The 144,179-nt window shown below is 36.4% G+C and overlaps 1 long non-coding RNA gene across 1 annotated transcript; it reads left to right on the top strand.

The window, feature by feature from the left end:
• Positions 1-82,557: 82,557 nt before the first annotated feature.
• Positions 82,558-141,496, top strand: LOC141515246 (uncharacterized). The gene is made up of 3 exons (XR_012476287.1): positions 82,558-83,038; positions 87,919-88,014; positions 141,196-141,496. It is a non-coding gene; the product is annotated as an uncharacterized LOC141515246 (long non-coding RNA).
• Positions 141,497-144,179: the final 2,683 nt, after the last annotated feature.

Below are 144,179 nucleotides of genomic sequence, written 5' to 3'. Positions count from 1 at the left end.
GATTTAGTGATTAAGATTTTTAAACTTGATATAGTGATTTAATGATTCAGATTTTTAAACTTGATTTTTCCTGAAATTCATTATTGATTGGTGGCAAGAATTTTCTAGGATTTCATCTGGAATTTTGGATTTGGGCTGATTTGCAGTTCAAAAGCAAGTATTTTCTTTTTTTCTTTTTCTTGTCATATAGAAATACTTGGAAATATTGTGAATACAAATATTTTTTTAAATCTTCAAACATTATTCCAAATTTAGCAGGGTAGGAAATTCTGAAAGGAAGCAAAATTTCCCTAGAAATCTTGGATTTTGATGGGAAAGGATGTTGGTTAGTTGAATCTGATGGTTCTCTCTGTAGGAATCTGATGAATTTAATTAATTTGGAGTTTGTTTCATGACTCTTCCAATTCTGGGAAATTTTCTTACATGATTTCCTGAAAAAAATTATGGCTAGGCTCTTCATATTTTTGAACTGTCTAATGGCTCCTAAATTATCTCTCTATATAAAATCTAATTCCCTCATCCTGACTCATAAAGCACTTAATCTTTTCAGCTTTTATTTTTTTACTGCATGTTATTACTTTAGGTGATTTACCTTTCAGACTGACATTATTATTTTTCATCAGTTAAATGCCTTTATTCCCATTTTCCACTGCTTTCTCTAGGTTGGAAATATTTATCTGTCTTGTTCTGTTTTTATTGATGAAAACTCTAATTGCAAATGTCAGATCTGTCTTTAAAAATTCTATACTCTAATTCTTTCCTTTGAGAATGTTTTCAATCAATTTGATGTAACTTGAGCTAAATGAAACTCCATTTCTGGGGACAAAGATGAATTTAATTTCTTCCTTCTGGTGACTTCTTTTTGGGATCCTTCAGTCACTAATATTTAATTCATGTTGACACTTTCTTCTTTGTAGTTCATTTACTTGTCTTTTCATTTTCCTTACCTAAAAACCTCTTCAACTCTCACTTCTAATATATTTCCAAATCCCTGAAAAACTCACACAAATCTCTCAATGTTCTATATAGCTCTTTAGGATTTAGAAGGTGCAGATTACCATTTAACTTGGTGGAGAAAATTTCTCATCCAGAGCCCCCTAACCAAAAATGACAGTTGTGATTTTAATTTTTTTAACTTTTATCTAAAATTATCCAATTATTTAAAAAAATAGCAAATAAATAAATAAAAAAGGAAAAGGAGAGAAATTTTTTTCTTCTTTCCTTTTTATTTCTTTACTATTTTTTACTATTGTTTGCTATCTACTATTTTGTTATTTTAAAAATAGTAAAAGAACAAGTCTAAATAGGGCTTTTAAATTGAATTAAATTATTTTTTATGAATTTTTACTTCACTGGAATGCCCTGTCTGCCAATTGGTCATGCAATTTTAAAGGTAGTCAAGAATCAATTCTTTTTTTTTTGTTTGTTTGTTTTTTGTTTTGCAAGGCAGTGGAGTTAAGTGGCTTGCCTAAGGCCGCACAGCTAGGTAATTATTAAGTGTCTGAGGCCGAATTTGAACTCAGGTACTCCTGACTCCAGGGCCAGTGCTCTATCTACTAGCTACCAATTCTTAATATATCTTGAAATGGGGAAAAATTTTAGGAGAATAGTTTTCCACAGAAATAGTACCCTTACAAAAAAAAGGAGAGAGAATTGAGATATATTATTAGAAACTACCCACCTATATTTGCTATACCTAATTTCTTTTCTGTAGAAACAGTACAATGGAGTGAAAAACTTGTTGGACCTGAATTCAGGAGATTTGACTTTGATGCCTATTAATTCTGGAACCTTGCTTAAATCATTTAATCATACAGCAAGAATTTATTAAATATCTAAAATGTGTCAGGCACTGTACTCAGAGATGAAGATACATAGAAAGGCTCAAACAAATAACTTCCCCTCTACCCTGTCATCCCTGCAATTTTTAAGTTCAGTGAATTCACAGTCTAATGGAGTAGACAACATAATGCAATGATGTTCAAGTAATATATACATCTACTTATGCACACAAACACATACACTCAGTGTAATTAGAGATAATCTCAGAGGGAAGGCACCAAGATTAAGGAGGACTGAGCAAAATGCTTCTTAAAGAAGATGAAACTGTAACTGAGACCAGGGAAACCAAGAAATGGAGATGAGGAGGGAGAGCTCTAGGCAGGGGCGATGGCCACTGAAAATGCCCAATCAGTGAAGGGAATATCTTGGGAAGAACAACAAGGAGATTCAGTGTTTCTGGATAATAGAGAATGTGGAGGGGAGAAAGGTATAAGAATACTAGCTAGGCAGTTGTGGGAGCTGCTGATCTGACAGTCAGAAGTGTTGGGGAAGAGGTTTCTATGGTTTTCAGAAAGTTTGTTGTTAATATCATTCAGTTATTTCAGTCATGTACTGTTCTTTGTGACCCTATTTGGGGATTTTCTTGAAAGGATCCTAGAGTGATTTGCCATTTCTCCAGCTCATTTTATAAATGAGGAGCTGAGGCAACTAGGATTAAGTGATTTACCCAGGGTGACATTGCTAGTAAGCATCTGAGGTCAGATTTGGATTCATATCCAAGTAGATGACCTTTTATTACTCAAGTCTTCTTCCTTGCATTCTAGAGAGCATAATTCATATAGATTTAGCCAATCAAATGAGCTCTGAAGCTTCAATCCTATGCACAGTAGTCCTTAAGCTATCAAGTCAAAGAGTTCAGGGAAGACAGTTTTATTTTTGATTTTGTTTTGGTTTTTAATTTTCATATAGCTCCTCTGCCAGTGGTAGTCAAAGAATGAATAATGAAAAAAGAATTTATTAAGTTGTTCCATCTATCAAATACTGTCCTAAGCAATGGAGATCACAAATACAAAAGCAGAGATAGACTTTATGTTCTTGGAGCTTACATTCTAATTGGGGAAGAAAGCATTCACTGGGGAATAATGGTCAGAAAAGAATGCTCTGATCTTGGGAGGTACATCGAGAAATAGATGATGATCCTATAAAAGGAACAGTTTCAGAGATGATTTGGTCATGATTATAGAATTATAGAATTGATGTATAGTGGAAAGGGTAGGTCTGTGACAGAAAGGCTGTTGGTGAGTTCATCAAGAAGATTCTTGGAATATAGAGAGTGAAGTGGAGCATGGTTCTGACTTGCCTGAAATGGCAGTCATCTATCATTATAGGGAGACCACAGGACAGAAGTTCTGGAGGAAAGTGTTAAAACTTTAAGAACATAGTTTCTGGTACCATCAGAGAAGCCTGTGAAGAAGATGGTGGAATGGTACAGCAGGTGTATGGCAGGTAAGACATTCACCAATCAGAACAGGCAGCATAAAAAACCCCAAAGGGGTCCCTAACCAATGTTCAATTCATATTACAATAGTAAGTCTTTGGATGAAAACTCAGAAGCTTGGAATCTATGATTCTAGCTCCTCCTCATAACCCAAGGCCTGGATTTGGGATCTGATGTCCCTGATGCTTTCCCATCTGCTAGTCTGTCATGTGAAGGGGCCTCCAAATGCTTCTTGTGGCTAGCTCATCTCTCAGGAAGTTGGAATATAGAGAGGAACAAATATGGAGAAGACTGGTCATATTTGACCTCTGTCCCCCCTTTTATCTGTGAGCCTGGGTCTTTCATCTCAAACTTCCAGTGGCCAAAAGTTACTTCACATTCCTTCTAATCCTTTAGATTAGCAGCTGGACTTGACATCTTCCTCTTCTTCCTTTATAGTTAAAGGGAAGGGAGAATGGAATGACAAGATTATACATGTACATAGGTATATATGGGTGTGTATAGGAATGTGTTTGTGTGTGTGTGTGTGTGTGTGTGTGTGTGTGTGTGTGTGTGAAATTCACACATTGAGGATAGCTTTAATAAAAGCATGAGATTGTAGCAGGTCATTCTTTGCCGTTGATTTTCTATTGCAAGACACATTTCACATACACACACACACACATACACACACAAGCACATGAACACATACATTACATCCACATAGAGCTGTATGAAGAACTTTCAGAATTGTGGGTCTGAGCTGGATAGGAGTCTCCAGAACAGTATTTTTTTTTTATATTAAATTGAATTCTTTGTTGAGAAACCAGCTCAAGATCAACTGGATCTTGCACAAAAGATGTTAACAGATGGTTTAGCTCTGGGGTGTTCTACAACTTATAAGGGCAAATAAGGAAATTCTGATAACTGGGTTCAGTCAGAGGTCACCACACATCTGTAACTGAGAATATATATATATATATATATATATATACATATATATACATATATAAAATATAACTGATATACACATACATTAATATATATATATATACACACATATACACACATACATATATATGTAATTTGTTTGCATGTTGGCTTTCCTTGAGGGAAAGGATTATCTTTTTCCTCTTTTTTGTATTCCCAGCATTTATCATAGTGCTTGAACCCATATTAAATATTTAATAAATATTTATTGATTGAATAAACTTTAAAATGTTGTATGTACCTTTTCTTCTTTGGATAACTGGTTGTTAAGGATTTGCCAGTATACTCATTAGAATTGCTTGTTTTTGGAAAATGGTCCAAGTTCACATTTTTGAGGTATCCTCAATAAATGCATGAGATAGTAGCAGGCTATTTTTGCAGCTGATTTTCAACAGCAAGATACATTTCACAATTAACAGGAATCTAAGATCCTGTTGTGTAACATATTTTTTTATTTTTCTTAAAAATAATGCTTTTAACTTGATAGAAAAACGTTACAAATCTCTTCAAATAAAATATCTCTCAGGCACAAGTTAACATGGGACTGATAGAATCTCATTGATAATTGTTCAATTACCTATTGAATGTCACAGTTTAGAGCTCTGGATTTTAAGTCAGGAAAACCCGAATTCAAATCCCACCTCAGAACTAGTTCTTTCCCTCTGTTAATTATTTTTTATTTATCTCATGTATGGCTTGGTTTGTATATATTTATTTGTATATTATTTTTCCCTTTAAACTCGGGGCAGAGAACATCAGACCTACAGAAATCATTTGATCTGGTACTGCTATGTCAACTGCAGATGGGACTTGAAATGCAATTAATTTAGGAGCTTTTTAGGGGTGAATTAAATGTTTGACCAAATTTAGCAGGTTAATTTTCAAGTGGATAATTTTGTATGGTTTGAGAATGATGTTATAAATATCCAAATGGCCCTTGACAAAAAAAAGTTTTCTTACCCTTTCATTAGGTTTAGATTTTTTTTTTTTTTTTGCAAGGCAAATGGGGTTAAGTGGCTTGCCCAAGGCCACACAGCTAGGTAATTATTAAGTGTCTGAGACTCCAGGGCTGGTGCTTTATCTGCTGCCTCACCTAGCTGCCACATTCCTACCCTTTCTTTAGACCATAACCTCTGAAGAAAATAAGGAAATCTAAGAGATGAAACAGAATGGAGATGGGAGAAGAATAAGCACTTAATAATATTTATTGATTGATGGATTTGGTTGTTAGCTTTATGACCCTGGTCAAGTCATCTCTTTGCTTCAGTTTCTTCATCTGCAAAATGATGGGCTTGAAAAAAATAGGCTGAACTCAATGGTCTCCAAAGGCCTACTGGCTCTAAAAATTTGTTGATGATAAATCAGGTATAAAATATACATGTCTTCATTTAAAATGTTCATCACTATTGTAGAAAACATCCTATACGGAGACCAGACAAAAGAAGGGATTCCTTCTTCATGGTAAACTTCTCCAAATGTTTCTTTTCAAAGATTACTTTTTACTATTTTCACTGAACCCCAGTGTACTACAAAGTCTCCTTAATGAGATTCATGATAAAGGAAAAAATACTAGCTTAGCCTTACTAGCAGGAGAATTCTGTGAAAGAGTTTATTTACATAAAGACAAGCTGAACAAAAGGTTCTCAGTTACAGACTTGTAGTGACCTCTGACTGAACTCAGCCACCAGAATTGCCTTGACTTCATGTGTTGTAGAACACCCAAGAGCTAAACCATTGGTTAACACTTGTTGTGCAAGACCCAATTACTGAGCTTGGTTTCTCAATAAAAAATTCAATTTAATATAAAAATATTCCTCTGGAGACTCCTATCCAACTCATCCACAATTTTGGAAGCTCTTCATACAGCCAGTCTGCTTTATGGGGATGTGATCAGTAGCTCCCCTTAATCTTAGAAACATTCTCTCTCTCTCTCTCTCTCTCTCTCTCTCTCTCTCTCTCTCTCTCTCTCATCTTCTCCACAGTTTAACAAAATTATTGTTACTGTCTGTCACATTGTGATTTCTTCCTAATTTCTCAATTTACTTCTACCTACAATGTTATCCATGTTGGAAGGAAGGTGAAAGTTGTATCTTTGCATTTTTGCCCTTGCAGACTTTAAAATTTGTAGAGGCATAGTTAGTCCTTTAAATTAAATAAATCAATTAACAAATCAACAAAGATTTTTATCTACTATTTGCCATCCCTTGAACTAGACACCTGGGATACAAAGAAGAAAAGTAAAACGATCCCTACCCTCAAAGGAATTTAAAAAGATGTATATGTGTATATACACACACACACACGCACACATACACACACACACATATATACATATATATGAGTGTGTATATCTATATATATATATCTATATATATATCTATATATCTATATATATATATATATATATATATATATATATATATATATATATATACACAAAATATAGGCATTTGGGGGAAAATTTTTGGAAAATAAAGGTGATACCTAAGCTAAGCCCTGAAGAAAACAAGGAAATCTAAGAGATGGAATAGAATGGAGATGGGAGATGCAGGACTACATCTGAAGAACACTAAGGATGACAATTTGGACAGATCATTGTGTGTATGTGTGTGTGTGTGTGTGTGTGTGTGTGTGTGTGTGTGTTTGTGTGTATGTAGGAGAAATGTGTAATAAGACTGGAAAGGGAGGTTAAGGCCAGGTTGTGAGGAGTTAGACCATTAGTAGTTTGGATAGGCTCAGAACCTAGCACAGTATTCTACTTAATCAGAAGCCCTTAATAAATGTTTGTTAAATGAATGAATGACTCCATTTATTCTAGTTTAGGATACCACCATGTGAAGTACTTGGGACAGGTATAAATATCTCAATTTTGATGTTTTTCAGTCATGTGGTTTTCTTGGCAAAGATATTGGAGTGACTTGCCATTTCCTTCTCTAGCTCATTTTACAGATGAGAAAACTGAGGCAAAGGTAAAGTGACTTGCCAGGGTCACACAGCAAGCAAACTAATAAGTGTCTTAGACTGGATTTGAAATCAGAAAAATGAATCTAGACAAATTGTCTAAGATAACTCTGGAAGAAGAGGGAATCCAATTCACTTCTTTTTAAAAACGATTCCATTGTTCCTTTCCATGCAACCTGACCTATCAGATGATGTAATAACCCTTTGATGATTCATATCCTAAGGAATATCATAAGTACAAACAGCAGGCTTTATTATCAGCAACATCTGAGTGAAGTGTTCTGATAGTCTCTGTCGATTAGCAAAGAGACCCTGTTCAAGGAAGACTGCAGTTTGCATTTGTGAAATGAATGGGAATGAACTTACAATATGTTTTTGCTTAGCACTATTTCTCTGGTATGTTCTGCTCTATGTTTTCAGCACTCAAATGCATCTCCTGTGGGACTCAAAAATGGACAGACCTCATAGATCATATTTGCAAATGTGCTATTGTTCCTGATGTAACTATGGCTTATTAAGAAAAATAAAATCCACATATAACCAAACTGTCAGTACCACATTCTAAAAAGGTGGGAATCTTATCCTTCAACTTGATCTGACAAACAAGTAATTCATTGGAAACCAGTATCTTCTCTTTTTAGGTCCCAGTGGGATTTGCTTTATGCAACAGATGTGCTTCTGAAAGAGGCTATGGAAATTAAGTCCTGTTTTAATGTCAGTGCTCTGGAGCACTTGTATCATGAGAGCAATTTAGGATCCACTCCCCTTTAGTACAATGAATAACCTACTCCAATTTACCAATTTTAAATAATTAGTTTAGCACACGTTTAAATGTTCTTTTCTATCTTCCTAGGACCGGCAAAAGATGTTGATTGTTAGCTTATTTAGGTTTTTAGAACAGTTTTCAATGGATGTCTGAGCTATATATTCCCATCCTGTAATCCAAAGTCGAAGGTGTTTGGGGAAGGGGCAAAGGTATCAATTTGATTTTAAGCAAGATGATTACGTGAACTGTTCTCTTGGTATTCAAGGCTAGGGGTAACAACCTTGGGTTGTCTTGGATCTATTTACATGTGGCAGTAAAGTCCACTGTGTAGAGGGCTGTTGAAGAATAATGTCATTCCTCAGTCATGATATCCATTCTGGATCAAAAGAAACTAATGGGTAGCCTTGGGTCTTGTACATCTAACCAGGAAGGTTCCTGGAAAGTGAAATAGTGTTGGATATTGATTAGTTCCTCTGTTGGAATAAAAATATTCTCTTGGGAATTATCTAATGATGGAATGGAGAGGAAGGTATATTTCCTGGGAAATGCCATTTCAGTCTTTGGTTTGAAGTTTATTCTTCAGTCCAATTTGTGAACTCTTAACACAAGCAAAACACATGGTGGGTATGACCCCTCCCTCCTCCTTGTCTTATAATTCAGGTATCACCTTTTGCACATGATCTTTTCTTGTCCTTCAACTGTACTAGTGTCATTCTCCCCAAGGTTACTCTTGTGTGGATATTTCTTTATATATTGGGAAGAAAATGTGTATGTATGTGTGAATATATATGTATATATAATGTGAATACATTTATATATACACAATATAATAATCTATATTATATTGTATATATATATATATATAATATATGTATCTATATAATATACACATATTTTCTTCCCTGTTAAATATAGTAAATTCCTTTACAACAGTGATTATTTTTGTCTTTTTAGTTCTAATATTGAGCACACTGTCTGATACATAGTAATCTCACATCCTAGTGGATAGATAATAATAATAACAATAATAGCTACACATATTATTTTTACATATAATTATTATATTACATATAATATTTTACACATATTACCTCATTTTATCTTCAATAACAACCCTGGAAGATAATTGGTATTAGGTTTTTTGTTTTTCTTTTTGACATTTTATATACTTTTTTTTTTTTTGCAAGGCAAATAGGGTTAAGTGGCTTGCCCAAGGCCACACAGCTAGGTAATTATTAAGTGTCTGAGACCAGATTTTTTGACATTTTATAGATAAACTGAAACAGAGAGAATTTAATAGACTTCTCTGGGTAATAAGTATCTGAAGCTAGATTTGAATTCAGGTCTTCCTGATTTCAAGTTTGTCTCTCTATCTTGGAGAAGCAGAATCCTGGAATGTCTCAGGGAGATTATCATTCTCTTAAGGGCATGGTTAGTTTACTTAAAGGAGGGTTGGAATAATGACTTGTCAGGAATATTGTGGCAGGGCTCTTTATTACTTTTGTGACTTTGGATCTCTGTTAAATGAGGGGACTTGACAAGATGCTCATTAAAGCAGGCAAAAATCTTTGATCCTTTGACCTCTGAGGAGCCTTTCAATCAATATTCTGTAGTATTCTACCTAGCATGTAGGAGACATGTTGGTATAAAAGCTAAGACAATTCATTTCTGTTTGTCCATTGTAGTTTCCTTGAGGGTTTCTCTTTGAGGAAATATTAGGCTTTTTGTTTTCAAATCCATTAGTGTTTACCATGGTGAATGGAAATAGGAAGGGGTTAGAAAATTTTATTGAACTGAACAGAATTAAATCCTAGAAGATCACAGGGTAGTGAGTTCTTCATTACTGAAAGTGAAGGTTCAAGCAGTGACTGAGCACTTTCTAGTAGTCATATTTCAGGTTAGGTAGTTAGACTGGAATCCCTTTGAGACTTTTCCTTGCTGTGAGTTTCTATAGTTCAGTGAATTTAGGAATCTTGTAATCTTTTCTTAACTGGGACCCTGTATTATACCAAGCATCTTTGCTAGAGGTATATGATTTCTCCTCTGATGAGTGAAAAAAAACTTTAAATTTTGCAAAATGAAGGAAAAAGCCAAAGAGAAATCAATTTTGGTTCTTTAGTCTGATATATTGACTGAAAGAAAATGCTGCAGATTCTAAAGCAATTCCTCCCAATTTTGCTAATTATTCTAGGTTGAGATTAAACTCCTTTAAGATGACCAAAGGATTCAAGTTAGGTGAATGAACTGAGGGGAAATTAGCCAATTGTGGCAGAAAATTTTTAACCAGAACTTTAAGATTTGCAAGGGAATACAAAAGCTCAAATATTTAGAACTGGAAAAGTTTTTAAATCACATCTAGTCCTACCCCTCATTTTGCAGAGAAAATAACTGAGGTCCAGACAGAAAAGTATCTTACCCAAAGTCAGATAGATAGTAAGTGATTTGAATATGGGTCCTCTGATTTCAAATTCATCACTACCTCCAAAATTTGCATACAGTGTTTCATTTGATTCTCAATATAATCTTTTGAGGCAGATAAAATTATAGGTATTATTGTTCTCAGTGTATAGATGAGAAAATTAGAGTTTAGATAAATTAGGGGACTTACTCATGGGCATGAAACTGGTAAATGTCAGAGATAGGATCTAGGTCTTTCTAACTCCAAGTTCTGTACTGTATTCATTAAAAAAAGAAACTGAAAATGAGGCTCAGAGTTGTTTAAGTAACTTGCCTATAATCACCTTTCTAGGAAGATATAATTTGTTGAAAGGGTCCCTTCCTCTTCACCATACTTTCTGTGCCTTCCAAGAAGGCTGTGTTTCCATACGCATATCTTTTCCTTGGTGCCCCGACCTGCGGGACAGAAAAGTGGGGTGTCGAGGAGGACCCAGCCTGAAATGGAATGGGTGAGAATAAGGAGAGTGAGACCCAAGGATGGTGGATAAGGTCTGAGTTTATTTGAAAAAAGTACATGCTTATATATTGTAGAGAAGGAACAAGGGAGTTAGCTTAGGGGTGGAGTTGGTATGCCTTGGCCTGAGAGAAGGGATAGTCTGTGGTCAGTTTGTTCTTGATAATGGAGGGTGAGGCCTCTTTCCTTTATCTTGGCCCTTGGTATGCCTGGAATTTTGTTTGCTCATTTTATCTTATCTGACATGGGGTTTCTTGGCTCCTGGTATGTCTGGAATTTGTTTTGCTCCTTTTATCTTATCTTATGGGGCTTCTTGGCCCCTGGCATGTCCCCCTTTTTTGTTTTAAATTTATGGGCAGGATCCCTGTCTTAGGCTGTGCAACTTGTTTTTCATGCTTGGTGTCCGTGACCAGGAGGGGACCTTAGCGAGGTCCTTGTTATCTCCTGTAGGATCTGATGTTCCCAAGTCATGGAGTCACACTAAATCCCGTCATTGGGTATCACTGCAGCCCTTAGGGGGTGCCTTTCCTTGAGCAGATGTGCGCATACCAAGGTGGGCGAGGTGTAAGAGCAGCGAACCTCAAGGGTTCCATTTGGAGGTCCTCACAGGACCCTTGGCTTTTCAATTGGTGGTATAAGACCGAAACTGGTTTTCCAAGGGCTGAGTCAATTTGGGATTTGATAAAGTTGGTCAGTCTCCTGAAGGCCCATGGTCCAAAAGAAATTAGAATTAGGAAGCCAATTAACGGGCCTAGAAGGCTTGGGAGCAGAGTAGAGAGCCAGGGGGATGTGGAAAACCAATTTTTATACCATGCCTCACCTTTCTCTCTCTCCCTTTTTCTTTTCTCCAGGCTATCCTTAACCCTTTGCAGACTGTCTTCTACCAGGCCAAGTTTATCCTTAAAAAAACAGCATTCTTCCTTTAGTGCCGCGCAGAGTCCCCCCTGTTGTAAAAATAACAAATCAAGACCGCATCTATTTTGTAATGCTACTTCAGCTAAAGAGGCAACAGAATCTTTTAGGTGTTCTAACCCTGCTTGAAGTTCTGAGAGATCCTTATCAATAGCGGAGCTAAGCTGGGTGTACTGTGCATTGGAGGAGACTAAGGAGGCAATACCTGTACCAGAGCCAACAAACCCAAGTCCAATCAGGACCGCGAGTGTAACTGCTGTCAGGGGTTCTCTTTTGTCTCTGATAAGGGTACCCCTTCCATGTTCCCAAAATTGGAGGAATTCCTCCAGGTAGTGGACAGTTAGGTGAGGAAAAAGGGAGACAAGGACACAATAGTCCTTTTTCTCAAGGAATTGTTTGGTGTCCACAAAGGTGGTTAGTCCTGACAAGCAGGCAAGATAGGTATTAGGAGGGGCTACAGCATATCTATAGGAAGTATTAATAAGGGTACTTTGGTTACATACTGTGTCTAGCTGAAGAGGGGGGAGCATTTGCGGGCCAAGGAGACAATTTCCCTGACTGGAGATTTTTGCAAGAGTGAGGCCTTGGGATTCCCCAGTGCCCCATCTGAGATCATCTGTTCTGTTGGAGTGTGTGATGTTCCCGAATTGAGCAATACCTTCATAGAAGGGTGGGGAAGAGGAATAGCAGATCCAGCGTTCTTCCAATGAAGAATTCTGTATCTGGGTCAAAGCTTGCACAGAGGATTAATGAGAGTAAGTATGATATGGGCAGTAGAGGGATCGCTAGCAGGGAGGGTGGGTCTATAAGGGACGGTGTTGAGGGAGACAGGGGTGCTGGGAGTAGGTTGGTCCAAGGGTCTGGTATTATAGATGTTAGATGTTAGCATTAGGCCCAATGGCCACCGGTTGTGGGGGTATGGGGATGCCCAATGGCCACCGGTTGTGGGGGTATGGGGATGGTTTGAGCGAGCTTTATGGTAAATATTAGACCATCATTGTATCTTTCCTTGTAGAGCCTTAAACCCCAGGTTAGACCCCGATCCCAATTCGGGTGTTGCTTGCCCCTGTCCGTGAACTGGATCTTTAAGGGATGACACCAGCTGTTGCATTCTGGTTTGTTGGTCCACTGCTCAGACCCGGGCTCATGGCGTGTATAGTTGGTGGTGACAGTGATGAAATCCCAATCTGAGTCCGTGATCCAGTACCCGGTTCCGGTCGTCTCACACCCCCAAGACCGGCAATAGTAGTCCCCAATGCCCCCGCAAGTAGGTTGCCAGGAACTTGGTCTATGGTCTCCGGGGCACACATAGAAGGTGAGGGTGCGAAGCATACTTTGCCGGGACATGTGACCGCAGCCCCCCCAGGGATCCAAGCCTAGCCTTCTCGGAGGAGAGGGCGCCTGGGGGGCGTCAGCCTGGTAAGAGTAGCCCTCCAGGTCCCAATTGGCTGGGGCCCCTATGGCCAATTTACACAGATCGGGGTACAGAGTCGGCCAGGGGGTCTGGGAGTCAACCCGTGACGTACTCCAAATGGTGTGTCCTCTGAGGTTACTGACCGACCATGTATAGTTAAGCAGCTGGTATGAGCAGGATAGCGGAAAGAGCAGGCATAAGACGAGGGCCTTCATGCTGGATCTTTTATCTACAAGAGAGCACAGAGGGAGATTCCTCAGGGGGTTCCCTGGGTGGATTATGTAATTTTACTAGACGCTCGGGCAGCCATCTAGCATTTTTGAGCTGATGAATCATAAATACAGGCATGTCCTTTACCCCAGATAAGGACTGGGTCAGGTCCTTGCCATTTGTTGGAGATGGGATCTCTCCACATAGCCTGTGCATAGTTGTGTTCAGTAGGGGAATGCCAAAGGCGATCTGCTGCAGATTTGGCATTAGCATCAAGGGAGAGGAAATTGAGGACAAAGAGGGCATGGTTAAGAATAGTTTTAGCATTATTAATCTTGGGGTAGAGTGTCTCTGACCCTTTCTGTAATTTAGTAATCATGTTTTTGAGCGTTTGGTGGGCTCTTTCTACAATGCCCTGTCCTTGAGGGTTTTTCATAAGCTCCCTTAGAAGTTTTATAGGTAGTTGAAGCAATGGTTTGACAACAATCAAAAAAATCAGCCTTCCAGGTGAGGAACTGTCCTCGTGTAAGTACTGCATGGACGACCCTGAGCCACTCGGAGGGGAGAAGATATCCCCCACGGGAGATGGCTTCTAGTGCGGAGAGAGTAAAGGGGGCATTAGGCCCATAGGTCTTAACAGCTGTATGTAAGTCTTTCAAACTTTTGAAGTGGATTTTTCTATAATTTAGTGATTTTTGTTCCCCTAGACTATCTGCCACTTCCCTTTCATCTTCCCTGTTCCTATTCTCCTCTTCCTCTTCTCCTTCGCTATGGGAAGACTCAGGGGGCTCAGCCTCTCCTGCATCGGGGTCACTATCATCTTGGCGGGATCTTGTCATGACAGGGAACGCCATCTGTTTTTTATAATTCGTGGCAGCTCCTGCCTTAGAGTGTCTCTGTTTTGTTTTGCTTTTACTTCTGGCTTTCGAATTAAACTGGTTTTTTAAGAGGGGGATTTTAAGGGACCTTTGTAATGAATCCTGTAGGGCAGACAACTCACCGGAGAGCTGCGCATATTGTGTTTGGAGGTCTAAAACCTCACAGAGTTCTTTTACTTGCGCGGATAGTTGCTCCTATGCCTTATTGAGTGTGGTCATATTAGGCCCCAGGGGCAGGAAGGCAGGGGCAGTTAGGTATGGAGGGGGAGCAGAGGCTAGGGGCCAGTCTGGGTTATTATATCTAGCAGCCTCTTCCTCAAGTTCTGCCTCATCGCCTGGGTCTAGAGGCTCTGAATCTGGGTCCGTTTCTGGACTGGACCGGAGATTCTTATTTCTTGTAAACACTGGGCAGGTTATGGGCTCCTCTGCTGGTGTTATCTCAGAAGGGAGAGGAGGATAGAGGGATTTGCTTGGGGGGATTTCAATAGCTGCTGAGGGAGATCTAGCTGGAGTTTTAGGGGGTTTCGCTTCCTCTTCTTTCAAAGACTTTATAGAGGCTGTACGCGAAAGAGGGCGAAGGCAGGACTCCGCAACTGAAAGAAGCTGTTGTTTTGTGGGATCCCTGGTGGCGCTTTCCACTATGTCTCTTATAAGACCCCAGTAAGAAAGGGCTGAAACAGGGACGGCATCGGGTCCTTCTATTTTCAATTTCTGATTAAGATCTCTTCCTACTTTCTGCCATTTGCCTGGGTGGATCTCAGGTCCTGTTACCAGAAACCATGGGCATACTTCATCTATAAAAAGGAAGAATCTAACAAGATCCTTTTTCTTTACTTTAACTCCCCTGTCTTTAAGTGCCAGTTTGAGGTCCCGTATAAAGACCTGTTCTTTAGACAGCTTGGAACCCATGAGAAAAGAATGAGGCAGACGTCACTTACCTGTTCGTGGGGCTCTCCGGAGCGATCAGAGGGGGTTGCGACGATTCTTCTTCACGGGGTCTGCCTGGAGAGAGTCCGTGCCTTGAGCCCCACGTTGGGTGCCACGTGCCCCGACCCGCGGGACAGAAAAGTGGGGTGTTGAGGAGGACCCAGCCTGAAATGGAATGGGTGAGAATAAGGAGAGTGAGACCCAAGGATGGTGGATAAGGTCTGAGTTTATTTGAAAAAAGTACATGCTTATATATTGTAGAGAAGGAACAAGGGAGTTAGCTTAGGGGTGGAGTTGGTATGCCTTGGCCTGAGAGAAGGGATAGTCTGTGGTCAGTTTGTTCTTGATAATGGAGGGTGAGGCCTCTTTCCTTTATCTTGGCCCTTGGTATGCCTGGAATTTTGTTTGCTCATTTTATCTTATCTGACATGGGGTTTCTTGGCTCCTGGTATGTCTGGAATTTGTTTTGCTCCTTTTATCTTATCTTATGGGGCTTCTTGGCCCCTGGCATGTGGAACATTATTCATTTCCCTAAATGAGCTGGAGAGTCTTGGAATAATCTCCTGTTTTCTGATATGTTGCTATTCTGAGGTCTTGGGGCTTTCCCAGTGAATGTTAGTTCCTTTGCCTCATACATTATTGTGGTACAATGGACAGAATGTTAGATTTATAGTTATGAGAATGGACTTAAACTTTGGTTTTTCTACTTAACTGTGTGACCCTGGGCCAATCACTTAACTTTAGTTCCTCTTTCTAAAATGAAGAAGTTTTGCTATCTTATATCACATCCATTCCATCACACCACACCACACCACACCACACCACACCACACCACACCACACCACACCACACCACACCACACCACATTATACATATATATATATATATATATATATATATATGTTATATATATATATATATATATATATATATATATAATATATATATGTGTATATAGTTACCTCTTCTCCCTTCTAGCTTTAAATCAATGATCTTCTATGAAATGAAGTCATATGAGAATTAGTCATTATTGGCTAGCCTCCATTACAGAATTGTAGTAGGGCCCCAAACTGCTTTTCTAGGACAAAGGGGTAGAGGAAAGAAATAAGTATTTATGTAGTACCTACTATTTTTCAGACTCTGGACAAAGGGCTTTTTACAATTATTTTTTTTATTTGATAATAGGAATATTCCTGGTATGGAATTCAAAAATAACTTATAGAAAGGATCATGAACCCTCAGTCATTGTATCTCTTTCCATTAGACTATTCCAAATTTAGCCCATGACCTCATATCACAGAGAGAACAAAATTGATTTATTTAGAATCATATGTTGTTAAGAAAATGGATTAAGAACACATGCTCTCAACACTTGTGGTTTGAGGCAAACCACCTCATCCCCTCCCAAATATCCCAATAGAAGCCTGTCAGTTTAGCTCAGACTCCATTTTCCTAGCTCTGATCCCTCAGTCAATCTAGGAAATTGGGACATGGTGAATTAATAATTTGCCCTTGAAAGATGCTGTATCATGATCTTAGCTAGATCACTGAGAGAGCAGTAATTGATTGCTGCCTTAGCAACTATCAATGGGATGAAGGCGGCATGGTCTTTCTTTCCTCTAATAGTAGATTGTAAGCTCCTTGAGACCAGGGACTTCCTTTTTCATATATATATATAGTAAGTATTTAGGAGAGTGCCTAGTAAGTGATAGGCATTAAATAAATAGTTATCGACTGACTTTTCTGGAAGAACATGACTATATGGGCCCTAAGACAGATTTGCTTTCAAACTCTTAACATGTGAATGAGGTCTAGTAATTCCTTGTTTTATTTTCCTCCTATCTCCAATTAGATGGTGTAATGAATAAAGCACAGGACTTGGAATTGGAGTTGAGTTCAAATTCAGTCTTAGACACTAGCTATAAGGACACTGGGGAAATCACTTGACCACTCTGTGCCTCAGTTTCTTCATCTGTAAAACTTGGATAATAATAACACTTCTCAGGGTTATTGTGAGGATCAGATGAGATAGTATTTATAAAATATGGTCTAGTATACTATGTAAATGCTGTCTATTAGTATTAAGTCTTAGATCAAGTTTCATCTTCTGCATGAAGCCTTTCTTAGTTTCCCTTCTGGCTGATGACATCCTTCTCAAGGTTACCATGCATTTGACTTGCAACTATTTTATATAAACTTTTATATGGGCTTGTTGTTTTCCCCATTAAAGATACACCTTAAGGTCAGGGACTAGTTTTATTTGTCTTGTATCTCAGTTTCTCTAGCATAGTGCTTGGGACCATAGCAGCTGCTTGATAAAAGTTTAATTTATTGTTTGAATTGGGAGAGAGAATCTTTCTTCTTTCTCTTTAGATGGGCAACACTCCAGGGACTGGTATGTGGGTTTGTGTATGTCGGGGGTGAGGAATGCAGTTCAATGAATTGCTATTATTTAATTGTCTATTGACATCTTTTGACTGATTTTTTACAAGAGGAAAGCTAAAGGACCTGGAATAACTCCAGAGGATGTACTGAGGTGATGAAAAGAACACTGATATTGGTGGGTAGGAGACCCTTAAGCTATGAAACTTGTAGGAAGCTAGCTTCTTCAAGTGCTGCTTTTGCATCCCTTGGGAATCTGATGTTCCATACACCTGCATAAGTGGATCTATTAGCAATGAAATCCATAATTTGACAGATTCTCTAATAAGCCTTGCCAGGCTCTTGGCTTTTGTCCTTATTGTATATCTGCACCATTGAGCATTCATGCCATTTGAATCAATTCAACATTTGTTTGTTCAGTGTTTGGTATATTCAAGTACCGTGCTAAGCCCTGGATAGAACACAAAGGTGAAAAACCTGAGGGAGTCAAGAAATTGATAGTCTAAAAGAAGAGTAGGGATTTGAGAGGTCAAGGATAATGACTGATACCCCAGCCATAGAATAACTGGTCTTTGGTTCTCAATGATATTCTACATATATATATATTTATATGTTCTTCATTCTTCCTAAATTTGGGAGGAGGGGGCTGTGATCCAAGGCTAATTTAAAGTGTCTATTTACAACTCACATCCTGAGGAGAATGGCTCTTTGCCCTCTATTTTCTAACCCCTAGTATGTTACCAGTAGAAACATTGCCAGATAAAGGGGGAAAAGACCCCATTGCACATAGTACAGTGTATTCCTCATAAAATGAAGACTTTGAAAACAGCTCTATTTTACTGATGGAATTAAAATAGCCAAAAATGAGTTTAACTTTTGCAAGCAAATGAATACTCCTCAGTTAATTATTCCCGGACCATCATCTGAAATGATCTTTCGTCAGAAGATTCCAAAGGAAGCAAAAAAAGTACAGTATGTTATGTTCTCTGAGGACAGTCCAGTCTTGTCAGGTTAGGAGGTCTTATTGTGGGCAGTTATGATACTATATTATTTTTTTTATTTTTATGTTAAGAAGAAAACTCTTTAACCTCACAGATCAGAACAAATTGACCCATCTTTTAATACCATTGCTGGAATAAAAGGACAGCAAATGCTTTTTCTTTTATATATAGCAAAGAAACTTTTTTCTCTCTATAAGAAGGGAAGCAAGATAGACTCAATTAATAGCTAAACTGAAGGTAGACCATTAAACTGAAACTCAGTTGAGTTTTTGGTAAAAGTGGAGTAGGAGAGAAAGAGACTGGGAGACAAAAACCACACACAAAAGCTAATGTTTTGTTTGGAGTTTTTCCCTTTCATTCACATTTAAATGTTTGGATAGGATCTAGGGTGGGGGTGGGTGCATCAGAAATTCTTCCAAACATCCCATGAAAGACCATACCCCCAGGGCTACAAGTAGGGTCAACTCTTGGAAATGATGAGAATCTAAGGAGGACAGTCTGTTCTGAGGATATCCCCAGGCAGATTGCTAAAACAGGAAAATTTTTGTTAAGAACTTGAACATTTCACATTTTAGCTATCCATTATCTAAGCTTATTTCCAAGTTAGCTCAATAAAATGCTTTCCTACCCCAGTATTGTTAGAGAAGCATAAATAGAGAGGCAATTTGAACAAAGTGTGCACCATCTCTGAGTAGTTACAGATACCAGATTTCCTACAAGTCACTAATTTCTAACAGTAACAGTAATGGTCCTTCCAGAGAATTCCATAATTTCAGAGTAGTAGGGGACCCCAGAGGCCATTTATTTCAGGTGACTTAAATCTTATTTACAAATACTTAATATTTCTAGTTCTCAAAACTCAGCTCAAGTACCATCTCCTACATAATTCCCTTCTCCTGCTGCTTCCTTCCCCCAACAAGTTACATTTATTTTGATTTACTTAAATGTAAATATGTTGTCTCCTCAAATAGAATGTGGGCTCCTTGAGGGGTGGCACTTTTTAATTTTTGTTTAAGTTCATAATGCCTAGCAAAATCATTGGCAGGTAGTAGGCAACTAATATGTTTGATTGGTTGATCATTCACTCTTTGACTTTGTGGACAAGAAGTCATTTTTTTTCTTGAGGCAAAGCATTCCACTTTTGGACAACTCTATCAATATGCTTTCCAAAAAGTAGAATCCATTCCCTACCCCTAGTTCCTCTTCTCTTTTGGACCCCCGTCATCCTTCTTAATCAACTTTCCCACTGCCACCATCTTTAATTCATCTGGGATGTACAGTTTACATTGGGGAAAAAACAGCAATGGGGAAACCTTGGATTTTCCTTCCTGGTGGGATATGCAGAACTCAGTGGGTGTGTGTGTGTGTATATATATATATATATATACATATATATATATATAAATATATATAATACTGACTTAAAAAAAATCAAATCCCCTGACATACATTTTTTTTTAATCTGTGCCAAAAATGTGTTTTCAGAGAAAATCTTATTTTCATACTCAGACTTTGTATCGTCACTCATTTGTAAGTGCACTTCATTTAAACATGGCTCACCCTTCCCTCCCTCCATTCTCCCAGACCCTCTCCGTGGCCCTTCCTCCCCAGCCCCTCCTCCTCCCCACCACCACCCCGCGATGTGGGAGTGTTATATACACTTGTACAAAGAGACTTTTTATTCCCTATCCCCTCCTCTAACACTTATTAATTTATGGAACTGTTTTTTCTCAGCGCAGTTTTGTTTTGTGTGTCCATTGGATTATAAACTTTATTAAAAAATACAAAACAAAAAGTAGAATCTAGAAATGAACACAATATCCTGTATATGAGTTGACCCAGACAGAAAATATAGGGATTCTAACTTCTTATGCTCTTTTTTAAAATTAATTTTAAAGTTTACTTCTTTTTTTTTTAAATTTTTATTTTCAGTTCTGACACTATGCCTCTTAATGCAGTCTAAGATTACATTATCCTCTTTTGTCTAACATATCCCAGTGTGGACTTAAAGAACTTTTTTTCTCCTTAAAAGTCCTAGGTAATGATATTTCTAAATCATCTACACTGATGAAATGGCACAATTGCTTACAATGTATTTTACTAGATACTTATAGATTTCTCTTTGTGAAATTGGTTTCTCCATTTTCCCCTTCTTGGGAAGGGTGTAGTTGTAATGGTCACATGACACATACCTAAGTAGAATTGGTTCATATTGTTAAGGGAATGCACATCTTCCCTCTGTCTCCTTGATATTGAGAGAAACATTTATTAACATGAATAATAATTATTATTATCAATTTTATTAATTAATAATAAATAATAATCTCTCAGGGAGACCCATATTTCTCCCCTTTTCTAAAATCCTGTTTTAAAAGTTCGGTCTTTAGAAAGATATTGCTGATAATGAGATTGGACTAGCTTTCTTGTTCAAGACCTGAGCCTGGTGAAAGTTAATGTGAACTACTGGGGCTTGGATGGGTTATATATTCTTTGAATGGATTATCCAAAGCTGGGGATGGCTGAATATATTGTTTCTTTGTCCAAGAGTGACATGATGTCTCAACTCTTCATTTTAATATAGTTTACCTCCTCTTGTGTTAACCAGTCAGAGTTGATTGCCACCCCTCTTCCAAAATGATAAACCCTGAGCTGTCTGCCTTGATTGTCTTTGGTCCAAAAGAGCTAGTCAATTGACCTTTCTTTTATCTTTTCTCTCTCTCTTTTTTTACAAGGCAATGGGGTTAAGTGACTCACCTAAGGTCACACAGTTAAGTAATTATTAAGTGCCTGAGGCAGAATTTGAACTCAGTTCCTCCTGACTGGTGCTCTGTCCACTGTACCACCTAGCTGCTCCTTGACCATCCTTTTATTAAAAACATGATGACCTTGTTATGATTAAATTTCCCAGAAACTGGGTCTTTCTAACTTTTTTTAATCATCACAGTATGTAGCAAGATTGCTAAGGTATTTATAATTGCCAGATTCTGATAATATCACATGTGCAGTATTCATTGCTTCCATGACCAGCATTCTATTCCCATGGATTTTCATTCCTTCCCTTCTTTGGAAGGAAGGACCACTTAGTGCTAATGGTCTCTTCTTTTTGTACTTTCAGTATTCTGCCAGAAGAGGTGACTGCCAGCTCCTGAACTTTCTTCTTTTTTTTTTTTTGAAGTTTCTCTGTTCAGGACAGACGCTTAAATAGAAAAGACTCTTTTCACCAGAGGTTTCTCCTCATTCTACTACACATTATCTCCTGGACTTCCAAGTTCATAGAAATCTGTGGACATGGCTGTTGGGTGGGCTCTGTGTTACTGTGACTTGAGGCTCCCATTGTTACTGCTCTCAATGTCCAGATTGAAGAGTTTATATTTGATTTTAGGAATGAAAGGAAATAAGGATTTATTAAGTACCTATTAAGATAGGCACTGTGCTAAGCACTTTACAAATATTATCTTCTTTAATCAGGAAAATGATTTGGTCAGACTTGCGCATTTATAAAATTACTTTGGCAGTTGAGCGAAAGATAGATTGGAGTAGAGAAAGAAAGACTTGTGTCAGAAAGACCATTTAGGAGACCAATAGAATTCTACAAGTATAAATAAGAGGTGATGAAGACCTGAAAACTTTTAATAATAGAATTTCAATATAATAAGTTTTCTTTGTAACCCTGTGTATTTAGTTTTATACATTTAAGACATTATTCTGAAAAGGGATCCATAAACTTCACTAGACTTCCAAAGGATTCCAGGATACCAAAAAGGCTAAGAACTCTATGTTCAGAGAGTCTGAAGTAGTCTACAGACCCTTTCTCAGAATAATATTTTTAAATGTGTAAAATAAAATACATAGGATGATAAAGAAAATCAAGGATTAGTGAAAATAAAAATGCAATCTCCCCTCTCCCCCATATAAAAAACCCCCTTTAAATTCCTCCCTAGGCTCTTTGTGGGGTTCCTGGACTCCAGATTAAGAACTCCTACTGTAGAATTAGAGGGACTGAATAAATGTTTTTTTTTTAATTGCTTAGGGCAGAAGTGTTAGATTTAGGACTCTCAAATATACTTTTGGGGGGGGTGGCTAGGTGGTGCAATGGATAGAGCACTGGCCCTGGAGTCAGGAGGACCTGTTAGTTCAAATCCAGCCTCAGACACTTAATAATTACCTAGCTGTGTGGCCTTGGGCAAAGCCACTTAACCCCATTTGCCTTGCAAAAACCTAAAAAATAAAAAAATAAAAAAAAATTATACTTTTAGGGTCAAGGACCACAGCCTTGGAACTGCTTTCTTAGAAGTATAGCTGAGGTTAGTTTCTGAATAGCCTTATCAGCACAGACTTGTCTGTTCTAGAAAAATAATATTGTATTAGGAAAGGTATTAATAACTAGACAGAATGAACAGGATTCTTGGATAAAGGAAACACATATGGAACACTCCCTAGCTCCTCTAGACCTGCAATGAAAATGGTCACAAATCAGATGGGATAAGCACAGATATATCCATATTAGTGAAGATTCCTAGGAATTCTAGACAGTAGAACTATGTTATTCCCCAAAACTTGCGAATTATCTGTGCTTGTCTCTTGCTCTCTACATAAGAAAGTTTACTTAAAGACAGTGAAGTTGGGCCAGTCTAACTGGGCACCAGCAAGAATAATGACCTATTATGAATGTGGACTTTTCCAGTTGCTGAAATATGAGTATAATTGGAGTCACAAGGGTTAAAATGGGAAGGGATTTTCAAGATCATCTGATCTAACATTTTTTAGGCAATGGAACTGAGACCCCAAAAGTTACTTGTCTGAAATTTCTCATGTAAGATGTGATTGGGCCTGTGACTCTTAAACCAGAGATCTTTTCCTTATATACTATAGTTGTGTTGTTCAGTCATTTCAGTATCCAACTCATTGTGACCCTATTTTGGTGTTTTCTTGATAAAGAAAACTTCTATTTTCTTTTCCAAATCATTTTACAGGTGATTAAACTGAGGCAAGCTGGGTCCTATGACTTGCCCAGGGTGACAGAACTAGTAATTGTCTGAGGCTGGATTTGAACTCAGGTCTTCCTGATTCCAGGAACATCAAATGTCACCTAATGGGTTTACTATATATTCTTACCAGATGCTTATTGCTAGAATTTCTCTAATAGTATTTACAGACTGAATGATGTTTGAGGTTTTTTTCAAGTCTTATACATAACAACCAATAATGAATATGGAGAGCTTCCAATGAAGAATTGTACTTATCAATGCAGATTAGCAACTTATCTATAATTTACAGTCTTAAAGCAGGAATTCTTACCTTAGGTCCATTGGCAATCACGAGTCTATTAGATAGATTTCAGGGGGTTCATGAACTTGGATAGGAAAGAAAATCTTTATTTTTGTTAACCTATAAATGAAATATAGCATTTCCTTTAATTATTCAAAATTGTTATTCTGAAAAGGGGTCCATAGGCTTTACCAGACTTCTGAAGTGTTCCATGAAACAAACAAGATCAAGAATCTCTATCTAAGAGAGTTACATATAACACTGAGGTGTTAAAGTGACTTTCCCAGGGCTACACGGTCAATATTTATCAAAGGTGATACATGAATTCAGGTCTTCCTGGCTCTGAGATCAGCTTTCTATATAGGCCTTTCCAGATCAAAGTGTGTGTGTGTGTGTGGGGGGGGGGACTGTATTTCATCAAATTGTTTTGTTTCATTTTGTTAGAATCTCTAATAGTTTTAACATCCTCCACAATTGAGCTCCAACCCACATTTCTTGTTTCACATTACTCCCTTGTTGCACTCTGTGTTTCTGTGTTCCATCTAAACTGGAATACAAGCCGTTCCCCAAACTTGATATGCAATCCCACTTGATATGCAATCCCCACCCCCGGGCATTTGCATAGGCAGTAGCCCTGAAGATACACTCACTTTGCATTTCCACTTGTCAAAATCTTTTCCTCTTTCCTAGACTCAGCCCAGGAGCCACTGGATTGATACCTTTCACTGACAGAGTTCTCACCCTCCTCATTTTTGCCTATAGTACTTTGTTGGACTCTCTTTCAGCTCCTTTTATAATTTTCATCATGTTATATTTAGCAGCACAGTTAATAGAATGCCCTAAGAGGATAAAAAGTCCTTGAGGAGCTATATTTTATATTTATATCATACTACTGAAGGCATTTAATATAGATTTATTGAATTGAATGGAATTTACTTTTTATTTTATTTTTAATTTATGGAACAAAACAAGTATTTTCTTTTTATTTGTACTTTATTTTTAACATATTTAATTTTATTTTTTATATTTTATTTGTTTTTCTTATTACATGCAAAACAAGCATTTTCATAATGTAGCATAATAAAAAGAGGATTGCACATGAAGCTTCAAATCTATTATATACAAATTGCTATTCCTTTTAATATATATATGTATATATATATATATATATATATATATATATATATATATATATATATAATAAACTTATCTTGTGAATTTCTTTTTTTTCCTTTTTCCCCATGCCGACATTAGACACAAATATGTGTATGGAGGTATGAATTTAGATATGTACATATATATATCTATATGAAATCATTCTATACATGCTTTTCTTTGCTAAACATTTTTACAGATTAGTCATTTTTTGGTATAAGGAATTAGGATTAAGGGAAAGAGATACATAAGAGATAATTTTTATAGTATCCATCAGATTCTGAAGGGTTGGTTTTTGTTTTTGTTTTTCTTCTACTGGATTGGGATAACATTGTCCATAACTGGTCTAATATGATTGTCATGTCTCTCTGAACTGCTGAGAGGAGCTGTTTCCAACAAGGTCGATCATCTCACAATGTTGTTGTTAATGTGTACATTGTTTTCTTGGTTCTACGCCCTTTGCTCAGCATCAGATCCTGTAAATCATTCCATGCTTCTCTAGATTATGATCATTTATGATTTCTTATAGAACAATAATCTTCCATGGTATTCATGTACTATAACTTGTTTAGGAATTCCCCCAATTTTGGGGCATCTTCTCAATTTCCAATTCTTCGAGACCACAAAAAAGAGCTGCTATTAACATTTTGGAACATATAGGACTTTTCCCATTTCTTATAATTTCTTCTGGATATAGACCTAGAATTGGAATTACTGGGTTAAAGGGTATGAACTTTTTTATTGCTCTTTGAGCATAGTTTTCAAATTGCTCTTCAAAATGGTTGCATCCATTCACAACTCCACCAGCAATGCATCAATGTCTGAATCCTTCCACAATTTCTCTGATATTGATCATTTTCCCTTTTTCTCATCATGGGTCAATCTGATATATGTGAGGTGATACCTCATTGTTGTTTTAATTTGCATTTCTCTAATCAATAATGATTTGGAGCATTTTTATATGATTATATATAGCTTTAATTTCTTCATTTGAAAACAGTCTTTTCATATCCTTTGATCATTTATCAATTGGAGAATGACTTGTAACCTTATAAATTTGATGCAATTATCTATATATTTTAGAAAGAAGAACTTTATCAGAAGGTGAATATTGTTTCACAGCTTTCTGCTTCTAATTTTGGCAGCATTGATTTTATTAGTGCAAAACTTTTTAATTTAATATAGTCAAAATCATTAATTTTGCAGTTTATAATGTACTCTATTTCTTATTTGGTCATAAATTTATCCCCTTTCCATAGGTCTGATAGATAATTTCCTGGTCTATTAATTTATCTATGGTGTTGCCCTTTATTTCTAAATCCTGTACCCTCTATACATACTTTTATTTAGCAAGAATGACTTGTGCTATTCTATTTAACAAGAATCACCTGTGCTAGGTGATTTTTTTTTGGGGGGGGAATATGGTCCATCCTTCTATCTTCAAAGAGTTTATAGGCTTTTTGGTGAATCAAAACATAACCCTAATCACAGAATTTTGAAGTTAGAAAGGACTGTAGTGGCAATCTAGTCTAATCTATATTTAAAAAGCTCTTCTATGATATACTAATGAGAATAACAATAATACTAGTAATAATAATAAGTTGACATTTACATAGAGATTTAAAATTTGAAAAGTGCCTTACAAATATATCATTTTATCTCACCATGACTGTAGCAGGGGTCATCCTAGTCTTTGTTTGAAAATTTGAGGTAGTCCATTGTACTTTTTTCTTTTCTTTTTTCTTTTTGGAGAAAATTGGGGTTAAGTGATTTGCTGAGGACCACATAGTGTCTGAGGTTGAATTTAAAACCAGGTCCTTCTGATTCCAGTCCTGGTACTGTATCCACTGTGCTCTATCCATTTAGCTGATTCTGTCCATTCTCCACTTTTGGAAAGTTTTAATTTTTAGAAAATTTTCCCTTATAATTATCCTTAATTTATCTTTTTGCAGCTTCAACACATTGCTTCTGACTCTCCTCTTGGGATAAACTGAATAAGTCTAATCCCCTTTTCCACAAGACAGCCATTCAAACATTTGAAGACAGTTATCATGTCCTCCTTTAATCTTTTTTTTTCTAGATTAAACACTCAGTTACTTCAATGAATTCTTATATGGTTTGAGTTTCATAACCATCCTGATACTGGTAACCCTTCTCTGCACTGACTACTGCTTATCCACTTCCTTCCTAAAATGTGGTAATTAGAACACAATAGTGCCTTGTACTCTCACCAGTCATAGTTAGCAATAGAAAATAATAGAATAGTAAAATAATAGAAATAATAGAAAGACTATTTTATTATTCTAATGTGTCCCTTTTAAAGCAACTTATGAAGACTTAGGTGGTTTTGGCTGCTATATCATAGATTGACTTCAAATGAATTTGCAGATCACCAAATATTCAATATAGTTTTTCAAGAATAAAATAGTAGATAATAATCCTTCAGGTGGGCTGGTCTCTGAATGACTTCAGCATCACAAACTCATCTGTACTGGAAAAATGATACTGTACTACTGGGAAAAGTATTAAGCTTAGCCATAGTAAAATGGGGGTTTTTGGACCTGATGGTCTTTTAGATTCTCTCAGCTCAGCTCTAAATCAAGGTTCCTGTAATCATCTCTGAAGTCCCATGGGCAGAAAAGATATTCCTCTGATTCCTCATAGTACATTGTATATATTTATTAGGGATTTTCACATCACTTTATATTTTATGGATATTTATATATTTACATATAGTTATATGTACATATACTACATTTGTGTATACATATATTTAAATTTTATTTTTTCTATGAACAAAAATCTATTTTCTCCTCTTTCTACTCAGTCATACAAAAACAACAAAATTCTTGTAATCCATATGGTTTGTCAAGCAAACCAAATTGAATTGCCACATTTGAAAATGAAATCAGCTATTATTGATTACTTTGATATATTTTTAAATTTGATTATAGGATTAAATTCCCCTTTTTAGGTTGAGCTAGCCCTAATTTAAGCTAGACTAATATAGTTAATATTTTAAATCTAAGTTACATATAGATTTAGTGAATAGATAGATTGAGAAGATTTTATCCTGTAGTAGTAGTAGATAATTTAGAGAGTAAGATATAATAAAATAATCTAAGGCTTACAGGCTTTCCCCCTTACTGGCAGAAATGGGGGTTGACTAAATGCTATATCCCCTTTTCTAACTGAAGAAGCGGGGAGTGAATAGTTGGAGAAAAGTCAGCCAGAGGTTAAGTTTCTTTCTCTAATCTTAGTGGATAAGCTCTTCTTTTACCTGATCTAGAGTCTTAGATGAGTAATGGAATCTTAGCCATAGTAAAATGGGGGTTTTTGGACCTGATGGTCTTTTAGATTCTCTCAACTCAGCTCTAAATCAAGGTTCCTGTAACCATCTCTGAAGTCCCATGGGCAGAAAAGATATTCTTCTGATTCCTCATAGTACATTGTATATATTTATTAGGGATTTTCACATCACTTTATATTTTATGGATATTTATATATTTACATATAGTTATGGAAGATGAGGAGTCATTGCACCAACTCAGTCTGATTCATCCCAGAACTCATCCTGTGTTTAACTTTGGAATATAAAGAAAATATAAAAGCTCATAAATCTCCATTTTTCTTCACTTCTCATTTAATTTCTTTTGTTTCTTGTGTTTCCCTAATATAACCCTAGTCTCAAGAGTGTTTCCTATGACATAAAGGCTGAGTAAAATTTGGAGGCACCTCTCAAGTTATCTCTCTCTGGCTTGTGCCCTAGTGTCCAGGCCAAGACTCACATTCCAGGCTCATTCAGAGTTTAATTTCTCCCACCTTGGAAATTTTAGTATCTGACTTAATTTGTTCTTTTAAGGTGCAAAACTCTTAGTAGTATACTCCAAGTTTAGGAAAAATTTTATTTCCACAACAAAAAAAAGAGCAGTGACTGAGAATACCCCTATTTCTTCTTTTTTTTTTGCAAGGCAATGGTGTTAAGTGACTTGCCCAAGGCCACACAGCTAGGTACTTATTAAGTGTCTGAGGTCAGATTTGAACTCAGGTGCTCCTGACTCCAGGGCAGGTGCTCTATCCACTGTGCCACCTCACTGTACCCCAATATACTTATTTCTGGAGGCTTTCTTTCTTTTCCTTCTTTCCCTGTCTCATCGTATCCTATAGCCATTAGCTTGGTAAAAGAGAGTACTCTTATAGTCCAAGAAAGGGACAAATATAGGAGATGATGGTGTTGGATTTTGGGGGGCAGGAAAACAAGGAATACCCTCTTATTTTGAGGATTTTAGTAGATGAAAATATCTTTCCAACTTAGAATTTGGAATGCCTTTTGGGACAGAAGTTTTGCTAAAGCTAATCATTAGGTTCTAGACTAGAACTTTTCTCTGTTATGGCTTAAATCAGATTTTAGGTGATTTCATTTTGACTTCCAAAAGACTGACTTGTGTTGCAATAGTTTATAAACTGAGGATTATATATACTCAGATCCATGAAAGCTAAACTGGCCCAGGCATATAAAAAATTTGAAAGGGCATGTGAGTCTTTAGATGTAGGAGCTTGTGCTTCCTCATCTTGATCCTTCTTGGGCTCATGTGGCTCAGGCTATGATGGAGCTCAAAAAGGACTTTGGAAATCAAATGAGCAAGTTAGAAGAAAAACTTGGAAAAGAAATGAGAGAGATGCAGAAAAAAGATGAAAATGAAGTCAGCAGCCTAGTCAAGGAAATCCAAAAAATGCTGAAGAAAATAACATGCTAAAAAACAGCTTAGGTCAAATGGATAAAACAGTTCAAAAAGTTATTGAGGAGAAGAATGCTTTAAAAAGCAATGGGCCAGATGGAAAAAGAGATAAGAAAACTCTCTGAGGAAAACAAATCCTTCAGACAAAGAATAGAACTCAGGGAGATTGATGAATTTACAAGAAACCAGGACTCGATACTTCAAAACCAAAAAAATGAAAAATTAGAAGAAAATGTGAAACATCTCATTGAAAAAACAACTGATATGGAAAACAGACTTAGGAAAGATAATTTAAAAATTATTGGAATACCTGAAAGTCATGATCAGGAAAAGAGCCTTGACAGCATTTTCAAAGAATTACTACAGGAAAATTGCCCTGATAGTCTAGAAGCAGAGGACAAAATAGAAACGGAGAGAATCCACTGTTCCCCCTGAGAAAGAGATTCCCCAAAAAACCAACCCCTAGGAATATTATAGCCAAGTTCCAGAACTCCCAAGTCAAAGAGAAAATATTACAAGCAGCCAGAAGGACACAGTTCAAATATTGTGGAGCTGCAGTCAGAATCACACAGGACGTAGCAGCAACTACATTGAAAGCTTATAGGGCTTGGAATATAATATACCGGAAGGCAAAAGATCTTAGAATGCAGCCAAGAATCAACTACCCAGCAAGGCTGAATGTCCTCTTCCAGGGAAAAAGGTGGACTTTCAATGAACCAGGGGAATTTCAGATATTCCTGTTGGAATGGCCAGACCTGAACAGAAGGTTTGATCTTCAGATACAGGACTCAGGTGAAGCATGGAGATTGGAGGAGAAGGGGAAAATATGAGGGACTTGATGATGAACTGCATGTATTCCTGTATAGAAAAATGACACTGATAATACTCATATGAACCTTCTCAGTTAATAGAGCAGGTAGAGGGAGCTTTTATAGTTGAAGCACAGGAGAAAGCTGAATTTGAAGATAAAATATGGTGTAAAAATGGAGTCAATAGGGAAAAAAAAGGGGAATGTAATGGGAGAAAGAAAAATGAGAGGGGGAATAGGCCAAGATATTTCATATAATAAGATTTTTCTTTATTACAATGAGCTATTGCAATGATATGGAAGGGGGGGAAGGCAAGGGGGAATGTGGGAATCTTTGCTCTCATCAGAGGTGGCTAGGAGAGGAAACAGCATATATACTCAATGGGGTATAGGCATCTGGAGTAAGAAGGGGGGGCACAGGGGGAAGGGGGGTAATGTGAGTGATGGAGGAGAGGATGGACCATAGGGGGAGAGTGGTCAGATATAACACATTTTGCTTTTTACATCTTGCAAGGGGATGGAATTGGAAGACCTGTCCAGGACCACAGGGCCAGGTGGATGCTGTGCCTAAGGGGTGGTAGGGGGGCTCAGGGCCTCTTGGCCCCAGGACCAGGGATCTGTCTGCTGTGCCACTAAGCTACCCTACAGCAGAATCAGAGTGAAAGGAGAGAGAAAATATAGTACATGGTAGTGGAGGAATATGAAAGGAGGGAGTCGCAATCAGCAATGGCAATGGTGGAAAAATATGGAAGTAACTTTTGTGATGGACTTATCATAAAGAATGTGATCCACCTGTGACAGAGTTGTTGGTGTTGGAACAAAGACTCAAGCACATTATTATTTTTTTGAGGGGGGGTTCAGGGCAAATGGGGCTGGGTGACCTGCCTGGGGCCGTACAGCAGGGTGATCATTGGATGTCTGAGGCCAGATTTGGACCTGGGTGCTCCTGGCTCAAGGGCCAGTGCTCTGTCCACCACTCGGCCGCCCCTACTATTATTACTATTTTATTTTATTTTGGGTCTTTTTTCCCCTTATTTTGTTTTTTTGCAGGGCAGTGGGGTTCAGGTGGCTTGCATGTCACAAGGCTGGGTGATTGTTGGGCATATGGGGCCGGATGTGGGCTCAGGTGCTCATGGCTCCAGGGCTGGTGCTCCATCCATTGTGCCACCTGGCCATACCTACAATTATTACTATTATTTTTTTAAATATTAATTTTTTTCTCTCCTCTTTACTTTATTGCTCAAGCGAGTCTATATTTATGGGGGGAGGGTATTTCATTTACTTATTTTTATTTTTATTTTTTTAGGTTTTTTTGCAAGGCAAACAGGGTTAAGTAGCTTGCCCAAGGCCACACAGCTAGGTAATTATTAAGTGTCTGAGACCAGATTTGAACCCAGGTACTCCTGACTCCAGGGCCGGTGCTTTATCCACTACGCCACCTAGCTGCCCTATCATTTACTCTTAAACAAGAATATTTTATTAATGTATAAAAAAACATTATTTGTATAAAATGAGAATAAATATTAAATAAAAAACAAAACAAAAAAACAAAAAACATGAAAAAAAAGAAAGGGCATGTGAGATTTCTTATATTGTCTTTAAAGAAACAGTATATGAAAGATCTAGATTCAATTCTGTGAGGAATGTAGGATGATGGTCTTCACAGGGTGTGGTGGGGAGCCCTTAGGGAATCCATTACAAAGGGAGAATGTGCTAGCCAATTACAAGACTGGAAGAGTTTTCCATTCCAGGGATAGCAAACCACAAACTGGTTCTCAACTGGTCAAGAGTGAACTAGAGATCTTGACCTAATGCAACTGAGTTTGCCCAATTAGGTAATTGAATATTACCCCCCCCCCCCATGAGGATTGGGGTTCATTAGCATATTATGTATAGTATGATGTGTGTGGGGGGTCCTATTAGGGGCATGTGATGGAATGTGTGGACCTCTTAGATTATAACTCAAACTCTGAGAGCCTATGAGAATCCAAAAGGGAGGGAAAAGAGTTTCTGAGGACTATAAATTACCTGATGTTTCAAGACCAATTTGTGCCTCAGGTGAGGTACCTGTATCTTGTAAGGTGTGTGAATAAAATGTACAATTTTCTCTCACTCTAGCAGGTTTTTCTTTTCATTCATTTATAACAAATTTTGACCATTTAAAGAAAGAAAAAGTTCAACTCAATAAGTCTAGGATCTAATTAGGAATGAAATTGATGGAAATATTAAAGTTGTGGGTAAAAGGTGGGGTGGGATAGACAGCATTTCCTCATCTTTAAAATGATAATCTTGTCTCTAAATCCCTCTAGGTGCTAAGATTCTACTATGTTAATTAACATTCCACATGTTAATTGATTCTACTATATTAATTAACTAGAGAACAGGAAGGTTCTTTTTGAAATGGATCTAGATCAGTTCTCTTCTCAGCACTCTATAAACTGAACCACTTTATTGCCACCAAAGAGGAGATTGCTGTTGAGCAAAATAGAGAACTCAAAGTTTCTGAGGACTTTTTTTTTTTTTACCAGGGAGGGAATGGAGTAAGGAAGGAGCAATGAGTAATAATTAGAAGGGATTATTCATCTCGAAAGAGAAAATCTTTCATTCTGTACCTGTAGTTTAGGTGGAAGAGATTGTGGTTGGTATTTAGTTGTGTTGAACTCTCCTAGTGTCACATAGATAGTGTTTGAGGTGAAATTTGAATTGAGAGCTTCCTGATTCCAGGCCTAGCTCTCTATAAACTGAACCAACTTGCTGGCTACAAAGAAGAAATTGCTCGTGAGCAAAATAGAGAACTCAAGTTTCCTGAGGGCTTTTTTTTTTTTTGCCAGGCAGGGAGTGGGGCAAGGAAAGAGCAATGAAAAATAATTAGAAGGGATTATTCATCCTGAAAGAGAAAATCTCATTGATTAAATGTATTAAGTGTCTACTATGTTCACTGGGGATTCAAGTTAAAAAATGAGATCCTTTTAAGTGCTTACTTGTTCATAGAATGAAAATCTAGAGGGAACTGGGTCATTCTAATGGAAAGAATATTTTAAAGACCAAAACAAGGGACCTGAAATTGTAATTTCAGAAACCTTTGTAGTTCTTTAATATGTATAGCAGATTTTCAGTATTGTACTTGGTTTGCTCCTTGTTCTCAACCAACCAAATAGTAGTAGTGGTAAAAGAAAATTATTGATGTAGACTGAATTCAGCTTCCTGATGAGCAGAAATTAAATACTTAAAGAATCTGGGAGTGGCAGCAGTGGTGATAATGGTGGTAGTGGTAGTAGTGGTAGTGACTGGGATTAGGGAAGGAGCAAATAAGAACCTGCTGGATACTGAGGCTTGTTATCTGAATAACTCAGTTCTAGTTGAACTCTCTGAGAGAGGGGATATTGAAATCCAGGATCTAGGAAGTTTTTGAAGTGTTGGTCACTTTCATGTGTATTTTATGGTGAGGCTGGATGACAACTGGATTTATAACTGGAAGGGACATTAAAAGTAAATTCAATATCCTCATTTATAGATGAGGAAACAGAGGCCCAGGAGTATAAATTATTTGCTCAGATCTCATGGCAAGTATCTTCACAGAAGTCTAACATTCTCTCCATACTCCAAGTGACATTGGTATCTATATTCCTTTGAATAAAAGTTATAAAAATAGAAATAGCTATTCCATAATAATTTGGAGTCAAATAAAGGCAGTGGGAGTAAAATAAAAAAGATATGGAGGAACAAAGTCTCATCCTTCTAATAGTAACATTCTGCTAATATATCTGTGAATTATGGAACAACAGTATCTAAAGAATTTTAAAAAAATAAGTATCACTAAGAGGGCAATGGAGAGATACACAGAAGGTTTCAGTAGGCTGGAACATGTAACAAATAAGGAACTATTGAGAGGAACTGGAGTAAAGGGTATCAAAAAATAAATGTATCATTGTAAAAGAATATTGACTACTAGATGACAAGAACAAAGTATAAACAATGAACAGCTTCTGTGAAAAATCCCTGTCCATTTTCTCTATGCCTTATAAACATTCTCACTGTTTTCCTTTTTTAAAGTGATTTTTAAAAAATTCATTTTTATTTTATTTTCAGTTCTAAATTCTTCTACCCTTCTTTCTGCTCTCCACAACTCATTGAGAAAGTAAGAAATACAAACCCATTGCAGATGTGAAGTCACACAAAACTAGTTTCTGCCTTAGATGTGTTCTGACAAAAAAAGTAACAGGAAAAAATTCAAAAAGGAAAGGAAGAGAGTGATAAGAACTTGAGTTAGTAGTAGGTTGGAGACCCTTTTTTTTAAAAGGTTTTTGCGAGGCAAATGGGGTTAAGTGGCTTGCCCAAGGCCACACAGCTAGGTAATTATTAAGTGTCTGAGGTAGGATTTGAACTCAGGTACTCCTGACTCCAGGGCTGGTGCTCTATCCACTGCGCCACCTAGCTGCCCCTTGGAGACACTTTTTAAAAAAGAAAATTGAAATATACAAAAATATTTGTAGCAGGTCTTCTCATGGTAGTGATGAATTGGAAACTGAGGGGATGCCCATCAACTGGGAGATGGCTGAACAAGTTATGGTATTTGAATGTGATCTGAGCCCATCAATTTTCTAACTTGAGGTGAATGGCATTTTTCACAAATCCTTTGGATTTGTGGTGGATCATTGTGTTGATTCGTTACAAAGTCTTTAAAATGATCTTTACATTGTTACTATTACTTTGTAACTTGTTCTTCTGGTTCTGCTCTGCTCATTTTACTTTTGATCGGTTCAAAAAAAGTTATTCTAAAATCATTCCTTTCATTTCTCACAGCACAGTAGAAATCTATCACATTCACATACAGTAACTTGTTCAGTCATCCCCCAGTTGATGGGCATGCCCTCAATGTCCAATTTAATGCTACCATAAGAAGAGCTGCTTTAAGTATTTTTGTATATTTCAAATTTTTTTTTTAAAAAGTGTCTTCAACCTGCTACTAACTCAAGCTATTGCACTATCATTTTTATCCCTTTCCTTTTTGAACTTTTTTATTTTTAGGCTTTTGCAAGGCAAATGGGGTTAAGTGACTTGCCCAAAGCCACACAGCTAGGTAATTATTAAGTGTCTGAGGCTGAATTTGAACTCAGGTCCTCCATCCAGCAGCTCTATCCACTGTGCCACCTAGCAGCCCCCTTTTTGAACTTGGAAAAGTTTGAATACTCTATTCAATTTCCTCTACATCCACTTGCTCATCAATCCATCAAATATATCTTCCACCTTTGATACTTAACCAAGCTACTCTCTTAATCAGTGACCTCATAGTTGACAAATTCAGAGGCACTTTTTGTCTTCAATCACCCTGACTACTCTACAGCATTGAACACCATTGACCTACCCCACTCCTTGGTTTTTAAAATTCTTTGTCCTAGGTGGCATTGTGGTTGAAGTACCAGGTTTGGAATCAGGAAGACCTGGGGTCAAATTTGCCCTCAGATACTTACTAGTGATGAGCAAGTCCCTCTCTACCTTAATTTCCTTAACTTTAAAAGATAATAATAATAATAATAATAACACCTACCTCCTAGTTTTATAAAGATCAAATGAGATACTTGTATAGTGCTTAGCAGATTGACTTCCATGGCACAGAAGAATCTTCTCTTTTATTACTCCTCTGACCAAAACTTTCCCCTCATTTAATTTTTTTTATTTCTTTCCTTTAATGTCAATTATCAGTGCTGATATGGGAGAAAAACTCTAGCATATTAAATGGAACCCTCCTGGCAAATGCATATGACTAGAGTCATAATAGATAAGAAAGTATTGATATGTTGCAATCCATATTGTTTCAAGAAATACTCATAAGGAAGATATTGCAGCTCTATTGGAGTTTGAATATATTTTGAGGGAGCCTAGAGACTTTCTTCTCTGAAGAAGAGGAAATCTCAATGAATCTTCAGTTTTTCATTAATACAGAGATACAGAGATCAATATTGGAAATTCTACTCCCACTTCCTTATGCAGAATGTGAGTCAAGCAACTTGTAATAACTTGAATAACTTTAATTGGATGTACTGATATATCTTTGGGAACATAAGATGTCAGTCTGAATTTCACTTTGATTTAACAGTATTCTATACTCAGAGATGAGAGAGGAAAGAAGTGTTCCTAAAAATTGTGACAATTCTGCTGTGAGGTCAGAGCTCTGTTACAAAAAGAGGCTTCAGAGGGATGTCCGGAATTTACATTGTCTGGAATTGGAACCAGCATATTTTTGGTATATTTTTGAACCATCTTTTTCTCTGGAAAAGAAAATGGATGCTGTTAGCCTGGAGCTGAGGAGAACTGTGAGGAAATCAGAAGAAACAGACAGAGTTAGAAGAAAACCTAGAAGTCATTTAATCTGGCTCTTTAATTTTGTAGATGATAAAAATGAGACTGAGAGAAGTTTAATTAGTGGAAGAGCCAGCAATGCTAACAATATAAATACAACGAAGCAAGATAATCCCTGTCCTCAAGGAACTTACATTCTTATGGAGGAAGACAACACAATAAAGGGGAACCAGAGTGGAAAATGGTATACATGTGAATACATGATTTAGAAATGACCAGGAAGATGCATGGTGGCTTGGTTTTGGGCAAGATAAGGCAAATTTTGAGCTCAAGGTCATAGTGGTTGAGTCTGAATTCTGGTGATAAAGGAGGATGAAGATGTTGGCCAGAGTGCAGGTCTATGACTAAGAAATAATTGAGAAACAGTGTTCTGCTGTGATACAGTGGACAGAGTGTTTGGATATGGAGCCAGGACAACTCATCTTTGCAAGTTCAAATCCTACTTGAGACACTTTACTAGATGTATGACCTTGGGCAAATTAAATTATTTAACCCTGTTTGTCTCAGTTCATCATCTGTAAAATGAGCTAGCAGACCATTTAAGTATCTTTGCTAAGAAAATCTCATTTGAAATCACAAAGAGTCAGACATTTCTGAAAAATGATTGAACAATAATAGTGCTCCTCTGAACCATTTCAGGGATTTTCCTACTTTTTCTAGTAATCTTGTATAAATGGCTAGAAGAATCATGTGGTAGAATAATGGAGTGGGGGGTCCCTAATATCCAACCAGGACAGTGAAATGCCTCAGAAAGAGACATACACTGCAGAACTACATTAAAAGCATCCTTTCCCTCTTCCCTGGAGTCCTATTAGAGCAGATCTATAGATGACTGAGGCTATCCACAGCATCAGAAAAGAATTACACATAAGTGGGTATTATTTTTCATGACCTGTAAATAAAACTGTTCATTATCTGAAACTTGTGAACCAAATACTTCCAAGTTAATGATCTTTTCTGATTATCCAGATAGGGGCAAGTAGTCAGAGGTGAGAAATTCCCCAGAATGCACTTAATACTTAATCCTTTTCTATCATGAGAGAGATATTATCAAAAAGGTTATATTATTATTATTATTATTATTATTATTATTATTATTATTAATGATCCACATCAACATTTATACTCCTAGTCTTGTCTAGTTTTTATCCACACAGGGATTATATGTGAGCACTTGCCCTATAGTTTACATCTATTTTGGCAAGAAGAGAGACAAACTATGCTTGGTGATGTTTAGGTTCTGTCAGTTGACTATGTTCCTCTTTCCATAAGTGTGTATGCAGATTTATCTTAAAAGAAGCATATGTAGGGGCAGCTAGGTGGCGTAGTGGATAAAGCATCGGCCCTGGAGTCAGGAGTACCTGAGTTCAAATCCGGTCTTAGACACTTAATAATTACCTAGCTGTGTGGCCTTGGGCAAGCCATTCAACCCTGTTTGCCTTGCAAAAACCTTAAAAAAAAAGAAGCATATGTTCAAATCTGACCTCAGACATTTAATAATGACCTAGCCATGTGGCCTTGGGCAAGCCACTTAACCTCATTGCCTTGAAAAAAATCTAAAAAATAAAAAAAAGAAGCATATGACCATGTGAGAAGATGTTGAGGGTTGCAAAAGTTAGAGAAAAACCTCTTTTCCTGGCTTGTTTTCTGAAATTTTGGGGGGGATCTTTAATTTCTTAACCTTATGGTTTGAATTATTAAAAATGTATCAAAGTATCTGTCTAGTTTTATAGAATGTGAGCATCTCTGCCATAAGATCATAGATATTCTAGTGACACACAGGTGCTTCTGAGGAGTCCTCACTGTTTTTCATGGCACTGGTCTTGGCCCTGATCATAACTGATCAGAACAGCCTTGAGGAAATCTCTAGGATTTAAAATTAATATACATCAACAATATTGTTCCCTCAGGAGCACAAGTGAGAATAGCCCTCTTTTGTTGGGGCAATTTTTTCTGAATAAACAAAAATAATTTTTTTTGGTGGATACCATTCTTTATCATAAGTCCATCAGAGAAATTGCTTCAATATTTTTTCCCATAGTTACTATTGCTAGCTATATTTCTCTTCATTCTAGCCCCTCCCCAGTCCTATTTATTTTTTTCTCTCTCCTTTCACCCTGTCTCTCCTCAAAAATGTATTGTATCTGGACTGCTCTCTTCCATGATTTTCCTTCTCTTCTATAACCTACACATACCCCTTCCCTTCCACTGTTCCCTCTATCTCATCCTTTTACTTTCCTTTTTTTCCCCTCTAGAGTAAGATAGATTTTTAAACTCAATTGAGTGTGTATGTTATTTTCTCTCTGAGTCGCTTCTGATGAAAGTAAAGGCTTACTCACTCCCCCTCTCCTTCCCCCTCTTCCACTCCATTGTTAAAGCTTTTTCTTGCCTCTTTTATGTGAAATAACTTACCACATTCTACCTCTCCTTTCTCTATATCCAGTACATTTCTTTCTTATTCATTAATTCCATCTTGTAAATATAGTATACCTACAAATTCAGCTCCTGCCTGTGCCTTTTTATATATGCTCCTTTTTACTACCCTAATATCTTCTTCCCATGCAGGAATACAAGGACTTCAGCATCATTAAGTCCCTCATGATTTGTTCTTCCCATCCACCCTTTCTATGCTTTATCCGAGTCCTTTACTTGAAAATCAAACTTTCTGTTCAACTCTTAGCTTCATCAGGAAAGTCTGAAAGTTCCCTATTTCATTGAATATTCATTTTCTCCCCTAAAAGAGTATATTCAGTTTTGCTGGATAGTTGATTCTTGGTTGTAATTCAAGCTCTTTTGCCTTCTGGAATATCATATTCCAAGTCCTATGTAGAAGCTGCTAAATCTTGTGTTATCCTGATGTAGTTTCATGATATTTGAATTGTTTCTTTCTGGATGATTTTAATACTTTCTCCTTGACTTGGGAGTTCTGACATTTGGCTATAATATTTTTGGCAGTTTTCATTTTGGGATCTCTTTTTAGTTGATTGGTGGAGTCTTTCAATTTCTTTTTTGCTCTCTGCTTCTAGAATATCAAGACAATTTTTCTGATTTATTTCTTGAAGAATGAAGTCTAAGCTCTCTTTTTTTTTTGGTCATGATTTTCAGGTAGTCCAATCATTTTTATATTATCTCTTTTGGATCTGTTTTTCAGGTCAGCTATATTTCCAATGAGATATTTCATATTTTCTACTAGTTTTCCATTCTTTTGGTTTTGTTTTATTGTTTCTTTATTTCTCACAAAATCTGCTTCCTTTAGCTCTGTCCACATTTGAAAGAATTGTTTTCTTTAGAGAGCTCTTATATTTCCTTTTCCATCTGGTCGATTCTACACTTTAGGGCAGTCTTCTCCTCATTGGTCTTTTCAACTGCTTTTTTCCATTTGAACCAAACTGGTTTTTAAGATATTATTTTTTATTTTTATTTTTATTTTTTTTAGGTTTTTGCAAGGCAAATGGGGTTAAGTGGCTTGCCCAAGTCCACACAGCTAGGTAATTATTAAGTGTCTGAGACTGTATTTGAACCCAGGTACTTCTGACTCCAGGGTTGGTGCTTTATCCACCGTGCCACCTAGCCGCCTGATATTATTTTGTTTAGCATTTTTTTATAATTTCTTCACCAAGCTGCTGACTTTGTTTTAATGATTTTTCTCAATCTCTCTCATTTCTCTTCTAAATTTTTTCTCTACCTCCTTTCCTTGATTTTCAAAATCTTTTTTGAGCTATTCCATAGCCTGAGACCAATTCATATTTTTCTTGGAGGCTTTGGATACAAAAGCTTTTACTTTATCATCTTCTGAATTGTATGTTGATACTCCATAGGACCAAAGTAATTGTTTATGGTTGGATTTTTTCTTCTTCAGTTGTTTGCTCATTTCCTCAGCCTATGACTTGCTTTTAACTCTTTGTTAAAGTTAGTCTCTACTTTCAGGTTGGAGGACACACTGTCCCAAGCTTTTAAGGGTTTTTGCAGTTGTTTTCAGGGACACCCCCCACCAGGGACCTCAGCTCCTCAAGGTCTTATCAGAGACTCTGACTGCTCTCCTGACTTGTGCTCTGGTCTGTGGATGATCACAAGTAGTCCTTTCTGTCTTGGAATTGTGAGGAGAGTCAGTGCTCTGCTATGACAGTATGAGGCCCCAGATAGCAACCTGGATCTGAGTATGGGCAAAGCAACATAGTTTTGTTTCAGGGACAGCAAAGAGACCTCTGCAATCTTCCCCTACCCCCTTACCATCTGTGGACTGAGTGTTCTGGAAGTAGCTTTCTGGTAGTTTGCCAAGCCTGTTCCTTGTCCCCAGAGGCTGGATCTGTACTGCAGCCTGCACTGAATAGGGTTTGGCTCTCACTCTGGTGTGGCAAAAGTTTCCTGCCAAGCTTCCCAATTGTCCTTGGAAATCCCTGAGCTGAGAGATCTGGAAACTGCCACCACTTCCATGGACCCAGGAGATTCATGGTCTGTTCCTGGATGACTGGAGCTGGTTTTCTTTGGTGCTGCCAAACTGTGCTACAGGCCCTTTCTAACCCTGGTATAACAGAGCTTTCCTACAGATCTTCCAAGTTGTCTTGGCCTGGAAAATGGTTGCACTTTTTTTGTGAGTTCTGCCACTCTAGAATTTGATTAGAGTTATTATTTAAAGGTTTTTGGAGTGGTTTGGGGGAGAAGTTGTCGGAATTTCTACCTCCACTTTGCCATCTTGATTCCATCCTCAACATGGAGTCTATTTAATGGAATAATTGCAACTTGATCTCTTTCAGTGTATTTGATGTAAACACGATCTGTGTTTGTGATCATGATCAATGATTTGTATTCAGCTATGCCCTAAAAGAGTAAAGATGATGGAACCCATTTCCTATCCATATTAAAAATATTTTTCACACTTGATAGGTTTGAACAGTCAGCTTAAAACAACAGCATAATCAAAAGCACAGGAATAAGATGCAGAGTAGAGTAGACTCAGGGTCTGGTATCCCTGGGTTAAAGTCTTACCTCTGAATGTATGACTCAGGTATGTCAATCAACCTGATCATAGAATCATAGATATAGAGTTGAAAGGGACCTTATTATTCATAGTTCAGTGCCATCATTTTATAGATGAAGGAGCTGGAGCCAGGGAGTCCCATAGCTAAGTAGCAGAGTTGAGTCCCAGATCCTCTGATTCCAAAACTAGAACTGTTTCAACTGTTTCAAGCAATAGTTTCCCCCATTCTAACCCCTCTCTTAGTGACTCAGGGCAAGTCTTGCTTACAAATAATTGCTCATTGTTGTGTGGATGTTAGTGTGAATTGGAGGAAATTTTTACTCCCAGGAATTTTTTATGCCATTGAAATCACAGGGCTAGTTAAAAGGGGAAAATGATCTGCACAACTCTTCAAAAGTTAACAAAACTTGCATTATTTAGGGCTCAAGTTTATTCTTAGTTGTAAACTCCTCATTTCTCATCTGACTGCCCTCAATTAGGACTTCTCTGATTGACTTTTCCACCTTTTCCCCATGTTGGGTACCTTTATCCTCTTCCTCCCCCATTTAGTGTCCTTTAGTGTTCTGTCTTCCCCCATTAGATTTTAAGCTCCTTGAGATCAGGTGCTATCTTTTTTTCTTTCAAATTTATATTCTCAGCACTGTGTCCTATGAACCTAAGGCATAGATATTTACTGATACCTTATCATGGAATAGAGGTGAATTTGGATTCTGAAAATCTATGCCAGCAGAGTATTTACCCAAATAGATCATCTAGAGCTAGAAAGACTTCCATAACAGACCTGATGCTGATTGTGTCTGTCCTCTGAGTTCTAGCAGAGTTGACCTCATCACCTTTTTGGTTAGAGAGAGATGGCTAGAAGTTTTGAAGTAAAGTGATATAGGGATTCCATCTATCTCACTGGAGGCAGCTGAAATAGTGAATTTTTGAAGTAAATAGCAGTAAACCCATTGTTCAGGTCCTAGAAAAGACAGACCTTTTCTCTGAGCTGGCTTTTATTGGAGGTCATTTGTTTGACATCTCACAGCCTTAGCTAAAGACTAAAGAGATATAGGCCTACCTTGTTGTAAGGAAGGGTGAGGGCAACCTATCAGATGGGACCAGAAAGCCTAGCAGAGAACCTTGAACTGTAGAAACCAGAATATGATTGCAAAGTGAAACTCAGTGACCACAGGACTACAGTGGCTATACCTAGAAGGGAGAAGCATTATGATCTCACCAGAAGACATTAGTTATCCTATAGTTTGGCTGCCTATGTTTCCTTGGCTACATATGGTTCCTACATATGTTTGCTTGCTATACATGTTCCTTAACACATAGTCATATAGCATGTACCCTGGCATGTACCCACTTATACATGTTTCCTACACATGTGCCCTACATATGGACTTTCTAGTTATATGCATCTCTCTCTCTCTGGGAGAGTGTACCATATGTATGCAAAAGGGGATTTTTTTTCTTGTCAATTATTTGCTATGCTTTTTGGCTGAATTCTCTTGTTTGAATGAAAGTGAACTCTGCCTATCTAGTAAAAGTAGATTCATCAGTGAAAGTTCATGAACCATTGTTCTGAGATGGTTCTGACTCACATAGTGACTGGGACACAAGGTTAACTTCTTTGGAGAATGGGGTGTCCCAGATGATTTTTCTGTGTGTCAAAAAAAATTCATCCCCCCTCCCCCCAAAAAAAACCAGACCCTGGCAGAATGGGTAGTGGAGGAAGAGGCAGAAGATAAAAGTTGAAAATTCTCTGAGAGAAAGAATTGACAGGGTAACAAGTAGGTAGATAGAGGGGAGAGAGCATCAAGGATGAATAAGAAACATTTTTTGGATACAATAAAGAATAAGTTGCAATTAAACAGATGAAAAGATGCTAATGCCTGGGGAAATTGGGCCTGAGATCAGAAATACCTCAGTTCAAGTCTATCCTGAGACATTTACAAGGGCAAGATCTTTAACCTTTTTTCTGTCTCAGTTTTCTCTATTGTTAAAGTGAGCATAAAAATAGCACCTGCTTCCAAGGATTATTGTGAGGATCAAATGAGATCATATTTGCAATGTGCTTACCCAATGGCAGAGTAGGTGTCTAATCATTAAGTGTTTTAAACAGTTGGCATTTACTAAATGCTTGTTTTCTTCCAGCTCTAATCCTTAGGGTCTGTTTATATTGTAGTCTCCTCAGATTTGCTCCTGATCCCCCTCCCCAGTCACCACCCCTGGAATTTACAGACTCTGAGGGGCTCCCAATTTACAGTCTAGTGTGATTGGAGTCTTTCATTGTAGTGTACTGTTGTTTTATGACGTGTTGAGAACACTATTAGCAAGAAAGCTGTGTACAAGAATTTTATTATTGTCTTGTTTGTGATCTGTCAGGTCAGAGGATATGTATAAACTGATGGATCTAGTAAGTTTCTGTACTCCCACCCCACCCCCAACTCCTATTTTTAAGACCTTTCAGGAAAAATTCCATCTAGGGGAAAAACAATGGTTTTTATAATGAAGCCTGAACTGGACTTTGAAATGTCCCACTATCTTATCAATAGGTAACAACCCCAGCAAGGGTCTCACAATCAAAATGAGGAAAAGAAACTTTCCCAGGTGATCACTTGAACAATATGTGAAAAGTGCCCTGGAACCCTCCCTGGAGATCCTGGATGAGAAGAAGCCTCTGAATGAAAATGGTAGTTCCTTCCTTCTTATAAGCTTGTTTCAACTATGATATTTAGGGGATAGGTTGGGAAGCTTGGACTGAACCAGTCTGTATGTGGCAGGGGGTGATTAAAGTGAGTCCAAGGCTTTTGTTGTGGGCAGGCAGGGTATAACCTAATAGGAATGGGGACGGGATCTTTTTGCCATGAGTCATTGCTGGCAAATGGAGGATGTTCATGGGGGTATATGTCTGTACTGACTGGGGCTCAAATAAATATTGTACAAGAGTTAGAGGAATGAGGAATTTGAGTAAGTACAATCCAGTGTTATCCATTAGAATTATACCACTGAAGTCCTCTCTCAATATCCTGTTTTTAGGGACAAGGTTAGCTAGATGGCAAAATGGATGATGGAATGCTGAGGCTAGAAATAGGATATCTTGAGTTTAAATCCAGTCTCAAATCCTTACCAACTGTGTGACCCTGGGCAAGTCATTTAACTTCAATTTGCCTTAGCCTCCTTAACTAAAATGGGGATAATAACAGTGTTTACCTCCATGGATTGGCATGAGGATCAGATGAGATCATGTTTGTAAGTCACTTAGAACACTGCTTGCTATGTAGCAGGTGATTCTTCTTTTCTCCTGCTCTCCTTCCTTTCCTCCCTCCCTCCCTCCCTTCTTCCCTCTTCCCCTTCCTCCCTTCCTCCCATCCTTCCATCCTTAGTCCTTCCTTCCTTCCTTCCTTCCTTCCTTCCTTCCTTCCTTCCTTCCTTCCTTCCTTCCTTCCTTCCTTCCTTCCTTCCTTCCTTCCTCCCTTCCTCTCTCCCTCCCTCCCTCCTTCCCACACTTCCTTCCTTCCTCTTTCCCTCCCTTCCTTCCTCCCTCCCTTTCTCCCTCCCTCCTTCTTTCCCTCCCTTCCTCTCTTCCCCTCACTTCCTGCTTCCCTCCCTTCTTTCCTTCCTTCCTTCTTTCTTCCCTTTCTCTCTCTCTCGCCCCCTTCCCCCTTCCTTCCTTCCTTCCTTCCTTCCTTCATTTCATTATGCCCAGACTGGCTAACAGATACTCTATTACTTTATTACCATATCTTATTATCCTTATTTTGAAAATTAACCTTAGCACATCATTGTGTGTGTGTGTGTGTGTGTGTGTGTGTGTGTGTGTGTGTGTGTGTGTCTCCTCAGGGAGAATATTAAATGTTCCAAGAGCTTTTCCCCTTTATCATATGTGGGGGCTCAACAAATAATAAGCTTTAGATAGAAACAATGCATGGCAAGCATTGAAACTTAAAATAAAAGAAGAAAGTTTTCAAGCCTGAATACAGATAGAGACTTTCTATGAATGTCTGGAAACCACTAAGCCTATGAACTGGGAAGTAGGGCTGGAACTTCCAAGATGACACTTCTATAATGTCTATTTCTGTGTCCCTTGCTCAGAGAAACTCATGCAGGGACCATTTCTCAGGAAACCTCTTTTCCAGATGGTATTCAAGGAGCAAAGAGAAGGTATTTTTAGTTTTTAGTGGGGGATGTGGGATGATTTTTTAAATACTGTCCTCTCTTTGTCTACATATTAGTAGATTATTTCCTTGTAGAATGGTGGTAGAATAAGGAAGGGAGTTAAGCTTGGGGTTAGAGGTCTTTAAATGTGCAATGACTTTTTCTAAGACATTAACTGGTCAAGTCTAGGGTGGGAAAGGGTGAATTAACCTAGAGATTTCTTGGCACAGATATTGGAATGGTTTGACATTTTCTTCTCTAACTCATTTTACAGGTGAGAAAACTGAGGCAAATAGGGTTGACTTGCCCAGGGTCACACAGCTAGTAAGTACCTGAGACCAGATTTGAAGTCTTCCTTACTCCAAGACTGGCACTCTAATCACTGTGCCATTTAACAGATGTAGTATATCTAGGGAGATCTATTTTTATAGATTTTTTTTTGCTAGGTTAAGGGAAGTTGCTAATTATAGTATAGTCCAGGGAGCTCAGGAGACAGGAAACCTGCTAAGGGACCATCTATCTCATTGACTTAAAAGAGAAATATACATCAGTCTAGCTAGAAACATATCTCCATCTGCTGGTTACTGACACATAATGCCAGGACTGGGCAGACAACTCTGCTGAATGCCTTTTCATCCTAAGGATATTTTGAAAATATGATGATAGAAGTAAGTTGTCCCATAGAGCTTGAAGTCAACTTTTCTATAAATAGTGGACTAGGTAAGCCACTTAGACCCACCAAGCTTCAGTTTCTTGATGTGGAAAGGGGCTAACAATATCTGAAATATCTACATTAAAGGTGAATCTCCAATGTCATAATGTAGGCAAAGCATTTTTCAAATTTTAACTATAAATGTTTGTAAATGCTATGCATATATGTTTATTATTGTTATTGTTGTGATTTAAGGAACAGAAACCAGAAACCCAGAAGACTGATTCTAGTTCCTGTTCTTCTGCTGTCACATAACTTTCAGGAGATCCCTTAACTCTTAGTCTTTTTTCATCTCTAAAATGAGAATCATAATATTGATAGTTTGCCTCGTTCAACAGTATCTCATGATTTGCCTTCAGTATGTTCATTTCAACTCAATTTAGCTAGAAATAGGGAAGTTAGGAAAAGGGATAGATTTGGGAGGAGAAGTTATAAATTCTGCTATAGAAACTGAATTGGAGGTGCCTTAGGAACAATCAGGTGGTAAATAGCAGGTAGTTGGTGAAGCAACTGAAGATGGTGCTGGATATGTACAGATATTAAGGTATATAATGATATATTGATTAGGTTCTTATTTGGATAAAGATGATAAATGACCCCATAAGAACTGATCTCATCATCATCCAGCACAGTATAGTACCACATTCCCTTTCAACAGGATCAAAAGTCACAGAGATGTTGAAAGAGAAAAGAGTTGGGAAATCATTGGTAACCTTGGCAAGAGTAATTTGTGTTGAGTGCTAGAGTTGGAACCAGATTGCAAGAGTCTAAGTAGGGAGGAGGTGAGGAATCTGATGCAATGAGTATAGATAACTTTTTTTTCCCTTCTAGGAGTTTGGCTATGAAAGGGAGGAAGGATGTTAGGATGTATGTTAGGATGTCAGAGTCAATTTGTTGTAGACTAAGCTTTTCTCAAGCCAGTCTGGTGCTTTACATTCAGAAATGGAATGAAATGAGATAGTTATAGTCCAGCTAAAGTTCATAAAGAGATTTATTTAGCCTTAAGAGGGAAAGAATATCCACAGAGGATTCAGCATTAATTCAGTTTGGCATAGATTTACTGCCTACAGTGAATCCCTTGATAAATCATTGTAATCATTCTATAGTACGAATAACTCTGAGGGGGATTTATTAGAGTAGGATAAGAGGATCAATCAATGAATAAACATTTATTAATTGCCTACTGTATGCCAGATACTGGATGAGGATGAGAAGATCTGAATTATTCATAGAGGATAATATCCAAAAGAAAGCCAATAATAAAGTCCCGGGTTTTAAGTTTCTATATCCAGATGCACAAAGTTTAGGTAATAAACAAGGTGATCTAGAGCTTCTTATTCTAGGAGACAAATTCAACCTTATTGTTATCACTGAGATTTTGTGAGATTAGACACTTCTTTGGAGTGGGACCATGGAAAAGTATCTTTAGTGCTGGCCAACATTTTGGTCCGTTACTTAGTATTGATGACACTCTCATCAAATTTGCAAATGTCCTGAAACTGGGTTGAAGGAGCAAAAAGGGAAGGTAACCATTGTTACATAGTGACCAAGATTCTAGAAGATTTCTATAAAGTAGAATATATATCAGATGAAATTTAATTGGGATGGATATAAAGACTTATACTTGGCTTCAAAAACTCAACTTCATAAATACAAAAATAGGTGAAATATGGCTAGAAAGCAATCTATGTAAAAAAAGATGAAGGAATAGGAGCATAGAGAAGGGAGGGAGTTGTCTGTATATTCAACATCAGTCAACAGTGTGACTTGGCAGTTAAAAAGATGAATGATAACTAGGCTAGATTAAAGGAAAGACAATATAGAAAAAGAGGGGAAGTCTCACTGTACCCTGTCCTGGATAGGCCACTCCTAGACTATGGGGCACCAAATGCTAGGAAAGGCATTGACAAACTGGATAGCATCCAGAGGAGTATCAACCGGGATGGTAGAGGGATCATTAATCAGTCAGTCAACAAGCATTGGTTGAGTACCTACCATTTGCCAGACATAGTAGAATACAAATAGAAATACATAATAATATAAATAGAAAGAAAAATAGTTCCTGGATTCAAAAGATTTTACATTCTAATGAAATGAAAGTTGAAAGGGAAAGGGCAAAAGTATTTTGGGGCATTGTAGAAGTTTGGAGGACAGCTAGAAGAGGGATGATATGACTGCCCTGGGTGTCCTTCTTAAAAGAAGGTTCTGGGAGCAGCTATTCAACCAGAAGTAGAGGTCACAGGGAGTAGTTCCAAGAAGGACTTCCAGGGTACAGCTCTGGAATGGAGAATGATCTAAATCTTAGATATAGATAGAAAGAGACCTTATAAATCATCATTTTCTAGGTGAAGAAACTGAGGTCCTAGAGAGATTAAATGACTTGTCCAGAGTCACCTAACTAGTGTTTGAATTGAGGTTTTCCATTAATGTAAGTCCATTGCTCTATCCATGACCTCATGAGACTGACACACGAAGATCTGTTGAAGAGATGACTCTGGGGAGACTTGAGAGCTGTTTTCAAATAGTTGAAGGGTAGAATGTAGAATGATGATTAGATTATCTTTGGGCCAGAAGAAAAAGCAACAAATGGAAGTTGGACAGAAGTATATTGTGTTCAGTGAGATCCACAGAGCAATGAGAACCACAGATCCAGTGTCAGCAAGACACTGAGAATATATTGCTAGGTCCTCCAGATACAAAGAAAAAAAATTGTCCCTGTCTTCAGTGTGAGAAGAAAAAAATCTTCCTAACCAGTAAAGCTGTTCAAAAGTGAAATAATCTACCCTGGAAGATGGTGAGGTCACTAACACTGAAAATTTTTAAATTGAGACTGGATAAATTGATCACCTTCTGATAATGTTGTAGTAAGAACTCTCATTCAGGTATGTATTGGACTTAGTTGAGTGTTGATTTTTCTTTCCATCTCTGGGGGTTTTTATTCTGTATGACTAAACATATAGTTTCCTCAGCAACAAAAAAGTAAGGGGGGAATTTAAAGTTGGAATATAGATATAAAATTTCTGGCATAGTTTAGGTGACCACCTATATCCGAAGTAATAAGCCCATATGACTTGGTTTCAAGCCACCAATGATCCTTATATTTTTCTCTATGACATTCATTCATTTATCTTAAACTCAATACATTTCAAACTTCCTCAAACCTTCTCACCTCCTAATTTCCCTTGTTTTTCCAACCAAGATGTCTTCCTGGATTCCTCACCTTTGTATCCAAGCTGTTGCCAAGGTCTTTCAATTTTACCTTTTCAACATGTCTCAAATATACCCCCTGTCTCCTCTGTCAGACCATCATTTTAGTACATGCTCTCATTACTTCATTTCTGACCTATTGCATCAAGCTATGGGTGGGTCTGCCTGACTCAAGTCCCTCTCCTTTTCAATCTATCTTCCATTCAACCACTAAATTGATTTTTCAAAAGTGCAGGTCTGATCATGTCACCTCTTCCTCCCTCCCCACTAAGCTCCAGGGGCTTCCTGTTACCTGTAAAAGCAAATATAAAATGCTCTTTAGTTTTTTTTTTCCCCAAGGCAATGGGGTTAAGTGTCTTGCCCAAGGCCACACAGCTAGGTAATCATTAAGTGTCTTAGACCGGATTTGAACCCAGGTACTCCTGACTCCAGGGCCGGTGCTTTATCCACCTAGCCGCCCCTAATGTTCTTTAGTTTTAAAAACCCTTCATAACCTTCCCCTCCCCTTTTCCAGCCTTATTATACCTCACTCCCCAATATGTACTCTTTAATTTAGTGACATTGATCTCCTGGCTCTTCCATGTTCAAGACTTTTTATATCTTGGCTCTGGGCATTCTCTTTGGCTTTCTCTTATTCTTGGAATACTTTCCGTCCTCCACTCTGACTACTGATCTCCCTCCCTTTCTTCAAGTCCTAACTAAATCCCCACCTTCTTCAGGAAACCTTCCCCAAACCCTCTTAATTCCAATGCTTTCTTTCTATTATCTTGCATTTATATTGTATTCACAATCAATCCTCAATTTTCATGGGGATAACATTCCTAGAAGAATGCATAAAAGTAAAAAAATACCACTGTTGATATATATATATGTAGGAAACAGGATTAGGCTTCTGCAACTGCTCCAAACTTTTGCTAATCTTTTGTTAACCTTTTTGTAACCTTTTGTGAGAGAATGCTGAAAATGCATTGTTCTTTATAACAAAACATTAGTACAGCCATGAAAATACTCATAAATTCAGTAAACAAAATAAAATTGGTACCACGTAAAACATTTTTTCTTGCTAATAATTCTTCAGAATCTGTGACCTTTTGTGCTAACAGTTTAATTAAAAACAAAACAAAACATTGACATCAGACATTATTTACTTTTTATAACATACCATACTGTACAGCAAATAAAATTCTTAAAATTAAAACTTTTTCAACCTTTAACTTACCTTCCACTGCATCAGATAGTGATGTGAGGGCTCATGTTATAAATTATATTGATCTTACCTTGGCTGCCCTTTGAAAACCAAGGAATTGGTTGTTGGGATTTTCATCATTACTTTCAGAAGACACTGAGGCTGACGAGGACTCAACATTACCCTTGACACACATTCCTTCATGGTTGGTGGGCGGTATTGGAGATTATGAAGGACATACCAAATCAACTTAGTCCATCATCTATGTAGTCATATTAAAGATGCTCTAAAATATTACTAGAGAGATGAAAATCAAAACAACTTTGAGGTTCCATCTCATACTTATCAGATTGGTTAAAATTATAGAAGGGGAAAATGATAAATGTTGGAGGGGATGGAAAAAATTGGAAAACCTAATATACTGTTGGTGGAACTGTGAAATGATCCAACCATTTTGGAGAGCATTTTGAAAGCATAATTCCTAAGAATTACAAAACTGTAAATATCCTTTAACCCAGCACTACTAGGTTTCTTTCCCAAGGTGATCAGGGAAAAAGGAAAAAGGAAAAGAACCTATAACTTCTAAAATCTCTGTCTCTGTCTCTGTCTCTATCTCTGTCTGTCTCTGTCTCTGTCTCTGTCTCTCTCTCTCTCTCTCTCTATATATATATATATATATATATATATATACATATATATATATAGATAGATAGATAGCATTTTTTTGTGTTGGCAAAGAACTGGAAATTGAGGGATGAAAGGCTAAATAGGTTGTAATATATGAGTGTAATGGAATATTACTGTGCTCTAAGAAATGATAACACTAATTTTAGAAAAAATGCATGAAATAATTCAGAGTGAAACAAGTGGAACCAAGAGAATGTTGTATACAGAAATAGCAGTTTGAAGATTAACTGTGAAATGACCAAATTATGCTGAATAAAATGAACATTCAAATTAGCTATGAAAGAATTATGAAGGAAAATGCTATCTACCTCCAGAGAAAGAAAGATATATGGAAATATGTATGTATGGTTCCCATACATATATATCTATGCCAAATATTGGCTTTCTCTAATATGGGATTGGAAGGGTAGACAGAGACAACCTAGGACTCAAAATGTAACAAAAAATAAAATAAATATAAAAAAATGAGGAGATATTGAATTTGAGAGTAAAATAAATTATTAAAATTCCAAATTGGACAGAATTCTAAGAAGAAGAAGGAAGCTTTGGTGGATAGCTGCAGGGGAGTTTCCATATAGAGTTGATGAAGACTAGAGCATGGGAGCATGAAGCATGGAGGAAAATGATGGGGAACAGCATATGGATGGTGAAAATATTTGAGTTTGGAAGAGATGATGAGTTGAGATCTTTGTACCAGCTGGTAGGATGACAAGATGATCTTCTTTACTTCCCTTTCTCCCTGGTGGGGAAATTGAATTTTAATCCCTTCTTGGCTGGTTCATCCAACATTGAAATTTAATTTTGTTATTTTAATTGTATATATATCTCACCCATTTGAAAGCAATTACCTTTGTTAATAAGAACACTTCTTTATTGAATCAATCAATTATACACCTATGTGAATCAATCAAAGCCATTATGAGAGATTTGATAATGCCCTTAGAAATTTGTATAAAAGGAAAGGTCTATCTCAGGGGAGAGATTCTGAAGAAGTGGAGAAATTGGAGCAAATATGGGATCCAGCACATTACTGAGGAACAAAGGTAGTGCTGAATTATGACAAAGAAGAAACCTCAGAAGTAATCTATTCCATTACCTTTACAGCTCTTTGGAAGCAGAAGATAAAGGCTGAAGGACATCCTAAAAGCAATTGTGACTGAACTTCTAAGTTCTCATTTCAAATAAAGTCTGTAAAGAAGCAGCAAAAGGAACCACGAGATTCTTAAGAACCACTAAATTGTACCCTGCTTTTAAAGAGCTAATTATTGTGCTTATGATATTTAACCGATTGTTATTATTAAAAAAACATTCATTATGTTCTTCAATGAAACTGTTTAATCATTAAATTGTGCAGAGAGATGGAGAAAGGACTCAGTCATTTGTGGAGTGGAGGGGTGAAGTTTTATGCAGGTTCTAAACTGCCAGAATTTCAGTTTGGGAGAGGATTGAATTGGCTAGTCCTTGTTTCTCAAAGTCCTGTGGTTGGAGGGAGCAGGAATGGACCTTGCTTTATCATTCTGTGAACTATTGTACTAACTTCCCAATCATCTGGGCTCATTACTTTAAATAAAAAACAAATGCTTCTGAATACAGTTCACCCCTCTGCTCTGGAATAAAAACCGGGACTCTTCTTGTAAATGACCACAGCCAACAGGGTCCCTGCTTCTCTGTGGTGTGTCTGCTCCTCCTCGACAGTCTCAGAACACCTGGATCACCATCCAGAACCAGTGGAGAGTCCTGTCCTGCAGTCCTCCTCTAATCAGCTCTCTGACTCCACTGTCCTGGAGGTGGAAGTTTCTGAAGCTAAGCCTGTAGCTTATACAGCTGCTCCCAGGACATATTAATTGGGTGTATCTGTTCAGAGGCATCTGCACTCCAATCAGGCTAAATCACCCTATTCTGAGGTTTTTCCTAACATACTCTCAAGCTGTCTTGGACTAGACAACAGCTTTACTTTGACTTAATTATTTCTCAAAAGTTCATTTTGAGGCATTTACAAATTATTTTGGGGAGAATTTGGGAGAAACAGGTAATTTTCTGTCTTATTTCCATCATCTTCCCAGAACCCTCTCAGAAATTCTTCCTTAGCTTTCTCAATGATTTCACCACTTGTTTACAGCTTTTTCTATCTATTTCAAAAGTTAGAATGTATTAATAGTGAAGACTTTTTAAATAACAAGACCTCTTCCTAAATTTGAATGGTACATGCTATATATGCTATACCTTAGATCCGCACTTAGGTCTTACTATCTTTTATGAAATTTTGAAATTTTGCTTTTAGTCTTTTACCACTTTTTTTTACATTGACCCAAATTTTGCCTTTATTATGACTTCTAACCAGTAACAATAAGCTCCTTCAGGGCAGAGCCTGTTTTTTTAATCCCTTTCTTTTTATTTTAAGGACTTAACCCAGCCATAATGTAGGCACTAAATAAATTTTTGACAGACCCATGTTCCATCCCTATTCTTGACTTCCCTTGCCTTCTAACCATGCATAGTCTTTACTTGAATGTTTCACCAACTATTACATTAGAATCCTCTGACTTTTTGAGCTTCCACCCTTTATAACCTATGAATCATCATCCCTGAGTAATCCCTGCCCCTTCTACTCTAGAATTGCCAAGGATTATTGCAGAAACTCACAAAATTGAGTAGATCCTACCTTCTACACATTTTTGTGATATAAGCTCATCTAGACCCTTGATGTTTTTGACAATCCTTTTTCATGTTGTTTAGTTGTTTCAGTGGTGTCCAAGCTCTTTGTGACCCTATTTGGGATTTTCTTGGCAAAGATACTGAAGTGGTTTGCCAAGGCTTTCTCTAGTTTATTTTATAGATGAGGAAACTGAGGTAAAAAGGGTTAAATGACTTGCCTAAGTCACACAGCTAGTCAGTGTGAGAGGCTAGACTTGAACAAGAGTTTCCTTAACTGCAGACCTGGCACTCTTATTCACTATAACCGGAAATTTTCCAATATTTTCTTTTTTCTCTTCCTCTCAATCTTACCTCCATATCCCTTTTTTTTCCCCACAGAAATAGCCTTAATCATTTTTATGTAAGGCACCATTACTTTTACTCATTTTTTTTGGTAAGGCAATTGGGATTAAATGACTTGCCCAGGTCAAACAACCAGTAAGTATCAAGGGTCTGAGGTTGGATTTTGAACTCACCTTTTGCTGCTGAGTCAGTTCTTTTTTCCAATGCACCATCTAAGTTGCCCAGACACAATTATTACCTTTAAAGCTCTCTTCTGCCTAGGACTTTTTAAACAGTGTGTAATAGAATTCTTGGCTGACTGAATATTACTGAATTAAGCTGACAATATTGCTAAAGAAAGGGAGAGAAATTTTTAATGAGGATTCACAAACACATGGGCATTCTAGGAAATTTCAACTGCAGTTAAAACATGCAAATTTGTAAATCATTACTTTTATCAATTAAAGATAAGTTTTTGCTAACTTTTCTAGTAATTATGAATTATCAACAAACATAAATACACAAGCTAGAGTTAAAAAAAGCTTTTACACAAAAGCATAAAACTTTTTTACAAGTTTTAAAAAATATTTTATTTATTTTTCCAATTCCATACAATGGTAGTTTTCAACAATCATTGTTTTGCTAAATTTTGAGTTTTACATTTTTCTTCTTCTTTCCCTTCCCTCTCCCTTCCCGATAGAAAGCAATATAATATAAGCTATACATGTATAGTCATACTGAACATATATTCAAATTAAGCATGTTCCACATTTAACTTTTAAAATATTATGAACAGAATTATCTTATTTGTTTCTTTTACCAAACATTTTTATCTTTTTCTCATTCTAATATATATATATATATATTTTTTTTCCAGTTTGTGGCTGACATTTTGCTTTTTATATAATTGCAGTTGTGTATATTGTTCTTTTAGTTTTCTCCTCATTCTACTTTATTTCATATGTCTCTATATTTACTTATCTTATTCATATTAGTTATTTCTTATGGCTCTATAAAATTGTATTATATTCATTTGTAATAATTTGTTTGTTAATTCCATAATCGTGAGACAAATAGATTGCTTCTAGATTTTTCTATCACAAATTATGCTTCTAAGATTATTTTTGCATAAATAAGTCTTTTTCTTCATCTGTCAGAGACAATGACATCTTTAGGGCATAATCCTACTAGTGGGATCGCTATGTCAAAGGTTATATTTAGTTTTATAACTCTTACTGTATAATGCCATACTTCTTTTCAAGTTTATGAACATTCACCATTCCAACAATGAGCCTTTTTCTCCTCAAACTCACTAGATGAAATTTATCATTTTAGTTGTCTTTGGCAATGTAATTGCCTATCTCAGAGTTGTTTTAATTGCATGTCTGGTTAATAGGGAGTTTGAGCAATATTAAAGGAATAGTTATTGATTATTTATACTTATTGTTTCCAGAAAATATTTTCATATCTTTTGGAAAGTGGATCTTACTCTTAAGGCTAAAACCCTTTTAATTTTTATATAATCAAATTCATCTGTTTTGTCTCTTTAAAAATCTGTTTTTACTGAAAACACATGATTTTTGAGCTCTCTAACTTTACTAACATTATCTTCTATTGATTTGTTTGTTTATTTGTTTATTTTAAAAGTATACCTTTCAGTTTTATTTATTATTCTTTTGGTGTGTGTTTGTGTGTGTGTGTGTGTGTGTGTGTGTGTGTGTGTGTGTGTGTGCATGTTTTAATTCTTCCAAATACATGCGATGATAGTTTTCTACATTCATCCTTTTGCAAGCTTTTGAATTCCACATTTTTCTACCATCCTCCCTTCCCACCCCCTTCCCCATGGCAGCAAACAATTTGATATAGGTTGTACATGTATTTTAACATATTTCTATTATTAGTCATGTTGTGAAAGAATTAGAACTAAGGAAAACACATGAGAGAAAGAAAAAAAACTTTAAAAAGGCTTCAAAAAGTGAACATAGTATGCTTTACTCTGGATTCAGAATCCATAGTTTCTTTTCTGGACATGGATGGCACTCTCCCTAGCAATTATCAATTTGATCACTGAAGTGCTGAGAGGTTATTTCCATCACAGTTGATCATCTCACAATGTTTCTGTTGATGTGAATAACATTCTCCTGGTTCTGCTCACTTCACTCATTTCAGTTCATGAAAGACTGTTCTGAAGTCATGCCTCTCAGTGACTTCTTACAGAACAATAGTACTCTATAACATTCATTTACCATAGCTTGTTCAGCATTATAAGGAGTATTTGTATTTCACAAATAAATCTTTTAGCTAACCTTAGCTTTAAAATATCTTTCTCCTTCCTTATCTCTCTTAATTTGATCTATTTTTTCTTTGTCTGATATCAGAATCACTACCCCTGCATCATATATTCTGTTCCAACCTCTTACTTTTTACCTTGTGTATATCTCTTTGCTTGAAATGTGTTTATTGTAAACAATATTTTGCAGGATTCTGTTTTTTTTTTGATCCTCTTTGCTATCTGCTTCTGTTTTATGGGAGAGTTGGGTTTAGGGTGAGTTCAAGGAGGACTAATACCTCTGGTGTGAGGGCTGTTGTTCCTTTTCAGAGTTGCTTTCTATCTTTGATGTCTACCTGAGCCCCCTAATTCTTACCTGTGCTTCCAAGAAACTGTAGCATGCACAGCAGTCACACCCTGGCAAACCATTTAGAAGGTGGGCTAAATTAGATTGAGAGTAACTGAGGGGTCTCAAGCCCATTGGTGAGTTGGGGAGGGGTGTCTACCCCAAGCATGTGAAGTCTTCCACTGGTGGAATGGGTAGATGAGAACACTTTGTTCCAATGGCCTTGTAGTTAACTGAAGTAGGTGCTGTGGAGAGATTAGAGCTTGGTTAGACATTGAAGATGCCAAGGTCATCTAATGCATTAGAGCCATCAACCCAGTGTCTTGATATTGCCACTGGATCATGATGACTTTGGAAGAGAGATTGAGGTCAATGACTTTATGCAACTCTGCCTCACTTAAATCCAGTTTATGCATACATCGAAAGACATCCATACTACTTTACCATTTCTATCTCAAAGCCCTGTGGTAACAGGCAAGTGATGAAGCAGTAGGTGAGGATACATTAGGAGCTGCAGTCACAACTCTGCACACAGGCAGCCCAGGCCATAGGGTTGTTTTTCCACTGAAAGCAGCAGTGGGATTTGAGAGCCCTTGGGTGATTGAGCAGTGCTTTAATGGATTGCACCACTCACCTGCTGATGTGAGGAAAGGGCTAGAAAAGGTGCCATAAAAATTATCTGCTTACTCAACACTGGTTGATTAATGAGATAGGCAGGGATCCCATAATGCAGTCAAGACACACAAAAAATCTCCAAAACCTTCTTCAAAGAAGATTCCATTTATCATTGGTATACAAAATATATGCATGCTCATAGACACACAAGATTCAATAGACCTGAAAGATGAACAGCTCTTGTTACAAGAGAACTCAGCAGGTATCATATTCAAACAGCAGCCCTGAGTGAAACAAGACTGGCAAATGAAGGCCAGCTTCCTGAAGTCAGAGTTGTATGTATGTTTTTCAGGAGTGGTTGCAATGAAGGGGAGGACTGAAAATTTGCAATCAAAACTAATCTAGTCAAGCAACTTGAATGTCTGCCAAAAGGAGTGAATACATCCTTGTAAGCAAATATTGGCATCTAATAGGTTATGTGAATGAGGGAGAAGAGAAAGACAGAATGTGAGAGAAACAAAGGCAATGTGTGATGCAGAGTCCTGGACTGATCCTAGACTCATTCTCTGCAAGCTAAATATTCATATTCAACTAAAGTAGTGGCCCCAATGGAAAATGACTACTAGAAGAATTAGTTAAGAGAGTAGAGTGTCTCTCTGAGTGGGGAAAAGTTTGTGGATAACTTGGAGAGAAAACGAACCAATACAAAGTTGGCAACAGTGGAGGAGAAAAAGAGTGTGAAGCTTTTAGAGATCTAGTATACACCATTGCATTTCTTCATCTGGGTCAGAATATTCACAAACATCAAGTCTGGTTTGATGAAAATGATGGGGAAATAAATAAACTAAATGAACAATGCTAAATGAATAATGAGACAGGGTTTTACCAGCAGGATAGTTATCCATTTCTAACAGGGAGCATTTATTTCCATCAAAAGTAAAGTCAAGGACTTCAGCCAAGATGGCAGAGAGAAGCCAGACACTGTGGTAAGGTCTCCTGGCTTTCTCTCAGAACTAATGTGAATCAAGCCTCTTGACAGAATTTCAATGGACACAACCCAGAAAAAGAAGCTAGGGAAAGAACATCTCCCAACAATGTCTGTCTCAGGGGAGTGTGGGTGAACCAGGGACATAGAGCAGAGAGCTAGCCAGGGGCAGTTAGATGAAGCCCAGGGACTAACCTGACACCAGGAGAGGAGGCTTTCACTGTGTGAGTGGCAGACAGGGAGGGAGAGTTCCAGCACAGAGTGTTGCAGAGTATAGCTGGACATTGATCTGCTCTGCTCAGCTGGTCTAGAGGACCAGAGCCGTTGGCCCCATACCTTCAGTGGAGTCCTCTTCTCAGAACAAACACAGTAACTGCTCCCCCCCCCCCCCAGGTGTGGGCAGCAGATCTGTCTCAGTAGAATAAGAGATTAACTATCTAGCCCAAGGACCCAGCCCACATTGTTCAACAATAACCAGTATCCAGATGCACTCCCCCCCCCCAGACCTAAGGAGTTTGCCACAAATCAAAGTCACAGATACTCCAGAGGAAGCAACCAGCACTCCCTACTGGCTGGACCATTGGAGTTACTAAACCCAGAGAGCTATGCCTCTAGGGATCTCAACACCAAAAGTCTGTGAACCACCCCCTACCCCAACACAAGATTCTAGGAAAATGAAGAAAAATATCAGAAAGGGGGTCCATAGAAAACTACCTTGAAGCCAAAGATTGCAACTCACAAAGATCCAGAACTTCTGAGGAGAATATGAACTGGTCTCCATCCCAGAAAGACTTAATAGAAGAAATCAGGAAGGAGTTTAAAAATCAATTGGAAAAACCGGGAAAAGAAATTCAAGAGAAAATTAATACCTTGTTACAAGAAAACAAAACCTTGGAAAATACAACTGAACAAATGCAAAAAAAAATTTTTCTTTCAAAACTAAACTTGGGCAAATGGAAAACTACTTCAAAAATAGAATTGACCAACTGGAAAAGGAGTAATGAAGGAAAAAGGAGGTAAATGAAGAAATTCTTCTCTAAAAAAATTGGAATCTGTAGAAACTAATGACTTCCTTAGACAACAAGAATCTGTTAAACAAAACAAAAAAATTGAAAAAATAGAAGAAAATGTAAAATACTTCATCAGCAACACCACTGACCTTAAGAAGAGATCCATAAGAGATAATTTAAGAATCATTGGACTTCCTGGAAATATCAAGGATAAAAAAGCCTGGACTCAATATTACAGGATTTAGTGATGGAAAATTGCCATGATATCATGGAACCAGAGGGCAAAATAGTTATTGAAAGAATACATTGATCCCCTCTGGAAAGAGATCCTAAAATGAAAACACCAAGGAATATTTTGGCTAAATTCCAGAACTATCAGATTAAAGAGAAAATCCTGCGAGCAACCAGAAAGAAACAATTTAAATACCAAGGAGTCACAGTAAGGATTACACAGGACCTGGCTGCATCAACATTAAGGGATCAAAGAGCCTGGAATGTGATATTCAAAAGAGCAAGGGAGCTTGGAATGCAGCCAAAAATTCATTATCCTGCAAAACTAAGCCTGCTCTTCCAGGGGAAAAGACAGATATTTAGTGGAATAGGAAACTTCTAACTTTTCCTGATGAAAAGATTAGAACTAAGTAGAAAATTTAAACTTCAAATAGGAGACTAAGGGGCCCCTGAAAAGGCAAAAAAAGGGTAAAGGAAAAAAAATTGCTTGCCAATAAGATGAAATTGGCTATATCCCCACCTGGGAGAAAGATTCTCATAACTACTGAGAACTGTAACTCTATTAGAGAGAATATATTTAGCCATGACTTTTCTGTGACTCAGATAGAATGATTTAAAAACAATATCTCCTTAAAAAGAGGGGACAGTAAAGAGACAGGATGATGGAGGAGACTGAATAGGGTAAATCACATTACATAAAGATGTACAAAGGACTTATTGCAATAGAGGGGAAGAAGGGAGGAGGTGAGAATCACCTGAATCTTATTCTTATCAAATTTAGCTCAAAGTTAGCATACACACATTCTGTTGAGTTAGGAAATTTATTTTGTCTTTCAATATTGGGGGAGGGAGGGAAGAAAAGAGAAATTTATAGAAGGAAGGGAAGGAAGAAGGGGCAAAGGGAAAAGGGAAAGAAAGGGGAGGGAGTTGGATATAAGGGGGCAAACACTCTGAAAGAGGTAATATTCAGAAGCAAAATACTGGTGAATATGGACCAAGTGAAAAAAGGGGAAAAATACAAACAGAGGGAAGATAGTATGGAGGACAATAAAGAGTTAGTAATTATAACTTTGAATGTGAAATGGGATGAACTCTCCCATAAAAATGGAAGTGAATAGTAAAGTGGATTAAAAATCAGAATGATACATATAGAGTATAGGTAAAAGATTAGAGCAAAATATATTTTGCTTCAGCTAAAGTAAAAAAAGCAGGGGTAGCAATCTTTATCTCAGACAAAGCAGCTACAAAAATAGATCTCATTAAAAGAGATAAGGAAGGAAACTATATACTTCTAGAAGGTACCATAGAGAATGAAACAATTTCAATACTAAATATATATGCATCAAGATGATTCTTAGAGGAGAAGTTGAATGAGTTACAGAAGACATAGACAGCAAAACTCTACTGGTGGGAGACCTCAACCTCTCACTCCCAGATTTAGATAAAGATACCCATAAAATAAACAAGAAGAAAGTTAAAGAGGTAAATAGAATGTTAGAAAACCTAGACATGATAGACTTTTTGAGAAAATTGAATCCCCATTATTAGAAAGGAATCCCCAATATTAGAAAGGAATATACTTTTTTTCTGTAGTACATGTCACTTATACAAAAATTGACCATGTACTAGCACATGAAAACCTTATAACCAAATGCAGAAAGGCAGAAATAATGAATGCTTCCTTCTTAGATCATACTGCATCAAAATTACATGCAATAATGGACCAAGGAGAGATGGACTTAAAACTAATTGGAAACCAAATAATCTCATTTTAAAGAATGAGTGGCTCAAACACGAATTATAGAAAGAATTAATGATTTCATCCTAGATAAAACAGTAATGAGAAAACATACCAAAACTTATGCGATACAGCCAAGGCAGTTGTCAGAGGATATATTATATCTTTAAATGCTTACATGAATAAATTAGAGAAAGAGGAAATCAATGAACTAAACATGCAACTAAAAAAATTAGAGAAAGAATGAATTAACCCCCCCATTAAATACCAAATTAGAAATTCTAAAAATTAAAAGAGAAATCAATAAAATCAAAAGCAAGAACACTATTGAACTAATAAATAAAATCAAGAGTTGGTCTTATGGAAAATCCTATAAAATTGATAAATCTCTGGTTAATTTGACTTACAAAGAAGGAAGAAGAAAACCAAATTGCTAATATCATAAATGAAAAAGGTGAACTCAACACCACTGAGGAAGGAATTAAAGTAATGATTTGGAATTATTTTGCCCAACTGTATGCCAATAAATTTTATAATCTAAGTGAAATGGATGAATCTTTACAAAAATATAATTTGCTGAGGCTAAATGAGCTAGATGAGACTAAATGAGACAGGATTTAGTGATGGAAAATTGTCCTGATATCATGGAACCAGAGGGCAAAATAGTTATTGAAAGAATACATCAATCCTATCTCAGAAAAATAAATTCATCAAGCCATTATTGAACTCCCTAAGAAAAAAATCTCCAGGGCCAGATGGATTCACAAGTGAATTCTATCAAACATTTAAAGAACATCCAATTCTAAATAACCTCTTCAAAAAAATAGGTGAAGATGGAACTCTGCCTCTTTCTATGACATCAATATGGTGCTGATGCCTAAACCAGGAAGAGTTATAATAGAGAAAGAAAATTATAAATCTATCTCCCTAATGAATATAGATGCAAAATCTTAAATAATATCTTAGCAAAGAGATTACAGAAGGTTATCACTAGGATAATACATTATGACCAAGTAGGATTTAACCTAGGAATGCAGGGTTTGTTCAATATTAGGAAAGTTGTTAATATATTTAACCATATCAATAACAAACCTAACAGAAATCATGATTATCTCAATAGATGCCAAAAAAGCCTTTGGCAAAATAAAGCACCTATTCCTACTAAAAACACTGGAGAACATAGGAATAAATGGATTGTTCCTTAGAATGATTAGCAGTATCTATCTGAAACCATTATATGCATTATATGCATATTGGGATAAGCTGGAAGCATTCCCATTAAGATCAGGGGTGAAACAAGGATGCCTGTTATCACCACTACTATTCAGTATTATGTTAGAAATGTTAGCTTCATCAGTAAGGGAAGAAAAAGAAATTGACAGAATTAGAATTGGGAAGAAATTAAAAAAAACTCTCACTCTTTGCAAATGACATGATGGTATACCTAGAGAATCCTAAAAATCATCTTAAAAAAAACTACTAGAAACGTTTAGAAACTTTAGCAAAATTGCAGGATATAAAATAAACCCTCCTAATTACTCAGCATTTCTATATATTTCTAGCAGGCTATAGCAGCAAAAGCTAGATTGAGAAATCCCATTTAAAGTAACTTTAGACGATATAAAATACTTGGGAGTCTACCATGGCAGACTCAGAAACTCTATGAAAACAACTATAGAACACTTCTCACACAAATAAAATCAAATTTAAATAACTGGGCAAATATCAGCTGCTCATGGATAGGCCAAGTTATTATAATAAAAATGACAATTCTACCTAAATTAAACTACTTATTTAGTGCTTTCTTCCAAAAAATTATTTTAATGAGCTGGAAAAAATTGTAACTAAAGTCAAGAATATTCAGGGATTTAATGAAAAAAGTACAAAAGAATGTGGCTTAGCCTTATCACATATAAAATTATATTATAAAGCATCAGTCATCAAAACTGTCTGGTATTGACTAAGAAATATAGTGGTAAATCAGTGGAATAGACTAGGTGAAAAAGAGATAGCAGGAAATGGTTATAGTAATTTTTTGTTTGAAAAAGCCAGAGTCCAGCTTCTGGGATAAAAAAAATCTCTCTTTGATAAAAACTTTTGGGAAATTGGAAGTTAGTATGGCAGAACCTTGGATTAGGCCAATATCTCACACACTATACCTAAATATGATCAAAATGGATGCTGAATTTAGACATAAAAGACAATATTATAAGCAAACTAGGAGATCAAGGAATAGTTTACCTGTCAAATCTATGGAAAGGGAAGCAGTTTATAACCAAGAAAGAGATGGAGTACACCATTAAAAACAAACTAGATTAAATTAAAAAGCTTTTGCACAGACAAAACCATTGCAACCAAGATCAAAAGAAATGTAGTTAATTGAGAAACAATTTTTACAGCTAGTATTTCTCACAAAAGACTCATTTCTAAAATATAAGAGAACTGAGTCAAATTTGTAAAAAATACAAACCATTCCCCAATTGACAAATGGTTGAAGGATATGCAGAAGCAATTTACAAATGAGGAAGTCAAAGCAATCCATAGTCATATGAAAAATTGCTCTAAATCATTATTGATTAGAGAAATTCAAATTAAAGCATTTCTGAGGTACACCTCACACCTCTCAGATTGACCAGTATGACCAGAAAGGACAATGATCATTGTTGGAAGGAATGTGGAAAATCTGGGACTCTAATACATTGTTGGTGGACCCGTGAACTCATCTAGCCTTTCTGGAGAGAAATTTGTAATTATGCCCAAAGAGTAATTTGAACCAGCAATACCACTACTGAGTCTATACCCTGAAGAGATTATGAAAAAGGGTAAAACCATCATTTGTACAAAAATATTCATAGCAGTCTTGTTTGTGGTGGCAAAGAATTGGAAATTAAGTGAATGTCCATCATTTGGGGAATGGCTAAACAAATTGTGATATATGCATGTTATGGAACACTATTATTCTATTAGAAGCCAGGAGGGATGGGAATTCAGAGAAGCCTGGAAAGACTTGCATGAACTGATGTTGAGTGAGATGAGCAGAACCAGAAGAACATTGTACATCAAAACAGCAACTTGGGGTTGATGATCAACCTTAATGAACTTGCTCATTTCATCAGTGCACTAATCAGGGACAATTTTGGGGTATCTGCAATGGAGAATACTATTTGTATCCAAAGAAAGTATTGTGGAATTTAAACAAAGACCAAAGACTGTTACTTTTATTTTTAAAAAAGTTATCTTATATATTATGTCTGTTTACTATTTCTTCTATTTTATTTTTTCCTTAAGCATATGATTTTTTCTCTCAACACATTCAATTTTGAGCAATGTATATCATAGAAACAATGTAAAAACTATCAGACTACCTTCTGTGGGGCAGGGGGAGGGAAGCGAGTTTGGGGGAAAATTGTAAAATTAAAAAAAAAAAAGGAAAGTCAAGAAATGCTTGGCTCAGTAAGAAGGCAGATGAAATTGAGTTTTATCCAGATAATAACAAGCCATGATGCTCTGGTGGGTATTTATGGGTCAAAGATCTATGGTGCATTTCAACTACTCAATGCTGATGGAGCTACATTGATCAATGATCAGGACAAGATCCTAGAGAGATGGACTGACCACTTCCATAGTATTTTTAATAGACTGTCCTCAAACAATACAGAAGCCATTGACTATTTACTTCAAATTTAAGTCAATCTCTTCCTACCTGAAGTTCCAATTGAAGAAGAGGTTTTGAATGTCATTAGGCGCCTTTCATGTGGCAAAGCAATTGGTGCTGATTCTATTCCACTGAAACCTACAGGGTGGGGGGGGGTCCATTGCTAATACAAAAGTTGCCCAAAATTTTCCAATTTATATGATGTGAAGATGTTATCCCCCACCAAGAATTCAAGGATACCTTCTTTGTCCATCTCTATAAAGGCAAAGGGAATAGTTTATCCTGTAACAATCACAGGGGTATGTTTCTGATAGTCATTGCTGGTAAGATTCTTGCCAGACAGAGTTCTTCTCAATAGGCTCATCCCACCCCTGGAAGATGGTCACCCTCCTGAAAGCCAGCTTCAGAAAGGGTCAAGGAATAGTCAATATGGTGTTTGTAGACCAACAACTCCAGGAAAAAATGCCAGAACATAGAACAGATATCCATATGCATTATTTTTGTTATGACCAAGGCCTTTGATACTGTTGTTAGTCATGAGACTTTATGGAAAATTATTTCAAAATTTGGTTGCTCATAGGAATTTATCAGTATTGTACATCAATTTTATGATGGCATGCTTGCCCAGATTCTGGATAATGGATGATGCTCTCAAAATTTTCCGGTCACCAATGGAATGAAACAAGGATGTGTTCTTGCTCCCATGCTCTCATTTAGCATAATACTTTTAGCCAGGTTATTAAGTGCTTTCACTGAGGATGAGCACAGCATCAAGGTCAGCTACCACACTGATGATAAATACTTCAACTTGAAAGTCTACAAGCCAAGACCAAAGTGGAGATCTGTTTGTATTAGCTACAACAAAGTATGCATTAATTCTCTGCTGCTTGTACTTATTTTGATCTAACAATTAACACCAAGAAAATACAGGTGCCCCATCAGCCAGTACCACACCATTCATATGTGGAACTGCAGATTACAGTAAATGAAGAAGTTTTGAATTCTGTTGACAAGTTCACTTACCTTGGCAGAGTCTTTTCCAAGGAGGTACACAATGATGATGAGGTTGACATATAACATGGTCAGAGCTAATTATGTTTGAGAAACTCTGAAGGAAATTGTGGGAGAGAAGAGGTATTAGATTGACTATTAAACTTAAGTTCTAAAGAGTTGTTTTACTGACTTCATTGCTGTATGCCTATGGAACCTGGATAATCTACCAGAGCCATGTCAGGAAACTGAATCACTTCCATTTAAATTGTTTTGTTTTTCTTCCTCTGGATGTGGATAGCATTTTACATAACAGGTCCCCTCAGGGTTGTCCTGGCTCCTTGAACTGCTGAGAGGAATTGCATCCATCAAAATTGATCAAATAATAATGTTGTTGTTAATGTGTACAATGTTCTCTTGGTTCTGCCCACTTTGCTCATCATTAGTTTCTGTAATTCATTCTATGCTTCTCTAGAGTCTGACCAATCATGATTTCATATAGAATAATAATACTCCATAACATTCATATACTGTAATTTGTTTAGTCATTCTGCAATTGAGGGACATCCCCTCAATTTCCAATTCTTTACTATTACAAGAAGAGCTGTTATGAATATTTTGGAACATGTGGGACTTTCCCCATTTTTTATGATTTCTCCTGGATATATGCTAGTACTTGGTATGACTGGGCCAAAGGGTATGATCAGTTTTATTGCATTTGGGCATAGTTCCATTTTGCTTTCCAGAATGGTTGGATCAGCTCAGAACTCCACCCACAGTACATTAATGCCCCAATCCTCCCACAACCTCTTCAACATGGATTGTTTTCCCTTTTTGTCATCTTAGTCAATCTGATAGGTGTGAGGTGGTACCTCATAGTTGTTTGAATTTGCATTTCTCTAATCAATGATGATTTGAAGCATTTTTTTCATATGATTATATGAAGATTTAATTCCTTCATTTGAAATCTGTCTGTTCTTATCCTTTGACCATTGATCAGTTGGGAAATGAATTGTAACCTTATAAATTTGATTCAATTCTCTATATATTTTCAAAATGAGACCTTTATCAGAGCCTCTAGTTATGAAAATGGCCAGATTTCTGTTTTCCTTCTAATCTTGCCAGTATTGGATTTATCAGTGCAAAACTTTTTAATTTAATATAGTCCAAATAATCCATTTTGCAATTTATAATGTATTCTATTTCTTGTTTGGTCATAAATTTCTCCCCTTTCCATCAATCAGACAGAGTATTTTTTGATCTATTAATTGGTCTATGGTTTCATCCTTTATGTTTAAATCCTGTGTGAGATATGGGGCTATACCTTGATTTTGCTATACTATTTTCTAGATTTCCCAACAATTTTTGTCAAATACTGAGTTCTTATCCCAGAAACTAATGTCTTTGGGTTTGTCAAACAGAAGATTATTGCAGTCATTTACTATTGTTTCTTTTCAACCTATCCTAATCCAATGATCTATTACTTTGTTTCTTAACCAGTACCAGGCAGTATTGATGACTGTCACTTCATAGTATAGTTTTAGATCTGGTAGAGGAAGGCTACCTTTCTTTACATTTTTAACATCAGTTCCCTTGATATTCTTGACCATTTTGTTGCCCCAGATGAACTTAGCTCAGTAAAATAGCTGTTTGGTAGTTTGATAGCTATAGCACTGAATAACTAATTTATTTTGGATAAAACTGTCATTTTTATTATATTAGCTCAACCTAACCATGAGTATTTGACATTTTCCCAATTGTTTAGATATGACTTTATTTGTTTGAAAAGTGGTTTGTAATTGTGTTCACACAGTTTCTAGGTTTGTCTTGGGAGGTAGATTCCCATTCCCATGTATTCCCACACTGTCTGCAGTTACTTTTTTTTATTTTTTAGGTTTTTGCAAGGCAAATGGGGTTAAGTGGCTTGCCCAAGGCCACACAGCTAGGTAATTATTAAGTGTCTGAGACCGGATTTGAACCCAGGTACCCCTGACTCCAAGGCTGGTGCTTTATCTACTACTCCACCTAGCCACCCCAATGCCACCTAGCCGCCCCTGCAGTTACTTTAAATGGAATTTCTTTTCATATCTTTTCTTCTTGGGCTTTGTTGCTCATATATATATATATATATATATATATATATATATATACATATATATAAATATAAATATTGATGATTTATGTGGGTTTATTTTATTTCCTGCTACTTTGCTGAATTTGTTAACTTTTCAAGTAATTTTTAAATGATTTTCTCAAGTTCTCTAGCATACATAATATCATCTCCAATGAGAGAAAGTCTTGCTTCCTCATTGCCCATTCTGATTCCTTCAATTTTTTTTTCTTTTCTTATTGCTAAAGCTGACATTTTGAATACTATATTGAATAGTATTGGTGATAATGGACATCTGTTTCACGCCTGATCAAACTGGAAATATTCTACAATTATCCCCAGTACATATAATATTGTTGTTGGTTTTAGATAGATATTATTATTTTAAGGAAAACTCCATTTGTCCCTATAAACTCTAGTGTTTGTAGTAGGAATAGATGTATTTTGTAAAAGACTTTTTCAGCATCTATTGACATAATCATATGATTTCTGTTGGTTTTATTATTGATATATTCAATTGTATTAGATATTTTCCTAATATTGAACCACTCCTGACTATTTGCCTAAATTCCACCTGATCATGGTATATTTCCTAATAATAACTTGCTGTAATCTCTTTGCTAAAATTTTATTTAAGATTTTTGCATCAATATTCATTAGGGAGATTGGTCTATAATTTTATTTGTCTGTTTTGGTGCTTCCTGGTTTAGGTATCAGCACCAAGCTGATGACATGAAAGGAATTTGTCAGAACTCTTTCTCCTATTTTGAAAAATAGTTTATGTGGGATTTGAATTAATTATTTCTTAAATGTGTGGTGGAATTCACTTATAAATCCATCTGAACCTGGAGATTTTTTCTTAGGGAGTTTATTGATAATTTATTTTTCTCTCATGGGGTAATTTAAGCATTTTATTTCCTGTTCTGTTAATCTGGGGAGTTTATATTTTTGTAAATATTCATCCATTTTGGGGGCAGCTAGGTGGCCCAGTGGATAAAGCACCGGCCCTGGAGTCAGGAGTACCTGAGTTCAAATCCAGTCTCAGACACTTAATAATTACCTAGCTGTGTGGCCTTGGGCAAGCCACTTAACCCCATTTGCCTTGCAAAAACCTAAAAACAAAACAAAAAAAACATACTCTTAGTTTTATTTATTGGGTCAATGGTTTTCTTGCCTTCAAATTTATTAATATCTCTCTCTCTCCCTTGATTTTCAGAATTTTTAATTTGATATTTATTTGAGGATCTTTAATTTGTTCTTTTTATAATTTTTTTAGATGCATACCCAATTCACTGATCTCCTCTTTATCTATTTTATTCATATAACCTAATAACTGTTTGGACTGCATCCCATAAATCATTGTTATCATTTTCTTGGATGAAATGACTGATTATTTCTTTGATTTGTTGTTTGATCCACTCATTCTTTAAAATTAGGTTATTTAGTTTACAATTAATTTTTAGTTTATCATTCCACGACCTTTTATTACATGTAATTTTTATTATATCATGATCTGAAAAGTATGCATTTATTATTTTCTATTTGATTGTAAGGTTTTTGTGCCCTAGCACATGGAAATGACTTTCTACATATTTTGTATTTATTTTTCTTTGTCTAACATGTATATATTGCCCATGCAAGTTTTTTTAAAGTTCTTTATTTATTTTGAATTTTACAATTTTCCCCCAATCTCACTTTGCTCCCCCCCACCACAGAAGGCAGTCTGTTAGTCTTTACATTTTTCCATGGTATACATTAGTCTAAGTTGAATGTGATGAGAGAGAAATCATATCCTTAAGGAAGAAACATAAAATATAAGAGATAGTAAAATTATATGATAACATTTTTTAAAAAATTAAAGGTAATAGTCTTTGGTCTCTCTTAAAACTCCACAATTCTTTCTCTGGAAACAGATGGTATTCTCCATTGCAGATACCCCAAAATTGTGCCTGACTGTTTTACTGATGGAATGCGCAAGGCCATTAAGTTTGATTATCACCCCCCATCTTGCTGTTAGAGTAGAAAATGTTTTTCTTGTTCTGCTTGTTCAGCATCAGTTCATGCAAATCCTTCCAGGCTTCCCTGAATTCCCATCCCCCCCCCCCGGTTTCTAATAGAACAATAATGTTCAATCACATACTTATACCACACTTTGTTAAGCCATTCTCCAACTGAAGGACATTCTCTTAATTTCCAATTCTTTGCCACCACAAACAGGGCTGCTATGAATATTTTGTACAAGTGATGTTTTTACCCTTTTTCATCATCTCTTCAGGGTACAGATGCAGTAGTGGTATTGCTGGATCAAAGGGTATGCACATTTTTGTTGTCCTTTGGGAGTAATTCCAAATTGCACTTCACAGCTCCACCAACAATGTATAAGTGTCCCAGATTTTCCACATCCCTTCCAACATTGATCATTGTCCTTTCTGGTCATATTGGCCAGTCTGGGAGGTATGAGTTGGTACCTCAGAGATATTTTAATTTGTATTTTTCTAATAAGTAGAGATTTAGAGAAATTTTTCATGACTATGGATTGCTTTCATTTCCTCATCTGTTAATTGCCTTTGCATAAGCTTTGACCATTTGTAATTTGGGGAATGGCTTGTTTTTCCTTTAAATTGACTAAATTCTCTGTATATTTTAGAAATGAATCCTTTGTCAGAAATACTAGTTGTAAAAATTGTTTCCCAATTTACTACATTTGTTTGATCTTGGTTGCAATGGTTTTGTCTGTGCAAAAGCTTTTTAATTTAATGGAATCAAAATAATCTGGTTTGTTTTTGATGATATTCTTCATCTCTTCCTTGGTCATAAACTGCTTCCCTTTCCATAGATCTGACAGGTAAACTATTTCTTGGTCACCTAGTTTGCTTATAATGTTTTTTATGTCTAAATCCTGTATCCATTTTGATCTTATCTTGATATAGGATGTGAGGTGTTGGTCTAATCCAAGTTTCTGCCACATTAACTTCCAATTTTCCCAACAGTTTTTTTTTATCAAAGACAGAGTTTTTATCCCAATAGCTAGACTCTTTGGGTTTATCAAAAGCGGATTACTATAATCATTTCCTGCTATTGCACCCAGTCTATTCCACTGATCTACTACTGTATTTCTTAGCCAATACCAGACAGTTTTGATGACTGATGAATTATAATATAATTTTAGATCTGGTAGGGCTAAACCACCTTCTTTTGCACTTTTCCCCCAATAAATACCTGGAAATCCTCAACTTTTTATTTCTCCATATGAATTTAATTACAATTTTTTTTATAACTCATGAAAGTAATTTTTGGAATTTGAATTGATAGGGCACTAAATAAGTAGTTTAATTTTGATAGAATTTCATTTTCATTATATTAGCTTGACCTATCCATGGGCAGTTGATATTTGCCCAGTTATTTAAATCTGATTTTATATGTGTGAGTACTGTTTTCTAATTGTTTTCAAAAAGTTTCTGAGTCTGCCTTGGCAGGTAGACTCCCAAGTATTTTATATTGTCTGAAGTTACTTTGAAGGGGATTTCTCTTTCTAGTGCTTTCTCCTGCATCTTGCTAGTCATATATAGAAATGTTGAGGACTTATGAGGGTTTATTTTATGTTCTGCATCTTTGCTGAAGTTGCTAATTATTTCTAGTAGTTCTTTAGATGATTTTTTGGAATTCTTTAGGTATCCCATCACATCATCTTCAAAGAGTGAGAGTTTTGTCTCTTCCTTCCCAATTCTAATTCCTTCAATTTCTTTTTCTTCTCTTAACTAACATTTCTAATACAATATTGAATAGTAGTGGTGATAATGGGCATCCTTGTTTCACCCCTGATCTTATTGGGAATGCTTCTAACCTATCTTCATTGCATATAATGCTTGTTGATGGTTTCAGATAGTTACTGCTTATTATTCTAAGGAACAGTCCATTTATTCCTACACTCTCTAGTGTTTTTAGTAGAAATGGATGCTGTATTTTGTCAAAAGCTTCTTGGGGGGGGGGCGGAGCCAAGATGGCAATAAGAAAGGATCGAATTCTAGGCTCTCTCTGTTAAAACTTATAAACTAAGGACACTATCTAAACTTTTGAGAGACAGAACCCACAAAGGGACCCAGCAAGGCAATTCTGCTACTCAAGGTAACCTGGAAAAGAGCAGAAAGGCTCTGCTCCCCGGGGTTGGAGGGGCGGCCCGCCAGAGGGGTAGTGGGCCAGAGGAAAAGAACTTCAGCCTCCTGGAGGCAGCCCCAGGGCCCTGGGAGCCACAGGGGAGTCTCCTGAGCTACACCCCAGGGAGCACTGGGCACAAAGTGGGGGAACAGCGGCGGACCTCTGCCAGAGTGAGCATGTGGAGCCCAGCCCTTAGGACACACAGCAAACAGTGGTCTTTCAGCAGCTCAGATCCAGAAACAGAAGCAGGTGGAGCTGGTAAGCAGGAGCCCCCAGGGCATGAGCCCATTGAGCTAAGGAAGGGGAGTGAAGAGAGACTGCAGAGCTCTGTCCTTTGCCTCTGAAACAAGACTCTGGGGTTCTGAGCACATTCAGAACCTGATTGCAGTCTAGGTTTCCCCCCCCCCCCAATAGAACAGCAGGTCCCCCCCCTCAGCCCCATGGCAGAGGGGGGCGCATATGGTCATTCACAGACCAGGAGGGAGGACAGAGCCTCACACACTGAGACCCTTGTGGGAGTGTCCCAAAAGCTCAGGAAGCACCCCAAAACCAGGCCCAGGCTGAGAAAATGAGCAAGCAGAGAAATAAGAGTAACACCATTGGGAAATATTTCGCAAATGAGCCCAGGAAGGATCAGGCTATGACACAGCTCAAAAAAGACTTTGAAAATCAAATGAGGGAGTTAGAAGCAAAACTGGGAAAAGAAATGAGAGAGATGCAGAAAAACATGAAAATGAAGTCAGCAGCTTAGTCAAGGAAATCCAAAAAAATGCTGAAGAAAATAGCATACTGAAAACCAGCTTAGGTCAAATGGATAAAACAGTTCAAAAAGTTATTGAGGAGAAGAATGCTTTAAAAAGCAAAATTGGCCAGATGGAAAAAGAGATAAGAAAACTCTCCGAGGAGAACAAATCCTTCAGACAAAGAATAGAATTCAGGGAGATTGAGGAATTTACCAGAAATCAGGAATCAATACTTCAAAACCAAAAAAATGAAAAATTAGAAGAAAATGTGAAATATCTCATTGAAAAAATAACTGATATGGAAAACAGACTTAGGAAAGATAATTTAAAAATTATTGGAATAGCTGAAAGTCATGATCAGGAAAAGAGCCTTGACATCATTTTCAAAGAATTACTACAGGAAAATTGCCCTGATAGTCTAGAAGCAGAAGGCAAAATAGAAATGGAGAGAATCCACCAATCCCCCCAAGAAAGAGATCCCAAAAAACCAACCCCCCAGGAATATTATAGCTAAGTTCTAGAACTCCCAAGTCAAAGAGAAAATATTACAAGCAGCCAGAAGGACACAGTTCAAATATCGTGGAGCTGCAGTCAGGATCACATGGGACTTAGCAGCAACTACAATGGAAGCTTGTAGGGCTTGGAATATAATATACCAGAAGGCAAAAGAGCTTAGAATGCAGCCAAGAATCAACTACCCAGCAAGGCTGAATGTCCTCTTCCAGGAAAAAAGATGGACTTTCAATGAACCAGGGGAACTTCAAATGTTTCTTTTGGAATGGTCAGAGCTGAACAGAAGGTTTGATCTTCAGATACAGGACTCAGGTGAAGCATAGAAAGTGGAGGAGAAGGGGAAAATATGAGGGACTTAATGATGATGAACTGCATGTATTCCTGCATAGAAAAATGACACTGATAATACTCATGAACCTTCTCAGTTAATAGAGCACATAGAAGGAGCTTTTATAGTTGAAGTGCAGGAGAAAGCTGAATTAGAAGATAAAATATGGTGTAAAAATGGAGTTAATAGAAAAAAGGGGAATTGTAATGAGAGAAAGAAAAAGGAGAAGGGGAATAGGCCAAGATAGTTCATATAATAAGATTTTTCTTTATTACAATGAGCTATTGCAATGATATGGAAGGGGGAGGCAAGATGGAATGAGGGAACCTTTGCTCTCATCAGAGGTGGCTAGGAGAGGAAACAGCATATATGCTCAATGGGGTATAGACATCTGGAGTAAGAAGGAGGGGGGAGCAGGGGGAAGGGGTGGGGATGTGAATAAAGGAGGAGAGGATGGACCATGGAGGGAGAGTGGTCAGATATAACACATTTTCTTTTTTACTTCTTGCAAGGGGCTGGGATTGGATGGCCTGTCTGGGACCATAGGGCCAGGTGGATGCTGGGCCTAAGGGGTGATATGGGGGCTCAGGGCCTCTTGGCCCCAGAACTGGGGATCTGTCTGCTGCATCACTCAGCTACCCTACAGCAGAATCAGAGTGAAAGGAGAGAGAAAATATAGTACATGGTAGTGGAGAAATAAGAAAGGAGGGAGTTGCGATCAGCAATGGCAATGTTGGAAAAATATGGAAGTAACTTTTGCGATGGACTTACCATAAAGAATGTGATCCACCCATGACAGAGTTGTTGGTGTTGGAACAAAGACTGAAGCACATTTATTATTATTATTATTTGGGGGAGGGTGCAGGGCAAATCGGGCTGGGTGGCCTGCCTGGAGATGCATAGCAGGGTGATCGTTGGTTGTCTGAGGCCGGATTTGGACCCGGGTGCTCCTGGCTCAAGGGCCAATGCTCTGTCCACCACCCAGCCACCCCTACTATTATTACTATTTTATTTTATTTTGGGTCTTTTTTTTCTTATTTTTGGTTTATGCAGGGCAGTGGGGATCAGGTGGCTTGCATGTCACACAGCTGGGTGATTGTTGGGTCTACGGGGTTGGATGTGGGCTCAGGTGCTCATGGCTCCAGGGCTGGTGCTTCATCCATTGTGCCACCTGGGCATACCTACAATTATTACTATTATTTTTTTTAATTTTAACTTTTATTCTCTCCCCTTTACTTTATCGCCCAAGCAAGTCTATATTTATGAGGGGGAGGGGATATTTCGCTTACTCTTAAACAAGAATATTTTATTAATGTAAAAAAATTTTTTTTACAAAATGATAATAAAAAAATAAAATTAAAAAAGAAAGCTTCTTCAGTATCTATGACACAATCATATGATTTCTGATAGGTTTGTTATTGATATAATTAATTATACTAACAGTTTTCCCAATATTGAACCAACCCTGCATTACTGGGATAAATCCTACTTGGTCATAACGTATTATCCAAGAGATAACTTGTTGTAATCCTTATGCTAAGATTTTATTTAAGATTTTTGTATTTATATTCATCTGGGAGATAGATCTATAATTTTCCTTTTCTGTTTTAACTCTTTACCAGTTTAGGTATCAGTACCATGTTGGTGTCATAAAAAGAGTTAGACAGAGTTCCATCTTCATCTATTTTTCCAAAGAGTTTATAAAGAATTGGATGTCCTTAAATGTTTGATAGAATTCACTTGTGAATCGGTCTGACCCTGGAGATTTTTTTCTTAGGGAGTTCAATAATGGTTTGTTGAATTTCTTTTTCTGAGATAAGGTTATTTAGGTATTTAATTTACTCTTCATTTAGCCTCAGCAACTTATATTTTTGTAAATATTCATCCATTTCACTTAGATTATCAAATTTATTGGCATACAGTTGAGCAAAATAATTCCAGATTATTACTTTAATTTCCTTCTTATTGGTAGTGAGTTCACTTTTTTCATTTATGATACTAGCAATTTGGTTTTCTTATTTCTTATTTTTAATCTAATTAACAAGAGGTTTATCAATTTTATTTTTTTCATAAAACCAATTCTTGGTTTTATTTACTAGTTCAATAGTTTTTAGCTCTTGATTTTATTAATTTCTCCTTTAATTTTTAGAGTTCCTTATTTGGTATTTAATTGGAGACTTTTTGTTTGTTCTTTCTCTAATTTTTTATTTGCATGTTTAATGTTTAGTTAATTGATTTCCTCTTTCTCTAATTTATTCATGTAAGCATTTAAAAATAAATTCTATTCCTTGACAGCTGCCTTGTGTGTATCCTATAGGTTTTTGTACGTTGTTTCATTATTGTTTTTGTCTAGGATGAAATAATTAATTCTTTCTATAATTTGTTGTTTGATCCACTCATTCTTTAAAATGAGGTTACTTAGTTTCCAATTAGTTTTGGATCTATATCTCCCTGACCCAATATTGCATGTGATTTTTATTGCATTATGATCTGAAAATGATGCATTCACTATTTCTGCCTTTCTGCAATTTATCATAAGGTTTTTATGTCCTAGTACATGGTCAGTTTTTGTGTAAGTGCCACATACTATAGAAAAAAAATACTATATTCCTTTCTATCCCCATTAAATTTCCTCCATAAGTCTATCATGTCTAGGTTTTCTAACAATCTATTTACCTCCTTAACTTCCTTCTTGTTTATTTTATGGTTAGATTTATCTAAATCTGAGAGTGGAAGGTTGAGGTTTCCTACCAGTAGAGATTTTCTGTCTGTCTTCCTGTAACTCATTCAACTTCTTCTCTAAGAATCTGGATGCTAAACCACTTGATAAATACATATTTAGTATTGAATTTACTTTATTGTCTATGGTACCTTTTAGCAGGATATGGTTTCCTTCCTTATCTCTTTTAATGCAATCTATTTTTGTAGCTGCTTTGTCTGAGATAAGGATTGCTTCAGCTGAAGCAAAATATATTTTGCTCCAATCTTTTACCTTTGTGCTCTCTCTCTCTCTCTCTCTCTCTCTCTCTCTCTCTCTATATATATATATATATATATATATATATATATATATATATATATATCTGCTTCAAATGAGTTTCTTATTAGTAGCATTTTGTAGGATTCTGCTTTTTAATCCACTCTGCTATTAGCTTATGTTTTAAGGGACATGTCATCCTGTTCACATTCAGTTATAATTACTAACTTTATTGCCCTCCATTCTGTCTTCCTTCTGTTTGTATTTTCCCCTTTTTTACTTTATCCATAATCCCCAGTATTTTTTGTTTCTGAATACCACCACCTCAGGGTGGCTAGGTGGATAGAGCACCAGCCCTGGTGTCAGGAGTACCTGAATTCAAATCTGGCCTCAGACACTTAATAATTACCTACCTTTGTAGCCTTGGGCAAACCACCTAACCCCATTGCCTTGCAAAACCCTAAAAAAATAACCCCCCCCAAAACTGAATGCCACCACCTTCAGTGTTTTTGCCCTCCTATATCCAATCCCTCTGCCCTTTCTTCCCCTTTCCCTTTGCCCCTTCTTCCTTCCCTTCCTTTTATTAGTTCTCCTTTTCCTCCCCCTTCCCCTTTTCCCCTTTTAATACTTGAAAGGTAAGATAAGTTTCTTAGCTTAATTAAGTGTATGCATGTTAACTTTAAGCCAAATCTGATGAGAGTAAGATTCAGGTGGTTCTCACTTCATTCCTTCTTCCCCTCTATTGTAATAGATCCTTTGTACCTCTTAATGTAATGAGATTTACCCCATTCATTTTCCTCCATCCTCCTGTCACTTTACTGTCCCCATATTCTCTCTAATAGAGTTTCAGTTCTTGAGAGTTATTAGAGTCTGTTTCCCAGATAGGGAAATAGCCAGTTTCATCTTATTGGATAACAGTTTCATGGATAAGTCATGAGTGTCCATAACTTCTGGCTAAGGATATTCTCTCTAAGAGAGTTATAGTTCTCAAGAGTTATGAGAATCTTTCTCCCAGTTGGGTATACAGCCAGTTTCATCTTATTGGATAGCAGTTTTTTTAATCTTTTTTTTTTTTTAACCTTTTCATGTGTCTCTTGAGTCTCCTGTTTCATGTCCAAATTTTCTATTTAGCTCTGGTCTTTTCATCAGGAAATGTTTGAAGTCTCCCATTTTGTTAAATATCCCTCTTTTCCTCTGGAAGAGAAGGCTCAACTTTGCCAGATAGTAAATTTTTGACTGCATTCCAAGCCCCCTTGTTCTTTGGAATATCTCATTCCAGGCCCTTTGATCCCTTAATGTTGATACAGTCAGATCCTGCGTAATCCTTACTGTGGCTCCTTGGTATTTAAGTTGTTTCTCTCTGGCTGCTTGCAGGATTTTCTTTTATTTGATAGTTCTGGAATTTGGCCATAATATTCCTTGGTGTTTTCATTTTAGGATCCCTTTCTAGAGGGGATCGACGTATTCTGTCAATAATCACTTTGCCCTCTGGTTCCATGATATCAGGGAAATTTTCCATCACTAAATCCTGTAATATTAAGTCCAGGATTTTTTCTCTTCAATGTTTTCAGGAAGACCAATAATTCTTATGTCATCTCTCCTCAATCTATTCTCAAGGTCAGTGGTTTTGTTGATGAGGTATTTTTCATTTTTTTCTATTTTTTTAACTTTTGGTTTTGTTTAACAGAATCTTGTTGTCTTATGAAGTCATTAGTTTTCACAGATTCCATTTTTTTTAGAGAAGAATTTTCTTGCTTTACCTTTTGCAACTCCCTTTCCAATTGGTTAATTCTATTTTTGAAGTTTTCCATTTGTCCAAGTGTAATTTTGAGAGAATTATTTTATTTTTGCCTTTGCCCAATTGAGAATCTGAGAGAATTATTCTCATTTTGTATTTGTCCAATTGTATTTTGCAAGGATTTGTTTTTGAGATGTTAATTTTCTCTTGTAAGGTGTTAATTTCTCTTTAGTTTCTTTTCTCAATTTTTCCAATTGATTTTTTAAACTCCTTTCTGATTTCTTTAAGGAAATCTTTCTGGATTGGAGACCAATTCATATGCTCCTCAGAAGTTCTAGATCTCTCTGGGTTAGGATTTGTATATTCAAAGTAATTCTCAATGGACTCTCCTGTCTCCTGGCCTTTCTCCATTTTCCTCGGATCTTGTGTTGGAGGAGGGCTGGCTCTCAGATGCTTTCTTTTGAAAACCCTACAGGCTTTGTTCACTTAGCTTAGTAACTCCAAGTGGACCAGCTAATAGTGGGCACTAGTTGCTTTCTCTGCAGTGTTTGAGGCCCTTTTCCTAGGCCTGGAGGGAGTGAAGGGTGACAGCCTGGTCTGAATTGTCCTTGAACTATGTGGCCCTGGGGGAGGTAGTTAATCTCCCTTTCAGTTGAGGGACCTCTGCTGCCCACATCTGTGCCTGGGGGGGTGGGGTGTAGGGGCTGTTACTATTTGTTCTGGGAAGAGGGCTCTGCTAACAGTATGGAGCTCAGGGCCCCTGAGCCCAGTGGTTGATCTCCAGCTGTGCTCTACAACTCTGTGCTGGAACTCACCCTCCAGCCAGACTAGGACTCACTAGACTTCCATTCCCCTTTAGCCAAAGCTAAAGCTGGTCCTTGGACCCGCCACTCATCTAAGCTTCCAAGGTTAAGATGGATCCTCTGGCTTCACCCTGCCTCTCAAGGTTCTCTGCTCTCTGCTCCTGATTCATCCACAGTACCTTGAGACAGACCTTTTGGTAGGTGTTCTTTTCTTCTTAGCTTCTCTTTCTGGGTTTTGTTGATTGAACTTCTGTTAAGAGGTTTCTTTCATGTTATTTTTGAGGGGAAACCAGGAGACCTTAGCACAGTGCCTGGCTTCTCTCTCTGCCATCTTGGCCGGAAGTCCCCATGCAAGTTATATATATATATATATATATATATATATATATATATATATGTGTGTGTGTGTATATATATATATTATATATATCCACAAGAGTGTGTTTAAATGTTGCTCACAAGGATATATATGTATATCTATATCTATCTATCTATATTATATTCACAAGAGTTTGTTTAAATGTTGCTCACAAGGAGGCATTAATTAATAAATCTTTAATTGGATAGCATCCCTTTCCAAGGGAGATGTTGATTCCTCCCTGGTGGGGGAAGCTAAGAGACTGACTACTCTGCTCTTCTTCCCTAGATGGTTCCCAGACTAGAATTTTATTTACTTCTCATTTCCCTCTAAGGGAAATAATTTTAATCTTAAGTCTACTTTCCTGGTCACTCTCCCTTAAAGTGAAAGGAATTCCTGAAGTTTGAATCTGAAACATTTGTTTCTTCCTATTGAATCCTCAAAATATTATCACAAATAATAAGTAGTGAATAAACTCATTTATTCAAGTAGATAGTGAACAAAAAAATAACAGGTTATTTAGATTAGAATATATCAGATAACACACAGGATCAATGCACTTTCTCACTGGGATCAAGTTGACTAGGTTCAAATGCAAGAATTCCAGAGTTTATGTAAAGAAATTCCCATCTAAAATGATAATCTAGAAATCAGACACATATTGAGCCATTGATTCTTCCATATGTCTGTTCCTATTCCAAGTCTTTTCTCTCTTCCTGGATTTCATCCCAAGGAGGATCTGACACAGGAAACAAGGTCTCTCTTCTCTCAAGTTCTTGCACAGATTTTGTCTATTGAGCAAGCACAGTGTCAATTAATCATCCTTTCTGCCAAGAGGGGAATTTCATCTAAACAAGAGCTCATAAAATGCTCAGGGTTTTGAAACTCAAGTTATTTGTCTATGTGTTCTTTTCTTCTCATAAAAGTTAAGCTCCCTAAGAGCAGGGACTGTATTTATATGTATGATTAGGTATGTCTGCATGTATGTGTCTTGATAGCCTCAGGACTTACTACAATGTCTGGCACATAGTAAATGTTGATTGATTGAATGAAGACTTATTCCAAATCCATCCACCCTCCCACCCTTCCTTCCTTCCTTCCTTCCTTCCTCCCTCCCTCCCTCCCTTCCTTCCTTCCTTCCTTCCTCCCTCCCTTCCTTTCTCTTTCTTCCTTTCTTCCTTCTTTCTTTCCTTTCTCTTTCTTTCTTTCTTCCTTTCTTCCTTCCTTTCCTTCCTTCCTTTCTTTCTTTCTTTCTTTCTTTTCTTTCTTTCTTTCTTTCTTTCTTTCTTTCTTTCTTTCTTTCTTCCTTCCTTCCTTCCTTTCCTTCCTTCCTTCCTTCCTTCCTTCCTTCCTTTCCTTCCTTCCTTCCTTCCTTCCTTTCTTTCTTTCTTTCTTTCTTTCTTTCTTTCTTTCTTTCTTTCTTTCTTTCACCAGGAGGTCATGCCATGACATATAAGTGAATTGGATTTAAATGAGAGAGGGATGTACAAAGTCTCCAGTCTCACTTTCTCTCCTGGAGCCATCTAGATCCACTGGCCAGATATGGATCAGAATAGCTCTGAATGAAGTGGGGAAACCTTATTTTAAGTTAAGGTCTTTAACAGATTTCAGTTTGGCTGATACTCTGAAGGTTATGAGGAAAACCTTAGTAAGAAGGATGGCTCATTTATGAACCCAAACTAATTTTAACTTCTGCTTACATACTCTTTACTTCAACAAGATTTCCCCCAGTTGCCTAAAATGCAATTTGTTTTTATCTCCATTTTTTTTGTTCAGGCCTGTAATTTAATTGGCATGGGGATAATGAAGGGGAAGAAACATGTAAATGATTAAGATTGGCAACTATTCTACAATTTATAATCTTAGGAAATTGCCTGGGTGACTGAGCAGTTAAGTGATTTACCTATGGTGTCACAACTAGTATGTGTCAGAGATGAAATTTAAAATTCGAGTCTTGCTTGACAACAAGACTGTGGGAGATATCAAATAAGTCAGTTTGTTTGGAATATAGTAATAATAATAATAATAATAATAGTAATGATAATGATAATAATAGTTTTTTTAGCACTTTAAAGTTTCCATTGTGCTTTATATATTATCTCTTTTGATCTTTACAACAACTCTGTGTAGTATTTTTATCTTCATTTTACAGATGGTGAATCCAAAATTCAGATTTGAATTTGCTCTTGGTCACAAAGTTTGTAAGTGGAAGAGATTTGAAGTCAGATTTTCCTGAATTCACTGTCTTCAAAATGGTGTTGTTGCTGCTGCTGCTGCTGCTGTTTTTGAAAGTGCTCTTTCAGTAATGAAGGCCAGAGGAATTGAGGACAGTGACCCTAAGTTCCAAGCAAACCCTCTAGACTTAAAAGACATACATACAACTCAACAGCAATTCTCCCTAGACTATTTTTGTGCATGTGGTTGCTGTTAGGGAGGTAATAGCAACATTAACCTCAGAAATAACTCAGAACAGATAAACAAAAGGGATGCTTTTCAAATACAATTTGCTGTGATGAAGAGTCCTGTAATTATTGGATGGAGAAGGGACCTAGTGCATGGAACACTGCAGGAGAACTTATTCAATCAATATTTGGAAGACAGACTTGGAATTCAAGGTCCTTTCTAGCCATGGTGTTCTGAGGTATGTTCAGCCACAAAAAGCATTTTTGGTCATCAGCCCTCCATTGTTCTGAAACCTAGGCTATCATTGTTATTCATGGGAAACTGGGGCTGGGAGACAAACCCAGAGCATTGTTTGGCTACATGATGTACTCAGAAAGGCTCTGTGGTTTCACCCTTTTGAATCAATAGATAATGATTTCACAATCTGGTACATGATGGAGCACTGACCTCTGAATTTTGTATCTTTTAGGAGTGATTCAGTTTGATTTAGAAGTGGTGTACTAAGGTTAGAGGATTAGACAAGTTGTTTATTTGGACAAACCCCCCAAAACAAACCCCAAACCTTTTCCACAACAGTGGAAAAAGTCATTAACCAGAGTACTTAAATGTTTTCTCTGAGCATCTGTTTTGGGTGAAGAACCATGCACTTAGGGCTGAGGGAGATGCAGAGTAGAGCATTTCTTGCCACAAATAACTTGCATCCAACTAGAGATGATGGTTTACCATCTCTAGAAAATAATACTACTACTTCTGCCCATAACTCACATTGTGAATCTATATCACAAAACCCTAGCTAACAAGATAAGGTAGCATATTAAATATACACATTGATGACCAAGTGCCCTCTCCCCCAAATGCTTGACTTCCCATTTTATCTATCTTCTCAGCTTCCACCCCTTATAGCTTCACTCTACTTAAGCAATCATAGAAATAGTCATATGTTGGACATTTCATCTATAATTTATTAAAATGGACTCTGACATTCTTCTTCTGATTGCTTTTATTCCTAACATCTCTATGTCTGCTTCACTTCATTGAAACTTATTTTTTCTTTCTTTCTTTTCAAAAAAGTATTTATATGTTTTATTTTAAAATTACATTGATAGAATGTCCCCATTCCATGATAGATCTTTTATAACTAAGTAAAACTTTTATGAAAAATTAACAATGCAGTGATGTTATCTGAAAGTACATGCACTACCATCCAATTCTCTTTAAAAAAACCATAGATATCTGTTTTTTGCTTCTTTCTACCTCCCACCTATTGAGAAAAATGAAAGAAAAACAAATTCTTTGTAACAAATATGGAGTGTGAAGCAAAACAAATTCCTTCAATGTATGTGTGTGTATGTGTACATTTATATATACAACACATTTCATCATTAGTCCTCTGAAATCATTAATGACTTTGCACAGCTAGACTGTTATTAATGCAAGTTCAAATAATGTGAAGTTCAATTTAGTGCTCAATTCAATACTGATGTCAGTTTGCATTTAATGCAAGTCCATGTAGGAGCTTGTCAATACCATGATATTATTAACTGCATTTGTCCCATGTGGATGTGATGTGCTGATATATATCATAATGCTTATAGTCATTTTAAGTTTTTAAAGAGTCCTGAACAAAATGGACAAAAGAAAGAATACTTTCAGAACGAAATACTGACAATGCAAAAAAAAAAAAGAGTTGTTATTATATTAGAACAAAAATTTGATGTAATTTAATGGCATTAATGTGGTCATGTAACTAGGATGAGATTTTTATAATGCCTAAAATTATGGTACAGAATATCATGAAATATGAAGGTTAAAAAAAAAGAAAAAGGCAAAATCAAATGGGTGTCTGTGGCTTGTGAACAACTACAATTGATAGAAATGGAGAAACTTCTTGTTGTTGGAATTAAATGTTGCATTCAAAACCTAATAATTTTTAGAATAGCAGTCATTCAAGCAAATACTTCAGGTATATTTAAGGAACTAAAAGAAAATAGAAATAGAAATTGTAAAAATTAAGTTAATTTTAAAATTTAAACTAAGTTAAAAATATCGAAGTGGATGCCAATACAGATGAGGATGCTGGGGGTATATACCTTTTTATTTTGAAGGAAATAAAAGAAAGTGGGTACTCTGATTTTTAATGTGGATGAAACAGGCCTTTTCTGACAAAAGATACTATTTTTTTACTTTTTAACTAACTCATACATGTCATATTTCTAACAAAGAAAAAACTTAATCTGTATATATCAAACGTCTAAAGTTTGCTTAGCATTTTTATTTGGAGAAAGTGAAGAGAGGGATTTTGTCATTCTCAAAATCTATTATTGCTCCTAGTTCTCAGGTGGTCAAGTAATAAAACCATACATGACTAATGCTATTTTTGAAGACTGGTTTTCAAGTTATTTTGCTTGGCTTTTGAAAGATGTTGTAAGGACAGCATTATTGCACCTAGAACCTTATTGATGTTACATAATGTCTCAGGTCATAGAACTACAGTTGTTTCATTGTGTAAGAATGGGAACATGTAATTTTTCTGCTATAGGGATAAAATTTGGACACCTCCCAACATATTTACAGAGATTCAAAGAAAGAGAAGACAGTTTATTCCATGCTGCTAAAATATTTTAAAGAACAATAACAATGTTTTTGTCATATCATTAATATGATATCTTTCAGTATGATATCCTGTAATTTTTAGTTTTTAAATTTTTCTTTCTATAATTGCTCAATTACTTTGTAATAAAATTGAATCAGAAAAACATTTTATTAATCATATTACATTAATAAATAAATAAAATTTTACTTAAAATCATTACATACTTTTATTGAGCCAGAAGGAATTACCATATTTTATGAATAGTTATAACTCTGAATAGTGTAAATTCAAATAATAATTCAAATAATATGATAACTTAAAAGATTCATTATTTTTACTAATCAAGACCTGTCTTGACTATGATTCTTCAACATTCAAAGTTGTTTACTTTTATAATGTTGTTATTGCATAAATTGTTCTTCTGGTTTTATTTTATCATTTGCTAGTTTAAAAAATCTTTAAAATTTCCATTTGATAATAGTGATATGGAATATTAAATTATTCACATGCTTATTTTATACTATTCATAGTTTTCCCCATGACTTTTAAAAATCATCCTGCTTATCATTTTTACATGGGTTACATAAGTACATCATTTTTACATCTGTATTTTTAAAAATCATCTGCTACATCATCTTTGCATGAGTTCCAGGCTTCCTACCCATTCTCTCCATCCATCACCCCCCTTTTGAACTTATTTTTGAATTGTATAGTAGGCACTTTATAAATACCCATTGATTAAATAATTAAAAGAAGAATCAAGAGAGAACAATATCATGGAAACCTACAGGGAGATCATAAACAAGAGTAGAAAGACCATGAACGACTGAGAACAATCTATTGAATTTGACTTAAGTGTTGGGTTGCTATTGTCCTTGAAAGAGGAATAAAGAGGACCACCCTTGATAGTCTTGATCTTGTGGTTGAACAATTTACTCTCTCCTCATCTTGTGACTCAATTAATTGTCTTTTTGTTCTGTTGATACTTATACATTCTGAAAACCCATTCCAGGTTCATACACCATCTTTGCCTCTTTTCCTGAGCTATTGAATGATGCTGGAGAAAATTACACAGCTATGTTGGCACAATTTACTTGTATCCCCAGTACCTGGCACAATGCTTTGTCCATATAACACTATTAAATTCTTCCTCCTTTCATCCCTCCTTTCCTTCCTCTCTTTCTTCCCTCCTTTTTGTTTCTTTCCTTCCTTTCCTCCTTCCTTCCTTCCCTCCATCCCTCCCTCCTTCCCTCCTTCCTTCCCTCCCTCCCTTCTTCTTTCCTTCCTTCCTTCTTCCCTCCCTCTCTCCCTCCTTCTCCTCCCCTCTCCTCCCTCCCCTCCCTCTCTTCCTCCCCCTCCCTCCTTCCTTTCTTTCCTTCCCTTTCTCTTTCCCTCCCTCCCTCCCTCCCTCCCTCCCTCCCTTCCTTCCTTCCTTCCTTCCTTCCTTCCTTCCTTCCTTCCTTCCTTCCTTCCTTCCTCCCTCCCTCCCTCCCTCCCTCCCTCCCTCCCTCCCTTCCTCAATTCCTTTGACACTTGCATGCAGTTCATTTAAGTTTGGTGGTTTTCACTCAGGACAAATATTTAGAAATTAGTTCTCTGAAAAAAAATTTCTCAGTACACACTTTTAAGTTTAATCTGTATTTACATTTCTCATGATTTTTGTAAGGTTAGAAAAGGCTTCAGTAGGACCCCAAAAGTCACTCATCAATGGCCAAGTGGTAACAGAGTAATGAAGAGAAGAATGTCACACAAGAAGAAAAGGAAGAAGAAGGAACACTTAACACTTAAAACTGAGAATCCAATGAGGTTTTACATGAAGAGAAGGGAGCTGGGCACTGAAAAGGAAATCAGTTCTCCAATGAATGATGCTATAGCTCCACAGGGAATCTGAAAGGCGAGGCATCTCTTGAGATAGGTCAGAGATGTAGTTTACCTAGGTCTTAACAAATTTTTAGTAGTTTTGCAGTCTTGTTCATCTTTCATTACTCCTTTTGGCGTTTTCCTGGCAAAGATACTGTAGTGGTTTGCCATTTCCTTCTCCAGATCATTTTACAGATGAAGAAATCTTTATTTATTTTCCAATTACATGTAAAGATAGTCTTTAGCATTCATTCTTTTTTTTTTGTCCAAGGTCAAACAGCTAAGTAATTATTCAGTGTCTGAGGCTGAATTTGAATTCAGGTCCTCCTGACTCCAGGGCCAGTGATCTATCCACTGCATCACCTAGCTGCCACTAGCATTCATTCTTCTGCAAGTTTTTGAGTTCAACATTTTTCTACCACCTTCCCTTTCCTCCTCACTCTCTATGGGAGCAAACAATTTGATATGTTATACATGTATAATCATGTTTAACATATTTCCATATTAATCATGTTGTAAAAAAAAAAGAATTAGAAGTAAGGGAAAAACCATGAGAAAGAAAGGAAAAACATAAAAAGGTTTTAAAATGTGGATATAGAATACTTTGCTCTGCATTTAGAATCCATAATTTCTTCTCTGAATGTGGATGGCATTTTCCTTAACAGATCTCTCAGGATTGCCCTTGTTCACAAAATTCCATCAGAATTGATCATCTCACAATTGTCTCCTGGTTCTACTCACTTCATTCAGCATCAGTTCATGTAAGTTTTTCCAAGTTTTTCTGAAGTCACAACACTCATGATTTCTTATAGAACAATAGTAATCCATAATATATACCTTAGGTTGTTCAGTAATTCCTCAATTATAAGAATTTCACAAATACATCTATTCATTATCCTATTTCTCTCCTTCCTTATACCTTTTAATTTGTTCCATTTTGCTTTTGCTTTGTCTGAGATTAGAATTGTTACCCCTCCTTTTTAAAAAATTTCACTTAGTCTATTCTAGCCTTTTATCTTTGTAAACAACTAATTATAGGATTCTGATTTTTTAATCCTTTCTGTTATTTGATTCAGTTTTATGGGAGATGTTTATGGGATGAACTTTATGGGAGAGTTTATCCCATTCACATTCACAATAAAGATTAATAATTCTGGGGGCAGCTAGGTGGCACAGTGGATAAAGCACTGGCCCTGGAGTCAGGAATACCTGGGTTCAAATCTGGTCTTAGACACTTAATAATTACCTAGCTGTGTGGCTTTGGGAAAGCCATTTAACCCCATTTGCCTTGCAAAAACCTAAAAAAAATTAATAACTCTGTCTTTCCCTCTATCCTGTCTCCCCACTCTTTATACTTTTCTCTCTCTCCTGTTCCCTTATTCCTCCTCACTGTATTTTGCTTTTAACTGCTATCTCTCTCAATCTGCCCGCCCTTCTACCAGCCCTTTTCCTTTTTCTTCTCCTTTTCCTTTTTTAATTTACCTTTTTTTTGACTTTAACTTAAACTTTACTTATTACTTTCCCCCTTTTCCCACCTCTCCCCCACTTCCCTATAGGATAGGAAAATTTCCAAGTCCAGTTGGGAATGTTTGTTATTCACTCTTTGAGTCAAATATGTTGAGAGCAAGATTTACTCAGTAAATTCTTTCTTTAACTTTATTATAATATGTCTTTTATTTCCTCTTCATGTGGTGTTATTTAGCCTCTAATGCCTTTTCTCTGGGCATTATCTTCTTTTTCATGTCTTACTTGTTTTATTCCTTTCTTGTATCCACATCCTCTGCCTTTTATCTGTCCTGATAGAAGTACAATTCTTAAAGTTTGCATGATTGTTTACATATAAACTTCATCACATCATAATAACTTCTTATACCCTGTGCCTGAGTGCGCTCTTATCAACTGTCCCATTAGAAATATAATTCTCCAGAACTATAAGCATTATCAGATTATAACAATTTATATACATACACTTTCTTGCAAGTGCCTTCCCTTTAACTGTCCTAATAGAAATACAACCCTCAAGAATTAAAAGTCTGATCACATCACAGTCAATTCCCACCCACACCCTTTCAACTGCCCTAGAGTTACAAATATTGTCTTTCTTCTTCACTTTTCCCCCCTTTCTCTTTACCTTTTCATATATCTCTCGAGTCATATTTGAAGATCAATTTTTCTGTTAAGTTCTGGTCTTTTTATCAGGTAAGTTTGAAAATCTTTTATTTCATTGAAAATTCATCTTTTCCCCTGAAAGAATATGCAGAATTTTGCATGGTGGTTGATTTTTGGTTATAATCCAAGCTCCTTTGCCCTTCAAATATCATATTCTAGGCCCTCTGATCCTTTAATGTTGAAACTGATAAGTCCTGAATAATTCTGTCTGTGACTCCCTAGTATTTAAATTGCTTCTTTTGTGCAGCTTGCCCCTTAGCTGAGAGTTCTGAAATTTGTCTACAATATTCCTTCAGTTTTTATTTTGTGATCTCTTTCTGGTAGTGATTGATAGATTCTTTCAAGGATTATTTTATTTTCTTGTTGTAGGATATTAGGACAGTTTTCCTGATAATTTCTTGCAAGATATTGCCCAGTCTCTTTTTCTGATTGTGGTTTTCAAGTGGACCAATAATTTGTAAACTCTCCTGAATCTATTTTCCGGGTCAGTCATTTTTCCCAAGTGATATTTCAAATTTACTAAGATTTTTTTCACCTTTTGCTTTTGTTTGATGAAATCTGATGACTCATAGATTTATTTCCATTTTTCCAATTCTAATTTTTAGGGTTTTATTTTCTTCAGTGTTTCCTTTTCCAGTTGGTAAATTTTACTTTTAGAGGGTTCTTTTCCTTTTCCAATAGTTAAATTTTACTTTTTATGAGTTGCATTCTTTTTCCAATTAACCATTTTTGCTTTTAAAGATTGTTTTCTTCAGTCAATTTTTCATAATTCTCCTATACGACTCTCATTCATTTCTCAGTTTTTCTTCTTCCTCTCTTTTATTTTTTAGGTTTTTTTTGGTAAGGCAAATGGGGTTAAGTGGCTTGCCCAAGGCCACACAGCTAGGTAATTATTAAGTGTCTGAGACCGGATTTGAACCCAGGTACTCCTGACTCCACTATGCCACCTAGCTGCCCCCTCTTCTTTGGTTTTTAAAATCCTTTGAGCTCTTCTAAGATGTCTTTTTTGAAATTAAGACCAATTTAAGGTCTCTTTGAAGTTTTACATGTAGGCATTTTGTCACTGCTTTCCTCTTCTGAGACAGTGTTTTATCATCCCTCTTAATAGTTTTTTATGATTAACATTTTTTTTGTGCATTTTGATACTTGAACTCTACTCTGGGGGCACAGTGATATAGTTCCAAGCTTTTTGTACTTAGGAACTGGCCTAAGGTATTGTCTATGTTTCAGCTGCTAGAGATTTATTCTCTCTGTTAGGGGAACAACCCAGTCCTGCTTGTTGCGTCAGCTTTCTCAGGTCTCAAACTTTATCTTCTGAGTTGCGATTGGAACCCTCATTGCTGCCTTGCTGAGCCTGAACCTGAACTTCACTGTGGCTAATAGCCTCCTGCTGACTTTCCAGCTCTCCTATGTATGCTGGGCCTGCATGAGACAGACCTTGACTGGAGTACCTCCACCATATCTTGAGTTGAGAAATTGTTTTACTCCTGCTTTTATCTAGATGAGGAAATTGAGGCAAACACAGTTAAGTTACTTGCTTAAGTCTCATAGCTATTCAGGACAGCTGTTAAGCTGAGAAGAGATTTGAACTCAGATCTTCCTGACTCCAAGACTCTAGCTACTGTACCATCTAGCTGCCTTAGATAGTAATAAAATATAAGATGAAAAGTATCATGCTATTCTGGAAAATGTGCACAGAAATCTGATAGATTCTGGGCGGCTAGGTGGTGCAGTGGATAGAGCACTGGCCCTGGAGTCAAGAGTACCTGAGTTCAAATATGGCCTCAGACACTTTATAATTACCTAGCTGTGTGGCCTTGGGCAGGTCACTTAACCCCATTTGCCTTGCAAAAACCTAAAAAAAAAAGAAATGGGATAGATTAGAGCAAAGTGTGTGTGTGTGGGGGGGGTGAGGATCAAGGCTGATTGAATGAAAGCACTCACAAGAAAATCATAGGTTGAATTCCATTAGGGAGGGGAACTCAATTGCAGACTATAGGATGCCACACTTGGTCTTTACCATTTGGCATTTTTATTAATGACTTGGACAAAGGCAGAGATGACAAACCAATAAAATTTGAAGAAGGTCCACGGGGCAGCTAGGTGGTGCAGTGGATAGAGCACTAGCCCTGGAGTCAGGAGTACCTGAGTTCAGATCCAGCTTCAGACACTTAATAATTACCTGGCTGTGTGGCCTTGGGCAAGCCACTTAACCCCATTTACCTTGCAAAAAAATTGAAGAAGGTGCAAAACTGGAAGGAATAGATTAATAAAAAATTTTGGCAGGCAATAGGTTGAATCTAATAAGATGAAATTCAAAAGGGACAAATGTTAAGTCTTATACTTGACTTCTGGGGGCAGCTAACCTTAATCAGACACTAACTGTGTGACTTAATTCTGTCACTTAATTGTTTGCCTTAGTTTCCCCCTTCTGTAAAATAAATTGGGGAAGGAAATGGCAACCACTCCAGTAACTTTGCCAAGAAAGTCCCACATGGGGTCATGAAGAGTCAGATACAACTGATGACCAGACAACAACAACATACTTGATTTTCAATGAACTTCATATGTAGAAGATGAAAAAGACATAGCTAGGTAGCAGTAATCTGAAAAAAAATGTGTGTTTTTTTCTAGTTGTCACCTCAAGGCAGTCTATATGGGAGGTCTGACCCTTCTAGTCTGACCATCATTCTTTGCTCAAAAACTCTTCATCCTTAAGGAAGCCACTCTACCTAACCTTTTAGTAATTAGTTTTAAATTAGTCAATTCTACTTCCCATAATCTTTTTTGTTTGTTTGTTTGTTTTTTGTAAGGCAATGGGGTTAAATGACTTGCCTAAGATCACAGCTAGGCAATTATGAAGTGTCTGGGGTTAGATTTGAACTCAGGTCCTCTTGACTTCAGGACCAGTGTTCTATCTCCTGTGCCACCTGTCTGCTCCTTTCCTATAATTTTTTGAGGATCTTTGGCAGATTCAGTGATTTAGGAACATAGTTAAAATGCCCTAGAGCAGTAGTGTCATAATCAAGTAGAAAAGAGAGATGAGTACCACTAATCAATATACAACAATTCTTGCTTCTGGGTGAATACTGATTTAGAGTACTATATAGCAACATCATCTATATTTTATCTTTTTTTTTTTAAAATTTATTTTGTTAAATATTTCCCAACTACATTTTCACCTGATTGAGGCTACAATGGGGAGTTGTGGGACACATGCTCTGTTGGATTCTACTCTAAAGGAAAGTTTATTGTCCTGTGACTTTTTCATATGCAGTTAACATTAGTAACTTAATTCTTGCCTTTTTTGTGTTAGCCATGTTGATAAAGCTTGAGATAATGGGGAGTATGGATAAATGTGTAAGGCACATATATTTAGTCTTACAATTGGGTACTAGTCCTAATATTAAGAAAATTCTCTAATTTTTAAGTTATAATATCACAATAGATGTCAACACAGTGAAGGAGGGTAAAGAAATGGTTTCATCTCAGGGAGATCACAATTTTTTTTTGTTTTCCTTGCTACTATAATACTTAACCACTTCAAACTTTACTTGGCAGGCTAAGTAAGAGAAAAGAGAAAGACTGTATACTCAATGAAATTCAAAAATATTTCCACCTAACCTAAAAAAAATAAAATATTTCCTTCATACTAGTATACAAGATATTGTTATTTTTGTGACTCTACCTAGAGCAAAATGAGAGAAAAGAATGCTTTTTTATATAAGATTATTGTGGTATATAGGGCAGCTAACTGGTGCAGGAGTTAGTTGCCAGTCTTGGAATCAATAAAATTCATTTTTCTGAGTTCAAATTTGGCTTCAGAAACTTATTAGCTTTGGACCCTGGGCAAGTCACTTATGTTTGTCTTAGTTTCCTCATCTGTAAAATGAACTGGAGAAGAAAATGACAAACCACTCCTGTATCACCACCAAGAAAACCTCAAATAGGGTCACAGAATCAGATACAACTAAAAAATTACTTAACAAAAACAAAAATTGAGGTACACATGTATATTTACATATGCACCAACTACATAGAGTTAACATAAGGAAAAAATAAGATAACAAATGTAAAGTGCTTTCTTTCAAATCTTTAAGAACTCTATTATTTCAAATTTGTTATTATTATGAGAAGATCTTGTTCTGAATTCTAGTCTCAGAATTTTAGAGGATGTTTTCTATTAAGTTTTGCTAGACCAGTTGTCTCCCAAATCTAACTGATGTTAGCATAAAAGTATTGTTATGGAAAAAATATTAACAAAATTCATCTGGAAGAACAAAAGATCAAGAATATCAAGGGAATCAATAAAAATATGAAGAAAGGTATTCTATGTGTATTAGATCTCAAAATGTATTATAAAATGATAATTATCAAAACAATTTGGCACTGTCTAAGAAACAGTGTGTTAGATCAATGGAATTGATCAAGTACATATTGAATTATAGTAAATGTAATCCAGTATATGATAAATCCAAAGTTCTAAGCTTTTGGAACAAAAACTCATCATTTGACAAAAGCTTCTGGGAAAACTGGGAAAACAGTATAGCAGAAGCTTGGTATAGAACAACATCTCATACTGTATACCAAGATCAAGTCAAAATGGGCTCATGATTTACACATAAATGTCAATATCATAAACAAATTAGGAGACCATGGAATAACTTATTTATCAGTCTGATGGATAAGGGAAGAATCTAGGTACATACTACATAGAGTTAATGTAAGGAAAAAATAAGATAACAAAAATGCAGTGCTTTCTTTCAAATCTTTAAGAACAGAGGACATTACAAATATAAAATGGATATTTTTGATTAAATGTTTTTATACAAACAAAATCTATGCAATCAAAATTAAAAGGAAAGCAGAAAACTTAGAAGAATTTTTTCAATAAATATCTCTGATAACGGGCTCATTTCTCAAATATATAGAGAATTGAATCAAATTTATTAAATAAATATCTTTCCTCAATTAATAAATGATCAAAGGATATGAAAAACCTCATGTGAGACCAAGAAATCAAAGATAGTGTTATGAAAAAATGTTCTAAATCACTATTGATTAGAGAATTAAAAAATTAAAATTAAAAATTAAGATTAAAATTAAAAAAATAAAAAAACTCTGAAGTACTCTCTCACACCTATCAGATTAACTAATATGAGAAAAAAGGAAAATGATAGACTTTGAAGGGAATGTGGGAAAACTGGGACATTAACGCATCGTAGGTGAAGTTGCGAATTTATCCAACCATTCGGGAGAGCAATTTGGACCTATGCCTCAAGGACTATATAACTGTGTATTTTCTTTGATCCAGCAATACCACTACTAGATCTATATCCCAAAAACTACCAAAAAAGGGAAAAAGGACCTATTCTTTTTGTACAACAATATTTCCAACAGCTCTTTTTTGTTGTGGCAAAAGTTGGAAATGGAAAGATGCCCATCAATTGAGTAAAAACTAATTAAGTTTTGGTATATATAATTTTGATGGAATACACTCCATAAGAAATTGAAGCAGGATGATTTTTATAGAAACCTAGAAAGACTTACATGACCTAATGAAAAGTGAAGTGAGCAATACTAGGAGAACATTGTGTACAGTAACAGCTATATTGTATGATGGAGAGCTGTGAATGAGACTTAGTTATTTCAGTAGTACAATAATCCAAGACAATACTAAATAACTAATGATGAGCTATACTATCTACTCCAGAGAGAGAACTAATATTCTTTGAGCATAGACTGAAGAATGCTATTTTTCATTTTCTTTTTTATTTGAATCTTATTGTACAAAATGTTTTTATGAAATTTTTTTTACAGAATGTTTTTACAATTACATGATTTGCACATGTAGAACCTATATCTGGTTGATTATTGTATCAGGAAATGGTGAGGGCAGGGAAAGAAGGAAGGATAAAATTTGGAGTTCAAACCTTTAAAAATATTTAAAAATTGTTTTAACATGTAATTGAGGAAAATATATTAAAAAGTTTATTCCTGAATTTTATTGATATGTTATGTGGTTATGAACAAGTTTTGACTGCTTGCTGTTTGTATAAATATTGGTTATATATTGGTATAGGAAAGCAAATTATTAATACTATTTTCATAATTTTTGAGTTTGTGCTCATTGCATTGGTATTATTCTGTTTATGTTATGTGTTCTAATTAGTTATAGTTTTGCTTACTGTAATAATGCACATTTTTGTTTTAATTAATATTTCTGCTCTTATTGAATTTGCCAAACATGAAATTTTAAAGATGGCTGCTGAAAGGTTGACATCTATTGTGATATTATTACTTAAAAATTAGAGAATTTTCTTAATATTAGGACTAGTACCCAATTGTAAGACTAAATATTCTTTAAGAATTTTTCATAGAAATATAAAAATTTTGGGATGTTACAGAGTTAAATATACATAAAATCAGATAAAGTAAATCAAACAGTGTTAGCTGAATTAACTGAAATATTTAATTTTGCAGCTATCCTTGAGGAACTGATTAAAGGAAATAATACTTGGGAGCTAAGCAATGTTCCACCCTCTTAGGAGGAGCTATTGATTAGGAAACTCTGACCTACTGAACAAAGAAAGATTTCTTTTTAAGGAAAAAATTATTTTATTGTTTCAGTTATCAAGCATTGATTATTTTTCCTCTCCCATACACTTAAAAGAAAAAAAAACTTCAGCATAAAATTCCATTGTAAGATTAACTATAAGTGAACAAAAGAAATTCCTGTCTTAGTCACTTCTGAAACTAAGTTTTTGAAAGATTCTGCATGTTGGTCCATCATCTCTCAGGCATGATATAGGCATCAATTTCTTTCTTAGTTATCTGGAATCAGAATTGTCTGTTTTTTACAATATTGATATGATTGCATAAATTGTTCTTCTGGTTTTGCTTGCTTCACTTGGCATCTCCTACTCTGAGACAGTTGAAATAAGAGCTTAGCATCAAATTGGTGTCAGATATGCTCTAGCAATAGAAGGCACCAGAAAAAGAAAATAGAATTAGATAAATACAAGATCACTCCAGTCTATCTTTTGAATTGCATTTCCACTTGCTTTATTTGGACTATATGAATCCCTTATAAGCTCTTCATATAAAATGTGGATTAAAATTCTTTTTAGTTCATATTATATTCCTTTATCCCTTTGAGGTCATTCTGGAGGTTTCTATGTAGTAAAACTGTAAAACTGACTGGTGCTATTGTGAAGAGCTTCTTTTCAATTCCAACATGACCATGGTTGCCTGAAAACCAACTTGGGAGTGCAGTTGGGGCTACTGATCTTTTTTTTTTTTTTTTTTTTTTTTTTTTAGGATTTTGCAAGGCAAACGGGGTTAAGTGGCTTGCCCAAGGCCACACGTCTAGGTAATTATTAAGTGTCTGAGACCGGATTTGAACCCAGGTACTCCTGACTCCAGGGCTGGTGCTTTATCCACTGCACCACCTAGCCACCCCAGGGCTACTGATCTTTTTGCTGCCTTTCTGCCAGCAGTAACATTGGTAGCCTCCCCATCACATTTATGCCTATTAAAATTCTATAAGTTATAAAGTCTAGAATATTATTATAAATATTTTTAGGTTGTCCTATTTGTAGCCTAATTTAATGCTTTTACATGTTTATCCTTGAGGGGATATGATACAGAGATAAGGCAAGGTGGGAAGGTCCTTGGAGGTATATTTTCCATTTCAGAAAGCTTTCACAGATAGGGATTGCTTCATTTTTTGTCTTTACCCCAGTGCCTAACTCAGTATCTGGCACATGATAGAAATATTAATTAATTAATTTAATTAAAGGAGAGGTAAGTCTTGGATACTCCTTAAAGCTCCAATAACAAGCCTAACCTGAGCTTAACTGGGTTCAATGGAGAGAACTTGGGATCATGTAAAAACTTTTCATGGACAAACATCAGAACTGTAAGTTATCTTAAAGATTATGTAATCTGGGCTCATTTTTCAGATAAAGAGACTGATGTCCAACTTGGCTCAATAGTACAAAGTCAGAATAGTACAAAGTCAGAAAGAAAGTAAAGGCTAGAGCCAAGACCCAAACTCTGGCCCCTGGATACAAGTTTTCCACTATTTCAGGTATTTTTCCCCAAAGAGAAAATATGAAGTATATTTAACTAATTTTTTTCCATTTGTGTTATTTTGACTACATAAAACCAAACCTCTTGTGCATTTTATTGAAGGTTACTGTCCTTTCTTTCCAGCACAATGTTCTAGCTTTCTTTCTTTCTGTTAATAGTTCTAGACATAACGAGTACTTAGCTTCCAATCTCACTCCAAATGCTCAGAATATTCATTAGACTTGGATTAATATGAATCTTGGATGCTTTTGCAAACCTACCTCACAGTTGCACAGGTACATTTTTTTTCTGCTTTTTTTCTTTCTAAGAGAACAGAGGCAAGATACAGGAATGTTTTGAAAGAAGATGGGGGTTTATCTGACTCAACTTATCACCCCAAACTTTGATCTTTATGTGACAGTCATGTTCATGGACTCTTGCTATCTTGGACTTGCCCCTTGGTCTGATCACTGGCTGGGTGCTTCTGGCTCAGCAATGCCTTGATCTTGAACAATTTCCCTTTTCCTAGAACCTAGAGCTCAAGATCTTTGCTTAGTGAATTGCCATTTGTGAAAGCTTTTAGCTGTCATCTTCTTTGACCTGTTCTCTTGAAAATTCACTGGATATTATGGATGAACCCATTATTTCTGTGAGGTATTCTAAGGTATTCTAAACTATTCTATTGGAGCATTAGCTAAGATATTCAATTGAGATTTGTTGGCCACAAAAGTTTTTTTTGTTTTTTTATTTTCATTTTTGCCAGTCAGGGTGATTGATCTGTCCAAGTGTCTAAATTCAGGGGGAAACTGAAAAGGGATTTGAGAAAATGTTGAAGCTATATTGTTTCTTTGTTTCTCTTCTTTTGGAATCAGAATCCAAGGAATCTAGGCAGAAATTGATTGCAGGAGCAGAGAATCCTTACTTATTTAGGAAAAAAGACACAGGGCAGATAGGAAGGACTGATTGGTTAACTTTACCTGCCTCTACAAAGCTTTGTACTCTTAGCTTAGCCTCAACAATATGTTGGCCTGATCAGAGGCCAATGCCCCCAAACCCCTTCGGCTTCAACGGTATGAACAATGCCATTGACTTAAATGGTTTACTCTTCTAATTCTGACACTTGCTGGGTATGGACTCTGAAACAACACAAGTTGACATACAACCCTTGTCTGTCATAGACACTTGACTAGCAACAGTTCCTATCTCACTGCCTGTTGGACATCTCTACCAGGATATTCCAGAATCTCAAAATTAACATGCCCAAAACAGAGCTCATTTTTCCTGTTCTTTCCCATTCTTTCAAATGTCCTTATTTCTGGCAAGTGTCTTTTATTCTTTCAGTGATTCAGATTCTCAAACTTGGAATCATCTTTGATTCTTCAGTAATCTCTGTTGCTACATTGTAATAGACTGAAGATCTTATCAATTCTACCTTCCCAGCTTCTCTTCTATGCAACTTGTTTCTAGGTCCCCAGGTGCTGTAGTGAATAGACTGCTGAACCTGGAGTCAGGAAGACCTTTACTCAAATTCAATCTTATACACATCCTAGCTTTGTGACCCTGGGCAAATCCTTTAGTCCCTATTCACCTCGTTTTGCTCTTCTATAAAATGTAGATCATAACAGTCACCTACCTCTCAGGGTTATTGTAAGGATCATAGGAGTGCTCAGTAAAAAAAAAAAGTACATAACAGAGGCTTAATAAATGCTTGTTAACCTTCCTACCCACTAATATTACAACCACCTAAATAAGTCCCTTCTTACCCCTTGCTTGGACTTTTGCATTAGCCTCCCAATTGGTCTCCCTGCTTTCAGGATCTCTCTTCTCAGAGTTGTCCTCTACAAGCATCCAAAATGATTTTCCTAAACTATACATTTAACCATATCATCTCATTCTCAAGAAGCTTTAGTGGTTCCCTATTGCCTCTAGAACAAAATACAGAAACATTATTTTGGATATTTAAAGCCCATTACATTCCACTGATAATACTTTTCTCCTTTGAATTTTTTTGATCACTCTTTCTGAAGAATACTAATACAGAATATTAAACTGTCTAGCTAAATGATCCTCCTATATGTTGTTCCCCAAAGAATACAGTGTATCTCTTATTTCCATGCCTTCGCACAGTCTGTCTCACTTATGCTTAGAATGTGTCCTCCTTCCTCATCTCTATCTTTTGATCAAATGACCTATTTTTATTGGCATCTAATTTATGTCACTCTTTCCCACAGGCACTTAACTAAAATCTAAGCAAACTACAAAGTTTCCTTGTAATGAAAGGCTTTGTTGCATAGCAGCAAGGATCCAGATGGGATTAGATCACATTAATTTGAAGACAATCCAGTGCTCTATCCACTGCACCACCTAGCTACCCCTAAAATAATCTTTTGAAGTCGAAGCATTATTCGCATTTTGCAGATGAAACTAAGTCAAAGAGAGGGAAAGTGACTTGCCAAGGGTTAGCTTGTAACACATAATTAGTAATAACTTCAGGATCATTTCTAAACCATGTTGGCAATTCTCCAACCATCCACCCTGTCCTCCTCATCTCCCTCTCAATGGAACTTTGAATTCTGTCCCTGGTACCCTGTACTCATAGGATTCATTTTATCTGACCAGAAGCAAAGCAATGTCACTTCCCAGCTATTTCCAAGCCTTTGTTTGGACCCCAATCATTCTCCTTATCTTCTTCTTCCCTCATCTCACTAGAACTTTCAACCTGGGATTAGATAATTGAGTTTTACAATTTAGAACTACATCTGAAGGGCAATGAAACTGCACATACCTTTTAATCCTGTAGTACAACTAAAAGATCTGTATTCCAAAGAGATTGTACAAAAATATTTATAATAACTCTTTTTTTTAGTGGCATTAGAAATTGAGAGGATTTCCATCAATTGGGGAAATGACTGAACAAATTGTGGTATATGATTATGATGGAATACTATTATTCTGTAAAAGATCATTAGGGACAGGACTTCAGAAAAGTCTGGAAAGACTTGCATGAATTGATGCTGAGTGAAATGAGCAGAACCAGAAAAAGATTGAACACATTAAAATGATCAGCTATGATGGAGTTGCTCATCTCACCTGTACAATAATCAATGACAATTCTAAGATTCTTATGAGAGGGAACTAGACCAAAGCTTACTATTTTCAATTTAAAAATTTTTTTTATTAATCTTTTTTCCTTATGTTTTTTCCCTATTTGATTTGATTGTTCTTTCATAACATATTAATATGAATATATGTCTAACATAGTTATACACGTATTAACCTGTATTAGATTGTTTCTGTCAGGGAAGGGGGAGGGAAGGGAAGAAAGAAGAAAAATGTGAAACTCAAAACTTTACAAAAATGATTGTTGAAAATTATCTTTACATGTTTACTGGAAAATAAATAAATAAAAATGTTAAAAAATAAGTGAACTTTCACTTTGTTTTGTCTAGAACGAGTTTATGTGCATGCCACTTTCTTCTTTCTTGTTTATATATTGCCTTCTCTTATTAGAAGGTATGCTCCTTGAGGGCAGTAGCTATTTAATTTGTTGATATTTATATTCTCTGTGCTTAGAATAATTGTTGATGTGTAGTAAGTGCTTAATAAATACTTTATTATTCATTAATTAAAATTAATAATCATTCATTCTTTGAGGTATTTGAGACAGGACTCAAACTTAAGTATACCTGAAGCTAGGGAAGACAGATGGTGGGAATAACTCAGAATAGGAATTTGGCTAGGCATGTAATATCATCAAAAAGGGAGGGTCAAGGGATTTAAGACTAGAGAAGAATGTATTATTGAATTGGTCAACCCCAGAATTAAGACTGTGAAGGGCTATCCTTCTCATTCCTCTCTTGAGAACCATGGTAACCTAACTCTTGGTCAAATTCTGTTGGTCAAAGTCTGTTATTTTTCTTTTATTTTTTGGTTATTGAAAAAGCTATCATCTTGGTTGATAGTGTTGGTGGGGATCTCAGGGATTATCTAGTTCAACATGTAACTGAACAAGAACCATAAATGTTCATCTGATCTTTTCTAGAAGATCTCAAGCATGAGAGAGCCTACTTCCTCCTGAGAAAGTACACACTATTTTTGTAAGTTTAGGTTTGATGTCATGAATTAATTTATATCAAGCCAAAACTCATCTCTCTATTACTTACAACCTGTGTGACATCAGGTAACTCTCTGGCACCCAGTTCTACTTGTGGAAAATGAAAGTTTTGGAGTAGGTATAAATTCCCTTTTAGCTTTAAAACTATGGTCTCATGAACCACTTTTTCTAGTTCTGCCTTCTGGGACAATTGCAAGGTATTCCTCCCTGAGAGAAAGAAATGTCTCTGATTTTATCTCTGTATCCCCAGTACTTGGGGCAGCTAGGTTGCCCAGTGGATAAGCTCTAGCTCTGGAATCAAGAGGACCTGAATTCAAATATGGTCTCAGACATTTACTAACTGTATGACCCTGAGCAAGTCACTTAACCCTGTTTGACTCAGTTCCCCCATCCATCAAATAAGCCAAAGAAGAAAATGGCAAACAAACTCCAGTATTTGCCAAGAAAATCCCAAGTGGGTTCATAAATAGTGGGATATGACTGAACAACTGTAGTAGTCCCTATTACTTTTTCACAGTCCTGACATAAGTAACTGTTTTTTTTTATCCTTTTCTGTTCCAATCTTTGATCTTTCTTTTTTTTTTTAAAAAAAGTCTAATAAAGCTGATATCTCTTATTGATTTAAGTTTTAAGAAGGAAACATTCTTTTTTAAAAAAATTATTTATTTAAGGCAATGGGGTTAAATGACATGCCTAAGGCCACACAGTTAGGCAATTATTAAGTTCCTGAGGTTAGATTTGAACTCAGGGCTTCCTAACTCCAGGGCTGGTGCTGTAGCCTCTGCACCACCTCACTTCATTCTTGATTCTTGCTCTTCTAACTCTTCTAATTCTTAGAGGTCAAGGGCACATTCAACTTAATATCTGTTCTTGCTTAAAAAAAAATCTAAGTTGGTTGAAGAGATCTTGAACTCTTGAAATTACTTTGAGGAAGATACCAAGAAAAGTAACTTTCACAGGAAATCAAAGATTCTTTCTTCCAGAAAAGCAGTAATGGCCAGAGAGGACAGGGAATGATGGAAGGACTGGAATACCAAGGAGACATGAGGGACAAGTTTAGAAGGAGTGAGGCAGAGAGAAAAGATGGAAGAAATAGTTTATAATCAGAGAGAGGAATTTCAGTTTGCTTTGTCATGGAGGTAGCACAGTCAATATTTCTCATGGGGCAACCCTTCTAGCCAGAAGGAGATGTTTAGTTACTTTAAAAATTTTTAAAAAATATGAATTAGGCAAATTGTGTTTTTACATCTTAAAATCTGTTTATTGCATTTCATTTACAGCACTGTCCTTAGGTACATGAGCAACAATTGAATTATGATTTTTTTTCCCCCTGGATCTCTCTCTCTCTCTTTTTTAGGTTTTTTTTTTTTTTGCAAGGCAAATGGGGCTAAGTGGCTTGCCCAAGGCCACACAGCTAGGCAATTATTAAGTGTCTGAGACTGGATTTGAACCCAGGTACTCCTGACTCCAGGGCCAGTGCTTTATCCACTGCGCCACCTAGCCACCCCTCCCTGGATCTCTTATACCAAGTTACAGCTTGGCACACTCTTGTTTCTCCTTAGTGCTCAAACTACCTGAAGTTCTGGTTATAGATAATTGCTATATTACAACATATTGATCTGCCTGACATCAGATATGATAAAATAGACAATATGCCAATGAAGCCATTTGGCCCTATGGAGTTTGATGTTAAATACTACTATTAGTAGTAATACTACTAATAGTAGTAATAAATACTACTCATGGTGTTCAAAATTGTCCATTTTTTCTTTGTTTCTTTGTAGCTTTTTTCCTGTTCTCTGATGTGCACTGTTTATTTTTCCCCCTATCTCCCCAAGATGGTTAAAATGAAGAATAAATATAGTCATATATATATATATATATATATATATATATATATATATATATATATACTTATACATACACACATATACCCATATATATGTAAACTCACACACCCCATATATATAGGTTTTTATAAATTTTTATATATATATACATATACATAGATACATAGATACATATACATATTCTTAGGTATCTATATATTTGGTTTATAATTATCTCTTTGATTTATGTACATCTCTCATTTTTATAACTTTTTTCTGAAAGTATGAATCTCTCTTTACTTCTCTACTTTACTTATATTATCTACCTTACCCTCCCATTTCTTAGCCTACTACCCTTCCAAGAATTCCTCCCTTATATCCTTTTCAGTACTCCCTCTCCCCATTGATCTAAATACCTTCTATACACACTCCTATTCTTTATATACTACCTATGCCCTCTTTATTGATTTCTGAATTTAAAAGACTTTCATATACTTTTCTATCTCTATAGCTATATCTATACATATGTTTGTATATATTGTTTCCTCTTTAACCTATTCACAATGAGAGTAGGTTTCCAAAACTATCAACTTTCCTCCCTATCTATATCAATTCTTCCTCTCACATCTCATTTGCATAAGATGATAATTCTTTTCTTTTTTCTTATATCATTTTATTTTTAAGAATGCCATCCTATTTAGTTCTATCTTAATCTTTCCTTTGAACTGCCCAATACTGAAACAATCTTGGACATATGGTTTACATTTTTACACACACACATACACACACACACACACACATAAAACAATTTTCCTTATTGTCACTTGTAATTAGTCTGATGTTTACCTTTTATTTATCTTCAGGAATTTGACTGCATCCTTGGGTAGGGGGTAGGGGGCCAATGCTACTTGACTGGTGTGCTGCCAAAGCCATATTTCTTATATTTTTCTTGATGTAACTGAGTGGCACAGTGCATAGAGTTCTGACCCTGAAGTCAGGAAGACCTGCATTCAAATCCAGACTAATACATTTATTATCTGTGTGACTTTAGGTAAGTCACTTAACCTGATTGTCTCACATCCAGTCATCCTGATTCATATCTTGTCACTGGACCAAGATGATTCATAAGGAGAAAGTGAAACTGCTAAGTTAGCACAGCACTGCACCCCCCCCCCCTTCACTCAAATCAAATGAATTTGCAAGTCATGACATCACCTCCCTGATGTCATGGTCTTCTTCAAAAACAAAGGACAAATATCATCATATTTCTCTCAGTTCTTGTATCAAATTTTCTATTAAGTTTAGATATTTTTGCAACAATATCCTGAAAGTCTGACAATTAATTGAATATTCATTTTTTGTTGTTGTTGAAGATTATGCGTAACTGAATTGAGAATGATATTTTCAGCCACAACCCTATTCTTTTGCTCTTCAATATGTAATGTTCCAAGCTCTTCAGTCTTTAAAAGTAACCACTGCTAGGACTGTACAATTCTAATTTTGGCTCTGCTGAATTTGAAGTTTTTTTCTTTCTTCCTCTTGATATTTTCTCCTTTTGGAATTTAGCTATGATATTCTTGTCAATTTTCCTCTTAGGACCCCTTTTAGGTAATGATCAGTGAATTTTTTCTATTTTTATTTTTCCTCCTTTTTCTAACATTTCAGACAAATTTCTTTAGTTATTTCTTGTATTATTGAATTATTTCTGATCATCACTTTCATGTAGTACAATTATTCTTATATCTTCTCTCCTTGATCTGTTCTCCAGAGCAATTGTTTTTCTTATGAGGTGTTTTACATTCTCTTTTTAATTCTTTAAATTTTTCATTATTGGTCTTTTATAATTTTACTGACTTCCCCTTGCCCAATTTTAATTTTCAGAGAGTCATTTTCTTAAGATTCTGTATCACCTTTTACAATTTGTTTTCTTTCTTTTCAAAACTTTTTTTCTTGGATTGTTCTTATTTTATTTTTTATTTTTCCTCAATGTCTCTTATTTGATGTTTTGAGTTCTTTTATGGTTCTTTTTGAGCAGTAGCCATTGACATTGACATTACTGTTTGGGGTAGAAGAGTTTCTTTCTTTTTTTTTTCTTTGCTTCAGCAACTTCCTCTGAAGATGAACCCTGTTTTTTTCTATTCCCATAGTAACTGCCTATGGTTGGGTTATTTCTTCTTTGCCTGCTCATCAAAAAAAAAATAGCAGCTTATTATATTTACCTCTAGACCTTTGGTGTGGGAGATGGTGCCTCTGACTTCAGGAGCTTTGTCTTGGGCCCAATCCCTGCACATTTTTTCCCCTTCCAAGTCATAGCAACAGCCCCTCTGCACACTGTGCATTGAAATGATTGAACATTGAGAGCCCTACAGTGGTTATAACCTTCAGTTCTCCCCCCTCTCTCCTGGAATCAAGACCAAGAATTCAGTTCTTGTCTCAGTTAAGTGTCAATAGCCAGCAGCATCCCTGTACCACTGCTTCTGCACTCACTTGGCATGTACTGGTTCCTTCTTGATAGCACAATTGAATCTGACCTATGACGAATACAGTGAGTTTCCCTTCTCAGCCTACATCAGTGCATACTACAAGCGGTACTCCTGACTCCAGGGCTGGTGCTCTATCTACTGTGCCACCTAGCCACCCCAGCACTTGGAGATCTTGATGGAGTACTTGTTTCCTTTGTAATCCTTGTCACCTGCCCCTCCAAAGCTTGCCTGTGGAAGATTGAGGGAGTCCAGACCTGGGACTCAACATAAGAGTCCAGGAAAGGTACTCAACGTAAGAGTCTAGAATAGGGACTCAATATTCCTGACTCCAAATATAATCCTAGATTCAATGCACCATCTTGCTGACATTCTACCTAGGGGTAGAAGAGGTGAAGCAAACTTGTATGTGATAAAAGTTAAGGAGGTTAACAAGGAAAAGTCTAGATGTGTTTAGAAGGGACATTGATGTGTGTATGGAAGTCCATAAGTATGAGGGAAAGGATTGAGAAGAGAAGGAAAATTTCCACTAAATTATAATTTTTACTAAATCCTTTGGGAAAGGTGGGAGAATAATTTACAAGACAGAAAATACAGATGCATGCAACATGGAAGGGCTGAACCTCTGAAGAGGAGACTATCAAAAGATATGTCTACTCCTTAAGGGAGGGAAAAAGAGAATCCAGTCTACTTCTTCATCCAGATGAACTAGGTTAGGCTAAGTTGGCAGTATCTAATGATTGGGTAAATATGGAGGAGTCATTGCTGTAAGGCAGTGAGGTAGCATAGTAGGAAGAGAGCAAGGTCTGGAGTCAGGAAGCCTCATCTTCCTGAGTTCAAATCTGGTCTCAGACATTTACTAACTCTGTGACCCTGGGCAAATCACTTAATAATCTTATTTGTCTCAGTTTCCTCATCTGTAAAATGAGGTGGAGAAGAAAATGGCAAGCTAGTATCTTTGGCAAGAAAATCAAGTGGGGTTATGAAAGTTGAACACCCCTGCAATGACTTAACAACAACATTTCAAGTTCCCTAATATTTCTTAATCTTGAAGTTTACATTTCTCAATCACTTTTTTTCTGGAATTTTTCAGAGTGGGGGGAAAAATGCTAAGATCCTGATTTTCTAAACTTCTTACCAAGTTTTAGTATATTAACAGTAAACTCGACAATTTTTTTGGAAAAGAATTTCCCAGTGCCCAATGTTTTAGAATTTTTCTTCAACCAGTTAACTAGTAAGGTAACTTTGGTAAAGGTCAAGATTGTCAAGACTACAGGTTTTGTCAGCATTTATAGGGGTAGCATTTGTAAAACCTGGTTCATGCCAGAGAAACACAATATCTTGGAAAAATTAATTTGGAATTCCTCAGTGAATGTATTTCATCTACTTATTTGAGAAGCATCGTAGAATCGTGGATAGAGAATTAACTTTAGTCTCAAGGAAATGTAGGTTCAAATCCTATCTCTGTCATAAATTAATTAGGTGACTGAGCAAATTATTTAACCTCTGGGCTTCCAAGGTTATAAATTAACAAGATTATTAATAAATTCCAAGGTTATAAATATAATGTCAGGACATTCCTTTCCAAGGTTATAAATTCACATTGGTAGTGTTTCTTATGCCAATGAAATTCTGGGTCTGATCTAAAAACAGCTGGTCACTTGATATGATTATGGGATTTTTGTTAGAGGGTCCAACAAACTTCTCTGATTGTTTCTGGTAACTGGAACTGTCTTCAGGTGAGAGGATGATGTGGTCTTGAATTGATGGACTCCTACCAAGAGTAGTTGCCCCTTTGGGGTCTATAAAGGCAAGGAGTGAAATAGCTTGCAATGGGGTTAAGTGATTTGTCCAAGGTCACACAATTAAGTCACTGAGACCAGATTTGAATTCATATCCTCCTGACTTTAGGGCCAGTGCTCTATTCACTATGCCACCTAGCTGCCCCAATGCTTTTTAAAAACTCTTTTTGCATACTTTGTCTCCCTTGGACTTCCAGATAAGAGTGGGGAAGGTGGGAGAGAGAAAAGAAATGTAAAATGGCTGCTTGTTGAAGAAATACATGATGAGAAATTAAAGACCTTAGTGTTTGACAGGTTAAGATCTCCCACTTCATCTGAGGCCATCTCCAGTCATTTTATTCCATATTTGGCCTCTGGACCCAGGTGACTCTGGAGAAGAAAGTGAGGCTGGTGACTTTGCACAGTCCTTCCTCACTTAAATCTAATTCACTTACATCTCATGGCATCACCTTCATGATGTCCTGATTGTCTTTGAGAAAAGACAAATAGCAATCTGATGAAAGGTCTCTGCTTGTTCAAGTAAGATGAGAGGGTTGTTTCTAGATTTTCCAGTTCTATTTACTTAATTCTGCCTTTCATTTTCTTTATCTGAGCCTGAGATAAAGGTTAGTGATCCTGAGAATAGATGTTTCTAACCTTGGGAATTTACCTTGTGGGCAAATCATTAGTTCAAAAGTCAGGTGCTGGCTTCCCTACTCCCTGAGGGATATTTACTTAGCACACTTATTAGAGATTTTTGGGTTTGCTTTTAAATGAATGAATCAATCTCACAGATGTGGTACAGGAACATTTTCTGAAGCAGTGTGATCTTAGGCTTTCTCAAAGTAACATCGTGATGATGAATGAGAACAGCTTTCAAGTTTATACTAGGAAATTCTGACAGACTAGATCCAGGACTGGGTGGGGTTGCAAACCATGAAGTTTGTTGGTTTCACATTTGTGCCTTGATCTGGGGGTTTTAGAACTATTTCCCTTTGGAGGGGAGCAGAATTTTCCCTTTTACTGAATATTTGTTTGAAGTTTTATAAGTAAGATTCATGAACACTGAGTTTTATTGATCAAAATTCAGAAACAATAGGAAAACTTCAGAGGTGAGAGAAAGTGGTAAAAAATAAAATCAGAATGAACTATGTAAAAATTCTGAGTTCCCAGCAAGAAAGCAGGCAAGTGAATCATAATAGTGGTCATGTGATTTATTATGAAAGAATTGAAATATTATGGTCTTCATCAAAGGAAATAAGCTTTGAATTCTGGTGATTTTCCAGAGAGACAGCTCAAGGCAGACTTTGTGATGGTTAAAAACCTCTTTAATGGAGTAGCCAACTTCATTATGTGGGGACCCTCAGAAATATCTTTATTATATCAGACACATCATAAAGATGATGATGATGATAACTTTTATATAATACTCACTAGGTGCCAGGCCTGTCCTAAGCACTTTATAATTTTAATCTTATTTAATCTTCACAGCAGTTTTTGGAGGAATCTGCTTTTATTAATCCCCATTTTGCAGAAGAGAAAACTGAGGCAAACAGAGATTAGGTGACTTACCTAGCTCATATAGCTAGGACATTTGAACTGAGTTTTCCTGACTACAAGTCCTCTATCTGTGTTACCTAACTATACCATCTTTAGAGATGAGGGCATAAGATTGGAGAAAACCTCTTGACGCAGAACTATTTTATCTCATTTAATTAATCTTGAAAGACTGAATATGACTGGCCATTGGCCTATGACCTGCCAGGGGGTTACTGGTAGCTCAGCATGGGTTGTTGGCGCTTGGACCCTGATTTTTTTCCTTATCACTAAGCTCATCTTTCATCTAGGGAACATAGAGCTAGTGAACCATAGGAATATTGGTTTTAGAACTAAATACTTTGAGATTTTCTTATTTTAGGAGCTTGGGTGAGTCAGCTCAACTTTGGATAAACTTTTGACCAAATTTCCTCTTTTTGTCTTCTTGGTGGTTCACTTCCCCCCACCCAAGGCATCTTGTCAAGATATACTCAGAGAAAATGTTCTGCATAATATTGAACAAAGGTTTAATCTTTTTGTATACATCACACAGATCCCTTTGGCAGTCTGGACCCCTTTTCCAAAAAGTATTTTAAATGCATAAAATAAAATATATAGTATTATAAAGGAATTAATTATAATGAAATCCATTTATAAAATATATATAAAAAACAGACCAAGTACACTTTCCCCCCGAGAAGGAGGTTGGTGTTATCCTCTACGGTAATAGGACAGGACTTTTTTGGCCCAATAATTAACTCCAAGAAAATAGAGGTTCTCTACCAACTATCACCATACCATACACATGGGGAACAACTGGAAACAACAAAATGGAGAAAAAAATTTAAAATAATATTTTATTGTAAATACATGTCATCATCTTTTAGCATTCATTTAAAAATGTTTTTGAGTTCCAAATTTTTTCCCTCACTTCTTAGTCTCTCCCTTCACTGATAAGATAAGCAATTTAATATGTCACACATGTGCAAGCAGGCAAAAGCATATTTCCATATTAGTCTTATTGTAAAAGAAGATGCACAGATCAAAAGAAAAAAGTCTTGAAAAAATAAAAGCAAAAAATAGTATTTGAGTTTTATTCAAATTCCATCAGTTCTTTCTCTGGAAATGAATAGCATCTTTCATCGTGACTTCTTTGGAATTGTCTTGGATCATTGTAGTGCTAAGAAAACTAAGTCATTCACAATTGATAATCATGTAATATTGCTGTTACTATGTACAATGTTCTCCTGGTTCTGCTTAACTCATTCTTCCTTGGTTCATTTAAGTCTTTCTAGGTTTTTCTGAAATTATGTCTCATAGCTCATAGTATTCCATTATGATCTTATAGCACAAGCTGTTTGGCCATTCTCCAATTGTTGGACATTCTCTTGTTTTCCAATTCTTTGCCACCACAAAAAAATCTGCTATAAATATAGTTGTTTAAATTAATCCCTTCCCCACCCCCTTTTTTGTGATGTTTTTGTGATACAGACTTAGTAGAGATATTACTGGATTAAAGGGTTTGCACAAATATATAGTGCTTTGGGCATAGTTCAAAATTAATCCTCAGAATGGTTGAATCATTTCATATCTCCACCAACAGTTCATTAGTGTCCCATTTTCCCCACATGTACTGGGGACATTGCACATTCACATCATCCAAACTAAATTCTCTCAAGGAAATCTTTTTATACTTCCCTAATTGATTCCTTTTCCACAAGATATTTTAAATCTTCTTTTTACTTCTCAAGTCTCCTATGCTTTCCCCCTAAGCCTTTTTCAGCAAAGAAATTTGTGTCTTTCATGAAAATAAATCAAGGCTATTTGATGTCACTTTCTCTTTTTTTTCCCTTTTTTCTTCACCTCAAAACCCTTTGACCTAGTCATCCATTTTCTACTTCTTTCCCCCAATCTTGATCAAAGAGTTGTTTTTTTCTTCTTGACAACCACATCCTCCTTCGCCCCAAGGTGCTCTTGGTTATATCCTTTCTCCTCTTTGTCATAAGACTTCATCTTCAATCATTTCTCTCCAGAATAATCAATCTCTCTGTCAACTGGGTTCTTATTCTGCTGCTTTCAAATATCCCCTATCCCTAAAAAAAAACCCCAAACTCCAAGAACTTTAACTTGTCTCTACCATCCCTTTAAGTGATTATCCTATATCTTTCCTGCCTTCCTCAGTCAAACTCCTTGAAAAAGTGGTTTGCATTCATTACCTCTATTTCTTCCTCTTTCATTCCTCATCTTTTCCCATTGGTCTTCCACCTCTCAACTAAAACACCTCCCCCCAAAGTTAATAATGATCTCTCAATTATGAAACATGATGAACTTTTATCATTTCTAATCCTTCTTGACCATTATTTATACTTGATATTATTGATCACCATTTCCACCTGGACATTCTCTATACTAAAGAGATACATAAAAAGGTAAACAGAAAGTGGAAACAAACCGTGCTAGTCAAGAACATTAAACTGTATACATCTCTACAAAAGAAGATAACACTTGTAACTCTTGAGAACTGTATTTCTCTTAGGATAGTTAAAGGGATTGTACTTATATAGTTGAATGAATATAGTTGAAGGAATTATACTTAGAGGATATTGATATAAATGAGACTTGAAGTGATATTGATTATGAGGATGGTATTTCCTATAGGGATAGAGGGAAGGAAAATATTTAGCTGTTTCATACTTAATTAAATCAAGAAGTGACCCCATTTTACTAGATATTTTAGTTAAGAAGAGTTATAGCACAGTAGGGACAGAGCGTGGGAGCATACTTAGAAGGGATGGACATCAATAGTTAAGGAAGTGATCTTGCCTTAATCCATACTTTAGTTAAAAAGGGTTATAGTACGATGTTTAGAGTGCTAAAAGGACAGAGGGAGAGAGTGTACATAGATGAACTGGACATGAAAAGATCATGAAGTGATTTTGATTTGCTGGATGCTTTGACTATAATTGGAAGACATGTGTTTGGTGGGGGGGGCAATGATGGGACAAGATGGGAGGTTTAAGCAGTTGATGAAATGATTTGACTTTGTTTGATACTTTTGGCTCATGAGGATTGAGTGTCCATGGTGGTTACTTGAAAATAAGGGGTGGTGTAAATCAAACATAATTTGATGTGATTTATGACTCTTGATAAATGTTTTCCTAAGGAGACAGAAGAGGTAACTCTGAGGCAAAGCTACATATAAGTCAATCAATCAATTAACCTTTGAGAATGGTATTTTTATTAGTATAGATTAAAGGAAGATATTTTGACAAAGGGCTTGAAGGTACAAGACAGGGTTAAAACAATAAAGACATTAAAATAAGTACTAGGAAAAGGCTAATCATTAGTGGATAAATAATACCAGGCGATGAGGCACAAAGACCTATTATAGTAGAAGGAAAGAAGGGAGGGTGTGAATAATGAGTTAATCCTACTCTCAATAGATTTGACCCAGAGAGGGAATAACATACATTCCCAATTAAGTTTAAAAACATATCCTACTCTACAGGGAAGTAGGGGAGGGGGGAAGGGAAAGAAGGGACTGAAAAAAGAGAACACAAAAGTAAAAGTAAAGTTAAAGTTAAAATTTAAAAGAAAAGTTAAAGGGGAAAAGGAATAAAACACTGTTGAAGAGGAAGAAGAGGAAAGGAAAGAGAAATGTATAAACAGGGAAAGATAGCATGGAGGGAAATGCAAAGTTAGAAATCTTAACTGTAAATATGAATAGGATGAACTCTTCTATAAAATGGAAGCAGATAAAAGAATGAATTAAAAGCCAGAATCCTACAATATGTGGTTTACAAGAAATACATTTTGAAGCAAAGATATACAAACAAGGTAAAGGTAAAAGACTAAAGTAAAATATATCATGTTTTAATGGAAGCAAAATAATTATGGGTAGCAATCCTAACCTCAGACAAAATAAAGCAAAAATAGATATCATTAAATGGAATAAGGAAGGAAATTACAACATCATTTTTTAAGAGTTTATTTATTTTGAGTTTTACAATATTTCCCCTAATCTTGCTTCGCTCCACCCCCACCCCCCACAGAAGGCATCCTGTTAGCCTGTACAGAGTTTCCATGGTATACATTGATCTAAGTTGAATGTGATGAGAGAAAAATCATATCCTTAAGGAAGAAAAATATAATATAAGAGAGATAGCAAAATTACATAAGAAGATATGGTTTTTCCCCCCCCCCTAAATTAAAAGTAATGGACTTTGGTCTTTGCTTAAACTCCACAATTCTTTCTCTGAGTAAAGATGGTATGGTATTCTCCATCACAGATAGCCCCAAATTGTCCCTGACTGTTGCACTGATGGAATGAGCAAGTCCATCAAGGCTTATCATCACCCCCACACCACCGTTAGGGTATATAATATTCTCTGGTTCTGCTCATCTTGCTCAGCATCAGTTCATGCAAATCCTTCCATGCTTTCCTAAATTCCCTTCTTTCCTGGTTTCTAATAGAACAATAGTGTTCCATGACAAACATATACCATAATTTGTTAAGGCATTCTCACTAGTAGAGTTTTGCAGTCTATGTCTTCCTGTAGCTCTTTCAACTTCTCCTCTAAGATTGGATATTAGAGAAGGCTCAGCTTTGCTGGACAGCGAATTCTTGGCTGTATTCCAAGCTCCCTTGCTCTTTGGAATATCTCATTCCAGGCCTTTCAATCCCTTAATGTTGATGCAGCCAGGTCCTGCATAATCCTTACTGAGACTCCTTTGTATTTAAATTGTTTCTTTCTGACTGCTTACAGGATTTTCTTTTTTATCTGTTAGTTCTGGAATTTGGCCACAACATTTCTTGGTGTTTTCATTTTAGGATCTCTTTCCAGAGGGGATTGATGTATTCTTTCAATAACTATTTTTCCCTCTAGTTCCATGATATTAGGGTAGTTTTCCATCAGTAAATCCTGTAATATTAAGTCTAGTATTTTTTTCCTCTTCAAAGTGTTCAGGAAGTCCTGTAATTTTTAGGTTCTCCCTTCTCAATCAGTTCTTGAGGTCAGGGTTTTGCTGATGAGGTATTTTACATTTTCTTCTGTTTTTTCAATCTTTTGGTTTTGTTTAACAGAATCTTGTTGTCTCATGAAGTCATTGGTTTCCACAGATTTCATTCTTTTTTTTTTTTTAAAGAATTTTCTTCATTTATTTTTGCAACTCCTTTTCCAATTGGTCAGTTTTATTTTTGAAGGAGTTTTCCATTTGCCCAATTGATGATTTGAGAGAATTATTTTCTTTTTGCATTTGTCCAATTGAGGATTTGAGAGAATTATTTTCTTTTTGTATTTGTCCAATTGTATTTTCCAATGTTTTGTTTTCTTGTTGCAATGTGTTAATTTTCTCTTGAGTTTCTTTTCCCAGTTTTTCCAATTGATTTTTTAAATTCTTTCCTGATTTCTTCAAGTAACTTTTTCTGGGCTGGAGACCAATTCATATTCTCCTCAGAAGTGTTAGATCTCTCTGGGTTAGAATCAAGTCCTTATAAGTATTTCTCCATGGGTCCCCCCTTTTCACTGGTTTTTCTTCATTTTTCTAGGATCTTGTGTTGGGGGGGTGGCTCTCAGAGGTTTACTTTTGGAGATCCTAAAGGCTTTGTTCACTTGGCTTAGAAATTCCAAGGGCTGGCCAGTAGGGAGTGCTGGTTGCTTTCTCTGAAGTGATTGAAGCTCTCTCCCAATCCTGGAGGGAGGGAGGGAGGGAGGAGAGGCAGTAGGGTCTGAGTTGACCATTAACAATGGTCTGGAAGCCAATCTCCCTTTTAGCTGAGTGGGCATCTTAGTACACACCTATGCTTGAGGGGATGGGGGGGTAGGGCGGCTACAGTTTGTCCCTGGAAGAATGCTCAAAAGTATAGACTTCAGGACCTGCACAGAACTGGATTATTTTTTGGCTGCAGAACTCCCCTCCCCCTGGCCAAAGACTTCATGGCTAAAGTTGGCTCTCGACCTGCCTCTGATCAAAGTTTCTGAGGCTAACACCTCTCACTGAGGTCTCTGAGGCTAACACCTCTCATCAAGGTCTCTGAGGCTAATGCTGGTCCTATGGTTCCCCCCACCAACCCCACTGCTGGTCCTCTGGTCTCCTCTCCCGGTTTACCCACAGTCCCTGAGACTGACCTTGTTGGTAGGTGTTCTCCTAGCTTCTTTTTCTGGGTTTTGTTGACAGAGTTTCTGTTAAAAGGTTTCTTTCATGTTATTTTTGAAGGGACACAGAGAGCACTTAATGCAGTGCCTGTCTTCTCTCTGCCATCTTGACTGGAAACCACTGAAATTACAACATCTTAAAAGGCACCATCAATTAAACATATATGCACCAAGTGGTATAGTGTGCAAATTCTTAGACAAGATGCTGAATAGATTATTAAGGAGACACAGACAGCAAAACAATAATAGTGGGTGATCTCAACTTCCCTCTCTAACCACAAAATTAACATGAAGGGAAATTAAGAAAGTGAATAAAATCTTTAAAAACTTTGATATGGTAGACCTTTGGAGAAAACTGAATGGGGATAGAGAATAATGTACTTTTTCTCTGCAGAACAAGGCATCTATACCAAAATTGACCATGTAGTAGGGCATAAAAACTTCACAATCAAAAGCAGAAAGGCAGAAATAATAAATGCATGCTTTTCAGACTATGATGAAATATAAATTACATATAATAAAGGGTTGTGGAAAGATGAACCAAAAAAATTAAATAACCTAATTTTAAAGAATGAGTGAATCAAACAGTAAATCAGAAATAATCACACATTTCATCCAAGAAAATGACAAAAAGGAGACCTCATACCAAAACTTATGGAATGCAATCAAAGCATTTTTTAGGAGAAATTTTATATCTCTAAATGCTTTTATGAATAAAATAGAGAAAGAGGAGGTCAATGAATTGGGCATGCAACCAAAAGAAGCTGGAAAAAGAACAAATTAAAGATTCCCAAATAAATACCAAATTAGAAATTCTGAAAATCAAAGAAGAAATTAATAAAATTGAAAGTAAGAAAGTCATTGATCTAATAAATAAAACCAAGAGTTGATTTTATGAAAAGAAAACAGCAAAATGGATAAACTTTTGATTAATCTGATTTAAAAAATAAAGAATACCAAATTACCAGTTTCAAAAATGAAAAGGGTGAACTCACCACCAATGAGGAAATTAAAAGAGATAATTTGGAGTAATTTTACCCATCTGAATGCCAACAAATTTGACAACCTGAGTGAAATGGACAAATATCTTCAAAAAAGATAAACTACCCAGATTTACAAAAGAGGAAACAAAATACTTAAATATTTCACAGAAAAAGAAATTGAAGAAACCATCAAAAAACTTCCAAAGCAAAAGGTCTCTAGGTCCATATGGATTTACAAGTGAATTCTACCAAACATTTAAGGAATAATTAATTCCAAATCTCCATAAACTATTTTTAAAAATAGAAGAATTAGTTCTGTAAGTGAATGGTTGAACCCTAGAGAAACATGGAAAGAATTATAGGAATTGATGCTGAACAATGGGAGCAGAATCAAGAGGACAGTGTGAATTGATCAACTTTGATAGATGCAACTCCTTTCAGCAATTCAAAGAACTAGGACTATCCTGGGAGAACTGTATGGACAGCACCATCCACAATCAGAGTGGTGGGAAAAAATACCACTGAATCTGACTGAATACTATTATCTTTTTTAAAATAACTTCTCTTGTGTTTTTCCCTTCTATCCCATTTTTCTTTTCCATTGGTCCTAATTCCTCATATACAAAATGACTAATATGTAAACTTGTTAAACACAAATGTACATGAATAACTTTTATCAAACTGTTTACTGCTGAGGGGATGGGAATGAGAAGGGAGGTTGGTAGAAAAATGTGCAACTTATAATTATGCAAGTGGATGAATGTTGAAAAAGAAAATCAGGAGACAGCTAGGTGGTGCAGTGGATAGAGCACCAGCCTTGGAGTCAGGAGTACCTGGGTTCAAATCTGGCCTCAGACACTTAATAATAATTACCTAGCTGTGTGGCCTTGGGCAGGCCACTTAACCCCATTTGCCTTGCAAAAAAAACCCTAAAAAAAAAAGAAAAAATCAAATATCATTAAAAAAATAAAAAGCCCAAGAACATAAAAATAAATGGATTTTTAAAAAAAAATACAAAAAAGATGTATCTCACGGAAGCTCTTCTGCATGAAACTCTTCCTGATATCCCCAATTATGATCTTCCAAACAACCTTGCATCTATTTAAAATTATTAACTTTATATTTATGACACATATACTTCTATATATATTTGCTTTCTACCCCTTTAGAATGTGGGATCATTGGAAATAGAGATTCTTTCTTTCTTTTTTTTTTGTGCTTGTATTCCCACCACCTACTACACTGCCTGAATAATTGATACTCTTAGGACCCTCATCTACTATGTCTCATATGTAATTTAATCCTGTAGGCATTGAGCATCCTATTATGTGAGACTTGGTATTGTATGTGTTTGTTACAGCTATTGTTAATTCACATTTGTTTTCAACAGAACTGTGGGACTATTACCAAATATGTTGGGATAATTACCCTTATTATTTTAATATGTCAATGTTTATCGTGAGACTTGTGTTGTATGATTATAGATTTAAATTATAACCCAGCTAACTTTTGCAAGGAATTGTAAAGTTTCTAGTCCTAGAGAGAATGTAACCCTAGTTTCCTGGGTATTTGATTGTAGGTTTAGGGTAGGGGGACAAGAGATGAAGTAGATGTTCTGCCAGAATTCATGAACTGGCTATGTTTTAGGAGTTTGGGTTTCTGAGACTTTGTTTTTGGAGGTTTTTGAGAAATTGGGAGCAGGTAAGTAGCACCATCAATAGAGAACACTGGGCCTAAAATCAAGAAGACTTATTTTTCTCTAGTTCAAATCTGGCCTCAGACACTTACTAACTCTGTGACTTTGGGCAAGTCACTTAACCTTATCTGCCTCAATTCCTCCTCTGTAAAATGAGCTAGAGAATATGGCATATCATTCCAGTACCTCTGCCAAGGAAACTCCAGATGGGGTCACAAAGAGTTGGATACTACTAAAAAATGATTAAATAAGATCCTGGACAAGCCATTTAACCCTATTTGCCTCAGTTTGCTCATCTATAAAATGAGCTGGAGAAGGAAATGACAAATCACTACAGCAGGTTTGCCAAGAAAACTTCAGATGAAGTCTTGAAGACTTAGACATGACTCAACAACAACAAAAACAACTATTTAGAAACCAGAATGAAAAGGCATTCTGGTTCCTCACATACCATGAAAAGAAGCACAAGCAAGTTCAAGTGGGTACTGGTTGTTCTGTTCTTTCCTTTATGATCTGATGAGCTCCAGTTACATATAATGGAGGTAAAAAGTTAAGGAGTAACTTTTTTCTCTGCTCCCTTTCCTTCCCTTCAGAATTGATGGAAAAATGCTGATGAAATTGTAGAACAACTGAAGTTGACTTTCTTTTCCCTTTCACTTGTCTGTAAAAGAAGAATTGGCTCAAATCCCTTTGAGTCTAGTTTAAGCTGGCAAACGATTTTTTCCTATCTTGAGATGGTTGAGCTAAGGGGAAGGAGCTAATCTAATTCCTTCTTGTAAACATCTAAAGTAGCTATTTCCTTTTTAAAAAAATTATTTAAAATTTTCCCTCCCAAATACATTCAAAAACAAGTTTTAACATTTACTTACAAAACCTTGAGTTCTAAATTTCCTCCCTTCCTACCATCCCATTCACCCACATTAAGAAAGGAAGTTACATGGTGTAGGTTAAAAATGTATAGCCATGAGAAACCTTACTATATTAGTCATGTTGTAAAAGTAAACATTAACCCTCCCCCACCTACACACACACACACACACACACACACACACACACACACACACACACACACAAAGAGAAAGCTCAAGGGAAAAAAAGTGGAAAAAAAGTATGCTTCAGTTTGTATTCAGACACCATTAGTTTTGTCTTTGGGGTGAATAGCATTCTTTATCATCAATCCCTCAGAGTTCTCTTGGGTCACAGCATTGCGGAGAAAAGGTCAAATTTGAACTCTGGTCCTGGAATCAAGAGGACCAGAATTCAAATCCAGACTCAGACACTTGACAGTTATTAGCTGTCTGACCTTGGGCATGAAATTTAATTCTAATTGTCTCACATCTAGGTCCATCTCCAGTCATTCTGATTTATTTCTGGCCACTGGACCCAGATGGTTCTGGAGGAGAAAGTGAGATTGCTGACTTAGCATAGCACCCCCTCACTCAAATCCAATTCATGTGCTTGTAACGATCTTCGAAAATGAAGGACAAACAACAACTCCTGCAATATTGTTGTTTCTTTGTATAAGGCACATTTCCCATTGCATCTGCTCCTTTAAGTTTTTTTACTGAGAGCATCCTGCTCATCATTTCCTGTAACAGAATAGCATTTCTTCTCAGTCACACAGCACCATGTGTTTAGCTATTCTTCAACTGCTAGGCATACCCTCAATCACTAGCTCCCTACCAGCAGAAGAGAGCTGCTATAAATATCCCTATACTTATAGATTCTTTTCTTCCTGTATTTCTTCTTTTCTGGATATAGATTTATTCTGGACCAAAGGATAGGCATGGTTTTATAGCTCTATGGGAATAGTTCCAATCTGTTCCACAGAATAGTTGAATCATTTCACAACTCCTCAACAGTACATCAATGTCCCAATTTCCCCTTCATCCCTTCCAAAATTTGTCATGTTATCCTTCTGTCCTATTAGCCAATCCAACAGGTATAAAGTAATACCTCAGAATTTTTCCAAGTCACATTTCTCCCATCAATAATAAGGTAGGACATTTAAAAAATTATTCAAATAGATTGTTTTGATAACCTCATCTGAAAATTGTTCATATATCTTGATTGTCCTTCAACTGGGGAATGATTTATATTTTATAAATTTGACTGTTCTCTGTGTTTGAGAAATGAGGTCTTTATCAGAGAAACTTGTTTCAATTTTTTTCCTACAGCTGTCATTGTTAACTGAATTTCCTTCTATCCTATCTCCCCAACCCCCATTTGTTCTGCTCTCTCTCTTTCCCTCCTAAAAAGTGTGTTGCATCTGACTACCCTCTACTATGCTCTTCCCTCTCCTATCAGGTAAACCCCCTCTCCCCCTCCCCTTTTTCCTATCCCTTTTCCTTCCTATTTTCCTCTTTCCTACATAATTGAGCGTGGGTATATTATCCCTCTCTAAGTCAATTCCAATGAGATTAAAGGCTCACTCATTCCCCTTTACATTCCCCTTCTTCCATTTCACTGCAAAAGCTTTTCTTGCCTCTTTTATGTGAAATAACTTACCCCATTCTGCCTCTCTTTTCCTTTTCTAACACTACATTCCTTTCTCCCCCATTAACTCCATCTTTTAAAATATATTGTACTTTCAAATTCAATTCCCCCCATAACCTGTCTATATATGCTCCTGCCATAATAAATGAGAAGGTACATATGAATTAATAGTATCATCTTCACATGCAGGACTACTAGCAGTTCAACATCATTAAGTATCTCATGATTTGCCCTTTCTGTCCACTCTCTCTATGCTTCACATGAGTCCTGTACTTGAAGATCAAACTTTCTGTTCATCCCTGGTCATTTCATCAGGAAAGTTTGAAAGTCCGCTATTTCATTGAATGTTCATCTTTTCCTCTAAAAGAGTATGTTCAGTTTTGTTGGATAGTTGATTCTTGGTTGAAATCCAAGCTCTTTTGCCTTCCAGGTTATCATATTCCAAGCCCTAGATCCCTTAATATAGAAATTACTAAATTTTGTGGTATCTTGGCTGTAGTCCACAGTATTTGAATTGTTTCTTTCTGGTTGCTTGCAATATTTTCTCCTTGACTTGGGAGTTCCTGGCAGTTTTCATTTTGTGATCTCTCACAGGATGATTGATGAATTCTTTCAATTTCTATTTTGCCCTCTGCTTCTAGGATATTAGGATAATTTCTTGAAAAATAACATCTAGGCTCATTTTTGGGTCATGACTTTCAGGTAGCCCAATCATTTTTAAATTATCTCTCCTGTATGTTTTCCAGGTCAGTTATTTTTCCAATGAGATATTTTTTATTTTTTTTGTTTTTTAATTCTTTTGATTTTGTTTTCACTATTTCTTGATTTCTCACAAAGTCATCTGCTTCCCTTAGCTCCATTCTATATATTAAGGAATTTTTTTTTTCTTCAGAGGGCTTTTTTTTAATCTCCTTTTCCATTTGGCCACTTCTGCTTTTTAAGACCTTCTTCTTTTCATTGACCTTTTGGACAGCTTTTTCTGTTTGACCCAAACTAGTTTTTAAGATGTTATTTTTGTCACCATTCTTGGAGGCTTTGGATGCAGAAACTTTGACTTTGTTATATTCTGAGTGTATATTTTGATCCTCCACAGGACCAAATTAATTGTCCATGGTTGGATTTGTTTTCTTGTGTTGCTTGTTCATTTACCTAGCCTATGACTTGATTTTAACTCTGCTTCTAGGGTGGAGGCCTGTTCCCAAGCTTTTGAGGATTTTTGAAGCTGTTTTTAGGGACTTGCAAGTTTTCAGTTCCTCCAAGGTCTTATGAGAGGCTATGGATACTCTCCTGGCCTGTGCTCTGGTCTGTGGATGACCACAGGCATTTCTTTCTGCCCTGGAGCTGTGAGGAGGATCCCTGCTCTGCTGCAGGCAATAGGTTCTGTTGTGCTTCTGCTCCTTTTCCTGGAACAGGGGCTCCAGACTGTGACCCAGATCTGAGTGTGGACAAAGCAACAGAATCCTGCCTCAGGGATAGAAAAGAGACCTTGCTGATCTTCCTGGACACCCCTACTTTTTGTAGGCTGAACACTCTGGAAGCAACTGCCAGGGTTACTCCCCGCTGGTGGCTTCCCAGGCCTGCTCCTGGGAAGGTCTGCACTGAGGCCTATGCTAGACTGGGTTCTGCTTTCATTTTGGTGCAGCAGAGTTTTCCTGCTGATCTTCCCAATTGTCCTTGGCAATCTCTGGGTTGAGGGATCTAAAAATCATCACCCTGCCACTGCTGTGGACCCAGGTGCCCTAAAGTCTCTTCATGGATGGCTGGAGCTGGTTTGCTTTAGGATGGCCAGCACAACCTGGGCTGAGTTGCAGGCTCTTTCTAACCCAAATATAACAGACCCTTCCCATGGATCTTCCAAGTTGTCTTGGACTGGAAAATTGTTTCACTCAGTCTTTTTATGGGTTCTGCCATTCTAGAATTTGGTTAAAATCATTATTAAAAGGTATTTGGAGTGGTTTGTGGGAGAGCTTGAGGGAGTTCTTGCCTTTACTTCACCATCTTGGCTCCACCTCTACACTGATATTTCTTTGATAATATCTAGGAGGAGAAAACATTTAATTAATTTGCATAGTAAAAGAGATGACAATAAAAATTTTACCGATATATGCAAAGATACTCAGTCACATTTCCAATGAAAACTGCTTCCCAATATTCATATTGTGATTTAAAACCCTATCCTCTTCCTGTTGTCTCTTTTCCAGGAAAGAACACAAGAGAAACAGATCAATTTTGCTGACAGTAGTTATTATGAAGCATGATTACTTCCATATTGTTTACAAGCATGCTTAAATCTCCCCTATTCTTAAACCCCTTACTAGATCTGATCATCTCTCCAGTTGGTTTCATCTTATATTACTTTTTTTTTTGGTAGATAAACTTCTTGAGAAAGTTGTCCACAGCTTATGCCTCTACTTTTCCTAAAAACCTCTGTCTTTATCATTCAACTTAAATTGTTCTCTCCAGAATTACCAATGATCTTTTAATTGCCAAATTAAAGCAACCTTTTTCTTAGTTCTCAATCTTCTTAACTTTTCTGCAATCTTTTACACTGTCAATAACCATCTTTACCTGGCTACTGCTCCTTATGACACTGCTCTCACCTGATCCTCTTCCTTACTGTGTGCCAATTCCTTCTTAGTTTCTTTTGCTGGAACTTTTTTTCAAATCCTGCTGAAAAGATTTAAGTATCCTCCAAAACTATGTTTTGGGGTCTTTTTCTCTTCTCCCTCTGTACTGTGATCTCATTTTGTGGTTTCATCAGCTCCCATGCAATCAATTATTATCTCCATGGAGATGATTCTCATATTTATCCTATTGTAATATGAATTCTAGTCTACAGCTAGGTGGTACAATGTACTGGACCTAGAATCTGGCCTCAGACACTAACTAGCTAAATGGTCCTTAGTAAGTCACTTTTTCTTGGATGCTTTAGTTTCCTTATCTGTAAAATGAGATGGAGAAGAAAATTGCAAACTATTTCAATATTTTTGCCTTAGAAAACCCCAAATGGGGTCATGAAGAGCCAGATATGATTGGAAAATGACAAAGCAATAATACCAACAGCAAATAAAACTCTTTCCAGTCTACAACTATGTTCTCAACATCTCAAACTATATGTCTTATAGACATCTCCAACTCAATGTATCTAAAACAGTACCTATTATCTTTCTTTCTAAATCTTTCCCTATTTTTAACTTCCCTGTTACTGTTGAGGATACCAAGATGTTCCCGGTCATCCTGGTTCTCATTCTCATTGTTACTCCAGACTTCTTACTGGCACTCTCCCTGCATAACATTCAATCTATTGGTAAGTTTTGTTTGTTCCCTTCAAAAACTTCATTTATAAAGGTTCCCTTCTGTTTTTTTTACACACTACCATCCCATTGCAAACCTTCATTACACCAAGACTATTTTAAAAAATCTTCTGCCTCAAGTCTATCCTGCCTTTAATCTATCTTTCATTCAACTATCACAGTGATCTTCAATGTCTTCTATTATCTCTAGGTTCAAATATAAAATCTTCTGTTTGGCTTTTAAACTTTGGCTTCATAACCTAGGTCCTTCTGAAATTTCCAGTCTCCTTACAATATTCCCTCTTCCCTGATTTTAAGATGTGGTGACACTAGCCTCCTTGTTGATGCTCACTTAAGACAAAATATCTTCCATATCCATGTCTTTCAGTGTCTCCCCCCAGCCTGGAATATGCTCTCTTTTCACCTTTACCTCCTGGCTTTCCTATTTTTCTCAGTGACCCAGCTCCAATTGTAATTTTTTTTTAAAAGAGGCCTACCTATCATCTCTGCCCCTTCCCCATTTTCCAATTTTCTTTCCTCTGAGATGTCTTTTTTTAATATCATATATATTTTGTGTGTCTATATAGGTTTGCATGCTGTCTTCCCTATTCAAATGTGAGCTCTTTGAGCACAAGGACTGTGCGACACCTTTTTTTCAGTTTTTTTTGGCAAGGCAATGGGGTTAAGTGACTTGCCCAAGGTCACACAGCTAGGCAATCATTAAGTGTATGAGGTCAGATTTGAATTCAGTATCTCCTGACTCCAGGGTTGGTGTTCTATCCATTGCACCACCTAGTTGCCCCCTTGTATGACATCTTTAGCTAAGTTTCTGAGTAATGGGATCATAAAATTTGAAATCAGAAGAAGGAGACCATTTAAGTGAGAGATAATCTAACTCTACCCCTCATTTTTCTGAGAAGAAAACTGGGATTCAATGAGGTTAAAGTAATTTGCCCAAGATAACAAAAAGTAATTCAATTTGTCAAACATTTCTTAAGCATCTTTGACTATGATAACATAATTCTTGGTTAAATATATTTACATCAGTTTCCTTTCTAAAATGGACATTGGACCTTAATCAGAGATATTTCCTGTAAAGATTTTGTTCTCATGAACAAATTATTTTTTCTTCTAGTTACATTGATTTTGCTTGTGCAAAAGCTTTTTCCTTCTACATTTTTTAAAAATTGACTATTTTGTCTTTTGAGATTCCTTTTCTCTTTTAGTTCATCTTGATGACTTGCCTTTTGTGATTCCCCTCTCTCCTTTTGGTTCATCTTAATAACTTTTCTAGGAGGTTTTATTTCTGTTTTCATTTCTTTATTGAACTAGGTATTAAATTACTGATTGCCTATTGAATGATTAATAGCAAAGATGATCAGTTCTTATTTTGAACGATTTAAATCTGTTGTACAAGAGATTATAGGCTTTCTTGATAGTGATACTTACATACTGAGATGAATCTGTGATCTCATTAATGTGTCTATGTCCTTTAATATTGCAGATTATAACCCATGCATTCCTATTCATTCAGTGTAATTCATTCATATACTGCCATAATTTCAACATAGGGAGTCTGTTCAACATGTTGGGGGGAAAGCATATATATATATATATATATATATATATATATATATATATATATATATATATATATATTATGTATATGTGGTATGTATGTATATAAGTGCATATGTCTGTATATATGTTTACATATATTATATATTATTTATATATCATATTATATATATTACATATATATGTATATATCCCATAATCTATGTTCCTATACATCTACCTCTAAACTATACTATTGTCAGGTTTGCAGATCAAAGCTGAAGAAGCATAACCCTTTTTCTGGAATCTTGCCTAGAGTTGCTAATACAACTTTGGTAAATGGGAAATGGTCAATGGAGCCTAGTCTTTGGAGAATGCATAGGATGCTCTTCCTGATAGCAATTGGAGTGGAAAATTGATGAGCCTGCTTCCAGAAATATGGAGTAGTATATAATGGAGTGACTTTGCTCCCTATTTAGAGTATGCACAGTATCTTTTGACTGTTTCCTGAAAATGGATAAGCCTGATAAACTGATGGACTTAGTTTTAGATGCTCAACACATTTTCAACTCCCTCAGTTGCCTCTCCCTTTGGTTGGAGAGTTGGAGGGGGGACCAATGAGCTCCTCCAAAGTTTTCCTTCATAGAGGGCTCAGAACCTTTCAGACTCTGGCACTCCACTTTCCATCAACACATTATGTAGTTTTTTTGACTCCAAGTCACAGTTGGTAGTCTCTACCAGTTTCCTTTTGTATTTTGTCTTTTTCTAGCAGATTGTAAGCACCTTGCCAGGAAGGACTATCTTTCTTTTTCTTGTTTGTTTGTTTGTTTTGAGCCAGAGTTAAACATAGTGCTAGACATACTAGGTATTTAATCAATGTTTATTGAATTAAATTGAATTGATGGAAAGCTTTTTAATTGCTTGTTGAGCCAAAATTTAGCATACATAAAAAAGGCACAAATAGATGAAAGTTTCCTGTTTTATATACAGCTTTCTTTCTAGTGAGAAGAAAGAAATGCTATAAGCTTTTCCACATGGCCCTTCTTCAATTTCTGTTGAGTAACTTCTTTCCTTACCTTAGGTGAATGAATATGAGAGATGGACTAGATTAGATTTTGACCTGGCAAGATTCAAAAGGGTTAAAGAACGATGCAGATGCTGCTTCAGCATCTAGTTTCTTTTCAGGATTGGATCTTCATTGGTCTTAGCTATTACAGCTAGCAGTTCTAATTACTTAAGGGGACCCTTCTCTAACCTTTCAAATTTCAAGAGGTCATTATCTGGTCTATTAGGTCCCTAACACTTATTCTGATTTTTCTTGGATCAGGAAAGAAGAAACATAACAGAGACAGAAGAAGCAGAAGCACTGTGTTTCCTAGTCACATGAAGAACAACTAAGCCAGAGGCTAAAAGCAATTCCTCTTTCTCACTAGAAAGCTATCAAGGAGAGAGTGAGTTTTGATCTGCTTGTGCCCTATATACATTCTACATTCTGGCTTATCAGATATTTAATTAAAGGTTTTTCTACTACTTCAAAGTAAGCCTAAGGAAATAGTCAAAAGATAAATGCATGAACTCTAAATCAGGGCATGGTTGCTCTATTACTGCACCATTACATATTTCTGGAAGAGGATCACTGAGCTTCTACTTGGATTGCCAGCAGGCAGAGCATACTATGTGTATTCCAAGTATTGAGATATATTGGTCAATCCTCCATTACATATTTTTTCTCTTCATACTTACTACTTCTCTCTCCTTATTCCTGTAGCTTCTCACCATGCTTTCCTTTTCCCTCTCCTCCAAAACCCATACTTAAAGTTTCATCAGAATATTGACAATTCCCTTGAACTAATCTAGAACAAGGAAAGAGAACCCAACAGAAAACATGCCTGCTTTTGGAATTAGAAATCAATATTGATGTATCAGAATTCTGAAGCGCTCTCCACTGGTTTTTCTTTGGGTGCCACATGTCTACTTACTCAGGCAGAACTCTATTATTGGGATCAGTCCTTATCAAAATAAGGCTTAGTCTGTGCTAAAAAACTTGGTAGACTTGAACCAAAATCAAATCATCAAATGTTTGAGTTAGGAGGAACCTTCAACATCATTTATCTAAACTGTCTCATTTTACAGATGATGGATCTTTCCCATTCTTCTATAGAATACAATCTCCTCAAGATCAGAGAAATTTTGCTATTTAATAAACTACTTAATTTAAAGTAATGTAAAATGAAAAGATTACCTAATAAATACTTATAGATTAGTTGATTTATTAAAAAGGATTTGGCCATGTTGGCACAATGAATACTTAACCTAAAAGGGTTAGAGTAAGAATAACAATAGCCTATAGTTCTGAAACATTTTCATAATAGGTTGTGAAAGAAAACATAGATCATCCCCCCTCAAAAACTCTAATAAAATAAATTAATTTTAAAAAATATGTTTCCTTCTGTATTCAGCTACCATCAGTTCTTTCTTTGGGAATGGAGAGTATTTTTCATCACAAGTCCTTTAGAGTTCTTTTGGGTCATTGTATTAATGAAAATAGCTAAGTCATTCAAAGCTGATCATCATACAATATTGATGATACTTTGTACACCGTATACTTCACTTTGCATCAACTCATGTAAGTCTTTACAGATTTTTCTTAGAGCATCTTGCTCATCTTTCTTATAGCAGAATAGTATTACATCATAATAATATACTACAATTTTTTTATCCAATCTCTAATTAATGGACATCCTCTCAATTTCCAATTCTTTGCAACCAGAAAAGAGTTGCTATATATTTTTGTGTTTGTAGATTTTTTTCCTTTATTAAAAAAATTTTGGAATATAGACCTAGTAGTGGTATACCTCAATGTCAAAGGATATATATGGATATATAGGCCTTTGGCATAGTTCCAAATTACACAATGGTGGGATCAATTTACAACTCCACCAATAGCACTTTAGTGTCCCAGTTTTCCCACATCCCTTCCAACATTTGTCATTTTCCTTTTCTGTTCTAGTAGCCAATCCAATAGGTAAGAATTGTTTTGATTTGTATTTTTTCAATCAAAGTTTTAGAACTTTTTTATTTGATTGTAGATAGTTTAGATTACTTTATCTGAAAACTGTTCATATCTTTTGATCATTTTAAATTGAATAATAGCTCTTATTTTTACAATTTTGTTCCAATTCTCTCAGAGAAATGAGACCTTTATCAGAAAAACTTGCTTCATATTTTATTTTGAGAGTTACTATTGCTAACTCTATTTTCCTCCATTCTATTACCTCTCCATTTATTTATTCTATTCTCTCTGCTTTTACCCTGTTCCTCTTCAAAAAATTTTACTACTGACTATTCCCTTCCCAAATCTGCCCTCTCTTCTATCATCCCCTTCCTTCTCTTATCCCCTTTTTTCCTACTTTTCTGTAGTGCAGGACAGATTTCCATACTTAATTGAATATGTATGTTATTCCCTCTTTGAGTGAATTCTAATGAAAATAAGGTTCACTCTTTCTTCCTCACCCTCCCCTTTCTTCTCCTCCACTGTGAAAGCTTTTTCTTATCTCTTTTATGTAAGAAAATGTAACACATTCTACTTTTTCTTTTTCCTTTCTCCCAGTATATTCCTCTCTCACTCCTTAATTTAATTTAATTTAATTTAATTTAATTTAATTTAATTTAATTTAATTTTTTTGTTTTGCAAGAGTGACTTGCCCAAAGTCACACAACTAGGTGTGTGACTTAAGCATCTGAGGTCAGATTTGATTCAGGTCCTCCTGACTCTAGAGCTGGTGCTCTATCTACTGTGCCACCTAGTTGCCCCAATTTTATTTTTTAAAGTATCATTCCTTTATATTCAACTCATACCTGAGCCTTCTGTCTATATATATTGCTTCTAAGTGCTCTAATAAAGAGGAAGTTTTGTGCATTAGCAGTATCATATTCCTGTGTAAGAATGAAAGCAATTTAACCTTATCAAGTCCTTATGATTTCCCTTTTCTGGTTATCTTTCTCTTGAGTCTTATATTTGAAAAATCATATTTTCTATTTAGTTCTATCTTTTCTTCAAGAATTCTCAGTAGTACTCTGTTTAATTTAATGTCCCTTTTTTCCGCTGAAGAATATACTCAGTTTTGCTGAATAGATGAATCTTCATTGTAATCTTAGTTCCTTTGTCCTCTGGAATATCATATTCCAAGCCTTCTGATTCTTTAATGTACAAGCTGCTAAGTCTTGTGTTATCTTGAATGTAGCTCCTACTTGAATTATTTTTTTTCTGCTACTTACAGTATTTTCTCCATGAGCTGGGAGCTCCAGAATTTGGGTATAATGATCCTGAGAGTTTTCATTTTAAGATCTCTTTCAGGGGGGCAGAACCAAGATGGCGACAGGAAAGGATTGTCTCTTAGGTGCTCTCTCTCTCAAAACATCTAAACTAAGGACTCTAAGTAAATTTTTGACAGACAGAACCCACAGAGGTATCCAGTGAGGCAGTTCTTCAACCCAAGCTAACTTGGAAAAGAGTGGAAAGGTTCTGCTCCATGGGATTGGAGGGGTAGCCCACCAGAGTGAAGGAAGTTCAGCCATTTGGAGGCAGCCCCAGGGTGCTGGGAGCCACAGCTCACAGCAGTGAAGTCAGTTTCCTGAACTACATGCAGGGGAGCACCAGACACAACTTGGGGGATCAGTAGGGAGACCTCTGCCAGAGCAAGCATGTGAAGCCCAGCCTTCGGGGCACATAGCAAGCACCTTGGTCATGGCAGCCCAGATCCAGGAACCGGAAGCAGAAGCTGGTAAGCAGGAGCCCCCCAGAGCATGAGTGCTGAACCTAGGGAGGGGAGTGGAGAGAGACTGCTGAGCTCTGCCCTCTGTCCCTGGAACAGGACTCTGGGGTTCTGACCACATTCAGATACTGATCGCAGTCTAGGCCCTCCCATAGAATAGCAGGGATCCCCCCCACCTCAGCCCCGTGGCAGAGGGGTGTCCTTATGGTCATTCACAGACCAGGAGGGAAGACAGAGCCTCACACACTGACCTCTTTGTGGGGGGTATCCCAATAATACTCAAAAGCTCAGGAAGCACCCCAAAGCCAGTCACAGGTTGGAGAAATGAGTAAGCAGAGAAAAAAGAGGAATACCATTGAAAAATACTTTGCCTGTGATCCCATGAAGGATCAAAAGAGTCAATCTGAAGATGAGAAAGTACAAGCTCCTGCATCTAAAGACTCCAAGAAAAACAGAAATTGGACTCAGACTTTGAAAATCAAGTGAGAGAGATAGAAGAAAAATTGGGGAAAGAAATGAGAGAGATGCAGGAAAAACATGAAAAAGAAGCCAGCAGCTTACCCAAGGAGATCCAAAAAAATGCTGAAGAAAATAACATGTTAAAAACCAGCATAAGCCAAATGGATGAAACAGTTCAAAAAGTTATTGAGCAGAAGAATGCTTTAAAAAGCAGAACTGGCCAGATGGAAGAGGAGATAAGAAAGCTCTCTGAGGAAAAGAAATCCTTCAGACAAAGAATGGAACTGAGGGAGGTTATTGATTTTATGAGAAATCAGGACACAATACTTCAAAACCAAAAGAATGAAAAATTAGAAGAAAATGTGAAACATTTCATTGAAAAAACAACTGATATGGAAAACAGATTTAGAAAAGATAATTTAAAAATTATTGGAATAGCTGAAAGTCATGATCAGGAAAAGAGCCTTGACATTATTTTCAAAGAATTACTACTGGAAAATTGCCCTGATATCCTAGAAGCAGAGGGCAAAATAGAAATTGAGAGAATCCACCAATCTCCCTGGGAAAGAGGTACCCCCCCCACCCAGGAATATTATAGCCAAGTTCCAGAACTCCCAAGTCAAAAAGAAAATATTACAAGCAGCCAGAAGGGCACAATTAAAATACTGTGGAGCTGCAGTCAGGATCACACAGGATTTAGCAGCAACTACATTAAAGGCTCATAGGACTTGGAATATAATATTCCAGAAGACAAAAGAGCTTAGAATGCAACTGAGAATCAACTACCCAGCAAAACTGAATGTCTTCTTCCAGGGAAAAAGATGGACTTTCAATGAGCCAGGGGAATTTCAAATGTTCCTGTTGGAATGGCCAGAGCTGAACAAAAGGTTTGATCTTCAAATACAGGACTTAGGTGAAGCATAGAGAGTGGAGGAGAAGGGGAAAATATGATGATGAACTACATGTATTCCTGTATAGAAAAATGATACTGATAATACTCATATGAATCTTCTCATTTAATAGAGTAGGTAGAAGGAGCTTTTATAGATGAAGCACAGGAGAAAGCTGAATTTGAAGATAAAATTTGGTGTAAAAATGGAGTCAATAGTAAAAAGGAAAATGTAATGGGAGAAGAAAAAGGAGAGGTGGAATAGGCTAAGATATCTCATATAATAAGATATTTCTTTATTACAATGAGCTATTGCAATGATTTGGAAAGAAGGAAGGCAAAGGGAAATGAGGGAATCTTTGCTCTCATCAGTGGTGGCTAGGAGAGGAAACAGCATATATACTCAATGGGTCATAGACATCTGGAGTAAGAAGGAGAGAAGGGGGACAGGGGGAAAGGGGGGAATGTGAGTGATGGAGGAGAGGATGGATCATGGGGGGAGGATGGTCAGATATAACACATTTTCTTTTTTACTTCTTGCAAGGGGCTGGGGTTGTATGGCCTGTCTGTGACCATAGGGCCGGGTGAATGTTGGACCTAAGGGGTGATATATAGGTTTTGGGCCTCTTGGCCCCAGGGCTGGGGATCTGTCTGCTGCGCCACTCAGCTACCCTACAGCAGAGACAGAGTGAAAGGAGAGAGAAAATATAGTACATGGGAGTGGAGAAGTATGAATGAAGGGAGTTGCAATCAGCAATGGCAAAGGTGGGAAAATATGGAAGTAACTTTTGTGATGGACTTATCTTAAAGAATGTGATCCACCTGCGACAGAGCTGGTGGCATTGGAACACAGACTGAAGCACATTCATTATTATTATTATTTTTTGGGGGGTGTTGCAGGGCAAATGGGGCTGGGTGGCTTGCCTGGGTCCACACAGCTGGGTGATTGTTGCATATCTGAGGCCAGATTTGGACCCGGGTGCTCCTGGTTTAAGGGCCAGTGCTGTGTCCATCACCTGGCCACCCCTACAATTATTATTATTATTACCATTTTATTTTGGGTCTTTTTTTTTGTTTTTTTTCAGGGCAATGGGGCTGGGGTGGCTTGCATGGGATCACACAGCTGCATGATTGTTGGGTGTCTGGGGCTGGATTTGGGCTCAAGTGCTCCTGGTTCCAGGGCCAGTGCTCCATTCACTGTGCCACCTGGCCATACCTACTATTATTATTAATATTATTATTTTAATTTTAATTTTTTTCTCTACCCTTTAATTTATCGCTCATGCAGGTCTATATTTTTTGGGGAGAGGGGTATTATGTTTACTCTTAAACAAGAATGTTTTAGTAATGTATAAAAAATTATTTGTACAAAATAAGAATAAATAAATAAATAAATGAAAAAATAAAGAAGAAAGCCAGCGGGGGTGGGGGGTGGGGGATCTCTTTCAGGAGATGATTGATAGATTCTTTCAATTTCTATTTTACTCTCTTGTTCCAGAATATCAGTGCCGTTTTCCTTGATAATTTCTTGAAAAAGAATTTCTTGGTTCTTTTTTTGATTATGGCTTTCAAATAGTCCAATAATTTTAAAAAGTATTTCTCTTGAATCTATTTTCCAGGTCAGTTGTTTTTCAATTAGATATTTTACATTTTCTTCTATTTTTTTCATTCTTTTTCTTGATTATTTTTTGATTTCTCATAAAGTCCTTAGCTTCTATTTGTTCAATTCTAATTTTTAAGGAATTTTTTTCTTCAATGGTCTTTTGTACCTTCTTTTCCAATTGGCCAATTCTACTTTTTAATAAGTTTTTTTTCCTTCAGGGAATTTTTTTTTGCTTCTTTATTCCATTTGCCTTAGTCTGTTTTTAAGGTGTTATTTTCTAAGTATTCTGTTGAATTCATTTTTCATGATTTTTAATGCATCACTTTCATTTCTCTTCTTTTTTCCTCTGCCTCTTTTACTTGATTTTCAAAATCTTTTTTGAGTTATTCCATGACCCTTGTGAAACTAATTAATACCTTTCTCGAAGTTTTGGATCTGGGAACTTTGACTTTGTTATCTTCTTTGGAGTGTATTTTGTTCTCCTTTGCCATCCTAGTAACTTTTTATGTTCAGGACTTTTTTTTCTCTTGTTTGCTCATATTTCCAGTCTATTACTTGACTTTTAACTCTTTAAAAATAGGACTCTATTTTCTGTGTGAAGGGTGCACTATCCCAAGTTTCTGGCGTTTTTGTGCAACTGTTCTTTAGAAATACTCCTAGGGATTTGTAGGTTTTCATTTTTTCCAATGTGGTATGATCTTCTGGATTGTGCTCTGATCTGTGAATGACCACTAGCACTCAAGAGACCTGTTCCACTGTGGCTACAAGCTCTGATGTGTTAGTGCTACTCTTTCCCCCAAGACTGCCACTTGGGACTGCAACTTGATTCAAGTATGGGCAAAGCCACAGAGTCCTGCCTCAGTGCTGCCCAAGAGACCCCTGTAATCTCCTTCTGTTTAGTTTTTTTTTTAGACACCCCCCCCCCCCCTTATTGTCTGTAAGCTGAGATTTCTAGAAGCAGCTACTGCCACTGCTGATTAAATGACTCCCAAGGCCTGCTCCTGGTTTGCTAGGACCAGGACTATGCTGTAATAATCTGTGCTGGAGTACATTCTTCTCTTACCCTAATGCAAAAGACATTTCCTGCAAACTTTCTAAGTTGTCTTGGGATGCAAAATTATTTTCCTTCATCTTTTTGTGTAACTCTAGAATCTGTTTAGAGTCATGATTTAAAGGTATTTGGAGGAGTTTGGGGGGAAAGTTCAGGTGAATCTCTGCATTTATTCTGTCATCTGACTTTGCCCCAATAGCACAGTTATATAGACTTTAAGGCTTATAAAGGACTTTGTTAAATACACAGTAGCTCCAGAAAGAAGGTTGCTGTAGACATTATTATCCCTACTTTGAAGACACAGAAAATGGACTCAGAAAATAGGGCTTGTACATGGTCACATAACTAGTGAGCTTTCAAAGTCCTGTGTTCTTTTTCATTCAACCATGCTCTTCAAATATAAGAAATGGCAAATTTTCCCTTTGTGCCCCCCTTGGGAAAAGAGTTTGATTTCTCAGAATTTCAGTTAGTTTCTGAGAATTTCAGTCCTTACTACTTCTGCATTTTACTAAAGAAATTTTAATGTCTGTTCAAGGTTTTTATCATGACTTCATGGGGAGATCCCTGAGACACTGAGATTCTGTCACAGGTGATTTCTTAGACATTTAGGGTAGTAATAACAATCTTCATTTCCATGGTGCTTTCAAGTTTGCACCTTGCTTTTGTTACTCCAATGCTATGAGGTTGGTCATGCCAGTGTTATTATTTCTTTTTTTCACAATTGAGAAAACTGAAAGTTTCAGGGAGAAATGATTTGTACATGGTCATCTAGCAAATAAATACTGGAGAAAGGCAATAGATCCAAATCTTTGACCTCTAAGTTTAGCAGTGTCTCCTTTATTCTATGCTTTCTTTGAGGATGTAAAAGTGATCCCAGCTGTGTTTGGTTTTGGGCGATAGGGTGGGGTGGTTTATGGGCTACTTGATTTTTGCAGCAGTTGCCTACACCCAGACTGTACCCTTTATTTGCTGGAAAGGCATCGGCTGAGAAGCAATAACCTGTGAACTTACTTGAGACTTTGAACTCTATTCTATTCTTCTATTGTCTTGATAAAATTAATGTACCAGCCTCATGCAGCTTCTTCCTCTCATTGAAAGTTTTTAATGGGGGTATAAGGGAAGAGGATGCTCTAATAGGAGCATGATTTCTGCCTTCAGGTATCTACTTGAAGGTTAGAGTATTCTTGTCTTGAATGTCCATTTGTCCATGTTCCTCTCTCAGTAATAGTTCTCTTCCCCATAACTTCTTGGAGGATCTCAGCTTTACCACTGCCAAAGTCAATAAGCCAGGCTGTTTCTGGCAGCTGAGTTATCTGTTAATTTCTTTACTATGTCTCCCCTCCTGTCCTATTTCAAATCAAATCACTATTTATCTCCTTGTCTTGGGTCTTTTCCTATCTTTGGAGGAATTTGATAAAAATAAGATATCTTTGCTCTGTTTCCATATAAGATCATGTATATTTTTTCTCATTAGACTTTGGGGTTTAGAATGACTCAGGAGGAGGTGATATGTGTGTGTATATACACATATATAATGAATATATTTATATTTGTAAATACATATACATTTACAGTTGCAAGTATTTATAAATGTATATTTATAGATGTATATATCTATAAATATATGAAATGTAGTGTCAGTGTGTGTGTTTGTGTTTGTGTGTGTATAACAGGGGACTGGCTAAATGAGAACCTATTGCTTTTGTGCATGCAGAAGATGCTCACTTGATGCAATTCCAAATATAAAATCATGTGCCCATATTCTGTGATAGATTGTGTAGTAAGTGGCTTAATCTTCCAACTTATGTTTATATTAAGTATGACCACATAGTCCTATAATGACTTTTGTCCCTGATGTGTCTATTATTTCTTGCCCTAAGTAAAGACTATTAAAGTGGTTTGGAAGCTTTAAAAGGGTCTGGAGAGCACCAGGGAAATTGGAATCCATGTCTGAGTTTGTAGATATTTGAACCCAGAAAGATCCAGTTGTTTGATTCATATACATTGATTTCTGTAGGCAAGAGACTAACTTCATCTACTGACCATGCTGCATTTTGAAAAACAAACAAACAATAGCACAACAACAAACTTGGTGGGGCAAATGCTTGCAGCAGCTGTGTTGTTTGAGACAAATTTCTCCAGGGATTGAAATGGTATAGAATGTGGGTATGCCCCTTGGATTTTGAGGGAAATATTTTGTATTTCTATTCTTGTTACAACTTCTAAGTAAATATTTCTTTGTAATAACTGTTTGAGATTGGCTAGCTAAACGATAATAGAACACTAATCAATGGTGTTAGTCACATTAAGGAGATATCTGGCACTAAGGATTTGATATTTGGGAGAACACACTTGACTAGGAGCTTAAGCTACTAGCATTAAATATATATATGTATGTGTGTATATGTATTTATGTATATGAGGCATATGGAGAACACAGTGGTTGGAATCAGGAAAGCTTGAGTTCAAATCTGGCCTCAGACACTTAATAGCAGGGTAAATGTATCCTCTAGTAGAAAGCGAACTCCCTGAAGGCAGGAATTATTTCATTTTCATTTTTTTTCTTTCAAGCATCATTGTGCTTGACACATAAGTATTTAATTTGATGAACTGAGATTAATAGGATTGGAAATTGCATCAAGATCAGGTAATGGGAATTAGGTAATGACAACATTATTATCCCTATTAGAATTATAAAATTCTGAAACTGAAAAATTAGTTGATGGTGAGGATAGTACAATGAAAAAAAAGCAATGGCTTTTCAGTTAGAAGAACCTGGGATCTTACCCACCCTATCCATGAAGTTTTCTACTTGCAAGATCTTAGGCATACCATAAAATCTCTCTGGGACTCAGTTTCTTATCTGTAAAATGAGGGGATTATACTTGACGGCCTTTGAAGTCCTTTAAAGGGTCAGATCTATGATTCTATGATCCTATTCTGTGCAGCCACAGAGATAGTGAAGTGTTGAAGCCAGGACATAAAATCTTCAAACTTTATTTCAATTTCTCTTTCCAGCATACCATGAATGTCACTGGACTTATCCAAATAGATTTAGGCTCCAGCAAGGCAGCCAAGAGCAAAATAGTTCTCCTACCTTTATACTTGAAAATATTGGATGCCCACAAAAGGGCACTATTTCCCTTGATCAGATCAAGTTGATTTCATCACACTGGCTCAACTATCATCTCTATGCAAATGACTTCCAGATATATCTATTCATCCATCTATCCATCCATCTATCCATCTATCCATCCATCCATGTCTGTCTGTCTGTATTTCTATCTTTCTAATTATTCCTAGAAATGTTTACTAGGGGAATCTTTTTTTTTTTTTTACTATGAATATCTCTGTGTATTCTGGGGACTTACAAGTTTACTACCAGGGACTCATTTCAACAAGTAATTTAGAAAATTCACTTATTATGGATGCTATTTGTGCAGAGAGAGAGTGTGTGTGTGTGGTAGGTGCTGGAAATAAAAAGATGAAAAATGATGTAAACCCTGCCCTGAAGAAGCTAATTATTTACTAGTGGGGCTGTACCTTTTTATATCTCTTATATGACTGAGCACTAGGTTAGACACAAGGGTTACATGCAGTTATCTCAGGAGTCCTTCTTCCTTATAGACCAGGAAGTTGCTAGTTATGACATTTCATCTCTGGCTTCTATGCAGGAAAAAATTCTAGCCAGGATCTCCATGTCTGGAATCAATTGGAGCTTCATTTTTGGCTCATAGAATATTTTGCTACCTACAAAGAACCTGCTCAGACATCACCTCCTACATAAGACCTTTGTTAATCTCTAGAGTTGATGGCACTTTCTCATGTAGTTACTCTGTATAAATTTTGCATTTGGTCACTTGATTACTTCCTTTATCAGTCTGGCTGGAAGTGCAATGAACTCTATTGCTGTTCAGCACCTGCTCTGCTTTTGACAGGGACCATTTTGGTCCCTCCTTAGGTGACCTGGTTGTCTCCTGCTACTAGGGGCTCTCCATATTGGTGCAGGACTTAGAGAGAATCTTTCATTTTCTTTAGCCCACTGGAACTTACAACTCTTGAGTCCTGATGTTTCACCAGCTGCCCCCACCCCCCAAAGACAGAGACTGCTGAATTTGTCACAATGTCTGATAATCATTTGTACTTGTATGTGGATGTGTGTGTTGTTGTGTATCTGTGTATGTGTGTAAGTGCGTACATATGTTTGCACATGTATTTAGATATGTATTGGGTATGTAGATATATATGTGTGTACATTTGCATGTGTATATATGAATATGTGTGTATCATGTATGTGTTTGTATGTGTTTATATGTGGTATGTTTGTCTATGTATAGGGAATTAGATTGGGGGGAGATGCTTCAGTCATTCAGTCAAAAAGAATAAGCACTTATGTACCAGTTCCAGATAGGGAAGATGCAAAACCTAAAGAAGAGAAAATACTCAGAAGACGAAAGTGATCAAAAGTGGCAAATTCTTTGGAAAGATAGAGAGAGAGAGATGGGGAACTGAGAGGTCATTAGACGTGGCAATTAATAGGTCATTGGAAAAAGGCAGTTTCAGTGGAATGATGAGTTAGAAGTCAGATTGAAGAGTGTTTAGAATACACTGGGAGGAGAGGAGAGAAATGAAGACAGTATGCACAACTTTCTGAAGAATTTTTATCAAAAAGTAGATGATATCTAGCTAGAAAGAATTGTAGGATCACAGAAGAATTTTTTTTAAAGAACGGGTGAGACATAGCTATATTTGTAGGCAAGAGGGAAAAAAGTCAATAGATGGACTTTGAAGATAGGAAGGGTGATGATGATCATGGGAGTAATTTGTTAGAATTTAGAGGGGGTGGGACAGCTAGATGGCACATTGGATAGAGCAGCAGCCCTGGAGTCAGGAGGACCTGAGTTCAAATCTGGCATCAGACACTTAATAACTACCTAGTTGTGTGATCTTGGGCAAATCACTTAACCCATTGCCTTGAAAAACCAAAAACACCCCCCAAAACAAACTAAAAGAAGATAGAGGGGGCAATGGGATTCAGAATGCATATAGGAGAGCAAAATTTGGCAAAACGAGGGGCTACTTTTTTAGGATCATATTGTTGAGAAAGGTGATTGAATGATATGTGATGATGATGATGATGATAACTTAGGAAGTATCAGAGAATATCCTCAATTTTTTTCTGTGAAGGATGAGGTAACATCCTCAGGGAAGATGGTTGAGGAAGGAGGTGATGTGAGAGGGTTCAGGATAAATGAGATTTGGAATAGTCACTATGGAGAATGGATTAGTAAATCAGTAAGAAATAAAATAATTGCCTTGCTGAAGTGAGGGCCCAGTTTAGATAACATTAATTTGTAATAATTAATCAGTACAGTTCCATGACTTCTTCCAGCTCTGCTCTACTCTGCATGTGAACAAGAATGATGACCATAGATGGAAAGAGTGAATCAGATCTGGGATTTAGAAAGACATGATTAGCAAAAAGATAAGAGGGTGAGATATTTGACAGGAGAAGATAGTGTTGAGCTAAATTAGTTCTCCCATAGGTCAAAAGTATGGAAGACTATGGAAGAGAGGAGAGCATCACCAGTGCTGGAAAAGAACTTAAAAGTGGAGGGAGTAGAGGTCATGAGGAGAACAAACAATAGGTTTAGGAGTTGAAAGGCATAGGGAAAAATGGAATGATAATAGATTATGATCTGTTAAAGGAATTTCAGAATTCACCAATGTAGAAATACAATACTTGTTTATGATAGCAAGATCAGGAATATTAACACCTTCATGAATAGCTGAGGTAAAGTGGACAAATAGATCATGGGAACTGAATATATTAAGAAACTGTGAAGTTAAGGTATTTAAGAGAGCATCATATGCCAAAATCTCTAATTTGGATATAGAAGTTGGGGTGGAGAGAAAAACTTTGAGCTAGTTATTGAAGTCATTGATGAAGGGAAAGCAAATGTCTTAAAGGTCAATAGATAATGACCACAAAGATCTGAATTGGGTAGTAAATTTGGAAATCATGAACATCGGTGGAGGAGTAGATACTCAGAGATGGTGGTAGAGAAGAGTTTGAAAATGCCAATGGGAAATTAGGAATATTTCATTTTCCTATATTGGCCAATGAATTGAGAGAAAAATGAAAGTACAATCTGTATTAGAATACAAGACAATACAACAAATATTTATTAAGTATATTGGTCAGTGTTAAGCACTGACAATACAAATAAGAATAAGAACAGTTCATGCTTTCATAGAGTTTATAGTTTAATAGAGGAAGACAAAAATAATAAAAGGAAGTAGACAGGATAAGAGCAGAGGGTACATGACTTGGGGGCATGATTATTATAGAGAAGTCTCCAGGGGGCACAGCTAGTAGGAAATTAAGAGTAGACTGAACTTTTGAGGCCCTCATACCCACCTTTTTTTTTTTTGAGGCATTTTGGTGTAAGTGATTTGCCTAGGATCACACAGTTAAACTAAGGTCTCCTGACTCCAGGGTTGGTGCTTTATTTATTATGTCGCTAGTTGCTCTTAAGCCCTCTTTATGAAGAGGTTTGAGAGAAATTTTTGCTTCATTCTCCATCTCTCTGGTCAAAGGGACAAAGACATGAGAATACTGATGAGATGCAAGTACCAAACTGGGGTAATCTATATGAAAATTAATCTCCTGATGATAGGGACAAGGTGATAGAAACATGATGATGGGAGCATAGAATTCATGAAGTGTAGTTGATATGGTGAATGAAGCACTGTCATCACAAGGAGGCTAGATATTAAAGAGTATTTTGGAGACCGGAAAGAATGTGAAAGGAAGAGGGTTAAAATGAAAGTTTTTAAATTATGAAACAAGAATTCCAGAAACCACAGTAGAAAGGGTGGGAACACTTGAAGTGGGGAATTGGAGAGAGAGAATTGGATTGATATGGATGGGAGTAAGAAAGTGGACATTTGGGGACAGAATGAGATATGTTCATTGGTTACTCTCCATTTTCTATCATAGGCTCTGCCTCCACCAGAATAAGATAACCTGAAATCTCATCACCATGAAGACCTACTTAGCTTTTGACACACATCAACTGAGTTGCTTCTTCTCTCTGGAGGATGTAGCAAAAAACTCCTCCCAAAGTTTTCCTATATAGAGAGCTCAGAATTTTTCAGGTAACTCTCCATTTTCTATTAATGATGCTGCTTGGTTTTGACTCCAGTCAGCATTATGTCCTTATGCTGGGTATTTTTCTGGTGGTATCTCCCCTTTTAGTTTGCTTTTATGTTTTGTTTTCTCCATTAGATTATGACCTCTTTGAAAGCAAGGGTTGTTTTTTCTTTATTTTATTTGTATCCCCACTGCTTAGCACAATGGTACAGTGGATAGAATTCTGGTCCTTGAGTCAGGAAGACTCATCTTTGTGATTTCAAATCCTTCTTGAGACACTTTAATAGCTGTGTGACCTGGGCAAGTCACTTAACCCTGTTTGTTTCAGTTTCCTTATCTGCAAAATGAGCTGGAGAAGGAAATGGCAAATCACTCCAATATTTTTGTTAAGAAAATCCCAAATGGAGTCCCAGAGAGTCTGACATCTGAAAAAAAAAGACTCATTAACAACAACAACAACAAATAAATGTTTATTGAATTGAATTAGCAGCTAGGAATGGCTAAGAATTTCATCTACAAGATCATTTATATGTGATCATCCAGCCTTGTTATGAGGACTTCTAATGAAGGAAGATCCATTTTCTTCTGAAGAAATTCATTCCTCTTTTGGATAGCCCTAAAATTAAGGAAGTTTTTTAATACATTAAATCTAAATTGTACTTGCAACTTCCACCTGCTGCTAGTTGTTCTGCCCTCTGGAGCCAAGCAGAACAATCCTAATCATTTTTCCATATAACTTTTCAGTTACTTGATTTTAGCTTTCATGCCTCCTCTCAATTTTTTCAGGCTAAAACATCTCCATTCCTTCAACTGATTTTTATACAACATGAGGGAGACTTTTATTGTCCTATTTATCTTCTTCTGGTTGCTCTCCAGCTAATCAATATTATATTTTAAAAATGGTGCCCAGGGCAGCTAGGTTGCATAATGGATAGAGCACTGGCCCTGGAGTCAGGAAGACCTGAGTTCAAATCCAGCCTTGGACACTAAATAATTGCCTAGCTGTGAGACTTCAGGCAAGCCACTTAACCACATTGTCTTAAATTAAAAAAAAAGTTTAAAAAAATGGTGCCCAGAACTGAATATGATACTACAGATGTAGTCTGCTTATGACTGAAAACATAGAATTATTGCTTTCCTAATACTGTATGCTTTGTCTCTCAATGTAACCTGAGATTTCATTAGCTCTTTTGTCATCCATATCACAATGTTGACCCATAGTGAGTCTGTTAAACCACTAGACTGTTTTCAGACAAAACTTCTATCTAGACATGCCTCCCATTTTTCTTCAACTTGTTGTTCTTATTCTTGTTCTCCTCCTCTTTTTTCTTCATACTCGTCCTCCCTATCATCATTGTTAGCTTTTATATAAAATTTTAAGGTTTGCAAAACACCTTTCAAATATTATCTCAGTTGATCTTTAGAAAAATACTGGAGGCAGGTGCTGCTAATCATCTTATTTTACAGTTGAAAAAACAGAGGCAGAAGAGGTTCAGTGACTTGTCCAGATTACCCAGCTAGTAAGTGTCTGAGGCCAGATTTGAAATCATTTTTTCTTAACTCCATGTCTAGCAGTCTATCTATGGCATCACATCTGCCTTTAGTAGATATCTTGGACTCAAACATGGGAATCCACATTTATCCCTAATAAATTTCATCTCATTAGGTTCAATCCAACATTTGAACAAGGCAAAAGTATTTATGGATGCTAACTTTGCAACTGTGTTAGCTATTCTAAACTCCAATAGCATGCTTTCTAGATTTGTGTTATATGTAAATATTAAAAATTTGTGCTTTGATTCAAGTAATTTAGAACCAATTATTTTCAATGAAAGGAAGCTTGTAACAGAGGTTTCTTTAATGATCCTATAGTAACTATACATATTCCACTGTGTGCCAAAAAATAAATTTTATCTTGTAATGGAATACTCTCAATTTTCTTAACTTCTTTAATCAATTGGCCAATTCTGACTGATGGTGTGAGAATGGATTGACTCATTTGTAACTGTGGCATTTAGGCAATAAAACTGGTGACTTGCAATCAAAAGCATTGGATCATGAGGTACTATGAATGCAAGTATGACCTCAGACACCTTGAGAAACAGATTTATTGGGTAACTTTGATTTAGCTTAGTGAGCATTATCCACCTAGAATTGAATGATTTGCCCCCAGGCTCAGATGTACAGTGACCAATACAGGAGAATGAGAACATAGTTTGTTCACAAATAAATAGATTTAGTACATGTGAAAATAATGGTTTTCAGTAAGCAGTAAAAACTGGAAAAATTAAGAAGGGCATTTTCAAAAACATGGTATTTGAGCTGGATCTTGGAGGGTTCAAAGAAGCAGGGGGAAATAGAACATTTCAGTTATGGGGGACAGTATCAAGACAGGAGGAAAAATTTAATTTTGAGGACCTCTGCTGAGGTCCTTTCTACAACTCTTTTTTCTTCATTAAATCTTTGACCTTACTATTCACTGACTACTTTTCTTCTACCTTTAGATATCAACAAGTCCCCTCTATCTCTTTCATTTTAAATTAAAAAAAAATTTTAATTCAGTTTTATTTTATTTTCAGTTTCAGATTCACTTCCATCATCCCTTCCTCCCACCCCCAATTTAGAAGGCAAGAAATACATAACTCATTGCAAATATTGTCATGCAAAACATCCCCCCTCTTTATCTTCCTTAAACCCTATTTTCAGTACTTGGGTCACAGCAATAGCTCTCTTTTACTTGGGTAGTACCTAAACTAAATTATTCAGAATAATGTTCAAAGCCTTGTTATCTCAAAGCACAGGGAACAGATTACTGAGTCTGAAGTCAGGTA

The sequence above is a fragment of the Macrotis lagotis genome, chromosome 1 (genome assembly GCF_037893015.1).
Source record: "Macrotis lagotis isolate mMagLag1 chromosome 1, bilby.v1.9.chrom.fasta, whole genome shotgun sequence".
Lineage (NCBI taxonomy): Eukaryota > Metazoa > Chordata > Mammalia > Peramelemorphia > Peramelidae > Macrotis > Macrotis lagotis.
Note: the sequence above shows the minus strand (reverse complement) of the source record. Positions and strands in the feature narration are given on the sequence as shown.